The 126815-nt window shown below is 45.4% G+C and overlaps 4 protein-coding genes across 8 annotated transcripts; all 4 read left to right on the top strand.

The window, feature by feature from the left end:
- The first annotated feature begins 789 nt into the window (after nt 1–789).
- On the top strand, nt 790–8373 carry EIF3D (eukaryotic translation initiation factor 3 subunit D). 4 transcript variants are annotated; one of them, XM_048302244.1, is made up of 15 exons: nt 790–890; nt 1199–1334; nt 1633–1678; nt 2051–2187; nt 2308–2393; nt 2863–2935; nt 3079–3191; nt 3398–3530; nt 4104–4251; nt 4503–4633; nt 5070–5155; nt 5377–5506; nt 5986–6128; nt 6901–7181; nt 8217–8373. In XM_048302244.1, exons 2-15 carry the CDS (start codon nt 1212–1214, stop codon nt 8228–8230), a joined length of 1644 nt encoding a protein of 547 aa, XP_048158201.1. In that variant the 5' UTR covers nt 790–890; nt 1199–1211; the 3' UTR covers nt 8231–8373. The 4 variants fall into 4 exon arrangements, with proteins under 4 accessions (XP_048158201.1, XP_048158199.1, XP_048158202.1 ...); XM_048302242.1 differs by having other exon boundaries at nt 3076–3191; XM_048302243.1 differs by having other exon boundaries at nt 800–903; nt 1201–1334; nt 3076–3191.
- Nucleotides 8374–8570: 197 nt separating this feature from the next.
- FOXRED2 (FAD dependent oxidoreductase domain containing 2) lies at nt 8571–17307 on the top strand. Of its 2 annotated transcripts, none has more exons than XM_048302279.1 (9): nt 8571–8695; nt 9132–9677; nt 11070–11321; nt 11811–12080; nt 12767–12933; nt 13573–13738; nt 14247–14488; nt 15351–15521; nt 16275–17307. In XM_048302279.1, the coding sequence occupies exons 2-9, from the start codon at nt 9154–9156 to the stop codon at nt 16538–16540; spliced, it is 2058 nt and encodes a 685-aa protein (XP_048158236.1). In that variant the 5' UTR covers nt 8571–8695; nt 9132–9153; the 3' UTR covers nt 16541–17307. The 2 variants fall into 2 exon arrangements, with proteins under 2 accessions (XP_048158236.1, XP_048158235.1); XM_048302278.1 differs by lacking the exon at nt 15351–15521 and adding an exon at nt 15522–15622 and having other exon boundaries at nt 8642–8695; nt 16275–16355.
- A 1639-nt stretch (nt 17308–18946) lies between these two features.
- On the top strand, nt 18947–26446 carry TXN2 (thioredoxin 2). Its single transcript, XM_048301244.1, has 4 exons — nt 18947–19042; nt 19577–19761; nt 20781–20904; nt 25689–26446. The coding sequence occupies exons 2-4, from the start codon at nt 19577–19579 to the stop codon at nt 25803–25805; spliced, it is 426 nt and encodes a 141-aa protein (XP_048157201.1). The 5' UTR covers nt 18947–19042; the 3' UTR covers nt 25806–26446.
- Nucleotides 26447–49480: 23034 nt separating this feature from the next.
- MYH9 (myosin heavy chain 9) lies at nt 49481–119250 on the top strand. The gene is made up of 41 exons (XM_048300658.1): nt 49481–49607; nt 65190–65542; nt 70350–70506; nt 80786–80813; nt 81546–81639; nt 86675–86767; nt 87464–87527; nt 88079–88177; nt 89026–89169; nt 90817–90912; nt 91993–92111; nt 93205–93357; nt 94540–94713; nt 95498–95671; nt 96235–96349; nt 98709–98902; nt 99242–99363; nt 99722–99791; nt 100735–100895; nt 101611–101719; nt 103309–103440; nt 104062–104268; nt 104761–104898; nt 105405–105528; nt 106311–106482; nt 107066–107278; nt 107732–107876; nt 108343–108549; nt 109519–109623; nt 110857–111009; nt 111375–111623; nt 112117–112329; nt 112998–113210; nt 113559–113720; nt 114409–114537; nt 114882–114970; nt 115175–115298; nt 116374–116582; nt 116998–117106; nt 117398–117570; nt 117702–119250. Exons 2-41 carry the CDS (start codon nt 65210–65212, stop codon nt 117817–117819), a joined length of 5883 nt encoding a protein of 1960 aa, XP_048156615.1. The 5' UTR covers nt 49481–49607; nt 65190–65209; the 3' UTR covers nt 117820–119250.
- The last annotated feature ends 7565 nt before the right edge of the window (nt 119251–126815 follow it).

Here is a 126815-nt window from a genome sequence, read left to right as displayed (position 1 = left end):
ACAGTTCTGCATAGAAAGGGGTGCTGAATAGCAAATCCATAAAGCCAGCATGATGACTACCAAAACTTTTCACTCTTTATATATTTTAGCAAACAAAGCCACTAATGTTCCTTGGCCAAAAATTACCTAATTCTCTTTTTAATTAGTATTCTGTCTTCTATTGGTTAATGATCCTCTCACTGCTCGTGCTAATTAGTCTGCACGCTCAGTCTTTCTCTCCTTTCGAGTCGGTGCTTTCTTGGGTCAGTGGCCGTGATCTCCCCCTGCCAGAATTACCTTTTACTCAGCTGCAGCTGATTCAGCACAGTTGCTGAGCAGTCTTTATTAGTTTCTTCCTTATCTTGGGGGTTCTGCCAAATGTCCCTGTGGCTTGTAAATTCTGCATTTTTTGTGCCCACAATCTGTGCTACATCCTTCTTCCCAATTTTGTTAACTTCCCCTGAGGTCATTGAAACACGTTAAGCCCTAAACCTTAACAAGGCAATTCTACTGTCAAGTAATTCGTCCTTCTAACACCTGGGTATCACTTGGAGCTTGTCTGTTGGCTGCCGTTTCACGGATTAAACCTCTTTTCTTGTTGATTAGACTTGAAAGTATACAAAGATCAAACATCAAAGAACATCCTTTCTTAAGAAAATTTTTTCATATTTGACACTTTGCGACAACGCGGCCGCTTTACGACAGCCGCGCTCGTTGGTCGCTTTTCCGGAGGGGGGGGGGAGGAGGGGGGGGGTGGTGGAGTTTTTCTACTTTACGACAACGGCGCTGCCGTCGCGCGGTGCTGACGCAAAAGGGCGCGCCGGGGTTGCGCGCGGCCTTTTCCCCGCCTGCCGCCGCCGCTGGAGCCGCTCCCGGAGCCGCTCCCGGATCCGCCGCCATCGGGGCCGCGCCGGGGCCGCGCAGGTGAGGGGGGCGCTGGGGCCACCCTGGGGCCGCTCGCCTGCCCCGCCGGCGCCTCCCGCGCGTACCGAGGACCCCCTCCCCCCGGCCCCGCCCCGCCGGTTCCGGCGGGGCCGCGTCGCCGCCCCTCCCCGGCACACGCAGCGCCCACCGGGACCCTTCCTTCCTCCCCGGGCCTGGTGGGCGGAGGCGCCTTCCCGTCGCGGTGGCCTGTGCCGAGGCAAGGCCTCAGGTCTCGGTGCCACACCGTGCGGCAGCTGAGGGTTTCGGGGTTATTTTTTTTCTTTATTCCACCTTTAGAAGATTAAAAAATGGCGAAGTTTGTGACACCCGTGATCCAGGACAACCCCTCCGGCTGGGGCCCGTGTGCTGTGCCCGAGCAGTTCAAGGACATGCCCTACCAGCCCTTCAGCAAAGGAGACCGCCTGGGCAAGGTACCTGTGCCGGGCTGGGCCGTGAGCTCTGGGTGCCTGCCGGGCCCCCCTGCGCGCTGCCTGCGGTGTTCGCTGTCGTTACCGTGGCTGCTCCTCTGGCACCCTTGGCACTGTGTCCTGACAGGCTGTGAACACCTAGCAGGGCTGCCCAGTAGAGGTGGGAGTCAGAGGGATTAGACCTGAAGCGTACAGCAGTGTTTGCTTTTGCTGCTGGGAACTATATGTGCAGAGTTAGAGGTGGGGGGGCGGGGGAAATGTCGTGTTAATGCTTGCTCTGACTGTTTATGCTCGTTCTTAGGTGGCTGATTGGACAGGAGCCACGTATCAGGATAAAAGATACACAAGTACGTGGGGTCTGGTGGTTCCTGGGGTTTCTTTTCTACAAAGTTTTCTTCTAAGCGTCGTTCCTGCTTTCATGTCTCACACCCACCCTGTAATTACCTGCACACCTCAGCAGGACAGGCAGCTTACTTTAGGAAGCGTGCTTTACCCTTGGGAGAGCTCTGTGGGGCTCTCCCTGTCCTTGGGGCTTACTCTGCATTTTTGTACTGCCTTGCTAACCGGGCTCGTAAGGGAGGTTTGGAGCGGGGGAAGACATGCAGGTGTAAGGCTTTTAGACATCAGGCTTAGGTGAAGGTAGCTGGGGAGAGAAAGGGGCAAAGCATCAGGGTTTTTTCTTAGAACCTCGGCGTCGAGACGCTTTGTTTTATTTCCAGACAAGTACTCGTCCCAGTTCGGCGGCGGAAGCCAATACGCCTATTTCCACGAGGAGGATGAGACCAGCTTCCAGCTGGTGGACACAGCCCGGACACAGAAAACAGCGTACCAGAGGAATCGTATGAGGTTTGCACAGGTAACGTGTTCTCAGAGATGGGATCCAAGGGGAGCCTCAGCAGCACAGGATTCTTTCCCAACTAAAATGTCTTTTTTCGTTTTTTGGTTTTTTTTTTTCTTTTTTCCATCATTTCTGCAGAGGAACCTTCGGAGAGACAAGGACCGTCGGAACATGCTGCAGTTCAGCATGCAGACACTGCCAAAGAGTGCCAAGCAGAAGGAGAGGTGAGGCTCCAGAGAGCTTGGACTGTGTGAACATACTGTTGATAAATTTGCAAACTTACAGTAACAGAACCTGCTGGAGCAAACAGCACAGGATTTCAGGATGTTTCGAGTCCAGTGTTCAGCTGGTGTCAGTAGTACTTAAAAGCATGGATTTCAAATGGCTACCTAATGCCTCAGGAGATTTTTTGAATTGTATTTAGAAAGTAAAGGTGGTGTTCTAAACAGAGAATATCCTTTCTGAAAACTATTTCAGTCTTCAGGTAAAACTATGTAAAGAGCTCCTCAAAGCAAAGAGCAGACTTTTTAATGCCTCAGGCATCTTGATCAACAGATGGCTCAGCAAATGTTTCAGCAGCTCGGTGCCTGAAAGCACTGCTCCTCTGGTGGTAGTTTGGAAGTGGAGGAATGGTTGTGGCATATAGGAATCAAGAACTTCTCTTCATGGCTTTTCTCACATTTGTCATTTTAGAGATCGTTTGCGCCTACAAAAGAAGTTTCAGAAACAGTTTGGAGTGAGGCAGAAATGGGACCAGAAATCACAGGTAGACAAACTGACAAGCATTGTGCCCCCTGTGATGGTTTGGTTTCTCTGGCTGCACTCACAGGGCAGCTCCTTTTGCACAAATCCTGATATGCTGTGTCTCCGTTTCGCTCTCTACCTGACCTGCCTCTGGCCGCACAGCAGAAACCTCGTGACTCCTCTGTTGAAGTTCGCAGCGACTGGGAGGTGAAGGAGGAGATGGATTTCCCTCGGCTGATGAAAATGCGCTACCTGGAGGTGTCAGAACCACAGGACATGTAAGTTCCTAAGACAGCCCTTTGCTCGCTTCCTGAGGCGACCAGATTTTTGGAAAGCAGGAGCTCAAGGGTCTCCTGCCTGGTCCCAGTGTTTCATGGAGGTACCCAAACCAGGGGGAGGTAATGGAACACCCAGCAGACCCTAGGGGTTCATGGGTGGTGTTATCTGTAGGAAGGGTATCGAGATGGTCCTCTTACCTTTGCAGAGAGTGCTGTGGAGCCCTAGAGTACTATGACAAAGCCTTCGACCGCATTACGACGAGGAACGAGAAGCTCCTGAGGAGCATTAAGCGCATCTTCCATACCGTCACCACCACGGATGACCCAGTTATCCGAAAGGTAGCTACCGGTTGGTAAAACCCAGGCGCGTGTTCATGGGTGTGTGCTGTTGTTGGAGACTAGCTGTCACCATGAGACCAAAGGGCAAAAGCAAGAAGCATTAACTGGTACCAGTATTTTTCTTAGGTCGAAGGCAGAGCTAGATTAATGCAGAGTTGAGAACACTGGCCAAGGAAAAGCTGTAATTCTGGAAGGGCAAGCAGACCAGTACTTGAGCTGTGTTGGAAAGGAAACTTACATCAGAGACCTGATCCTTGGGGCTTTGCTTTTGGAAGTGAGGAAGGCTTGGAGAGTTCTCTCTCGTGACCTCATTGGCCATAAGAAGCTGTGCATTTTCCAACAGAATTAACATTTCGTAGTAGTTTCTTTCTTTCTGTGGGTGAGGGTGGGCCAGGGTTGCTGGGTAGTGCCTTAGACTTGGTCTGGCAGTTGATGTGGTACTTAACAGTTCAGCTTTCTCAGTCAGAACAGCAGCAGAAATCAGTGATCTGGTTTGCTAGCACTTCTCATCCTGCCTAGGGAAATGGTATCTGTTCTTATTGCTGAAACAGTTTTTTCCTCCTGTATCCACAGCTGGCCAAGACACAAGGGAATGTGTTTGCCACAGATGCCATCCTGGCCACACTGATGAGCTGCACTCGCTCTGTCTATTCCTGGGACATCATTGTCCAGAGAGTTGGATCCAAGCTTTTCTTTGACAAGAGGGACAACTCAGATTTTGGTGAGGAAAAGTCATGAAAGGAATTTCTGTTGCAGTAGCTAAAGGGTGTAATTTTCTTTATGGTTATTTGAGTTTATTCTGTGTCTCAGTGTCCACATTGAGCCGCCTGAACAAGCTAATTACTGCAGTACATGTGATAGCTGTGTGGGGAACTTCAGTATTGATCTGCTCTGATGTGGGGCTAGAAACTCTCTAAAGCTGACATAGTTACTCCCCCAAGTATAACCACTTGCATCTGGTTTTCTTCCCAGACCTCCTGACAGTGAGTGAAACAGCCAATGAACCACCACAGGAAGAGGGCAACTCCTTTAATTCTCCTCGCAACCTGGCCATGGAAGCTACCTACATCAATCATAACTTCTCCCAGCAGTGTCTGAGGATGGTAAGGTGGAACAGTGATGAGTAGTGGGGTCTGTGTTTCAGAGTCTCAAGAGGAAACTTCATTAAGGCTGCTTTAGTACAGCACAGAAGCATTTTAATTGACAGTTGTGTTACACCAGTGGCCTTTCAGTTTTGAAGGAGGTGGGATTATTTCTGGTGAGATGTTGTAGAAAGGTTTTCACCTTGATTTCACAGAGAAGTCATCCTACTCCCATTGATGATGCAGACAGGCTTCTCAGTACACTTAATGAAGCCTAAGTGCCAGTAAAAGTGCTGCTTATAGTGCTGTGACTAATGTGGGCATAAGGCTTTCATCAGCTGTCTTAATGTTTTGGTTTTTCTCTACATCAGGGAAATCAGCTACTGTTGCTGTAAAAGAGTATTTTTCCAATAGAGGAGAGCTGTCTCCTAACATGCTCTGCTGTTTTCATCTGCAGGGAAAGGAGAAATACAAGTTTCCCAACCCAAACCCCTTTGTGGAGGATGACATGGATAAAAATGAAGTAGCTTCTGTTGCATACAGGTAAGCTGTTCTCTCTGATGTTTGTCATGGGGGCAGGATGTTAAGTGTGATACGGAGGCAAAACAGGTTAGGAGTGTTACTTACAGAGGCTTTACCTTGAAAAGGATTCATGGATGACCTCACAGTGAAAAGATGGAGGAGGAAAGGATTTTGCTGAGTGCTTACATGGATCTGGAAGAGAACAAAGGTCAGAAATAACCAGTTGGATTGTTTGTTGGCAGATACCGAAGGTGGAAGCTGGGAGATGATATAGATCTCATTGTCCGCTGTGAACATGATGGAGTGATGACAGGAGCCAATGGAGAAGTGTCATTCATCAACATCAAGACACTGAACGAGTGGGATTCGAGGGTGAGGAAGAACAAGATCCCCAAGCTAGCTCTAACTGCTTCACTGCTGCCTGACATGCCAGGTACAGCAGGAAAGATGAGACAAACATCTGGCGGTGTCCCCTGGGTGTTACATTCCACTAAGGAGTATAACTTTGGTGGACAAGCAGTGCTGATGGGATTCTCCCCCAAATGTGAGGTAGCTGGCTTGAACCCTTGTCCCTGGGTGTTCAGCACAGTAGCCAGTCTGTTCCTATGGTTCTCTTCAGAATTCTTCCCTCACAAACTACCTTTCTAACCAGTGCCACAAATGTTGAGCAATCCCAGCTGTTTGCATTTGTCCCTTCCCGGTGCAAGAGCTTTCCCTGTAGGCTGCAGTTCACATTCCCTCACGTGGTACCGTAGGGTAGACAGAAGCAGCTTCCTTATGTGATGACGAAATGGCTGAAGAGATGGCTGCTGCTGGCTTGTCAGGCTGACCCTGGTTCTGATTCTCCTCAGTATTGCAATGGGGTAGACTGGCGCCAGAAGCTGGACTCTCAGAGAGGGGCTGTCATTGCCACAGAGCTGAAGAACAACAGCTACAAATTGGCCCGCTGGACGTGCTGCGCGCTGCTGGCTGGATCAGAGTATCTTAAACTCGGGTAAGGGGGAGGTTCACACCAAATACCTTCCAGGTGCGTTTTCCATGATTAAATTTCATGTATGTCTGAGTGAAGCATTTACAAAATGAGTAATCCTAAAATCACCGTGTTTGAGTGGCCAAGAAAGGAAAGCTTGTGGTGAGTGCCCCAGCCTTGGTGTAAGCTGCTTCCTCTCCGCATCCAGCTGAGACTGACCCCACACGTGTGAGGGGCAGGTGGCCTGCGTGGGCTCTCAGCCTGTTTGCTGTGGCACCAACAAGGGAAATAAACACAGTAGCTGTGGTGCCTGTCAAGAATCTGATTGAGATGCTCAGTGCCTGTTACTGAGAAATTGAGTGGTGGGGGGAGATACGGCCACAGCATTTTTTAAACTATCAGCTTAAAATCAGTTGAGTACTGTAGGTAGTGAACAAGAGGCTTTTGCTAAGTAAGTTCTAGTGGTTCTGCAACCCTCGGTTCCATCCACAGATGTGGAACTGATGCTTTTGCATCTTCTTCATTCCAAACTCCCAGGTAATCATGCTATTGCTTAATTTTATCTATGGGGCTAATTCTTCTTTTATCTTTTGTACCTCTCCATCCGATTTGGGGATTTCCAGGTGCATTACAGATTGACAGTTTGTAGCCAGGAGATCCTCTTAGCTTTCAGTGTTGGAGTACTAGGATTTTTCAGCCCAGAAAATGAGATGATCATGCTGCTTTTCTTGCTGGTGTTCTTCTGCTGTCTGGGCTTAATCTCCTGATACCCCTCTGGTTACTTCTTGCCCCCTAGGTATGTATCCCGTTACCATGTGAAGGACTCTGCCCGCCACGTGATCCTGGGCACGCAGCAGTTCAAGCCAAATGAATTCGCCAGCCAGATTAATCTGAGCATAGAGAATGCCTGGGGCATCCTGCGATGCGTCATTGACATCTGCATGAAGCTGGATGAGGGGAAGTACCTCATCCTCAAGGACCCCAACAAGCAGGTGATCCGGATCTACAGTTTGCCTGATGGCACCTTCAGCTCTGATGAAGATGAGGAGGATGAGGAGGAAGAAGAGGAAGAGGAAGGTTTGTAGCATACTTGGTGCTTTATGCTTTTAAGTGATGTACTGGTGTGGATGAAAAGGGGAGTGATGTATGATGAAGACCACAGCTAAAGGGTCAGATCTGACCAGTGCAATGGCAGGAGAGGAACGAGGCTGGAGAATGTGTGGTCCTAAGGATGAGACTCAGTGGAAAAGGTGGTGGGTCACATTGGGAGTACTCAGCTGGAAGAAAAAGGAGAGGAGAGTTGGGAATGCAGATGTTGTGCCTCTGTACAGATACTTGATGAGGACTGATTTTAGCAGGGGCGGGGGAGGAGGTCCCAGAGCCAGAGTACTGTCTGGGAAAACAAAACCTGCCAAGAAGCCCTACATTCAGCGGCCCCAAGGTCTGCAGGAGTGGGTGGGTGCTAATTTCTGTTGGTACTGGGATATTTTTTGACTGCAGTTTTAGAAGTGGCAGTGACTATAAGGTGACACATTTAAAATGCGTAGTGATGAAGCGCAGTTGAGGGAACATGGTGAAGGCTTTTAGTGACTCTTGAAGCTGAGCAATCACTGGCTGGTCAGGATGGGAGTTCTGGAGGATCAGTGGTGTCCAGTGGCCAGTGCCTTCCCTTTGCTGCCTAAAACCATCTGTGACCCCTGACGTGAGACCTCTGTGTGCTCAGTTGACAGTGGGAAACCCTTTACCATAGAGCTCTTGCTTCTTTGATAGGAAAAATATCTCCCAGCTTATTTTTAGGCTGTAAGCGTAGCCTGGCTGCTCCGGATTTTATTATGGAAATGTTAGTTAGGTTGCTGTGTAATCTGCTCAGGAATGTAAATTGTGTAATTCCAAATGACGTGTATGTGGTCTTGGCTGATGGGCAGGTTTGTTGGGAAGCTGGGGGGAGGCAGGGAGACAGTTGGAGGTGGTATAAATCTCCCGAAGTGGCAGCCGTGATTTTTTTTGTGTTCCTTGTGGCATTTCCTTGACAGCAAGGGTTTAATTTTGGGGTTTGGGCTGTTTCCTTTCCCCAGCTGCATTTACTTAATTTCTGTTCCTCTTCTTTTTCAGAGGAAGAGAGCTGAACCCCGTAGCCAGCACCGGGAGGCTGCAGTGCCCGGGCAGCTCCGGTCCCTGGGGGTGGGCTGTGGCTGCACCTTCGCCCTGGCTGTGCTGCACATAGATCATAAACGGGGGGAAACAGGAATAAAGTTGATTTTGCCGAGTGCCGGCGCTGTTTTGTGTGTCTGTGTACGCCTGGCTCGGGTGCCCCCCGCGGTCACGGCTCCATCCCGCGCCTGCCCCTTTAAGCGCGCCCGCCCCCGGACACGTGGTGCGCGCGCCGCCATGGTGCCGGCGGCGGGAAGCGGCGGTGGCGGCGTCACGTGACGCGGGGAGCGCGCCGCTGCTCTCGCTCGCCCCCGCAGCGGGCGGGAGGCAGCGCTGTGCCCGCTCCGCCTTGCCCGGGCGGCGCGGGAGGGAGGAGGAGCGAGCGAAGCGGGAAGAGCCCGGAGCGGGAGGAGCGGCGCGGCGGGAGCTCCATGGTGCAGGTGCGGCCCCCGGGCGGGACGGGTGCGGGCGGCCGGCGGCGGCCCCGCGCGGCACGTGCGCCGTTTGGCGGGGGCGGGGGCATCGGGGCCGGGACCGTATTGGCGTGGGAGGGAGGGCAGCGAGGGACAGCCCATCTCCCATTGGCTGGGGGGCTTGGGCCGCCCGTCCCCATTGGCTGGTGGGGCGCAGACGCACTCGCGTCCACAGGTGCTGCTCCACCTTGCCGCCTGTGCGCTGTGGGCGGGGGCACTGCGCGCCCATTGGCTGGAAGGCCCGGGACCCCTGCTGCTATTGGCTGGCAGGGAGCAGGGCCCCGCCCCACCACCCGCTCTGTGTGAGGGGGTGCCGTGGCAGGCGAGGCCTGGTGCGGCCGGGGGGCTCCTGTGGGGCGGCTGCAGCCCCTGGGGTGACGCCTCCTGGTCCTCTTGCCCACAGGGCCAGCTGTGCCCGCCCCGCCATGGCCTCAGCGGTCTGCAGGACGCTCCTGGGGCTGGCCCTGTACACGGGCAGCCTTTTCGCGGTGAGTGGTGCCACGTTCCTCTACCACGACTACTGCATCATCGGGGCCGGCCCCGCAGGCTTGCAGGCGGCCTACTTCCTCCAGCAAGCTGGCCGGGACTACATCGTCTTCGAGCGGAGCCACGCTCCCGGCAGCTTCTTTGCACTCTACCCTCGGCACCGCAAACTCATCAGCATCAACAAGCAGTACACAGGCAAGTCCAACAGCGAGTTCAACCTCCGCCATGACTGGAATTCGCTCCTCAGCCACGACCGGCGGCTGCTTTTCCGACACTACTCTCGCGACTTCTTCCCCAGCGCTGACACCATGGTGCGTTACCTGGAGGACTTTGCTTCCCTGCTGAAGCTGCAGGTTCAGTACAATACGGCCATCATCCACGTGACATTGGAGAAGAATGAGCAGGCCTGGAACGGTCATTACTTTCTCCTGACTGACCAGGACAGGAAGAACTACAAGTGCAGGTAATGGGCAAACCTGGGGCTTGACACACAGCTCAGAGCTTTGCCCTGTTGAGGCATGAGTATCTCCAAGGATGGAGATAGGGATTGGCAGGTGGATGGGTGGAATACCTGTTCCTGGGAAGGCATTGCCTTTCACAAGCAGTGTTTTGCTTTGGGCAGCTGAGGAGGTTGGCAGGCAGACGCAAATTGGCTGTGATGGCCGTCACTGCAGGGTCTGTCCTTCATAGGTATGTTTGGAATCACTTTTGTTTTATCACTAGATAATTGCTGTCTGTGAAGAAAGTAACTCAGTTGTACTCACAGCCAGCACTGCCTTTATTACAAACTGGACTGAGTCAGTGCGGTGACATCTCACTCCTGTTTTCCCGCGTGTGCTCAGGGGTGTGTCCCAGACAAGTGAAGTCCTTGGCTGGCACAGAGCTGGAACACAGGGGCGAAGCAGAGGAAAGCGGGGCTTTTTTTGCAGGGGCAAAGACTGTGAGAAATAACCCTCAAGGCTGTTGGTCACTGAATTCCCTTTCCACTCATCCTATTTACGTGTGTGTATCCCGTACTGCCACTGAGCTACATTCCTAAAAACCTCGAAGTTACTCGTGTGAACATACGGAGTATGTTTCTCACCTCTCCTGAGAACCTCAGCTCTATGACAGTAGGTCGTGCTGGCTGTCACTTGCCGGTGTGCTGCTGGCAGGCTCCGAGGGGACAGAAGGCAATCCCGGACACCCACGTACCGCGAGCGAGTTGCTCTTGGGACGCTGTGTAAGCAAGGCTGGGACAGCAGGCAGTGCTGCTTGCCTCAGCTGCCTGGTGTTTCCATCTAAGTCATAAAAACTTCCTCAAGAATCAAGCAGAAGCTCTTATGGAGTGATATAAAAAGATCAGTGTAGTTATTTTTGGTGTTAGCAATTAGTGGTGTTGCTAACGTGTTTTTATGACTGGGAGTTACATTTCAAAATATCGAAACTATTTCCTATTTGTCTTTAAAATTACTTCTGCTCTGCCAAATGGCAACTCAAATTTTAAATCAAAGTCATTTTTATGCAACATATAATCAACCTGTGAAGTTATATTACATATATTGTCAATGAGTTCATATGAGTAGAAGTTGCATTCATGAACAGGCGAGGGAGATGCATACATACAGCACCCACACTGACTAATGCTATATATAACAGTGTTCCCAGTTATCCTGAGGACAGGGAAGAGAGGAGCAGGTCATTAGCTGAAGCTAGGTAGAGGTTTCTTTTGAAACCATGGCCTATGCAGCTGGTCCAGTGTCACTGTGGGGGTCGCACTGCAGCCACCTTCCATGGCGGGAGGAAGAAGGAATGAGGAGATGGAGCCCCCTTCCTGAAATTCCTGCATTTCTAAGTGCTGTCCCTGTTTTTGCAGCTCTTTGTTGGTTGCTGCTGGGATGTGGGTTCCCAATGTGGTAAACTTTCCTGGCTCAGAGTATGTTGAGGGTTACGAGACTGTGTCCATCAACCCAGAGGACTTCGCTGGCCAAACCGTGTTGATCTTGGGACGAGGGAACTCAGCCTTTGAGACAGCGGAGAACATCCTAGGTGTCACGAATTTCATCCACATGGTGAGCCGGTCCCGCGTGCGCCTCTCGTGGGCCACCCACTACGTCGGGGATCTGAGGTGAGAAACCACTCCTATTCCCCTTTCTAATGCAGCTGGAATACAAACAAGGAGAATCATTTCTTTCCCGGGCCATAGGCTGGACTGGTGCAGGTGGTGGTGCTGTGGTCATGGGGGTCACAGGGGAAATATGGGGCCTTCTATAGGTCCTTTGTTTAAAGCAATCCAGGTTGCAGTCACTGAACACAGAGGCTTGATGAGAGCTTTTTAGGATCTGTATGAAATAGCAGCATGTCCACTTGGAAGCTGTAATCTTTAAAATGTACTGGCTCTCAAGTTATTCCCTTGTTTCCAGTCATAGAGGAAAGCTAGGAGGGTGGCTACATCCTGCAAGGACAGCGAGGTTGTGTTACCTGTGATGTTCCTGGGAGCCCTGAGGCTCTGGGGATAACCTTTACACTGAAGAGGAATTGGTATGCCTGATAAGTGATCCCATTTTCAGCAGCTAAGACAGAACCTCCCTTCTTTACATTCTTGTATTCTCCGTAGAGCAATTAACAACGGCCTGCTGGACACCTACCAGCTGAAATCTCTGGATGGGCTTCTGGAGGGCGACCTGGAAGATCTGGCTATCGTTAAGGACAAAAAGGGAAAGCTGCACATCACACTGCGGTTCTACTTGGAGAACGGGAACATCAGCGCAGGCATTGACTCCATCACCCTCCCTCAGGACGAACTGGACAATTTTGCCACCCGCGCACCTTACGACCGTGTCATCCGCTGCCTGGGCTGGAAGTTTGACTTCTCTATCTATAATAGGTGAGGGAGAACCAGGATCTCCATGAAAAAATGTATTTAGACTGAAGGGCCTGAGTAGGGAGGAAAGGGAAGAGCAGGTTTTCTCCTGGCAGCAGTGTCTGGACCTCCATGTGCTCTGAGCTGCTTGGTGCTGCACAGTCCTTTGTTTATTGTGCAGGTAAGGCTGTGTCCCAGTAGGAATGTGTGTCACTGCCCTCTGACCAACAGGCTCTGAGGCTGTGCAGATGGCAGCAATGAGACCTGAGTGACACAGAAAAGCTTGTACCTTTAGAACTTAACATCCTGACCTGCCAGATCACATGGACAGAGGGGTTTTTTTTGAAATGAGGATGATAAAGATGCAGATCACTACGAAAAGGTTTTGTTGGGGAAAAAAACATTCCCTGAGGATGCAACCTTCACTCCACCTTGGTAAATCCTGCAGTTGAAAATGATACTGCTGACTTCACTGTCTTCCAAAATTCACTGTCAGTGGCTTAGCTGAGAATTAGATCTTGTCCAGGGCTATCTTGGGAGGAACACCCTTATCTTCCAAAGATCCTCATTTTAGTAGTAAATGCCACTGAAGGCAGCAGGGGTATGAAACAGAATCTTGCAGTGGCTGCAATATAATGAATATCAGAAACCCTTTTTATTTTTCTACTCCTGTCCTTCCTGATAGCCTGCTCTTCTCTTTTGCACATCAGATCCCTGGGATTGATGCCAGGAAAAGGGAATATTAAGAAGTATCCTCAGATCAAACCCAGCTATGAATCCAGAGGCACTCAGGGGCTCTTTATTCTTGGCACTGCTAGCCATTCAGTTGACTTCAGGAAATCTGCTGGGGGCTTCATCCATGGATTCCGGTATACAAGTGAGTACTGGGGTGTACAGAAAGGGCAGAGGTGGAAATTGTTCCTCCCTTCAAAGGAACAATCCATAGTTTACTGCTGGAAAGAGATTGCCCTTAGTGTTGTTCTGGCAATAAGAAGGACAAAACATAGTCAAGCTGCAGCTGCATCATCTGAAGTGGAGGAGAAGTGACTTGGGGTCATATCTGAAGTTTTTGGTTGTCTGTCTTTGTTTTGTCTTGTGTCTCTCTTGCCTGCTGTCTGTTATTTATGTAACACAATAGATTTCTTCCTGCCAGATGCTCTGCCTCGTGACAGGCTGTGGGTGAGAGGTCTGCACTGTGGAGTTAAAACCCAGCAGCTGTGGGCAGTGGAGAGAACGTCCTTCTTTATGTGTGTGTGCCCATCCTTGTCATTAAAGGACTGCTGAGAAGTAATAAAATATCCCCAAGGACCCCCGCCCTCTCCCCCACCACTTAGCATCACATCAGCTTTCCGAGGGCATCTCCACTGCAGTTACCAGCGACTGGGGTGGGAGATCCTGAGCACGGAGGAGCTGTAAAGGTTGTTTATTGAGTCCTGCTGCAGTGCAGAGATTGGATTTCTTAAAGCATAAGCTTGGGTTGTTAAATAAGCTGTCTTTGTTTCTCGCCATGTCTTAGCTCGGGCAGTCCATCGCCTATTGGAAAACCGTCACCACGGTGTCCCCTGGCCATCCACAGTCTACCCTATTACACAGCTGACCAATTCTATCATCAAGAGAGTGAACGAGGCCTCAGGCCTCTACCAGATGTTCAGTGTCCTGGCTGACATCATACTGCTGAGAGAGTGAGTGAGTGAGTAGTTATTCCCAGCACTGCACCTCCATAATTTCATTTCTGTTTCTTTACCATTGCTTCCTGTGGTGCCACCACACAAATTGCACTGTTGCTGCCTAAGGATGTTACCATTGTGTAGGCAGCCACCCCAAACCTGTACCACTGCTGCAACTGGTGCCCAATTGTGCAGACTATTTCTCCCTCTTAAAGGGCTGAAATGCTCTAGACGTTCCCTCTAGGCTCAGAGGTGTAGTATCCTTTTACTGACCCCGGGGAAAAACTTTCCTTGAGCAGTGCTACTGTAGAGAGAATCCCATAATCCAGGAAAACAGTGGTGTCTTGTAACAGTATCTGCAGCCTTCATAAGCTCTGCATCAAGTCCAGCCCAGATCTGAAATGACCAAACAAAATTACTATCTGATGATCTTTTGGCTTTAGCCTCAACCACCTGAGGGTGGGTTGGATCCCAGCTGGCTTTGTCTGGTGGAAAATTGTGATGGTGTGTTTGCAATTCACAGGAATGCCACAGCATTTGAATACCTGGAAGAGTACCCTGTTGGAGTCCTGGCCGAGCTGGAAATGCAGACGGGAAGAAAGGCTCGCAATGGGCTCTTTGTCATCATCATGGAGTATGGGAGGAATTTCTCTGGGGCTGACAAGGATGTCTTCTACTACAACCGTGCTGTGGGAGAGGCGCAGCATGCCTGGCAGTCCAACTTTTTACACCCTGTTATTTACTATTACAAACACCTCCCAACAGGTAAGCTTTCCTGTTAATTATGTGACACAACCAAAACAAAGAGGGATAAAGATGAATCAGAGCCAAAGTGCAGGTGGTACCTGAAAGCACTATTCCCCTTTCTCCACTTCTTTCATGTCCATCCTGTGAGACACCCCCCACCACTGTATGAGCTGAAAAGGGTGCTGAGAGTTGGCAAGAAAGTTCCATTGGTAAGACGATATGGGGAGGGGAGGAGGGGAATTGAGACCTCACATTTGAGAACAGGAACAAACAGGCGTGTTGGAAATTTCCCCATTCTCAAAAAGAGGAACAGTTCTTCCCTTTGGCTGTCACCCTCTGTGTACTTGCAGAGCCTGAGAGATGAGGCTGGGCTGTTGTTGTTTGGCCATCTTGCTGCCAAGAGAAAGCTGCTCTCTGTGGCAGGCCTAGGTCTGAGAGGTCACACAGCGATCGAGGCAGCCAAAGGCAAGGGTTTGAAGAAGAGTGTTCTATCCAGCAGCAAACAGGCTCGGAGTAGACTTCCTTAGGAAATGAGTGTGTTGAAGTCTTCATCTCCAGAAACCTAGGGTCAGGGTCCAGCTTGCCTTGCACAGAAATAAGCATGATGGGTAGCAGCATTAAAGCAGCTTAGCCCATCTGGCAGTCCCTGCCCAGGGGGAACGGGAGTGAAATGACAGGAATGCTGCGGGCAGGGACAGAGGGCAGCTGTGCAGTGGCAGGGCTGTTGAGGACAGAGCTGGCAGAGGGGATTGCAAATGAAAGTAATGGATTAAAAGGTCAGGACAAAAGCGGAAACAGCTGTCACAGCTGCTTTCCACTCCCCAAGCTCTTTTTAATGCCATTTTGCTTCTAAGAGACTCCCTTAATGTTCTCTTGGCAGAGCGTGGGATGAAACTCCGTCCCCCAGACTGGCCTCTGCCCCGGCCAGATGCCATCCATCACATTGTGGAGGACTTTCTGACAGACTGGACAGCCCCGAATGCTCACATCCTGCCGCTGAGGCGGTTTTTGGAGAACTGCCTCAGCACCGACCTGCGCAATTTCTTTGCAGGTAATTTGAGCACAGGGTTGAGGTGGCAGAAAGAGGAGGAGGAATGTGAGGAACAAGTGACAGGAGCGATCTCCTCTGCAAATAGCTGAGATCTCCCTGTGGTAAGCTGCTTGTCTCACTGTCAGTCACACCTCCTCAATGCACTCACCAGATGGTACAAAGTGCCGTTCTGTGTGTGTGTTCCTAAAGAGTCCTTGCTCTTGTTCACCATTAGAAAAAGACTGGCCCAGGCATGCCAGGATTTAGGGAAAGCCATATAAGGTTGGGTTCAATTATTTTCTAGCTGCAGCTTTCTTTTCTTCGTCATTATCTGAACATTTCTTTGTGCCACTGTGTACTAGATCTCTTGTACTGGTGATTGGATTGCTTTCCCATGGGAAATGGGAGTGCTGTGATGTGAGAGGTGAAGAGCCTCTGCTGCCTCCCTGACCCGTCTGTGACCCACCTGCAGGAAGCCCATGTGGCACACAGAGGGAAGCCATCTTGTGGCACAAAGAAGATGCCTGATGGATGTAAACTCAAATCCAGCTCCTTTTTCTCTCAAAGTGCAGGTTGGGAATCCCTCTCTGCATCTCCTGAGCACTGCAGAATTAAGTCAATTGCTGTGCTGGGGCAGGGTACTGGGTGGGAAACTCTAGCCGTCTTCCCTCATCCTCTCTGCCTTTTGTTTTGAACGAGTCCCTGATAGTTTATGGGACTATTTCCCTACAGGGTCTCTCTGCTGACTCTAATTTTTGATCCTTTCCCCTGCAGAGTCCTGTTTCCTGTTTGCCTTCACCCGTCAGAAGCTGCCTCCCTTCTGCCAGCAGGGGTACTTGCGAATGCAGGGACTGGTGGGGAGCCAGGAGCTCCGGCACCACGCGGTACAGGCTGGGCTGCTCCAGGATTACACTCACAAAGACTTTTTGGGTGGCAGACCCCCTGACAGCCACGATGGGTCACAGGAACAGTTGATGAGAGATCATGCGATACCAGTTCGTCCTGTGCAGCATCTTGTTAATGCCAAGGATGAGCTTTAACCTTTCTTGCTCCACACTGAAATCCATAGGTGCTCTTCTGACAGTACTGTAACAGAGATCCACAGCAGGATTCTGCCCTTTCCAGTGTCCCTTTTCCATCCCCATGTCTCCCACTGATCATGAGTTGCCAAAGACCTGCTAAGATCTTGCTGTTACAAAGAGGACCAACATGCTCTGAAGGATTGAGTGAGGGACCAAAATCCAGTGATGCTGAGGTTCCCACGTTGTCCTTGCAGAGTTCAGAGTTGCCTGAAGATGGTGTTTGTGTTTATCTCACTGACCAATATCTGCAGCGACATACAGAGGTCACAGAAGTGAGTGCAGGAATGCCTGGGAAACTTCAGATGTCACGTTCCCCTTCAGAGGTGACCTGCTCACACCCTGTGGCAGCCCTGAGGCTGTTCTCTGGACCCTGAATGCTGTACGCTGTGTATACTTGAAGATTTGTTTCTGCATTGAATCCTGAAGTGGTACTCCAGGCAAACTTCCTGGTATTTTTCCTGCATTTGAGTTAGGACAATTGTGTAGCTTGAGTGGGGAAGGAGAATTTCCCAGAGAACACTACAAGGGACTCTTTCCTCCACGACAGATGAGTAGCTTGCCTGGAATGCCTGGGACACAGACTTACAGAGTTTGGCTCTGCTGTCCTCATGTTTTTCTTCTCCCACACCAAGCAGCCTGGAAGGTTAGCCTATCTTTTATAAAGCATGATCAATATTTCTCCTATTTGCACTATGTCCCATCAACAAAGTTTGATGTTGTTAAAATGCTCCTTCTCTGTTTTATTCCACTCCAGTCACCTTGAGATCTTAGAGGGACTGACAGGGAGGCTGCTGCACTTTACTGCTGCCCCGTCAGCCATGTACGCTTGCCTGTCACCTCCCTCTGGACTCCTTCCATGGCCCTGGAGTTGCAAAGCAAGAGCAGTTTCGAGCTTGACCTCATAATGTCCCTATGATTTCTAGGAAGTAGAGGAGGGGTGACAGGGAACAGGCTTATATTTACACATGTTTTCCAACCCTTTAGCTTCTGGAAAAATACTCACTTTTTCTTCCACACTGAGGGGGCTGTACCTTACATGTACCTAAAGCTCTCCCAAACCTTTGAATTCAGCTGCTGTTTCAGTAAAACGCCAGTTCCTTGGAGAGGCTGGGGAGCAGAAGAGGTGAAGGAAGTGACAGAGGAGTTCTTGCTTTCTTTGAGAACACTGGGCTATGCAAGCAGTGCTGCTGCTGGAAGATAGTGCCTGTTCACATGCAGCTGGAGAGGGAAACAATCATCTCAGCTGGCATCAATCAGCATCTTTCTGTGGCCTTTACATCCCATTGCCCCAGCTCTAAGGCCAGTCCAGGAATGGCTCTCGTGGCCTGTAGTTGGGTGGTGCTAGTATTTGCTACATCCTCGGCACCATGGGCTTTTTATTTTGGGATTGTGCAGGGGAAGAAAAGGGCCTGTGGCTGAACTGGATTGACCAGCTGTCACCAAGAGCCTGTTTCATTTGTTCCCTCTATGCACTGACACAGAGTGCATCCCCGTTGTACCTACAGATGTGCACATTCTCCAGATGTTTCCTCTTCCATCCTCAAATTCCCCCAAGAGATTGTGGATCTGTATGTATTGCCTTAAATTGTGATTCCCCTTAGAAAAGCAATGGTTGAAAAAACTGGTACCCACCAACAGTTCCAGCAAGCACTGTGCACATCTCCCAGCGTCTTGTGAGTTGAAACTCCAGCTGTTCTCCTGCCACTCGCTTCCAGCAGGACAGGGGGAGTAAGGATCCAAGTCTCCCTGCTTTGGGTGCTGCAGGGTGAGCACTGCTCTCAGCCTCGCTCCTGTTGAGCTCCTCTGATGCTGGAGCTGGCAAGGGAGAGGGAGCGCCAGCTCCAAACGATTTTCCATCAGGTTACAGAGGCCGGGGGGTGGCATGGGCCATGCTAGTTTGTGGTCACCCCTGAGTGCAGGGCTGCAGGTTGGTCCCGGTGCCCTGCCCCAGAGGGTGCGTTGTGGAAGGGAGTTAATTGCTGTCTGGGAGATTGTAGAGTTGTGCGCTTCCAGCAAAGCTTAAAGAAGCAGGTGGCCCTTTGCCTAGCCACAATCTGAGCAATCTGGAGAGAGCCGCCAGCCGACGAGATCGAGATCGAGATCGGGATCGGGACCGGGACCGGGACCGGGGCCGCCGGGCCCGCGCCACGTGCGGAAGGCGCCACGCGCCTCGTGGTGCGCCCGCGGCGCTCATTGGAGGGCTTCGCCGCCAATCAGCAGCCAGGGTTTGCCCCACGCAGCACATCCCTCCGTCCCCTCCAGGGGCGGGGCGAGATGCCCTAATGGACAGACACGACAGCCAATCAGAAGTGGCCGGCTCTTGAGGCGGCTGCCAATCGGCTGGGAAGGCGACCGGCCTGCTTGTCTCAGTCTTCCGGCGTCGGCGACCAATCGGGGCGCAGGTGGGCGGGGCGCCGGGCGGAAGCTCGGTGTGTGCGGGTCACCTCCGCGGCCGGGAAGGTGCAGGCGGGGCGCGGGCCCGGTGAGGGGAGCGGGGCTCTCCTGGCTGCGTACGCCTGCCCTCGGGCGGGGGGAGCAGCGGGGCGCCTGTGTCTGGGGCTGTTCCCGCCCCTCGGGTTGGGGGACGGGGCACTGTGCCACTGCGGGAGCTGCTGGGACATCAGCTGGAGGAGCCCCGCGCTGTCGGGGCAGTGGGAATCCCGCGGCCTGGGTCCGCCCTGTGGGCAGGAAGGAACGGGCGGTGGGGGCAGCTCTGCTCTGCAAGGCTGAGGGAAACGGGGACCCTGTGTCTGGGGCTGTCTCCTGTAAGCGGGGAGGAGGCGGGGTCTAGCTGGGGGTCCCGTGGCTGTGGGGCTGGAGCTGCAGGGGCTGGACACAGGGGCAGGAAGCACTCCCATGTCCTATCCCATAAACGTCTGTCCTGGACACCTCCTGGCCCGGGGACAGTCCTGCCGAGGGGGCTCGGAGCAGGGCGCTGCTGCAGTGGGACCAACCATGGGGTGCACCCAGCCCACCAGCCACCTCTCCCCACAGATGGCCCAGAGGCTGGCGCTCCAGCGGCTGCTGTCCCTCCCCGCGCGGAGCCCCCTGGCATCCCACGGCAGGGCCTTTAGCACCTCAGCTGGCCGCAGGAGCACTTTCAATGTGCAGGATGGCAGCGACTTCCAGGACCGGGTGGTGAACAGCCCCAAGCCCGTTGTGGTGGACTTCCATGCGCAGTAAGTTCCACCCGTGGCTCTTGCACCCCTCTCCACCATCACCCATGCCGGTGTGTCCCTGTGTGACATTCCTGATGTGGTGGCACTCTGGGAACACCATGGAGGAGCATGCCTGAGGACTTCCCAAGCTGTGGAGTCTGGTGTTGTAAAACGCTTCTGCCCGTCAGGCTCTATCTATGAAGATTTCCCTCATAGCTACACTCTGCAGCAGTGTTAAACAGGAGTGCCAGGAAGGCATTCCTCAGGGTGGCATAGCTGTACCTTCCAGGTGCTCACTTGTTACCCCAGCCCCAGTGTTGCATCATCCTACAAAAGATGCTTCAGGAAAAAACTCTTGATACCTGCCCTGTTTGGCTTCATGGATGAAATGTCCTCTAATAAACATTAAAGTTTGTTAACAGCCACGGATAGCTCTGCACCTGCAGTGCCTCACTGTTGTCATGTTGTGTCTTTCCATGTTTCTTAAAGCTGTGTGGTTTTGAGGCTTTTTATAGCAAATGCCTTTATGTGTTAATAACAGCCATGTGACACCAATGACAGTATTTGTCTTCAATGAAAATCCTGTCATCCTCCTGCCAGTAAAAATATTCCCAGATGTTATCCACTGGATTAACAATACTGATTATCTTTGGGGTTTTCATGTATTTTCGTAGTTCTCCAGTATTGTCATGTGAGCCTGTTACGGCTGATTTGGGGCAAACAGAACACAAATCAGCCAAAAAACTTCTGCTCTAAATGAACCAAACTGACAAACCAAAGTGAGCATCAGTTGGGATCATCCAGGGAGGAGAGAACAATTAATTGAAGCCAGAAACGTGATACAGAGCTTCCTTAACACCTTTGACAGCTCTGTTGTGAGAGAATTGTTTTTCTAAGCTGTGGTTCAGGAACTGTATTTCCAGGCTGGCTCTTGAGTGGAACAGCAATGGTGGTAAAGACACTGGAGTACCAGCATGCCTTCCATGGCTGCTGCTGCACCTGCCTTTCCTAATGTCCCCTCTCTTTTCTTGCTCCATCAGGTGGTGTGGTCCCTGCAAGATCCTAGGCCCCAGGTTAGAGAAGCTGGTGGCCAAGCAGGAGGGGAAGGTGCTGATGGCCAAGGTGGACATTGATGATCACACAGACCTTGCTATCGAATACGAGGTAGGAGGTGGAAGAGCACAGACTTTCTTTGGCTGGCAGTGCAAAGGTGCCTCCCTGGGGAGGGCTGTGCCTGCACAGCAGCAGTGTTGGAGGGGAGGGGAAGCCCAGAGCCTACGGGTTCCTGATCCACTGGGTCACTTGTTAGTAGGTGGATTTTGGTGCTGAGCTCTGCTCCAGTTCTGCTGGTCGTGCTCAGCATCCCCACCTCTAATTCTGCAGGGAGGTGTCCTCTAGGCCTTGCAGGCATCTGTCAGTGTAAACACTTCCCTGGCCTCGAGGGGCCTGGAGCACACGTGGAGTTCTGCTGCGAGCCGGGGCTGCTCAGGTGCAGGGCAAGAACATGAAGTAACAAGCCCCATTCTGCACTGCTCTTGAACATGGTTCTTTGTGCAACCAGCCTGTCCTCTCTTTCCCTTCCTTGTTCAGGATCTCTAGCTGGGTCATAATGTCCCATCCTTAAGTTGTAGCACAAGGAGACACGGTGAGTTTTATTTGGACAGGTAGAAGCCAGGTCAGAAAAAACACATAGACAACAGGAGCACATGTCCTGCTCTTGAAAGGAGAGGAGCTTGGTGTAAGTGTGTGACAGTACTGCTGATTGTGTTCCCTATGCTGCCTTTCTCCCAGGAAGGAGCAGAATGATTGGAGAAAGCCATGGCTTATTTTGCATGATTCATTTCTTTGTCCCCTCTGTCAGTGATTAGGTAGTTTAAGAAACACAGAAGCCCCTCTGAGGGCAGTGCCTGCCTCTGTTGTCTCTCCTTGTAAACAACCACTCTGCCCATGGAGTTGGGGCATCCTGCTGTTATGTTTTACAGGGAAAAAAAGTGCTTCATTTTCACTTGGGTATCACACAGATGGATCTGCTCCTCCTCTGCAGATGAAGTCCTGCTCCCAAGGTGACAACTAGCACAGCAAGCTTGTTGAGCTGCTCTGAAAAGTGTGAACCATCTCCTTCCTGAGCAAGCTGTCATTTTTTTGAGCCTGGAGAAGACGCTGTATGCCATTCCCACACCCTGCCGAGCCAGAAGGAGATGGAAGTGGAAACAGCTTGTTCCCTCCCACTCTTTCCCCAGGGAGACCTTTCTGCCTGTGCTGTGGTGGCGTGTCCACACAGCTGGTGGCCACAGTCATGACTTGCAGCTCCCACAAGCTGAGCACGAGAGCTTCCGGTGCTCTCCAGGGTGGAGGCATGCTGGCAGATAGACCCTGGGCCAAGGAAGATGTCTGCTGGCTCCTGAGCAGGGCTAGCTGCTGCAAGCCCAAAAGCTGCATAGCTCAAGGGGTGCTGGTGAGAAGTTGAAGAGGGTGAGGTGGTTTTAGTGATGATCTAAAAGCATGTAAATCCTAATAGATGCAGGGAAGGCTCTGGTAGCAACCACGCTAAGGAGAATAGAGATTATTAGTTCAACTCATGTATTGTTCCAGGCTTTCCAGTAGATAGAATTAGCTGGGATTACAAGAGGATAATCTCAGATGAGTGGAAACAACAAGCAGGGTGTGTGCACGCAGAGAAAGGTCTGTGGGTGGAAAGAGGCTGGAAGTCCCCAGTTGTGCAGGTTTGATGACGCACTGCGTGTCCTCTTCCCCCGGGTGCCGAGGGAGCAGCTGCGCTGCCCGCTGTGTGTGTTTGTGTGCAGGTAGGACTGGGGCTGCAGGGAAGGGTCACCTTCTCGCAGTTCATTCTGCAACCTTATACACAAACATGATGAAGTTTTTGTTTTGCAAGAAGGCCTCCTCCACTTTTGGAGTGATGTGTGTGTGCCTTGTCTTGGCCGTTATCCCCGTGGCTGAAACGCCATCCCTAGACAGTGTCTGCAAGTACCATAGCTGCAAACAGAGATAGGAGAATTCTTTGCTCAGATCGTTTGAAACATCCTTTCCGAGGCAGAAGTTTGGTTCGTGTGCTGAGCATGTGCTTGGTTTTGCTTCATCTTCTGTGGAGTTGCTGTGTAAGGAGAAGTGTGAGGGCTGATGGGAAGGCACCGAGTCGAGATCAAAGAGCGACCAAATAGAGTGTTTGTGAGAGATCAGGAAAACCAAAGGTGGTATTTAGGAGGGATCAGAAAACATTTGTTTTAAAGCCATTCCATTGGGGATCAGATGTCTGCACGCTGAGGAAGTCTTTGTTTTGGGGCTTTTCAGTGTCCATGCCACCCCCACAACTCCTTCCTTGGCTGCCAGGAAGTCTCCCTCCATCCATGTTTATTCCCCTGCCCACGCACACACACAGCCCCCAGCTTGCTGCCTGCTTGCACAATGTCCTCTTCAGCAGCCTCCTTGGTGCAGGGGGAGGCAGCGGGAGGGGGAGACACCCTGGAAGAGCAGAGGAATGCTGGTGCATTCCTTTACACAAGCCCTTGGCTCTCAGCCATCCTGGCTTAGCACAAAGCACGGATGCATTTCCTGCAACTAGCAATGTCCCCAGTGCCCCTCCCCATCCTGTTATGCCCAGCACAAAAGTTCTTTCTCTGGGGACTCCCTGCTTTATCTAACACCTTCCATCTCTAGTTGGGGGCGTTATCCACTGCTCCAGCCAGCTCCTGACCTCTCACCTCAAGAGCAGAAAGGGAGAAGAAATACTTCTGTTTATCTGCAGTCTCTTAAAATTCTTTAGATTCATCTCTTGCCTTGGCCAGTTGCCTCTGTGGTAGTGACTGGGAAAGGGCAGCCCCTTCTCTGGCCACTGTGGGTGGGGAGCTCAGGAGAGCTGCTGGGTACAGAGATGGTCATTCATGAATGAAGCTCCATCCTGTTACCGCCTCACTCAGAGGCCTGGGTGAAATCCTTCTCCCTGCTCTGATGTGTGGCATCTGAGCTTGTATAAAAGTTTCAGATGGGAGAGAATTCCCTTGGTATGGGTGTTGCCAGGAATAACCTGGATGGCCATGTTTGTTTATTTATCTGTGTGGTCAACACTAATCAAAAGCAGACTGATTTTTTCTGTAGAAATGCTCTTGAGGGAGGAGGAAAGTTTGTTTAGGTTCAGTGCAGATGGGACCCAAAAAAAGACATGAGGGGGAAAAAAAAGAAAAAATGCCCTCAACTTTGCATTCTAGAAATTCCCATGACATTTGTTTCTCAACCAGCAAAACAAAGTACATGCTCCATTAACAGGCTGCCCTTGCTGCAGCTGGCAGGAAGGAAGCTGACAAAATCGTGTTTTCTGAGCAGAGGAAAGTTGCTCTGTGACTCTCGTTCTTGTCTGGCTCTGCAGCACCAGCCCCAGACCTTCCACTCTTTCTTGGGATTTGCTCACCAGCATGAAGAGGGAAAGAGACAGAGGGATCGAGGCCATGTGAAGTTCATGGGTGCACTGGTCAGCCTGCAGGGCCTGGCAACGTGGTGTTGGCTGCTTCTTTGTAGAGCTTCCAAGAGTTGCCTGTTCTCACCCAGACCCTAATAAGGGCCGGCTCTTGGGTTTTTTGGATGGAACCAGAGCAACTGTGCTCGATGGAGGTTTGCCCTTCTCAGGGAGGGAGCAGTTGAGTGCAGTGCATCCTTTCTCTCTCCTAAAATCGCACGGGAATGTGTTGGCACCATCGCCAGTGCTGGGGCCCAAGCCCTCTGGATCTGCTCCCTGCAGTCACTAGGAGGAGCTGAAGATCGTGCACTGAGCAGCCCCGACACTCCCGTCCCTTCAGATGAGACTGCACAAGCCCTGAAGGACACTGCGGGGAGCCACGCTGGACTGCTGGGTGGGAAGGGGAGACAGAATGGCCCTTTCATCTCAGGCTCCCAGTGGGAGAAAAGCCAGCCCTCTGATGGGTTTTGAGAGGGATTTGCAGATCTTTGTTGGCAGCAGGGCTGGCAGTGCACATGGGAAGGCCCCACAGGCTGGAGAGTCAGCGGGCAAGATAAGGACAGGATGTGTTTTGGAGGCAAGACTGCAGAGATAAGGGCATCGAAGCTGTGGGGTCAGAAATGTGATCAGATCTCCCATTGCTGCAGCTCTCCAAGCTCTGGTTGTTCCTTCTTTCAGTGATGTCCCTGGGGTCTCTGGTGTCACCAGTCAACCAGCAAGTCCCTGGGGAGTGTTGTCATTTCCAACACTGTTCTCTTGGATAATTCCCAGAGAACTTTGTTCTGGGCTAGTAAAGCAGCGCCCAGAGCAGCACAGCTGCCTGCTAGCTCTGGTCAGAGGGACTTTCTCACTTCTTACCTAATCACCAGGGATCTGCAGTGAATGGCCACTGGTGTGTGACCAGATAAACCACTGAACACAGAAGTGGAAAAGGAAGAAGGGTTGAAGGGGATTGTCATTGCCATAATATGATGGAGCAGGAAATCTGCCTGTGCAATGGTGGGGTGGTTTAGGATTAGAGCTCCAGTCCTGTCTGGAGAAGAACACAGGTCCAGTCTGTTGCTGCCATGGCCGTAAAATGTCCAAAGGTCATCATGTCTGAGAGGTGTCCTAGATGTGTTCGCTTATGATAGAACAAAAGGGAAGGAGAAGAAGCATTTGTACTGGAGAGGAGGAAACAGCCTTGCCTTGTTTTTGTATTAGCTTTGGTATTGTCTTTAAAAATTTGGGTCTTACTTAAATTCAAAACGCAGCTCAGCCTTGACTTGAGCAGTGTGGTGTAAGTCAGTGCGGAGATGAGGCCACAGGGAGAGGAGGAACGTGGAGCTCAGCTGGCCTCTTTTGCGAGTGGACATCTTACCCTAGAGCAGTGCGTGCTCAGCTCCCTTGTACCCACTTCCTTAGACTTCCATTGGGGGACTGGGTGCAGCTGGCTTCCTGCAGGCTTTGCTCACCTGTCTCCCTGTTTCTCTTGCCCTAGGTGTCAGCAGTGCCAACTGTGCTGGCTATGAAGAACGGAGATGTTGTGGATAAATTTGTCGGCATAAAGGATGAGGATCAGCTGGAGGCATTCCTCAAGAAACTCATTGGAGCCTGAAGTAAAAGGGTGGCTGTGCCTCTGCCTCTGGACATGTCCATGTTGTGCATTCCTTGCCTGGGAGAGCTGAGGGCAGGTCAATTGCCTGCCCTTACAACCCAGAGGTTTCTTCTCTTTTGGTGTTTTTAGGAGATGGAAAATGTTGTAACCCTTCCCTCCTTCTCCCCCTTCTCATGAGCAGCAGTAGTTGTAAAGGGTGCTGAGGAGCAAGGGCTGCTTATTCTCAAAACGGGGAATGTGGCTGGAATTAGGAGCCTGTGTTTATCAGCCAAGAGCTGACGTGCAGAGCTGCTGCTGCTGCTGAGTTAAGAGGAGGAATGTTTTTCTCTTTGCCTCACATCTGATAGCCCAGAGCAGAGGGCAGCTGCTCCCTGCAAGATGATGGTACATACCTGTCCTGGGTGGGTTTGTTTAAAGCTGAGAATGCCTCTGCCTTGTCTGTGAAACCTGTCTCTTTTGTCCTCTGTCCTTGTGTTGCTGGGACAGGTACATGTCCTCCACAAATCCATGAGCTCCCATCATAATTTTATAAGAGAAAATAGGGAGAAGTATTTTATGGATCTCCTTTTGTATGTCTGCAGTAGAGAACTTCTACCAGTCACTGCTGTCTAGCTGGGAGAATAAAACTTGATTCTCAGAAATCTGTCTGTCCAGAGAGGTGAGTTGGGAGTATCAGCGGCACAGTTTCTAATGATGGGTTGGGAAAGTGCAGGTTATGACTTGATCCCTACTAAAAGTTAATGTGCTGAAAAACAAAGTAGGGGATTGCTTCCATGGGGCTTTCAGTGCTGCCTGTAGGACCCCCTTTGTGTGCTGCTGGATCCAGGGGGCAGAGGGAGGACTCGCCTCTCATGCACAGGGGAACAGCTGCTCCTTGCACATGAGGAACCTGAGCTGTGCTCGCTCCCCCTGTGCTTTTCTTGCCCCTTCCCAGCGTGTGGAGCCTGAGAGCCTCCCTGTCCCTGTTGTCAATAATTAAATGTGCTCACACAGGTGAGCCCTGCCAGAAGGCAGCCTTTTGACTTCAATTGCTCTGACCTTTGGACTAACGGTGCCAGCTGTGTGCTTCTATCCGAGCAGCTTTCAGCCCTTCCAACCTCTTCCTCCTCCTCCTCACATACACCTGTTTCCTGTCAACCTGGCTTCTGAGTGCTGCCAGCCTCCTCTTGTGCTTGCAGGCAGAGTACAGCACCAGCACTGATGACTACTGTACTGTTTAATTCCAGCTTGCTTATCTAAGCTGCATGAGAACATTGTAAGTGCTTAATAACTATGTACAAGCTGCTTTTTTTTTTTCACCACAGCTTCTGTTTCCTTCAGTCACTCTTAAATCTGCTTTGGCTTTGCTCCATTTCACCTCCCTGGCATGTGAGCAGCGAGGTAGTTTTTTTTCTGCACCTCTGCAGTAACAATTTATGACCTTTGAAGGAGCCAGGGGGTGGTGATCCAAGTCCTGCTGCAACCGCAGTGCTGCTGGCATCACTGCTCCCACCTGCTTCTGTCACCCTGGGGCCTGGGCCGCAGCACAAGGTGGTACTGGTCCCCTGAGGTGGGTGCCTCCCATTCGGGCTGGGCTGACCTCACCGCTGGCACGCTGCTAGAGGTGATGTCACTTGGATGTAATCTGGTAAAGAGCTGTTGGTGGGTTGCGATCGATAAAAACTGGCATTTCATTTTACTCCAGAGACCACAGAGGCTGTGCTGCTTCTGACCTCCTCAGGTTTCAGGCTGGGCAATTTCCCCTGCAGTTTCAGTGTTCCTGCCCAGTAAACACTTCTAGTAAAGACTCTCCATTTTCCTGCATGAGCAGGAAAAGTAGGGGAACAGCGTCACATACCCGACAATAGTCAACTTTCTTGCCTTACCATCCTACAGAACAGGAAAAAACACGGGACCTTTGCATTGTGTAATTACAGGCAGTATAAAATAGTTATTTTATTGCTTCCTTCTAAGGAAAAGCAGAGCTAAAGTGTCACTTAGCTGTTAAAGTGCCAGCACACTTTAGGGTGCATTATGTGAAAGTCACAACTGTTTTCTTTGAGATAAATGCTGAAGACCCATGTAGGTGGTGCCCTGTGGGAATCCTTCAGAACAGTGTAACAGGTGGATGGGAGGAGGAGGGCTTTGGGGACATCTTGAGATTCCCCAAGCACTTGGCGAGGTTTTCACCAAAGGACAGGACAGAACTCAGAGCAAAAGGATATTTTCTGTGCCAGGTCTTTAATTCAGTTCCCTGTTTGCCAGCTGCTGGGGAAGGCTTCAGGGATTCCCACAGCAGTGTTAGTAACAGGAGGTGCAAGCAGGAAGCAGTGCCAGCAGTGTATTTATGTAGTGGCTAAAGAGGGGTTGCACAGCAATTTTCATGCCACCTGAATGTGATGTTGGTCTTTCCTGATTGAAGGGAGCTGAAGCAATGGGTAATTCCTCAGCAGTAGCTGTTTTTCCTATGTCAGCTGGGAAAATGTTTCCTCTCTCCAGCGAGGATGCAGTTTGTTTTCCCTTTTGGAGGTAAGCACATTGAATCCTCCTCTGATCTGTCAAGCACTTGCTCTCCTGCCCAAGCCTGTCTATATGACAGTAGCTTTCTCAGCTCTTAATGTTCCTTGTTTCTATTTTAAGAGGACATGGCAGTCAGTGCCTTCCCAAGGGGAGCAAAGCTCAGCTAAGCCCGCTTTTCTTCCCCATGCCTGTTTTGAACCCAACGCCAAGGTTCCCCCAAGGATCAGGCACAGTGCCTCTGTCCTCACAGTCTTGTCCAAGGCACCTGATTCCAGGCAAGCAAAGGTTTTCCATTCGTTTCTGTTGGCTTTACACTTGCATCAAGCCCTAACACAGCTGCTCCTTTCCCCAAGATGTTTGTGCCTGCCTGCTGAACTCTGAGTTAATCTCCAGCTGCTCTGGCTCATAGTAAAGATCTGCAAGGAGGGAGGGAGAGCTTTGCTGTCTTCTCTACTAGAGGTGCTATGCCAGGACCAGCTTCAAGGGCTGGTAGAGGATGGAAAATTCAGGTTGCTTGGCTTGCAGCACACAGTGGGCTGTGTATATGTGGTCTTCTGAAGGGAATAGTTTGGGTCAGTTTGGTTCCAGTGAGGTCTGACCTTGGCAGCCTGGCCAGTAAATCCTTTGCTTTATCAACAAATACGATTCCTCCTGTGCAAAGAACAAAACAAAGACCAGCTCCATGTCAACAGGGAAATGGCCCCCACTGACACTGCCTTTTCAACAGCCCAGCCAGGCTGTTGGCCCAAACAGTTTGTTAATCACTTTGAGCTTCCCCTCACACACCTCGTTTTCTCATCCAAGTAATTACAGGATTCAGACAGAATCAGCAATTAAATTCTCCAGCCCTGCAAGGCTGTTAGCAGCAATGTTAAGCTCAGTGTAGTTCAAAACTACTGCTAAATGGTGGCAAGTGCTTGCTGTGAGTTTCCTGCAAGTTAAAGAGTAACAGCAGCTGCAATAGTCTAGTCAATAAAAAGATTAGATAAAACTACCAGAGGCTTGACTTCCAGACCAAAACCAGGCTAGATCCCCTGTTACACAGTCTCTTGGCCTCCTCACCTGCCCCTGCAACACATCCTGGCTCAAGCTGTGGTTTAACCCCAGTCGACAACTAAGTACCAGGCAGCTGCTCACTCACACCTCTCGTGGTGGGATGGGGAGGAGAATCAGGGGAAAAAAATGGCTAAACCATGGGTTGAGTTAGGAAGAGTTTAATAATTTAAATAAAGCAAAATATAAGAATAACATAATAATACTCATAATGAAAAGGGAAACTACAAAAAGAGAGAGAAAACACAAGAGAAACAAGTGATGCACAATATAATTGCTCAGCACTTGGCTGATTGATGCCCAGCCTGTCCCTGAGCAGTGATTAGCTCCTTCCAGGTAACCACCAGTTATATACATGGGCATGATGTCCTATGACATGGAATATCCCTTTGGCCAGTTTGGATCAGCTCTACTGGCCATGCTCCTTCCTAGCTTCTTGTGTAGCTCCTCACTGGCAGAGCATAGGGAACTGAAAAGTCATTGATTTAAAGTAAGCACTGCTTAGAAAGTAGAGCATTGGTATGTCACCAGCATTATTCTCATACTAAATCCAACACACAGCACTGCACTGCCTACTAGGAGGAAAATTAACTCTGTCCCAGTCTAAACCAGGATACTGTCCATCACCACACAGGGGTGGTGTTCTGCTGCTCTTTTCAAGGATGTGGGGTGCCCTTGTGAGCTTTGTGGTTTCTCTGCCTCTGCAGCTGTGTATCTTCAGCAACACTTTTCCCCTTAAAACCTTTTTCAGGCAAAAACCAGACTGCAGGTCTCAGGAGAGTGGTAGCCACAGGCTGGGTGCGGTTTGGAGGGGGCTGCTGTGCTGAGGCATACTTGGTTGCTTTTTCTCTCTGCGCATTCTACCAGCCAGGGAAGGATGGAGGCAGGAGCAGCAGGGGAAACCCTGAATTTCTTATACCAGGGGAGCCAAATGGGTGAAAACAAGAGGGCTACAGGGAGAGATTAAAAATGTGTCAGCCCACATCCCAATGGGAATGGAGCGAGGAGAAGCCCTGACTGCCTTCCTGGTGGCAAGGGGTCCCTGGTGGGCAGTGAGACAGGGAAACATCCTACAGGGAGAGGCCAGAGGGGGACGTTGGAACTGCTCGTGTCCTGAGGGAGAAGGACAGCTGGGAGCTGCAGGCAACAGGGCAGCACCCAACTTCCCACCTCTCATTGACTTCTAGGCCCTTGTGATCCAAATAGTCACAATAAAAATGCACTGAAAGGGATGAGTTTTCTCCATGGCCTGCATGCTTCTTTGAGGTAAGGTCCTGTAGGTGTATACATATATATATGTGTTTATCTACTCACATACTCTTGTTCTCTGTTGTGAAGAGTGCCAGGAGTTTCTGTGACTCACAGATGTCCCCAGCAGCTGTAGCTGTTGGCAGAAAAGGATAGGGGCCACCCTGCTGGCTCTCCCACCCAAGGCAAGGCTGAGCTCCCTGTACACTTCTCAGCTACTACATGCTTCTCTTCGCTCTGCTGCTAAAGGCACCCTGGTTCCATCTCTCTTGCGAGTGGACAAGCGGTTGAGCAATTTCCTGAAAAACAGAAAATTTTTGCGGTAAGAGTCCTCAGAAATACTGACTTCAAGTCATCCAGGGGGTACAACATGCTCAAGAGATTTCGGTGTTTTCCAGAGATGGTGACCTCTGGTCACCCGTGTGGCTGCAGCTCCTCCATGCCAGTCCCACAGAGCTGTCAGTGAGAGGGTGTTTGTCCCGGCGGGCTCTACACACAGAGCGTCATGGCCTCAGGAAGGAGAGGAGATGCATCCCCCGGGGTTGCTGTCTTGCTCCATCATGAGGCAATAACACTTCCTGCAGGGCCGGTAGCCGCGGGCACAGGGACTGCACGGCTCCTTTCCTCGCCGGTGGCTTTACCCGCGGGGCCATGGCACTGGCAGCAGCAGGTAACAAATCCAGGTCTGGCTGTCGCAGCGGCTGGGATGGAGATGGAGCAGTGCAAGCTCCAGCATGCCCGCTGGTATTTATATAACATCGTTTTGCTTTAATCTGGCTTTTTAAGTAAACTGTCAAAGCCCTTTCTGTTCACTTGTTCACTAGGAACCTTTTTCTTTCTTCTTTTTTTGACTGTGAGTTTCATCTTTCAAAGCTTGGCTAGTTTTGAGTGATGCCGAAAAACCCCATTTACAGTGGCTTTTTGTTCTGTGCTGGTATTGTTCAGGCAGAAGTGGTTGTTTTCTTTTCATCCTGGCATAGCTCAGAAGTGACTGCATACTCTGAGCTCAAACTTTCTAAAAATACTTACCCGTGAGGAGAGATCCAGCATGGCACTGTTCAGGCCCAGAGATTAACGCCTTGGAAAGGTGCGGTGGTCTGAAAAAGAAGCCAGTGGCAGTGTCCTGCCAACTCTGGTCACCGTAAGCCCTGGAGCATCAACATGTGGCAGGCAGAGAGGATCTGCAGAGGGCTGTGGATCTCTGAGGTACCAGGGAAGTCTACCCAGTGCCTGCAGAACCAGCCCAAGGGAAATACTTTCTGTGGAGAGGCTATAGGGTGACTCAGAAGTCATAAAGAGAAGCGCTCCTTGCTGCTTGGAGAAGTGAGGCTGAACAATGAGCCTGCTCCTCACCAGAGGTTGGTCTTCATAATCACATCCTCCTGTTGGAGCATGAGATGGCTCTGGGGGAAGGGAGGATGACAGGGACTGAGCAGAACACAGATCAGACATACGACAAATTGCAGGAAAGCATGTGGGAGCTTCTTTTTGTCCTGCCACTGGCTGATTGCAGGAAGCTTCCCAGGTGACAGCTTTAGCAGCTGCTGGGACAGGAGACATTATTGTTCTGCACTCGTGTTTATGGCTGTGCCAGGTTTTGGCAGGAAGCTACAAGACAAAACCCCCACAATCTTCCTTCTTGCTTGCCAGGTCTGCTCTCAAGGGGCTGATCCTTCAGCCTAGCTATTTCAGCTTAGCTCACTACCTGAGGAGATCCAGCTTCCCCTTCCCAGCCAGGCCAGCTCCCATGGGCTTCATCCTAAAATCCTGGCAGGAGCATGGAAACTTTTCATAGAGCTCAGGCAAGATTAAAGGTTGCTGTTATCACACCCACCACTGCATTTCTCATGCTAAACTTGGAGTTTAAAAAAAAGTTTTAAACTTGGAGTGTGGTTACCCAGCACTCCAACCCCCTTGTACCTGTCTGGGCCCTGTTTAGTTCTCGTTCCCCTTTCCCTGGCCTTGGGATCAAGTTCTCAGTTTTTTGGCAACTCTCAGGAGGCAGCATGTTTGGGGCTTTTTTAATCTGGCATTGCACATGAAGGCAGAAGCTACCAGCATACTTGAGATGAAAGGATGCAGGAACGCAAGGGACCCATCACTGCCAGTCTCACTGGAGCCTGCGGCACAGAAACTGGCAGCATGTGGCCATATCTGCAAGCAAACTTCTTAGGCTGCTGTCATCTCCCTGTTCTGCTGCTCCCCCACAATGCTGTGCCTCCGTGTGACATTGTGTCCAGCCCCTGGTGGCCAGCAGCACATGACTGACCCAAGGGCACAGTTCCCAGCCTCGTTTCTCCAGCTTGCAGCTGGGGTTATGATGGCTAAGTTCTGCCAGTGTTACATCCCAAGCCCTGTTTCCCTGCCTCCTCTTCCTTCCCTCCCTGGAGTTTTATACTGAGGCCAGGAATGATGATCACATCCCCTCCAAGGAATCAACAGACTGTGGCATTTCCTTTGAGGGTGGAATCTGAGGCTGCTGGCAGCAAATCCCTCTGCCATGGAGCTGACGAGGCAGGGAGGCTGGTGTGTCACTGGCTCTGCTAAGGGGTGCCAGCCGGAGTTTTCCATGGAGCGGATGCGCCCGCTGTTGTAATCTCACCTGGAGAGTGCCTGGCTGCAGTTCAGCCCCTGCCACGCTTGCCTGCGCCTGTAATCTCCCAGGGTTTTGCAAGCGCCGTCAGCCCACAGTGGCGGAGCTGCAGGGAACGCACAGCGCTCGGGTGATTCAGCCGGAGAGCCTCTGTCCCGTCTGAGTCAGGCCTTATTCCAGCATCTCCGTGTCCTGCTGCAGGGGGCTATGTCTACAAATTGCAGAAGCCTCACAGACTGGGTCTCCCCAGCACTTCTGCCCCTTTGCCCCCCAGCCCAGCATCCCAGCCAAAGCTGGCTCCGGACGCGGCTGCTTCCTCTTCGCGGGACTGTTGTGCACAAACAGCTGCATCGTGTCAGCCCGGCGGGCTGCACTGCCCCGATAAATGACCCAGTTCCCGAGAGCAGGGACGGAACTGCCAATGTACACCTCCCTCGGCTGAGGGGAGGGCAGCAGATAGCCCAGCTTCAGGAACCTCACTGTTCTCATCTCATCTGTCTCCCACCAGTGTTGTGTCTTCCGGTGTCTTCTCTTGCCACACACACAGCAGCACTGGTAGCACCCAGGGTGTCTAAATTCATAACCCCTGCTTTGCAGAGAGGGTGAATGGCAGCACCGCTGGCACTTTGGGAAGCCATGGCCAATGCCTTGGAAGGAGTCTGCAGAGGCTGAGTGCCTGCATATGGTGTCCTCATAAAGATGAAGGAGGAGTAGCCTCCAGCCGTCGCCCACGGGCACCTATCAGCAACCCAGAACTTGGGCTGGGGACACTAGAAGATGAAATGCTGCCCTACAGGGTGTTCTCTTGCCCCATTTGTGCACCAGCCTGCGCTGGCTGTCCTTTCTCACATCAGGGCAGGGGGATGGGACAGGAAGGCCCTCATTATCCCAGGCTTGCTAATTAGACGGGAATGTTATCTCCAGCCTAGATGTCAGCTCTGACCTCCCTCTAACCTTCTTCTAGAAATCAAAACAGACACAACTCTGTTTGTTTTAAAATAAGAAAAATAAGCCTTTGGGGTGAAGCAGGAAAACCTGGCCTTGAGGATATGTCTGGGGAGGGAGGAGGGCACACAACCAGATAAGCCTGGTGAGGTTCTCCAGGCTGCTGAGCTGGGTGGGACTGGCCACCCTGCCCTGGGCAGAGAACAAGGTCCCATGGCTCATGGTGGCTGTGCACGTACTGTGGGCCCTTGAACCTACATCCAGCAGGGGTGTTGGTGCAGACACAGCTTCTTGTCCCAACACAACCCAGGGGATCCCAGCTGGGTCCTGAAGATCCAGATGTGGAGCTAATAGCGAAGATCAACTGAGTTTGTATTTCACCACTGCTTTGCTTTTGGGATTTACAAAGATGTCTCAAAAGGAGATGTTGATCCCTGGAACAAACCTGACCTGAATATATTTTCCTCATGCCACCTAAGCAGTCCGTAAATTGTTTCAGAATAAAGGGAGCTGGGTGACATAAAGAGCTGGTGATTCTTGCCCTTGACTTGTAGTAAAACCTTATATTTCTGTAATAATTTTCAATAGCTGGGGAACAAACTTTGCCTGACTCTGATCTGGGTCAGACCTTTGAGCACCTCACCCTGTGTTAACCCAGATTTACATCTCCATTCGCTTCCTCTTCTTTGTAAGACTACAGCTCCAGCCTGGAGCTTATCACAAAGGAGGTCTTTACCCAATACCCCTTGTCCTTCTGTGACAGGCATCCAAACACCCTGGGCTGCAGCATCAAAGCTCCTTATGACAGAGGCTTGATGTAGTTGCAGTAAAATGAGGAGTGGATGTGGCCAGCTGAGGACCAGCACCCCGGGGCTTTCTTCTGCTGCTGCTGCCTGTGTAGCTTGGAGCAGTCACTGGTCCAGCCTTGGCTCTTCCCTGCCCAGTCCACCAACAGCACAGTAACAAGACTTACGAAGACACCAGAGGGATTGCTTATTAAGCCACAATCCCAGTGTTTCAAAGGCACAGCTGATTTGCAGTTACACGACATTTTGCCTACCATATCCCCAAGACAGCAAGCAGGTAAAAGTTTTGAGGTGTCCTTTTTCACTTGCCTCCTTTGAAAACACCTGTTGGCCCCCTGAGTAATGGGTGTTCTTTTTTATGCTCTAAAGGCTGTGCCTCATGCTCATGACATCACAGTAGTGATGTGTTGCCCTCTGGCAACATCACCAGAGCAGAAAATTATTTCTGCTGTCTTCCAGACCTGGCTACTGCCTGGTACACCATCTCCCCAAGCTTCAGGGTTACTGAAGCAGAGTAATAGCTGAGAAATGAGTAATCAAGAAGCTACCTGACCAGATTTAAACCTGACTGTAAACATCTTCTCCAACAATAATGGGAAGGAGGATCTGTGCCTGCTAAGGCGCAGAGTTGCTGCAGGAGGACTGTTCACAGACATCCCTGGGACTCAGCATTCACAGAGCACACGTGTGGATGGCATTCACAGAGCACACCTGCAGGAGAGCTCTGCTTACAAAAACCACCACAGCTCCAGGGCCTTGAGTGAATTTGCACCCATTTTTATGACCTAAACTTTTGAGTCAATATTTACCCGAGAGGCAGATGCATAGCTGCCCTGTGACACTGTGTACACGCACAGACAAACACTGGTACTGTGCATGCACACCCCAGCACACACACTCGCAAAAGCTCCAGCTTCTACAAGCAGGCAGAGACACCTGCTCTCCTTCCTCGGGCTGCCCCAGGACAGTCCTTCACATTTGCAAGAGGGACACTGACAAACTGGAGCAACTCTAGGGCAGAAGTGTGAAGCTGCCCAAGGGACCTGGACCATCTGACACAAGGGCAGGGTCTGAGGGAGCTGGGTTGGTTTGCAAAGGGACAAGAAAGCTCATAAGGGGGTCTATCCAACCACCGACTTCTACTACCCAAACGGGGGTTATGTGGAAGGTAAAGCCACATTGCCAGATGTACTCAGTGAAAATACAAGAGGGAAAAGACGGTGGATTTGCCATCCTGAGAGATTTTCAAAACCCAGTTGGATATGGTCCTAAGCACCCTGATCCTGATCTAACCTTAAGGCTGGTCCTGCTCCAAGCAGATGGTTGACCTGGAGACCTCCAAAATTACCTCTTATGCTAAATGATGCTGTGATTTTGGTAATGCTAAATATTTGGTAGTAGTCATTCCTTAATTCAGATACTGACTGCAACAACTTGCATGTGGGGTGCTGTAAGAACACCTATGACCAGCCACACAACTGAACTCAATTCATTCACAATATCCCTGGAAGGGAGGCTTTCTGGCTTCTACTGAACTTCAATTCCCTCATAGTTTGTGAGCGGCTTGTGGGTCTGGCTGCTAATGACCATGCATTTTCAGCACCTCTCTAGCAGGCACATAGTCAAATGGACCAAGGAAATTATCAAACTGGAAACATCTGTCTTTCTTTTGATTCAGGGTTGTTTCCAGCTGAATCAGCTGGCTGTCATCCGAGACTGGCAGTGGGAGTGTGAAGATCAGAGGAGGGAGGGGAACAACCCTCCTTCAGGGACTGCTCAGACTTGGGTTGGCTTCACACAGTCATCAAACCCCAACCCTGACCCCTGAGACGTTGAGGAGAACATAATGTTCCACCTCTGTAGGTTAATCTAACCTGTGTTGCTTATCCCAGGGCAAAGTATGCACAGCTTCTCTTCCTTGAGAAAGAGAAAGCAGGTAATGCGTGGCTGTGTGGTAGGCTTAGGAGAGGGCATCTCCTGAAATCACTCCCACTTGTAGACTACTCTCACAGCTCCTGCCCCTCTCTTAAAATACGTGATGTGAGATCTAGAACAACTCAGTAGGTGGTAGGGAAGGTCACTGCATCTGGCAGCTCATGCACTTCTGCAAACTTGGTGTCTGAGAACTGGTAAGTCCACATAGGAGCATCTAGCCCAGGCATTTCCACAAGTCAGCAGCCACAACTACGAGAAGTGTATCATAGAGGAAGCTCTTAGTGCCTGTTTCCTCTCATAACACAGAGATAATTGCCTCCTGCAGTGCTAAATATGACTGGTTTTGGTAAAGACTGCTGAGGCCTGGCTTTGTCGATGTGTGCTTTGCCTTCTGGAAAACCAGCCTTCCACAGCTCCCAAGTGGCTCCCTTGCCTCCTGCTCCTTCCCAAATCATGCCAATATTCACAGGGGGAGGTGGGTGCTGTACCATTTTTTTATGTTCTTTTCTTTTTTCCCTCCTGTCGGGAGAAACTGAGTCACACCAGAGTGATGGCTATGGGCTGGTAGAAGGCTAAAAAAATAAAGTTACAGCCTGAATCCCCACTCACCATGCCCTCCTCCCCATCCCAGGCAACATATGCATGTGGCTTAACTTTTCATGTCCTTGGTTTAATGAACTCATGTCAGGAATTTCATGTGCATAGCAACCTTATCTGATGACAGTGACATTTTTTGAATGTTTATGTTCAGTTTTATTTGCAAACTGTTTCCAGCATAGTTCAGCTGGGTGGACTGGACAGAGCTGAAATGTGTAAGAACCCAACACACATACTGGAAACTCAGCCAGTTACTGGGGGGCTATGAAGCACATCCACAGGCAAAAGGATCTGCAACTGAGTTTGTGCACCAGATTTTCCAGCTGCAGCCTTTCACACACTCGTTAGTGTCCGACAAGCAACACGGGGGGGGGGTGTGTTTGTTTTTTCTTGTTTTCTTTTTTCTTCCAGTTCTCAGTACTGTCACAACCAGATGGGCATACGTTTCCCACGTCAGCTGTGGGGGGAGTCTCCAACCCAGAGCTCCCTGATACCCACAACATTACAAAAGCAGACGTCTCTGCTTCACCACAGCTCCAGCTAGTAGGAGGTATGGGGAGAAGGGGAGGGGAGCCGAGGCGTTTTGTAGTTTGAAATTTGAACAGCTGGATTCAGCAAGGGTTCCCAGGGTTTTTCCCGGGAAGGAGGTCAGCGGCTCGGGCAGGCAGATAGCCTGGGAGCAAACATCAGGAGTGCCCCTGGAGGCTCCACCTCCGCAGCTCTGCTCCGACTGGAGCGCTCTTGCCCTTATAAGGCTGCGGTTGTCACAAGCAGAGCCATAAATAGTTGTGTGATTGTTACCTGCTTCGCTCTTCCCAAGTCAGGCTCTTCCTGCCTGCAGCTTCCAGAGCTTCCCCTCCCCACTCCAGCTCCAGAAAGGCGGTGTTTCCCATGTCTCTGCACATGGATATGAGGTCCAATTTCTCCAGGTGCTCTGCCCCTGCACACGACTCCTTGCATTGGCCTTTGCAGAAAGCCTCCTGCCTGGGACTGTTCAATTGCTTTACAAAGTGCTGCAGAAGGGCTGTGGCCCACCCATCTGTGTGTCTTTCTTCAGCGGTTCCCGGGCCAAAAGTTTCCTTGGTTTGAAGGGTGTCACTTTCGTTCTTCAATTTTGGGTGTATAAACAGGGTTGGAGGAGAATGAAAAAGAGTAGATCAGGGCATAATAAGACACTTAATAAAAACAGCAAGCAGCCCCATGTTTCTATTTGCTTCTTTTCCAGCATGTGACATCCATACCTAAATGCAGAGGAGATCTTGATGTCTCCTGGAAGGAGATCATCATGAATAAGACACTGTGGGCTGAGCAGCAGCAAAGTCATAGACCAACAATCAGGAGACCTGGTGTATCTGTCAGACAATTATTTGCCTGTTCCCTGATGTAGTTGAGTTTTACTCCTTCCCCCCTTCTCAATTTTTCTCTAAGTAATGAAGCAATTCATTGTCAGTGCATATTTTAAACACTGACTCTCTTGGTTCCTGTCTTAGACCCAGCACACGCTTCCCAAAAGTTTCCTGTGGGCCCCAGCTACAGCAGTTTAAACATTTTCCATAGTACGTGCAGTAGCTCTGTGCTGCCATGGGGTCCTCAGTTCCCCGATTGCCTGGTCAGTCAGGGTAGTACCTGTACATACTTCCTGCCTGGGACCTGCTGCAGCCATTGAGGCCATTCTCAGCCTTTTCTTCACTTCTGCTCACTCTCTCACACTGAGTTTTCCCTGCTGTTTGAGCTGGAAAGCTCTTTGCAGAAAGCAGCAGGAGCTGATCTTGGCTTCAGAACCGGTCTGTGCTACTGCAACAGAAGGAAGAGTGGTTTGATGTGCAGCAATAAAGGTTGGAATGCCTATCTTCTCTAGGCTATCTGCAGTCTCTTCCAGAGAGGAGAGGTAAGTTCCCAATAAGAACTGCTGTGCTTGGGAAGCTGCCACTAAGAATTATGAGTTTTCCCCTAGACAGTCTTTTCCAGGTCTGCTGGCAGGATGGGATACACAGCCCCCATTGGGAATGTAGCTTGAGCTACTATTTCCCCAGACCTACATAAATGTTATTCCCCTGCTTTCTGGGCAGCTCCTTGGACACAAAGGCAACTTTGAATATCTGGTGCCTTCTGTGTTGTAAAGGTGTTGGGCAAACAGCACTATCAGAGGCAACAAGAAAAGTGTGACGCTGACTGGAGACTGAATCATAACGTGCTTCTCCCAATACCATAGGTTCATGTGCCCTGCTCAACCTTACTCCAGAAATTTAACAGAAAACAAGATTAGAGAGCAGCAGTGTGAAAAGTTTCATGCTAACACAGGGTGGAAAATGTTTGGTGTTAAGAAGGGAGTCATCCTTCTAGTACAGTTTTGTTGTACTAGATGTACTACCATCATTGGGATTGCCTCTCTTTGAGGCAGAAGGGCAGCCCCGAGCCCCCGGGTTTTTCTCCTTCCCTTTGGCTGAGGGAGGAGGGTCCCAGTGCCTGGGTGGCTGGCACTGCCCTTGGGACAGCTCGGTGCCAAGAGGTGAGGTCACCGCTATCAGGGAGGAGGGCAGGGGCCGCTCCCATCCCAGCTGTTGTGTGTCCCGAGTCTGAGCACACGCTGAGCAGCCAGCCAGGACACCGCCAAGCAAGGAGATGTCTGGAGCAATTACAGCCATTCTCACTTTCCTCTCTTTCCCCCTCCTCCTGCAGGGGTGAGGGTAGCAATCATTTTAGCGCACACAAACCCCGATCACATTCCTTCATGTCCCCAGGCATTTACACCCAGAGTCACTTCCAGGGGACCATAATCTAGATTCTCAGTTTTAGAGGGGACTTTATGGTGAACTTAAAAGACCTTGGTCTCCTGTATCCTGAAGAAGCACAAAAAAAAAAAAAAAAAAAAAAAGCATATTTAAGTGCTTCTAATTATAGGGGTATTTTTCCTCCTGCTTTACTTATTTTCCTGCTTGGGTTTGGTTTGGGTTTTTTTTTCTTTTTTTTGCTAATTAGAAGACTAATTTTAGAAATTAGTCTTGTCCACTCTGGAAACCTAATGGAAAATTAGTAAAAATGCAATAGCAGGAAAATGAAAGTAAGCCTGGGGAAAGGTAATTGTTTATAACTGAGGGGTTTTGTTAACTGCTGTGCCTAATTAACACACTACAAAGGGGAGCCTTTGTTGAAACTTCCACACCCTGCTTTCTCAATTAAGGTACAAGAGAGATCATCATAAAAAGAGCTTGGAGACAGCTGGTATGTCCCCTAGCAAAGCTAAGCCTGATTTAGCATTCCTTAAACTAAAAAAGAAAAAATTTTTCAAATCCCCAAAAACTGGGACCCGACAATACCAAACATACACACACCCTTTCTTTTTCTACATATGATTCTTTTTCTCCATGTAATGAAAAGCTCTTTCTCATTAATTCCTAGTAGAAACAAAAAACCCTTAAATTATGATCCTCATTGCTGATGTGTTTTTAGCCCACAGGAAAAAAAGGGCTATGGTGATTATTTTCAGGGTTATGATGGCTGGTAGAAGAAACTTTACAGGAAAGCTGAATCATTGGGTGAGCATCTTGTTTTCATCTTTTTTTATTTTGCTATCCCACATCTAAGGGGCAGCTTATGAAAATTCAAAAGGCTTTTATACATGTGCATTCCTCTATAAAGAGTCAAAGAATTACAGGCCTCTGCAGTGTCTCGCAATTAGCCACAAACTTACGTACAGGTGTGTGTTTCAAGTTCGGTGTTAGATGCAGCTGTAATCAGGAGAGTGGTGGAGCAGTAAGAGGCTTAAGGATGCTTTAACTCTATGTACAAACAGAAAAGACAAGGAGGGAGAGGACAGGATTTACCACAGGTTGAACGACTTGCCCCACTAGGTAGAAGAGAGCAGAGCTACCATATTTTGTGCTTTAGATCTGTGTCATGCTTGGGTTTATAACTCAAAGTTCAAATAATATTCTCTTCCACAGAAAACCTTTTCACCTCCTGGATTTTTTTCCTTCCCTGGGACCAGTGCAAGAAGGCAGCAGTCCTCGCAGGACTCCTTATATCTTGGCCTAACACAGGTTGCTACCTCACATGAAGGAACTCCAGAAGTCCCTGAGCACCTCTGTCCTGTGGGTTTGATTCCTCTAACACTTTCCTGTCTCTTGGTAGCTGAGAAATATTGCAGAGCAGGTGCTAGCCTGGGCAGCTCAGAAGCCTGCTACTCCTCAGTGAGTTATTGATTTTTGACCGGAATTGGTGTGTTATAGAAACACTCCAGCTGCCCAGTGAGTTGCTTTCTTTGTCCCAGAGTAATCTCAGGAAATGACGGTCTGATAAATGGGACAGAAGGGTGACTGTGTTAAATGGAGCTCATCTTCACCTCATCTGAAAGGAGGCTTCCCACAGTGATGGCACCTCATGTATCTGTGTTGGCAATTTCTCACATCCTACAAAGCTAATGTCTCAGGAAGTCCTGGTGAATTTTCTGCTTTCTGTGCCAGCACTGTCAGTTCACTCTTCTGGTCCATCCCCCTGACCCAAGCACGGGGTTGAGAATAAGGGTAACGCACCCATCTTTGTGCCCAGCTTCCTGCACTGGTCCATACATTCCCAAAGGCAGAGCAGACCGGCAGAGCTGTACAGAACAGTCCATGCTGACAATAGGAAGCTGGAGAAGCTGGGAGAATTGAGGAGGCTCCCAAGGGAGCAGGAAAAAAGTCACAAATGTGGGAGGGAATCTTGGCAGAAATGAAAGGGGGGTTGTTGAGCGAAGCATGCACTGGCTCCAGATGCACAGAGCTTGCAATATGTTATGCTGAGAATCTGTGGGTGTGTTTATAAGACCTGCCACTGACTTGCAAGCACAAAGGATGTAACCTCCTCTTATCAAAAAAATGTGGGCTTCAGCCTTGCAGAAGAGGGAGAACGAATGCTTGAGTAACTTCACATTGGGTCTTCTTTCTGGTTGTAGCCTGACAGAATGATCCCAAAGTTTGGTTTTGACTGGACCGACTTTGGTTTCTGGCAGACAAAAGTGGTGTCTTTAATTGGGGCAGGCTATAAACAAGTTAGTTCCCCTGCAGTTCCCACAACAAAGTTACAGTGGGAATCTGGATGACTTTCTACAGCTCTGGAAAAATCCCTTCCTCTTAACATCTCTTGGGCATACTAGAGAATTTCAAGCTAGTTTCACTTCGTGCTCAGCCAGCTTCCTGAAATGAGAACCACAGGGGCACTTCATTCGAGCAAATATTTGGCCTTGATTACTGTAGCAGGCTGAGCCCAAAATCAAACAGTGGACATGGGATAAACTGAGTGGCACCATTAGTGGAGCAGAATCTCACACAGTAACCTCAGGAAAGGCAGCAAGCTGAAGGTAGGGGTGCTTTCAAGGTTTTTTGTAAGGAGAGTGTTAAAAAAAAAGGAGACTAAATCCATCCTGGTAGAGGAAGAGGGAAATGAACATTCAGCTAGATGCCTTTTGTTTAGAGGTCCATTAAAGGTGACTGATGCTGAAAAGCAATTAAAACAATGTATAAATTTTGTGAAGTAGTTAAATGCTATCACTCTTATGTGTTCTCTGAACTAAGCCCTGTTGTAATAGCACAGTCACCCTGCTACTGAATTCTTGGTTCTGTGAAAACATGGCCCAGCATGAGACTTACGGAAGGAAAATAGAAGCAAAGGTGGCAGCTCTCCACAGCCCTACCTTATCAGAGTGAATTAAACAGTGTTTAGATGGATTTGGCAGTCTCTTTAAACTGTATTTTCCTTATCAGTACCTCGCCCAAGCCTGGCTTGTCATAAGCGTGACAGGTGCAGGGTGACAGAGGGGCTGGGGAAGGATGCTATTCTCCTTTCAACTTATCCTCTGCTAAGAAGAATGCCCCCAAGCCCTTCTGAACTCAGGAATCTGAAGCATTTCTTACCCCCTCTGAGAAAGGGAGAAGGAAAAGGAGGTATTTGAGATGTTAATAAAAGCTCCTTAGCAATTGTTGAACCAGGGAGCTGTGAGACCAGGACAGACAAGCCTAAAATTTCATATGTACTTGCTGAATTATCACTGAAGGAGCTAAGGTGTAACAGATGGTAGAAAAATGATCATTTTCTTCAGAAAAAACCAAAACAAAACAGTTTTTGTGCTTTTTTTAATGCAGGTAATAGGACTTTTTCTGCTGGCATTTTGGACAAGTCTGGGTAGGCCCAAGGCAGGAAACTCAGATTCCAAATCTGAGTTTTGGGACAAAGATTCTTTTGCTGGATAGCTTGTATTTGTGTTGTCCTTTTTGTATAATGGTGTAGGATGCCAGCTTTTCTGAATGTAAAGCTGAATAGAACACAGTGAGCAGCAAGAGAACAGGGCTAGAGGAAATACAGTTTGGAAAGGAATATAATGAACTAAAAAACGTCTGTTGCTTAACACTGTGGTTCCATTTAAATGGCAGAGGTACCTCTTAGAGGTAAAGAGCTCTGGGCCATTATTCTTAGTATGTCAGATCAGGAATATGGTGTCTGTAACCACGCCAAAGGGAGTTGTAATCTCATCTCAGGGACTGGAGGAACTCACAAGCTCCAAGACTTTTCCTCAGAGAGAAGTTTTCATCTAGGTGTGTTTCTGAGGATACTTCCATGACTTCAGCCAGAGCACAGCTGTTTGATATCCTGCTTCCCCAGTAGGGTTCTTTCTACAGGATGGTGTCACTTGCATTTTATTGAAAGAAGGGACTCTGGCATGTGATAAATATACTTACTGCAGTACAGTGGTAGAGAAGTGTGCCTCTGAATGGTATCCCAAATGACCAGAGATGCTGTACATAAATGGTTTATTATTCAGCAGCAGACCTTGTCATTAATGTATTGAGAAAGTAAAAACATGTTCCTCTTTTACTAAAGTTGAAGAAAGAACTACAATGAGAGAGCAGGAGTTCAGCAGGTTGTTCACGTGGAATTGTGTGGGTGGAGGGTTGGGGAGAGGTGAAAAATAGAGTAACTGTTTTAAATGCTAGAGTATGCCAGGTACAGCTCCTCCCCTCCTCCCCAGTCTTGGGGTGCACATATATTTCCTTCTTAAAATTTCTCCATCAGCAAAGTCAATTTAAAAGACTCCCATCACAGTGGCTCAGTTTAATCCCCTCTGCTGTGCTGATGCATCTCTCTGAGGGCCTATAAACTAGATCAGTGAACTGATCTTTTTTTCTTGACCTTCTTTTTTTAGCTGTTCTTCAGTGATCCAGTGTACAATATGACTTTTTAAACATCTTCATCATAACTGCTGGAGCAGTGGTAAGCTTTGTCACAGCACTAAAACCAAATGCATAGTGGGAGAATAGCCAACACCTTAAACCAGTTTTCCTGATGAAGAGGGCGTGATGGAATTGCACCCTGACATATGAAAGCGAGCCAGTTAAGCTGTACCTTTTCCACAGCCATGCCAGACGCTGGGTAGTGTAAGAAAAGGAGTACTCTCCTCCTAACATCTGCTCCTGGCTGCTTCTGAGACAGGTTACCCGGGACACATTTCACTTACTGGTTCTCTGACACACACACCCCTCCCACCCCTCAGGGGAAAAATCACTTGCTTTCACTCCTTCCACATCTCTTAAGATGGCTTTCCACCTTTCACACTCTCACAGTTTGGATGTGGCATTTGTTACAGGAGCAGAACAATAAAGAGTCAGTATAAAGGGAAAAGGAAGTTATGTGCTAATACATGGTGCTTAAATTGCAGACAAATTTCAGGTTGCTCAGAGGCACGAAGTCCGAAGGCATGTGGCTTTCCTTTACAGACCCGCCTCCAAAGAGCCACTTCCTTTTGCCACACCACCTGAAAACGCTTCAAGTTCTCATCTGCATTTATAGCTGCTGCTTTGTATGGGCGTATATATTGAAGCCACTTCAGAGCTGCTTCTCTAAAGAAATTCTAATTATGAATCTGCAGTGGAACAGCTAAGGTTTCAAGGTTTTGCAAAAGCTCAGGCGTCTTAGCAACACCAGATTGTGACATTCTCCAGATCTGTACATGTATGGTTTCTGTCTAAAGCCACTGTGGTTAGAGTTTAGCAACGTGACTCCTCCAACGGAGTAAACACCTTTTTGTCTCTGTCCCTTTTGTTGTTTCACTCTCTCCAGCTTGTCAGTAAGAAGCTAGTTTTGGCAGAGATTTTTTTCTGCCCCCCAAAGCATTGAAAATTATTCACCAAAATTAATTTAGCCACTTTTACCTATTTGTCAGATACAGAAATCAAATGTCCCTGCATTTATTGCTGATCAAAGAAGTGCAGGCTTCTCCAGGGCTTGCTGTTCACCAACAAATTTAAGCAAAGTTTGTTTGCAACAAGCTTAAGACCAAACTAGTCTTGGATTAGACCAGTGTAGGGGAAAACACTGTAGTTCAGCAAAATGGCCCTTTGTCTGGTGTGTAAAGGCTGGCCAATTGAAGAAGTATCCCTGGATGCTCACTGCTTCATAGATTTGTTTCCCTCTAGAAATACCACAGTGCCATTAATTTATTCCCATCAAACTGGTAAATCTGTCTGCTGTTGAGATGTTTTCCAGAATTCAGTGACCATTACAGGTTCATTCTTCCAAATGATGCTGGCTTGCAAACACTGATGGAAAATGTGAGTGAAGTTGATCAGAAAAATCCACATAAACATCCTGTGAATTTGTAGAAAGTAACAGATGTATAAAATCAGTCTGATAGCTCTTTTAGTCATACTTGTTTTTCTCTGAGGTGTGTCCCCTTTCCTGGGTAACTTCCTGCCAAAAAAACCCTGTTTCATTTATTTTCAAGGTAATCAAGCTACAGAAAACAGACATTTAAAATCTGACTTGCCTCAAGTAGGGCACATCTACAAATCTGACCATGAGGGGAACACACAGAGTTTTCTGTAGAGGTGGGATACAGTTTTTGTGAAGGGGAAGGATGGTGTAAACCTGCATCAACCTTTGTTCTGAACTCAGTTTTGGTGCTTTACTGCTGAAGCCATCAAGAAAGTTTTGATATCAATTAAACAGGAGTGGGACCAAGTTCTTAGATTTATATTAAAAAAAATTAGAAAGTAAAAAAAAAAGGCAAAAAAACCCACCAAACCTTAAGAAGGCAGTCCAGTCTGACCTTAGCCTTAAATCTGAGCATCAGGAAGAGCAGAGCACATATGCAAGTGTGAGAGTCAGAGAAGAATAAGAAAATTTAAATTACCAATATTATACACTCTTCAAAAATTACTTTGTGACAGCCTTTTTACATCTGCATTTCATGCTTCCAGTCATTATCTTTTATTTCCAACATAACTACTGCTGTCAGTTCATGTTGCCTTTTGTACTTGCTTTCCTAGCTAAGATCTGCTACTTTTCCTCCTTTAAAAGCTCTGTTTAGACTTGATACTGACCGCTTTCCTTTGCTTACCTTTCCTTTCTCAGCCACGTGGCTGATGATGCAGCTTCTCATGTTCTTAAGAAGCTTTTGATATATTTAGTTACCTCCACTATTTTCATTCTGCTTCATTTTTGTGGGAGAATTTAAAACCCTGTTGTTCAGCCAGTAAATATCTGTCCCATATGTTGGTCACTTTTTTTCATGGCTCAATATGAGCCACTGGATTGTTTGACCACAAAATCATGAATGGTTTGAGTTGGAAGGGACATTAAAGATCATGCAGTTTCAACTCCCCTGCCATGGGCAGGGACACCTTCCACTAAACCAGGTTAACTCAGAACTCCATCCACTCTGTCCTTGAACACTTCCAGGGATGGGGCATCCACAACTTCTCCAGGCAACCTCTGCCAGTGGCTCATCACCCCCACAGTAAATCCAAAGGTACCTGGTTATGTAGGTAACTGTCTGTCACAATTCCAGCTTCCTTTCATTTTCTACCTTGAACTACTAGTGAAGATCTACCCTGTATATTCCCTGCTCACTGCCAAATTAAATTCTTGTTTATATTTTGCATCTGTGTTTATATTTCTCACCTCTGCCTCTAACAGTGACACCTCTATGTCCCTGATACTCAGCTGTACAACCTTTCAGTGATTTCTCCCACTGTCTTCTGTGTCTTGAGATAAAAGGTTCTAGGATTGTTTCCAAACTGCTGCAGTGAACCTTCTAAGCCTTAAGTGTTCCACGCAGACAAGAAATGCTTACTTTAGGTACTTCTCCACTGACTTCCCTCTTTATTCAAGCCTCTTTAACTTAATTTGCCTCTTCTGCTTGTAGCTTTGATACTGCCACCAGTAAACTTTGCCCTGCATTTTCTGTCACTGGCACCTACATCTACAAATGTACCCTCCTTGTACAAAGTAGGAAGTGACAAAGGAAAGAAGCCTTGTATTTCTACATGCTCATAAAGTGTGCAGTAAACCTTATCTGCTCGTCTGGATCTGACATATGGATTTAGATATGCTGTACTCTTTTCAGTAGGACTTTGGTCTTGCATCCTGAGTATTGCTTCCTCCTTTAGCTCGTCCTGAAGTTCCAGCAAATGTAAGGAGGCAGAATTACACCACCTTTGTCTTTTCATACCTCAGTGTTTCAGCATGCCTTTTTAAAATATTATAAATTTAAATATATTTCGGGCCTCCATGAGCACGTCCAGTGCCTGTTCAAACATCATCAGAGGCTGCTTATGCCCAGGCTTCTGCCTGCCTCAGTTTTGTCCCTTAGAGTCCAGTGAAAGGAAACAAAGGTGGGTGAAGCGTCTGGAGAAAAAGTCTTATGAGAAGCCGAGGAACCTGCGGTTGTTGAGCCTGGAGAAAAGGAAGCTCGGGGGAGATGTGAACTAGGAAGGTAGAGCCTTCCCGAACTGCCTACCCCATACCCCCCTTGAAACGACTGTTTTACCCCGAAGTTCAGAATTTCAGGCTTGTGCAGACCCTTGTCTATTTCACGAGCCAAGCTGTCTGGGCCCGGTAAGGAACCTGCTGCCCAAAGTCAGTAGAGGCATTAAGATCCATTTCAAAGACGTTAACACCCATCTTTCCTCTCACACTTATTTTCAAGGTAATCGAGCTACAGAAAACAGACATTTAAAGTCTGACTTGCCTGAAGTATGGCACATGTACAAATCCGACCATGAGGGAAACACACAGGAGTTTTCTGTGGAGTTGAACCTTTCAACGCCCTGAAAGGAGGTTGTATCCAGGTGGGGGTCGGTCTCCCAGGCAACCAGTGACAAGGGTGAGGCATCACGGCCTCAAGCTGAACCAACATTGGACATTAGAAGGAATTTCTTCACAGAAAGTGATTAGACATTGTGATGGGCTGCCACGGAAGGTGGTGGAGTCACCATCCCTGGAGGTTTTAAGACTGGATGCGGCACTCAGTGCCATGGTGTGGTTGACAAGGTGCTGTTCGATTGTAGGTTGGACTCGATAATCTCAGAGTTCTTTTCCAGCCTAATTGATTCTGTGAAACGAAATTTTGACTGGCATCTTCCTGTCGCAGGTACTTTACACTACAACAAGGCTGAGTGGGAACCTCTTGACGGGACACCCCCAAGCCCCATCTCCGAGGACTTCTGGCCCGGCCTCCGGCGGCAGGGGCCGCAGCCCGTCGCCCGGCTGAGCCGCATTCCCTGCTCCCGGCTCCGGCCGCACCCGCTGCCCCCGGGAGCACCAAAGGCCAGCGCGGGCCGCCGGTACCCGCCCGGCGCGGGGCATTGTGGGGTTGGCGCGGCGTGGGGCGTTGTGGGGGCGGCTCGGCAGGGCTCGACCCGGGCGGAGCGCACTGGGGGAGCCTGGCCCGACCCTGCGGCCAGCGGGCTGAGGGCGGGGTGGAGCCCTCGGCGCCCCCGACCCCCCGCGGCCACCGCCGCTCCCCGCGCGAGCGGCCGCGGGGCCGGGCTGGGCTGGGCTGAGCTGGGCGGGGCCGGGCGGGGCGCGCGGGCGTTGCTAACGGCTCAACGGCTTCCCCAGCCTCCGCACACCTCAGCCACTCTGATTGGCCACAGTGGCCGTCAATCTTCGGGAGCGACGGCGCCATTGGCGGGCGGCGGCACGGGGGCGGGGCGTCCCCGCCCGGACGGGCGGGCGGCTCAGCAGAGCCGGTGAGCGAGCGGCGGTCGCGGTGCCGCGGGAGGAGCCGCAGCCGGAGGACGCCGCACTCTTGCCTTGAGGAGCGCAGCCGCCGCCGCGGCGTTTCCTTCCCTCCACCGTAGCCGGGCTCAGGTGAAGCCGGTCGGGCAGGGCGGTGGGTGCGGGTGGCTCCCGTTTATCCCCCCTGGCGCCGCGCTTCCCTCCCTCCCTCGCCGGGTTTGGCGCCTCTTTGTCCGGCCGGGCGAGAAGGCTCCGCTGTCCCGCCGCTCTCCCGCTCCGTCCGCGTGGGACCTGCCGTGCTGGGGTGCTCCCCGTGTCCCCCCTCTGCTCCGGGGCCGTGTGAGCCCGGGGAGTTGCCGCTCTGCTCCCTGCGCGCCCCGCGAACCGGCCTCCCGCAGCTGGGGTGGGTGGCTGGCGCTCTTTTCCGCCGGACCCAGCTCCTTCCCCTCCCTCCTTCCCTCCGGTGCCAGTCCCGCGGGGCAGCGGGCAGGGGCCAGCAGGGCCGCCGGGCAGCTGTCAGGGCTGCAGCCTGAGTCACGGGCTGACAACCCTCCTGCAGACACCGCCATGGGCTTGGCTTCCGCCCGCCCGCCCGGCTCCACTTCCTCGTTCGGTTTGGGCCAGGAGAGAGGGAGGGAGGAGGGAGTGACAGGGCAAGATGAAGCTTGCACGGAGAGCTCTTGCAGATAGCTTGTGCTTTCAGGCATCACCTCCAACCGAGTAGTAAAAGTTCTCCGGCTTTGAGTGGTATCTTTACCAACTTGTCCTCGGTAGGTGTGGAAAGTAACAAGTTTCATAGCCCCGGAGGGTGGTGCCTGCCCAGTGTGTTTAATGAGGATTGCTCCTAATTTGCCTAAACGCAGGGTGAAATGGGTTTTAAAGGAATAACATGCTTCTGGTCATAAAGGGGGATTTTTCAGAAGTAAACTTCATTGATCAGTAAACTCTGCATGCAGTGACTATTTAATCCCATTTTCTTTTCCTCCTTACAATTTCTTTCCTTCTTTTTCCCTCTTGAAGCACTGTTCGTGCTCTTGATCTTTCTTCTTTTGTAGGTTTTTCTTCCGTATCCTGTGTCATGATGTCCTGAGCCACACTCCATCAGAGTGGACTAAGAACCTAAGATTTTTTATAAGTGGGCAGGTCTTCTAAAGAATAGTAATCTCTCAAGTAATGCATAAAAAAAACTCAAACTTGTAAAGATATTGTAGTATTCTGCAGGCCAAGGTCCATTTACGATTTGTCTACTGTAAGGAAATACAAGGGAACTTGCATGGAAGCTGTTGAACCGTGGACTGAAAGATTAAATTACGCATTCTTGACTCTTGTATACATGTCCTGTTCATAAGGCTAGGTATGGTAAAGCTTTAACTCCAAAGTAACAGCCCTCTAATCAGTTACTCCCTGTGTAAAATGCTTTTGAAATTAGTCACTAGGTCACAATGTGATTAAGTTCACTCATCGATGGCATTCCAGCAAAAATGGCAAATCATGGTGCAGAGACGTATTGACTCACAGATGCACTGTCTGGGTCTGTAGTGCTCTCACAAGGTTTCAATGAGATAAACAAATATTTTTATTAACCAGAAAGTTGTAATGAAGGGAAAGCAATTGATAAGTGTAAGTAGTGCAGAAAGGTTTTGAAGTTGTTAATCACAATTTCCAGAACTGTATAAACACAAGACTCTGTGCTGGTCTGACCTTGTGAAAGTAACTACAGGGAAATCATGCAACAGTTCCGTGATGCTCCATATCAGGTGGGACTGCCTAAATTGGCGTGTTCTGCTTCTTGATAGCTTTGTTTATTGCACTTATTCATTGTGTGTGCATGGTCTTTATGGAGGTGAACAGGCAAAATTTTCTATAACCCTAAGGTAGGTGCAAAATTGGTAGCAATGGATAGAATGGGGATCTGAACTTCTTTACTAACCTGAAATGCCAAAGTGAATGTAACTGTCCCCAAGCTGGTGAGTGATGTGGTTCTTTTTGGAATCTGGTGTCATCTCTTGGATGCTTGACTTGTATAGCCAAGGTCTGATTTTGGAAGATCTCTGGAGAAGAGTCTGTGCCCTCAGTGTTTGCTCTGCTGGGTAGCCTGTGCCTGTTTCTGTATAAACAGGAAGACTTAATACTTGGGTTCTGTCCGCCCGAAAAAATGGGCGGAGAAACTGAAGTCCTTTTATTAGCCTTTGTGTAGATTGTTAGGATATTTCTGCCATGGTTCTGGGTTGGTTTTTGGTTGTTTTGGTTTTGGGGTTTTTCTTCCTTTCAAGGTAATCTTGTAAGAGAAAAGGTGCCAGATGATAATTTCATCTCAAGAGATAAAGAATAATATTTTTTTCATTATTTCCTCTGGGTAGATTATGATGTGTTTCAGAACATTTTAAGTAGACAAATAGCTTGTGAGAGCTACACCATAATATTTTAAATTAATCTAATGAAAAAGTAATAATGAAAAAAAAACCTCCTTGTCCCGTAAAGTTGTAGGAAAGAGATTAGAAAAATCTCTCACTTAGGAAGCTGAAATAATCTGTTTTGTGCAGCACATTATTTAGGTATTATGCAAAGTGTTGGATAGTGTTTAAGCTGTGTAGCTGGTGGTATCTTTAATACTCTCTCATCTTCAAGTTGAAAACTGCCTTGCAGTTGGATGTCACAGGTGCTTAAGTCTCTTTGCAACATTACTTGTCTCTGCAAATGTATCTACCACAAATGCGAGACTTGCATTTACCGCTGCAACAAACTATCTTGAAAACCCGAACCATTATTATCTAGGAAGGTCTTTAAAAATAATGTACCAGCTTTTTTCATTTAATAATTCCCAGGTTAGTCGTGTGTCAGGCTATTTACATGCAGGTACGAGGGAGTGCATGTATATCAGCTGCTACTAGCTTTGTGAAAATATACTTCAGTTGCACTGGGAGATTAGTCTGTCTATAGCCAAATTTCAGATTCGGTTCTGTTAATTTCCAGGATACGGAACAAAGGAGACAGGACACATGTCAGAGGTATTGTGATTTCTGAGCTGATTCTGCTCAGTCTTTGGCTTCCACCCCATCCCTAGGCGTGTGTCTTGCCCAGATTTATGTTGCTTATGTATTAGTGTGACTGTGATAGGGTGAGATTATAAGTGGACCCATGGGAGGTACAGGAACTCATCTAGTTAATGCAGGGTTTACTGAAAGGGGAAGTCAAAGCTGAGGTTGTTTTATCTCCCACTTTTGAATACTACATCTGCTTTTTTGTGTGGTAGCTTTTGGTTATTGGGTAACACACTGGCGCTAACTGATGACTAAAGTGCATTTTAGAGGCTCAGGATTAGTGTGCACGTCTACTAAAAGGTGTCCAAAACCTTAATCCTCAGTGTATGGTTTAATATATTTTTGTTGGTTTGACTCAACAGTGCACTTGGTGCCCTCTAACATACTTTTTTTGTCTTTGATTTCTTGTATAAATATCTTCTTACTCCTTGTTTTCTTAGTTTATAATTGAGGCAGAGCTGTTTGCATGTTAAGTAGAGAAATTGTGTGCCTGACATTAAGTCTTCTGTGGGTTGGAACAAAACTATAATAGCAGAGCATTGCCTACAGCAGCATTGTTTTTGCTGGCAGTTGCTCTAGCTTAATGGTGGCTCGGTGACCTTGTACCTTAAATTTCTTTTCAGTTTAACCACACCATGGTTCTAATTGAGTTTTCTAGTGTAGAAAGAGATGGAAACTAGAAATCTGATCTTAATAGAGTATGCTGAGGCAAAAACACAAATGTGACTTCTGCCCTGGAAGCTAATGCAAATGGGTGTTGTCCAACTAAATGAAATGCATCAATTTACAAGTTCATCTTAATTATGGTTTATCCGCTTTGCTCTTTTCTTCAGTGGCTGTGAGAACTTGTTCAGAGTACTTGAAGTAATAATCTCAGCACCAATTTGTCTTGAAGTCCTAGGCCACTGTAGTGGGTTAGCAGCTTCTGACCTCACTCCAGCCCAGTTGTGTTCAGCATAATGGATTAGTCCCCATTTTCAATTAATGGTCCTTTGGCCTGTTCCTGTTCATCACAATATGTTGCTTTTCTGAGCATCCTAAAGAGTCTGAAGAAATAGTAGTGTCTACAGTTTTCTGGTGATGGGGCTGTGATTGATTTCATTGTTTGATACTTCTGGAGCTAGTACTGCTAAGTCCTGCCCATTTTAACCATAGCGAAATGGAAACCGGAAAATTGATCTGGCATACTTTGTCTACTGTAAATTATTTCTTGTAGAAGTATTACAAATGTATTGTTGCTGGTTGCAGAGAGGTATGATGAAATGTAATGCTGTATGCTGTGGCTTCACTCCCATGACCTGTTTATGAAATTTATGCCTCTAGACTTCTGTACATAGGGTTTGGATTCTGCTTGTCTTCATGACTAGAAATTTAAATTTCTCCTAATGCATGTATGCTGACTTTACTGAGAGCAGTAAATAAAACCACATGGATGAGCGACTTCAGTAAACTCAAGCTAATAATTAATATGTTAAGGGAAACTTAGCTTGGAAATCTGTATCATAAAGTATCCTTAGCTGATGAATGCTTCCATTCATCAAGAACTACCATTTTAATGGGTCTCGGCAGGAAATCCATTGTGATATATGCCTCTACACAGAACTTGAGTTCTGATTTGTGTGAAAGCAAAGTGGGCGTTCAGACTTGTAAGAAAAAAGGTTTAGAGAAATTTTACAGCTCTATTTTGTCAGTCATGTGCAATCAGGAGGAGTTTTTTTTCCTGCTGGGCAGCTTCCTGTTTAAAATCTAAGACCTAAAGCATGCTCTTGTAATAGTTTACTTCGCTTTTTATTGTTTGTAGTGATAAGAGTACATTCACCTGTGTTTTTCTTTTAAGCTCCAGATTTGACCAGTTCCTTTGAATTTAGGCTCTCTTAATCAACCTTGAAGGTGCTGTCGATTTGACTTTGGTTAAAGTTGGTTATGGCCAACAACCAACCCAGTTAGTTTTAGTGACAGAGTTGTTTTAAATGTTCAAGGGAAAAAAAAGGAAACCTACAGCCAAATTTAAATTAAAAATTAATTTTAGTTGCTTCTGGTTTTTTTCCAAATGTGACTGACTTAACAGAACTGTCGTATCAGTTTGTAGGTCAGTTGTTAGCGAGTAAGCTCTTTTTGACAGGTACTGTTACAGTGTAGGTCTGCTTGCCATTTAGTGCAAGAGATTCCAATATTTCCATGACAGAATTGATAAAATCAATTGTTTTGAAATGTGTGAACAAAGTAATTTTCATTGATGTGCTATCAATTTAAGAAAAGAAAGCCCTATGTTGGGATTTAGACATATTTGAGCAAATACAGGGTGTTTAGATGTAAGAACTTCACAACACAATACTGAATGTAAATCTAAAGTCAAACCAGTGAACTGAATTAGAAAGTTCCTGGCTAAGCACTTGAAACTAGTTGGTTTATAAGGTAAATTGATTTTTGCACCTTTTTTTTAATGTAGATGAAGAAAAATACTCTCAGGCTTCTGTTTTGGCTATATCAGTGATAGTTTAAAATGTAGAGGAAGGTATTGACATTCTGCTTTGGGTTTTTTGGGTGGTCGCGAGGACAGATGGCTGTGTGTTTAAAAGTTAGTGGAACAGGTCAGAAGGGGAGGATTTGAGTTGAAGATACCCGTAAACAGCAATTTAATTCATAAATTCCTCATTGTGGTAACTGTCTAGAAAACAACTTTACTTTTTGCTTGTAAATGCATATGAAGTAGTCCAAGAAATACTTCTTTTGTATTAGTGGAATTTTATTTTTTTAACAGGATGCCACTTATTATATTTTATTCTTGATAGTTGTGGTTCAGACATCTTTTTTCTGTTATTCAGAGATAGAAATGGGTTTTATCCCTTTCTGACATCAAGTAGAATGTATTCAGACTTCTCAGAATTATTTTAAAAAGTGGAAGCATGGATGCAGGTACACAGTAGACTACCTAAAATAGTTAAATAATTGGATACTTGAAACTGGTGTGTTTCAAGTGGATGTGTCTGTATAATGACCAAGAAAATTTTCTTTCCTAGTGGAGCATAAATACCAAATAAGATTTTTCTACAGGCACTCTCAAAAACTCTTTAAACTGTGACGTAGGATTTGTGACTTAACCCAGACAATAAAAGCTAAGTGAACTGGTTTATGTTGCAGTATGAATCTTTATCAAAGACACTAAAGTCTTTGACATTTCATTACACAGTAAATTACTGTGAATTGGTTTAATGGCTCTTTCCAAATTTAATGCAGTATATGATGGGAAAAGTAAAATGAGAACACACAAATGTGATGAGAAAGATGGATTAGTCATAAAAAAAGGATTGCCAATTTATTAGGCAAATTAATGTAACTTCTAAAAACTATCTACATTGTCCATGTAGCACTGGCATATACATGTGCACAATCATTTTATCTTCTCCTCCCACATAGTGGGAGGTAATCTTTTATGTGGCAAATCTTAATTTTTTTTCCTAATGGGCAGAATTATATAAATTAATTCTAGTTCTTTAGTGCTTGAAAAACTTGATGTAGCCTTAACTGATAAATATCACCATGGTATATTATTGCTAATTCTGTCAGGAAAAAGTGCAGCTGCAGTAGTGGTTCAGCTCTTGCTCATGTAGATAAGGAGAGTAACAAAGAGTCACGGGATTGTTTGGGTTGGAAGGGACCTTAAAGATCATTTCGTTCCAACCCCCTGCCATGGGCAGGGACACCTTTCACCAGACCAGGCTGCTCAGAGCCCCATCCAGCCTGGCCTTGAACACTTCCAGGGATGGAGCATCCACTGTTTCTCTGGGCAGCCTGTTCCAGTGCCTCACCACCACAGCACTGCTGTGTATATGGTTGTGGATGATGTTGTTAACTATGGTGGAAACACATGAAACGGTTTGGCTTCTCTGTGGTCAGTATTTCCTTGTGTGTTTTTTTTTATCCTTTTAGGGCAGAAAGCAAAACTTTATGGGAAACTTTCAAATTATATTTGTTTCCTCATATGGGAACCATGGAATGTCATATCAGTCGCCTGTCAAAAGGAGATCATTTTCTTTTTTTTTTTCAAAGAAGTCTTTTCTTGTATTGCCAGAATAGAGAAAATCTTATATGCCATATAGCCATGATTGTAATAGTCCAGACTTAGTTTCTACTTCAAGTGCCCTTCCTTTTACTTGTTTGAGATTGAAAGATGAGTCCTTTCTTCTCCTCTAACACAAAAATCAGTGCTTCAGGAGATCCAGACAGGAGGGCACGGTTGGGTGAATTCTAAAATTAGCAATGCCTAATGCTGTTCCTTTTTAAAGACTGATACATTTGCCAATGAGAGAAGAAAGCACGGGTCAGGGAGGCAACAGAAGACAAGCTTGAGGCTGAGGTATACAGCCCAAACCAGTGTTCCTCGTGTGCTCTGCTGCACCAGGAGCTTTCTGTAGAATGGTGCTTATAATGGATGGCGAAGAAGCTGTGCCAGACCTTGAATGCAGTAGGGAAATGTCACAATCTGGATTTTCAGACTATCTTGAACATGATATTTATGAGGATAAGTATTTATAAACCAAACAAATATAATAAAAATAAAAATTTTGAAACTATAAATATTTTCAACCTGGCCTCCTTAAACTTAAAGGCTATGTAGCTTTTTCTCCTTTGTTTAGGAGTTGCTGGGTTTTCATGTCCAGGAAAAGTCATTCTTCTCCAGACCTTGACCTCAGAGATCGCCATCATAAACAAGAGACGTAGATCCTCTTATTGAACCCTTACATACTGCTAGAAGGGTTGAGAGTCAAGCTTGGACCCTGTAAAGGTGGTAGACTTCTCTGTGCCAGGGTTTTTGCCTGCCATCCCCATAGCTGCTGTTAATGTGCAGCAGAATGATTTGAAACAAGAATAAAAATATGAGATGTAGCAGAAGGCTGTTTGTACATAGTCCTAGTTTGGAACAATAGGTTGAGCTGAAAGTGTCTAGAGAAACTTTTGATGCAAAGTAAAAATAATACTTTTAAAAATAATTTACCAGACGTATTTGCACTGATTCTTGGTTCTTTTCAGTATGAGCTGGAAGATGATTAGTAGTATCGATGCTGAGATCAAAGCAGTTTGTCAGTTAATGTTAGCAAGAGTAATTGTTCCTGTAAGATGACTTTATCCTGGCCACATACGTGCTAAATATTTGCATCTAAAAGGGTGAACCAGAACCATATTTTTGGTCTCTGTATTTTGGTGTCATTGTTTAATTCCTTGTTCCCTCTTGCAGTGAATTGAAACCTGGCATTGACAAAGATGACAGGGATTGGTAATTGATGTATGTAGAGCTACCTTACGCAGTGCCACAGAGTTCTTGGCAGATACCTTTTTAGCCTTAAATCAGAATATTAGGGAAGGGATGAAAAGTGACCCTGAGGTAACAAAGACAGGTTAAAACTTTCTAAGCTCTTCCCTTCTCTCTCATGCAATGTCCGTAGGGAATTCTGCATGCCTGATCAGAACTTTTCCAGGCCATTATGCCGCCTGAAAACAAGTCTTCCAGCAAAACAGCTTGAACAGCAGGGATGGGCTGCAATTTTCTGAACTACAGCTGTCTCCTTAAGTGGGATTACTTTGCTGAGTGGTCACGAAGAATGTGTTCTCCCCCTGGAATGTTTTCCTTGTGGGCACACTGTCTCTGTAAGAGGAATTCTCTCCTCTTCTTAGAAGGCATGTACTGTACTCCACTAATGAGAAACAACAGTTGCAGAAAGTGTATTATGCAGGATTGTAAACTTTGAATATTTATTCAAAGTGAATGGGGTTGGGAGGCAGCCAGCCTAGCTTTGTCATGCTAAAGACTGGACTTGAAATCAGCAGAAGGCTACCCTCCCCCTCCCTAAATCAGTGTTTGGTGTGTTTAAACAATGTGCACAGGCTTCATAGAGCTGATTAACTGTATTGGTGCCATCTACATGGTAGTGTGTCTTTATGTCTCACTGAACTCATAAGGTGCAATTAAAATAGAGGCAAGCATACCCTCCCTAGCATTAACTTAGGGAAGCTATGCCTGGCTTTATTTGCCTATAACCTACAGTGGTTAATTACTGCATGCAGTGTGGTTGCCCAAGATCATTCCTGTGCTTCTCTAGCCTGTGGTGAAGCCTGCACTATCCTGGTTTTAGTCTTTGGCACCCAAAAGTGCCTCTTCAGATGGGCGTTAATTTTTGTTTAATGTACATGTGCTGTGCTTGTAGGACTGTTCTCACAGTCCCACTGTATTTGAATCCAGTGGAGAGAAAAGGCGACTATTAAGTGGCATGTAAATGTCTGCTTGTACATGGCTTTGTGGCCTTTGCACTTTACCATAGGAAGTCCCAGCTGCCTGAGCAAACCTCCTCTGTCAGCTGTTACAGTAGAATATGTGCAAGTGCTGCTTCACACATCCCAGAGTGCTGCTTTGGCAGCTGATGAAGGGAGCTGGACATGGAGAAATCAAGAAACATTTATTCCATATTCGCTGTTCTGAGGATGCATGTTGGGTACCTGTAGGCCACCTGGAAGATGCAGAATTTCCTTCAACTTCTTTCTTCTGCCGTACACATGGTCTGGCCATGCGTACGGCAATAGAGGCATCACTTATGCATTAAATAATTAGATTCGTCCTTGATTCTTAGAGCCCCACATACAGAGAGGGTACTTTAGTGCTCTACCTTGAGTTTCATTTACAGTAATAAACAGGGTAGCTGGCAAGTCTGGGCAGCACTACAGTCAAACTGAATATGCAACAATAATTGCCAGCAAACTGCATTCCAGTTGTGAAATAAATCTTTCAACAGTGTATTGTGTGCGTCAGACTGTGACTAGAGAGGAAAGCAGTGAACTACAGTAAGCCTAATAGCAGTTATTATGAATCCCAAATAAAGCTGAAATAAAAGAAATGAGTCTGCATGGCAGCATTCTGAACACAAAGGGTAAGTGTAGCTCAATGCCTTCAGCTTGGGGGGCTGTCTGTGAGGGGGTGTTAATTGTGAGCTCCGGTACTTGCCTGGTGGTGTATTCTCTCGTGGCATAACTGAAATTGGTGATTCTTGCATTCAGCCTGAAGCATTGAGCGCTGCTGTGTGTCAATATACTGAACTTGAGAAATAAGCAGATATAACCTGTCCATCAGTTCAGCTTCCTGCCAGCTTTTCCCTTTCCTTTCCTTTCCTCTCCACCTCCTCCTTGTGATTCATTTCTCACCCCTAGTGATTTAGACTCCAGTTTTTATGTAGGTTGTTGCTTACAAATTGGAGCAGTTTGGGCTAACAAACTTGACAGTTTTCTTTCCCATAAACATACTGGCACTTGGAGCTGTGAAGCGTCAGCCTAACATAAACAAATGAGATCTGAACCACTTCTTAGTGAATACAAGGGAATTATAGGAAGTTTTTTATTGGTGGGTAAGGGGTTTTATATTGTCAGTTCATGGTCACTGTAGCTAGCCTGGCCACTAAAGTCTATTTTAGACTAGTTTAGTCTAGCTTTCTAGCTGCTCTTAAACCTGATTTGATGAACTGTATTCAGCTGGCTGGGGAAAGCAAAATAGTTGAGTTGCAGAAATAATGCAAGTATTAGCTGTTCAGATCATACGCTTAGCAGGGATTCCCATCATAGGAATGTTACTGGCCAAACTTAGTTTGAATCATTAGCAGCTTCTCAAAGTGAGATTATTTTTTAAATGCTGTGTATTAACAAATAATTAAATTTCTTCACTGAGTGCCACTTAGTTGTACCTGAAATAGGGCCATAAGTGACCAGCAGTGCTGTAATTTTCTAGTGCAAAAGTCTTGTCTTGCTTATAGAAATGTATGTTCCTTTTGTTCTGTGAAAGGACAGCCCCTTTTGTCTTGTATTGCATCCTCTGACAACCTGCTAAAGGTAACACAGTTTGGAAAGTGGTGGGAGAGTTGTGTTCCTGAACTGCTTTTAAAATGTGCACTCTTTAAAGAAAGGGAAATTAACTTGTAGTCTAAATATGTTTGCTATTTATTGTTCATTCTTTTTGTCACCCTTTAGAGTAGTTTCTCTTGCACTGCAAGTAGAAAGGCCACTAGGTAAACCATTGTGGGAGGATTGTTTAATGTGAAATCATGGACAATATGTAACAGTGTCTTACTGGTGGATGTGAAACAGAAGAAAACATCTAGTAATTATCCACTTATGTCCCTTTTCACATAGGCTCAGTCTTACAGCAAAGTCCTGAAGTGGTGATCTGAGTTGCCAAGGATTCAGTGCATGTGTGTGGCTCTTTTGCATTCTCCATAGCACAGTATTTCACAAACTTCTCATGATTCATTAAAATAGGGAAATGAAATGGTATGTGGTTAAAGCTGTCTATTCCAGTGTAGTAATGCATCTTTGCTAGGAATGAGGCTGAGGCCAAGAAAGAGCAGTGTGGGGATCCCTACTTTAATGATGGTTCAGGTAACTCAGACCGGAGCTGTTTCCTTGCCCAGCCAGTGCTCTAATACTTGTAAGTGTGATGCTTTAACTCTTGCCATTAATGCTCTTCTGAATCTGTGAATTCTGTTCTTACTTCAGCTGTTGCCTCCATTGTTTAGTAGAGCCCAAGCTTATCTTATTGAGCAGTCGCTCACTCCCAGGAACAATTCTGTGGCTACTGACAGAGTAAATGTCTGGGGGGAACGGGAGATGTAATACAAATAGTTACCAAAAATTAAATTGCAAACAGGTAATGTTCTGTGCTTTCAGCAGTTGCAAAACACTGTAATTGAAAGAAAGAGACCTTACAGCAGAGGTAGCTTTTAAACCTTTCCAAACCAGATAGTGTTTGTTCCCAGGTTTATGGGAAGCACTTGATGTTTTAAGTAGAGAGTGTGTGAAGTGTCTTACAATTCAAGCCTTAAGGCTATGAAGTTGCAGGAGACTAAGGCAAACTTCTGTCCATATGATTGTATTCCAGTGAGGGTTTGGAGTAATTCTGCCCAGTTCAAAGGGAGTGCATGTCATCTTAAGTTAAATCCAGTGTTTGACTTGTTCCTCTCAAAAGAATCTGTCAGCTGGGAAAGATGTATGTCAACAGGGCAGTTGGTATTATTTTTTTAAGGTTACACTACACCTTGATGTTTTGGTCCTGTCCTGTTCATGACTGTAGAAGTTGCTTTGTCTCTGTCTGTGACTGTATGGCATCTTTGTAGCAATTATGTAGTTAGTTAAATGGCAAAGAATGTCTTTTGGCCCCTGAAATAACGGAAAACAAGCAGAGTTTGACCAGACTGCTATGAACCACAATAAGGGACCATACTGGGTTAATGGGGAAGTGACTGTAGTATGTCATTTTTGGAAACAATACTAGGAAGGAGGCATTTAAACTCAAAACAAGGATGGTCTGTCTTCCTTCTGTATTCTTTGGTCGTCTTGCATATAGACTAGCATCAAAAAGAATATTGTTAACGGTATTCTCATCTGGCAGTTGCACAATAGCCATGTAAAGATAAATGCCCTTGTCCTACATATTTATCTACACCCCAAATGCAAACTACCAGGCAAACAAATTGCTTCCTAATTTGTTCCTAAAATGGCAATGGTTTGCATTCATTGTGAATTGCTGTAAGAGCTTACTGGGCTTGCTTGCTTCCTTGACCACTTTAAGGGATTTTTAGAAATTCCCAGTGAAATGCAGCATAAACTAGGAAGAGAAGTTTAGGAGTCCATGAGATAGAACTTGCTGAATCTGATTCCTCTGGTACTGTTCTTGTGGAGAAGACAAATTAATGGTTGGTTTGTGGTATTGCTAGTTTAGACGCCCTGTGGGTTCGAAGTCAGCCTCGAGAATAGCTCTAATGCCATGTTATCTTAGCTTGAGCCTCTAGTCTTTTACTTCTAGTACGTGAGGATTCTGTTCTGGAGCGCATGACAGCGAGTTTAAGATGATGATAGGAGGACTGCTGCTGCCATGCAATAGGGTAATTATCGAGTCTCTTTCAAGTTTGAGGTGCAGAGCCTTTTTGAATCTCCTCACTACTATTTGGTAGTACTTAAAATATTAAAACTTATATATGTATTTATATATACAATATATTATACTATATATATATATATATATTTAATAAAAATACATTAAACGTAGTGTTTGGTGAGATTTTAGAATAGCTGTGTTAGGCTGTTTCTCCCCTTACTGTGAAAGTTATTTTCAGCCCTGAAAATAAAAAGGTACAGATGCTCTAGAATGATCCCTTACTGACTGAAGAATGCACCCTTGTAGTACGTGAGATAATTTGGGGTTCTCCTCCTGCAAGGAATTTGATGAACCTCTCTGTAGCTATCTTCTTTCCTTAGTTCTCTTCAGATCTATGACTGGCTGGGGATACCCCTTGAAAGATTTCTTGTGGTCTTACTTATTTCTTAGCCAAAAAGAATGCCTTTATTCTAGAATATATCTCCAAGGTGTCCTGAATGCATGCATGTACTCCAGCAGCGAGGAAGTGAGGACTGTGTTTCAGTGTAATGTGGGACACTTCAGATGTCTGGTTACTTCGGATTCCTCAGGAAATGATGAAACTGAATTTAGCTGAAGCATAGTGCCTCTGTGTCCTCTCTGATTATAGCCAAAAAAGGCAACTGGTTACATTCTGGGAGTTGCATAGGCAGGAAGCTGTGTAATGGAGGGTAGAGCACAGCTGTTGCCTTGCCAAACCTGATACAACTCTGAACACAATTGAATATGTCTTTTTTTTTTTTTTCTTTTTCCCCTCTTTCCCTCCACTCCCTTTTTTTAACCCTTTGATCACAACCTGCAGATGATACTCTGCAGTGTCATTAAATCCTAATATGTTGAATTGTTTGTCTTCTTTATTTCCTGTGTACTCTGTCAGGCTGGCTGTTATAAGATGGCCTTGGAGCTCTCCCAACAGCTCAAGTTTTTTATGGCAGCCTCCAGATTGCTGCATCTTGTCTCTGCAACAAATCTCTTGATCATTTATCCATTAAGATCTTGTTTTCAGTAATAATATGAAAAGCCAGGGAGGAGTTGCTCTGAGAACTGCCATGGTGGCTGAGGTGGAAGTGTCAGTGACCCTGTGGGGAAGGAAAGATGAGGTCAAGTGTGGAATAGCTGCTTGGCGTATCCTGTAAGGCTTAAGACAAAGATTTTAAACTCAAGCTAAAGGAAGTGATTATTTATAGAGTAATTTTCTCTTTGTTTGCTAAAGAATTTTTGACTGTGAATATACAGCTATCCATACAGTCTCTGGCACAAAGTTACATACCACTTAGAGTGATACATTTGTTGAAAGGAATTTCCCTACACGCTTACAAATGAGTGGTGTGGGCATTTGTGCCCGTCATTATTATGGCTGATGTTTTTCTGGCTTCATTCACTATTTGCTAATGCTGGGACTCTACATCTATTGTTGCTCTCATGCATGTTTTGGGAATTGAGCTGCTTCTGTCCCACTTTCAATACGTTTTTGTCTGCAGTGTGTGTAGTCAGACTTCACTTACTTGATTTGCCTGCTGATTTGTAAATATGAGTTCTGTAGAAAAGTTATCCATATAGCTCCTGATTGCCTTCTAGGACATGAGTACTCATATTTTCATTTCCTGTTCTTTAGGTGGTAAAGAACTCTAGTTTCTATGCAAGTTATGAAAAACATATATTGAGGACACTGGTATCTTTGTGAGGAAGAATTCAAGAAGTAATGTTTATGGGATTTTGTAAAGAGGCTGCTGTTACATGGTTAATGAGCCTTGACGCATGCAGTCCTTTTCTGATTGAAAGGACTTTTGAATGGCACTAATAAAATTGCTGCCTTATAAACTGGAAAATCCCTGGCGGTAGTGTTCTGGTTTTGATGAAACACTAAATCTAGGGTGCCATTTTTCAAGTATGCAGCCTAAGTCTCCCTTTTGTAGAGATGAAACTCTCTCCTCTATCTGGCCACAGTTTCATAGAAGGATCTTAGTAGAAGGTTTTTAGCTGTAAAATTTCCTGATTTATTCTGATGCTATCTTGGAGATATTTTGCTACTGAATATTATCTAGCCAAAAAAAAAAAGATAAAAAACTGGTGGGCTGGGTATTACTACTAAGCTGGTGATGGAAAGGAAAGTATCTAATATCAGTCTTAACTGGTATCCTCAAATTACTGCTATCTTTTAGAAGCAAAGTGCATCTCATGGTCTAGGCTGGTAGCTGACATTTCTGAGAAGCTGTGGGTTTTGATTTATAGCTTATCAGAATAAGGAGATATGAAGCAAAACTGTTGATTAAACATTTATGATTTTATTTCTGAGCAAATATCTCTACCAAGTAGAGCAGTGAAGGGTTAATCTTGACATGAATGTTACTGACACAGTGTCTGATGCTATGAGGATTGGCACAAATTGTTTGGTGCTTGCTGCTTTAATGTGCTTCCTCTTTTCTGCCAAATAATGGCTTCCAAATGCTTAACGGTCAGTGTTTTGTTGTAGGTTTTGGGTTTTTTTAAAACTGCTTGCTAGTTTGTTTTTTTTCATACTCTTGGCAAGCAAAACCTTGGCCTTATTGGAAGTTTGACAACTTTAGCGGCGCTTACTAACATGAAATTAAACGAGGGAGAGGCATGCTCTGATGACCAGGGATTCAGAGGACATAGCATGTGCCTGTCTGCCTCTAGGAATTTGTAAGGCAATTTGAGGCTTTAAAAATATCCTTTTTCTTTTTTCCCCCCCTCTCTTCACAGTTCCCCAGTTGTAAACCACAATGTCGCAAAGAGACGCAGATAAGTACCTTTATGTGGACAAAAACATCATTAATAACCCCCTGACTCAGGCTGACTGGGCTGCTAAGAAGCTGGTATGGGTTCCCTCAGAGAAGAATGGGTTTGAGGCAGCTAGCCTGAAGGAAGAAGTAGGAGATGAAGCCATCGTGGAACTGGCAGAGAATGGGAAGAAAGTGAAAGTAAATAAGGATGACATCCAGAAGATGAACCCCCCCAAATTCTCTAAAGTAGAAGATATGGCAGAGCTGACGTGCCTGAATGAGGCTTCCGTGCTTCACAACTTGAAGGAGAGGTACTACTCAGGACTGATCTATGTAAGTAATCTTGTCTGTTGGGCTAGGAGTTCTTGATTGCACAGCATGTGAACTTACTGTAATTGCTTTGTTCCCCAATGTGTATGTTAACCTTTCATTGCCCCTATACATAACTCATCATGTGACTTACCTTCTTCCCTCTACTTAAAATTTTTTCACTGAACTATGCCAATCCCTCTCTAGTTAATGTTGAAGCTTTCAAGGAATGCTATGGTAAATCTGGCTTTAATGTTTTAATGTCTTTGTTCGCAGGATGTTTTGAATGCCTTTTAACTTTCTCTTAGCAAGACACAAGAGCAGTTGGATAGTGGTAAACATGGAGTCTGATCTGAACTGAACCAAATAATAATAATAAAAACACAGTCCTAATCCACCCAGCATCTGAAATGTGTTTTCCATGTCTGGAACTTCAGTGGGAAAGAATGCTAGTGCCAAGCTTTTTGTGTTACAAAAATTCTGGATCTCAGAGCATCTTTTAGAGAAGGAACATGTCTGCCTGCATGTCCTTACAGATAGGAAATGTTCCCTTTTCTTTCCATCCCAAAATGGACAAGAGCAGAGATTCCTGCATCTTACTGCTGTGTAAATAACAGATACCATTTATGGGACCAATGGTATACCCAATGAAGCAGGCAGCAACCACTTCACTGAATACCAAAGCCAATAAATAGGGAAAGGTGGGGAAGGAGACTTTGGAACCTTGACCTGGTTCTTCAGTTCCCTTCTGATTTTCCTCTTCATGTTGCCTATGTTTAGTAAGCAGATGTTGGTCATGCTAGCTTCTGCTTTATTAATACTCTGCAGGTATAGAATGAATTATTAAACTCAGTGGTAATGTAAAATTTGGGTGCAGTGGCTGGTTTAAAACGGGACTGGGAAGAGCACAAGGGAGAAACTCTTGACTTACTAGTGCTGTGCCTGCTCTTCTGCAGTGCCATGAAGGCATGCAGACGACTCTTGGAGAAATTATCAGACGATATCTGCAGGATCAAGGCTGATACAAATTTAGTCTGACTCCCACAGCCTGATGTCAAAATTTGAGAGCTAGTGTAATTGGAGGTTGATGCAGTTGATTATTCTTGTAGTTAACAACTCCTTCTACTATTGGTCAAAATCTATCCTCAGACTAAAAAATCTTGGTATTCAGATGAAATAGGATATGCAAGATCCATGTGTAATATTTTTAGAATAGGTAACACTGCTAGGTTATATAACAATTGTTGAAAATAATTCAGCAGTGTCTCGAGGTCTGCTGCATGCTTGCAATGGGCTGTTTCACATATCTTGCAAGATGCCATCTGAAATTTCAGACATGGTCTGTGACTAATAAATTGAGTTCTTCTGATTGGATTGTAAGGAGATTGTAAGGTTTTTTTTGTAAAAAATCCCCACACCCTTCACCCAAGCAAACCTTGCATAGTAGTTCTCTATTACAGAATCTTAGTCTTGCCAAAACTGTGTTCCTGTGCACTTGTGAAATGGACTGATCTCACCTGTCAGCAGTTCTCAGCAAGTCAGGAGATTAATGGGAAGGCTTAAAATACTTTCATTGGAGTGGCTGTTAGTTGATCATTAATCCGCTTGAAGAAAGGGAGTACACGCAATGCATCTCCAGCATAAATGTCTCTGGAAAGATCACAAGCATAGTTTAGTTCTGTTCTTCTCCTTTCTCTCTCATTTGGCAGCAGGGCTGTGTGTTTTTATGAGCTATTTTCTTTTTTCCTTTTTTTTTTTTTAAACTTTATTTTTCTGTCTTTCCATCCTGTAATATGAAGGGGGAAAATCTTACTGGTGGTGCAGGCAAATTTTGAGTGAGGAATGTCAAACAGTTCAAGAACTAAGAGCTTGACTCCAAACACCAGTTTGCTGTTTCCGTGTGTGGATTGGTTCTGCACTGAGTACAGACTGGCTTTCATATTAACCCTTTCTATTTGGAACCTTTTATCAAAAGATCATTTTCAGCTTTTGTGTATAATTTTTGCATACCTGAACTGCTTTCTATTCAGTGTGAAATTCAAAACTCAATCTTACATGTTGCAGTTACTTTATTGAAGTTAACTGTTACTGGAAGATAAATTTTCTTATATGCCATGGTGCATATGGTCCTTTCAACTCCTCAGAGCTAGTTTAGCAGTTACAAAAATAAAACTTGTTCCAGTTTGGCATGTGTGTCACTTGAAATAGTTAGAGAAAGGTAATGCCAGAATTCTATTTTGAGCTAGTAATGTCTGAGACAAAGCACAGATTTCCAAGCCAGCTATGCTTATAATAGATGAGCCTTTCAGTTGGAACCTTGCGTTCAGGGATTCATGCATATAAGTCTTTACTTGTACTTCAATAAGATGAAGATAACTCTTGTCTTCTCTGTGGTAGGGCCAGCAGCTTCTGCTTATTAATACAACTCAACTTGCTTCCTGTATGAAACTGTCAGTGGCTCAACCAGCAGTCATGACATGGTGGTCTCACTCAGTTGCTTATTCCAGCCATGATTAGTTGCCTTCTTCACACAGCTGAGATTGTTCTACTGCATGGAAACTTCCCTTAGGTATTTCTCCTGGCAGCTAGAATGCTGGTAGAAGGTGGCAGCTTCTTCTTCTTGCATACTTGTTTTATGTCTTCATCACTCTAAGTGAAATTAATGTCTTCCCTTTTCTAAACTGCTGCTCTCATCTATGGGATGGCTTCAGACCTCTGCACTGTACTTACTGAAAAGCACCAGTTCTAATTTGTCATCAGTCATAGCCATGAAGAGTCACACATAAACAGACAAGAAAACTCTACGTTCCTTGTGGGCTTGTGTGCATTGTGAACATACTGCTCTTGCATTGACTCCTTTTTGTCCCTTGGTCCTACTCTGCCTTCCACTGGTGTACTGAAAGGTCAGGAAAGCATGACCCAGACTTTCATCTTTTAGTCTGTGCTGTGCAAGTGCTGTCAGACTCAATGGAGAACTAAAGCTGAGGCAAAAGGAAGTGGCATTGCCAGCTTGGTTGCTGTAAACTCCTTAAACTGCTCCCTTCAAGCACTACCTGAAACCCAACCTGACTAGAATGTCTCATGGAAGCTTAGCTTCCTGGAACTTTAGAAGTCCCATGCCAAAAGGTTTTTAGCCAGCTTTCACAGTTTTCCACTTTGGAAAGACATTTAGTATTTTCTGTAAGCTATTCAAATATTCCTCAAATATTTTTTAAAAATGAATGGGAAAAAGAAAAGAGGGGAAGAAAAAGAATTGGTCTGGAAATATATTCTGATAGTTTATACTAGGATGCGGAAAAGGAACCTTAAATATCTATGAAAAACTTGCTTCTGGAAGGACATCTGTCTGAATCTATATCTGAATCTGCTGCATGTAAGAGTGGACTTGTTACTTAGTGTTAAGCCAGCATGTAGAAAGTTTGGGTGTAAGACCACAAACTGTGTGGTAGATGCTATTTTCACCCTTCTGATCACTGCAGTCTAATCCTTACCGTTATCTAGCTAAGGAGCTAAATCTGATTAAGTACTCTCTGTGCTCCTTGTGGAGAACTCTTTACCACTCCAAAGCACTCTTTCTTCGTTGAGCAAGCGATAGAAGAGATGTTGGCAATTGAAATAAGAAGTGCCAAATGTACTGTCTTCTGATAGCAGTGCAAGTCGCTGTAGAAAGCTGCTCATCTCCAGATGTTTCAAACAACTGTTTCTTAAGTTGACAGAGAACTATGATAGCTCTAAACCCCAGGAGCAGGGCTTGGAATGCTATTCTTAGAATATCTAGGAAATATCTAAGAAGCCTCTGTTCTTCCTATTCCCTTTGCAAGTAAAAAGTTTATTGGGCTTTTTTTTTTTTTTTTTTTTTTTTAGGTACTAAGATCTCAAAGTTTGGGTTTGTTGGTTTGGGTTTTTTTTTTTAAGAAGCTTGATATTTTCACTGGAAATGTTTGGCAGTTCCATTAGAACTGTGCAATTTAAGCCAGTGGAAACCAATTGAGAAATTGAAGTTTGCTGTCATGGATCAGTGAATTAACCATTTGATATGAATTAGAAATAAACTTTGACATATATTGCTGACTCTTTTAGCATGGACTGCTTTACAATTGTTTTCTATTTTGTCTGGTTCAGAACAATACTGAGCATTCTAAACATACATACTGAACATACTATGCATTGCTGACCTTAAAATTTTAATCTAGTTCTGGTCATACTCACTACTTTCTAAATCATGAAAGTGTTCAGGCTTGGAGAGTCTTCAGAAGGCCATCTAATCCAGCTTCCCATCCAGAACAGGATAGCACTGCCTTAGGCATAGTCCAGCAATCTTGAAAACCTCTCAGGAGTATGCTGGTCTTATTTTTCTTTTAGTAACTATTTTGACTTGAAGTTTCATTTCATTTAGTGATCATTTACTAGATAAATCCATATCAAGCATGAGGCAGAACATAATAAAATGTATGCATCTAGAGCTAAGCACGTACCTTATACAATGAAATGGCACTTGACTTGAATGTAGGAACTTTGGAAGGAAGAAAAGCCAGTTCTCATGGACTGTTAATTAGCCAGGGAGCAGGCCAGTGATATCAGCGTGACTAATGGGTCAGTTGATGCTCAGTGCACACTTGGAAAAGTTGAGTACTGGTCAAGGTGATAGAACTTTAGCTGTTCCTCAGATTCTGTTATTGCTTAATGGGAAGCATCCCAGATGGAAGTACTGGAAGAAGTACTTAAAACACTGTTTGGTTTGTTTGTTTTTCCAAGTAATGTACTGTTAAAATATGCAAGTATACAACATTTTTAATTTCTGTCTTTATTTGCTGGGGTGTTTTCTTTCCAGACCTACTCAGGCCTGTTCTGCGTGGTAATCAATCCATACAAGAACCTGCCCATATACTCAGAAGAAATAGTGGAGATGTACAAAGGCAAAAAGAGACATGAAATGCCCCCTCATATCTATGCCATCACAGACACAGCCTACAGGAGTATGATGCAAGGTGAGTGCTGAGATAATGACTCTTGTTGAAATCACAAATCAAGGTTGCAGTCAAAACACTGTAGGAGAGCAACAACTCACTGCTGTCAAAAGACATTATTGTCCTTGCTTACAGACACTACTTGGACTAGCTTTTGTGTTCAGGTGAATAGCTTTCTCCTGCTCTAGTGGATTGAAGAACCTTACAGAAAGTCTGGTGAGAGCTAAATTTGACATAAAGAATGGGCTGGTGTGAATGCATGGGGTTCAGAGAAGCAGGCAAGGAGAACTGAGGTAGCAAATTTTCCATGTCAGTGATGAGCCTATGAATTGAGATAGCTATAGGTGGGCAGGTGTGTGTATTGTTTGATAGAGGCTTTTAACAAAAGCCAGTTTAAAATCCAGTTGCACAATCTGGCTGGGGGGAACAAGCTTAGAGTAACCTATATTTTGAAGTGGGATGGTCAGTGGTAGCTTTACTGCCAAGAGTTGTTTGGTTATATTCTTACTCTGTTAATAAAACTCACTATCAGGAAATATTAAGTACATCTGTTGCCTTTTCGTGGAATGAAAGAAAGCAAGTGGATAGACCTATTTCACCCCCACATGTACAACTGAGAATCAGAGAACTTGTGGATATTATCTGCTACTTTTTCATCACTTGAGGACTTTTAAATATGGAACTCTGGATGCCCTGTGCATATCCCTGGTTCTGAGAGATCTTTCACAGAGTCAGTGGTGGTGTGTGTGATGCTTGGAGAGGCTCAGGTGTGGAGCTATTTTGTGCTTTTTTTCCTGTTTGTTACCTGGGTTTTATGAGGAAGCATACTTTGTAAGGTTTAAAGGGTGTAATGGATAGTTTGATTTGGCACGACTGTATGAATGTCATCCTCCTTTATTTTTTGATGCCTAGAAATGATTAAGGTGTTTGTTCCTCCTAGGTCTTGTCACTAGCCTCACATTTTTGAACAAAGGCCAGATATAATAAAATCATGCTTTAAAATTCTCATTAGTCTCAGTTTGAGTTCTGCTTTTCACCTGCCCTTGCTACCACTTGTACCTCCGAGCATAGGAAGACTATAATAATACTGGTTCCGAGTGGAAAGAAAATCTCCATCCACTGACCTATGTTAGTGGCTTCCAACAAACTTGATGTGGAGAAAGCTGAGAAGGGTTGCTAAAGCCATGCAGAGCACAGCACAGTGGTGAGCTAATGTGATGCATCAGTTAATCTATATTTATAAAAGGTTGGAGTGGGGAGGGGTGGGCATACAGACATGCTACAGTGGACTGGTGGCAGGGTATTGGTGGCAATTTGCTGAAGATGTGGCAAAATCTTGAAGATTCTTGAAGAATATGGCCATACTGCTGGTGTGTTAGACTGAAATGAATGCTGTACCCAGAAGATAAAAACCTGTGAACCTGGTCCTCGATGGGACCTCACTTCTCTTAGAGAAAGACTGGATCTGCCATGATGGACAAGAACAGATGCTCCACCTATATTATACATGACAGAACGTTGTCCATAAGCCTCATTACACTTCTGTTTCTTTTATTACTTCCTTCTCTCCCTTGCTTGCTCCTTGTTAGCTCAAGCACTAATTTAAAAAGCTATTGATTTAACTGTACCAAAGTTACTGTTCCCTAGAAAGAAATCTTGTCTACATAGAATCAGAAACAGTTCCTTTGGCAGTGTTGTAAGGAGACTGAAGAAGTCCTTTTCCCTTACAGACAACAACTTGAAAGTGCACGTGTGTGCATCTTGTCCTTCATCCCTGCCAGGTGTATCAGTGTGTGACAGAAGATACCCAAACAGCTGCAATTCTGCAGCAGGGGACAGGTGACCTTCCTTGGTCTGATGGTGGTTCAGAGCTAGTGATTAATCTATGTGGGTATTTTCTTTCCTGTTGAAAAGAGGTGATGTCTCTGTCAGACCACCACTTGGACAATGTCTAAAATTTGGAAATCCCAGGCTTGACTTGCTCTGTTGTACAAAGCTGAAGAATGGCAGCCCTGCCTCTGTTTTCCAGGCATGGGAAAGTTGCTGTGAGGTCTGCTGGAGTGTTTACCTTTCCCAGAACAATTCTAGCTATGCTGTATTCTCAGCAGTATTGATAGTCTAGAGGCTTACCCCAGCTCTTCTTTGCCTAGTTTAAGATACCTTGTTGCTGACTTTTTGGAATGTTTGTTGATACGAATATCATTCCCGGTTAGCTTTTGAACTAGCCTGGCTTGATCTGTTTAACTAGGTTTGGAAAGATTTTTCTGTGTGGCTTCACAGGTAACTGTGTGTGCTAGCAAGACCTCTAGAGATTGTTTTAGGGTTATTTATTGCCTTATTTCCTTGTTTCAAAGGGTAGCAGTAACATTCCAATGTGTGCTACTGGGAGTGAGGGTGAGTAGTAGGTTGTTGCAGTGTCTCTGGTCCTGGCTAGCCTCGAGGGAAATGGAAAGCAACATTCCTATTCCACTCTCTCGGATTTGCTCAGCGGTGGGGGAGGTTTGGTGCAGCAGCCAGTGGTATGGCAGGAATCTGTACAGAGAATAGAAGATGAAAGGGTCGGGTGCTCCACATGAGCCAGAGGCATTTAGGATTAGACTGCCTTCCCTAGGTTACTTTCAGAGCCCTGAAGACTGGGAATCCTTCATGGCCTGGAGAAGGATAGCAAGCTGATTTGACTCTGACTTCTGTCAGCACAGGGTGTAGTTATGTCTTAAGCTGACAGAGTGGAAAAGCTTTGCGTGTTAATTGATTTGGACTCGGATTTTTTTTTTTTTTTGTTGGTTTTCAGTCAGCTTATGGTATTTGAATAAGCAGGCCTTTCAAAGGGATGGTTCATCAGGAAGGGAGAGGAAGATGAGAGTTTTGTTCCAACCTCTGATAATCCAGAAACTATTTAACCCTTTTCAGGCATGTATGCTGATGCATTGTGGGTGAGCTTGGTCTTCTTATTGTATCTTCTGGTTACTTCATTGACAGAAGTGTCATGGCACTTAGATATTCCAAGAGATTAATTTGCTTTTTGTTAATTTTCACCAGAAGTACGTTATTGACGAAATAAAATGGTGAAGGACATGTTCAGAGTAGGTTGGTTGTTGTTATTGGGATTTTTCCTTCCTTTCTCAGACCCAAGACTTTGACTCTCAGAAATGAGATGAAAACATTATTTTGCTGTGTGGTACCTGGAGAGATTTCCTGTGCTTCAAGAACAGAACTCTCAAAAAAGTGTAACATTTTTGCTTTTAGAGAAAACAACCATTTGTCTTAATGTTTCTGTTCCCTGGGTAGCCTGGATGCCAGAAGCCTCAGATCTGTTTTCAGAAGAATTACACTTCTGGTGCTAATGATTGAAACACAGTGCCTGCAAGTGGAGTGGTGTCTTGAGCAAACAAATCATTATTCTAATGCAGCAGATGTATACTGAAGAGGTACATTCTTTACCTCAATTCACAGTCTCCAGGGCCTCAATTTAGAAAATCATATTTTAAAGCTGTTAAACAGCACCTGTTTGTCTATTTGGAACACACACAGAGAATTTTCTGTGTCAGATGGTGATAGAAGATAGAAATTTCATTAGTATCTGGAGCATGGTGTCTGTTTTAATGCCCTGAAAAGTATCTGAAACATCAGTAATAGGTTAGGTCAGTATGGTTATTCTGGTCTACAAAGCTCAACCTGTTTAACTAAGAGATAGGCAGGAGAGGGAATAGACAGCACATAGCTAATGAATAAATTCCATCTCTCTTAGCCAGTTTTCTCCACGTTATTGGAGGCCTCCTAAAGTTTCACCTAACAAAACTCTGAAAATCATTGAGCAATGATTAAACCCTCCTTAACCTTGATGGATTAGTCTGTGAAGGAGCCTGTGCAGCTAGCGCCTTGCCAGTGTTCACTTGGAAGTTAGGTAGTCTCTGGGTTTGGTGTTGAAAAGAAAAAATGCTGAAGCACAGTAACTTCATGATTTTTTACTGACCTTGTTACATTAAGGGAGGAAACACAGTGTTAGGTGTTGTAAGACAAATCACTTGCTTTGTAGATCCTCACATGCACCTTGGGACCACTTGTGATTTTCACAAAAGACAGTCCTCAGATCTGCTTCTACAGAATATAGACCTTCAAGTGTTTTGTTTGTAATTCTTAAATGTTTGCATACTTCTCTAAGTTTCCTAGCTAGCAGAACACTTCTGTTTTAACTTGCTTGCTGCCAAGTCATTTCTCAGCTTACTTCTTAGCATTGGGCTGCTATGCTGCACTGTATAGTGAACTGTCCCAAAGTGCACCTTTCTTTTCTATACAATATTCTGTGAGTGCTTCTCAACTGAGACCTGCTCAGATTATGTAGAGGCACACATGTCGCTTTCAAGTTGCATGTAAAGGTCAAGTTCTATTTCCACTAAAACCCAAAAGAACATATCCTGTGGTTTCACAAGTGTGTTTTCCAGATTTGTCCAAGTTTCTGATGCAAAGGGTGACATGAAATTTGGATACTAGTTATGGAGGATACTGGTTTTGATGCAAGTGGCAAGAAAAGATGTACATTGTTTCTAATTTTCTTAAATGTTTTACATGCTTGGGATTGCTTGAGATTTCTAAATGCAGCTCTAAAAATCTGTGTCTTGAGATGTGGTTTTCAAGAGAACAGGGAGCTAAAAAAGAGTCCGGTTGCCCACTTGTTTTTTAGTAGTTACCACACCCTTTTTGCTTCATTCCTGTAAACCAGAGCAGGAGTTCTCTGGCAGTCACTTATGTAATGGTTCAGCCCCTGCTGTCAGTCTCTCTGCAGTTCACTGTTTTAGTATCATGAGCTGCCTGAGCCTTTTGCAGGCTGTATACTAGTTCTTCTTTTCTGTCAGAATTTCATAAACATTTGCATAACCTAAAATTACAGCCTGCAACTTGTTTTCTCCTATCTCCAGATTCAGTTAAGGAGTGCTAGAGAAGGGGAGATAAGGGCTCTAGTCCAGAAATGTCTTGGGGGAATAAATATTTGCATTTGACCCAGTAGGTTATATTTCATTTTTCAAAATGAAACTTATTTTTCTCCTTGGGACTGTTTTCAAACTTCAGCTAATGCAGAGCTGAATCTTGGCACTGCAGTATTCCTGCCAGCTCAAGTGATTTTTCTTTTTTTTCTCTCCTGGATTTTTTTCCTAACATCTTGAAGCTCTATTGTTGAGAGCTGTCTTGGATATGCTATGTTTCTCCTTCATTTGATTTCTCTTTTCTCTTTCTTTTTGTACTTGATGATAGTTTATTAACATTTTGAAACTTCTCTATAATGTGTTCCTTAAATGACAATGCAAAAACAGGTTCTCGGGCTCTGTTCTGGTGTTCTCCTGGAGTGTTTTTGATCCTATTCAAGCCAGCATGTAGGTTAAAGCACCACAGTGAACATATTTGATTAGGTCTGATGCCAGTGGGGTTGTTCCGTGTAGCACAGTGTGTCAGGTCCCTGGGGCTCCTCCTGCGTTAAGAGCCCTGAGGAAAGGACATGAGATGTAAAATTATGTTGATGTTGGAAGAGAAGTTCGAGGAAGCAGTAAGGAGCTGAAACTACGGTGGTGAAAGCACGGTGGAAGCACTTAGATGCATTTAAGAGCAAATCTATCAACTGAGCTCTGTGAGTTGGCCAGCCAGCCCGTTGCCCAGGCTGGGCTGCAGGCGTTCGGCGCGCCGGGGAGCAGTGCGGTAACGGGAGCGCGGAGGGCCGGGCTGCTCCGGCCTGCCAGACGCTCGTGGTTAGGAGGTGGGTGGTACCATGGAGCTATGGTTAAGCTTTTAGCCTTAATGAGTCAGCTATAGGCAGGGGACTGCAAGCCAAGCTTTGCCTTTCAGCTCCACTTCCTCTTAGCTGGAGAGGTGATGTCACCATTGTGTGAATGCTATATTACTTCTCCTTTTATGGAGATGAACGGGCTTGAAACGAGAGTCACTCATGCAGAGGAAGTGGGTGATAAACGCCTGGTAGGATGTTCTGTAACTGAGATGTGGAGCTTAAATTGCACATTCTCTTCTAGCCTCCTAACCTTTTTCTTCTCTCATCCCAAAACATTTAAAAACAAAATTCAAGAGTTTGGAGCCATATTAATTTATCAATTATGCCAATATATTTGACCACAGCAGTTCAGCATTCATTCAGATTTGTTGTTTTGCAGTAGTATATTTGGTTGAGTACTTTCTATGTACAAGATATCTCTTTTGTGAAAACAAATTTTGGTTTAATTAAGTTTTTAATGTATGCTGAAGCAGTCAGCAGTCTAAAATGCAGTCTTTTATTCTTGGACTAAAGAAAGTCAAGAATAAGTTACATATTATGGGGGTTTTTACATAGTAAAATTAATCTACTGATCTTATTATACCATACTGCTGTATAGTTTAAATTTGAAGGATATTTTACTTCCTGAATTTCTGGATGTGTGAGGCTGCTGTGCCATGTGATCACTTGAATACTATGGTGATGAGAGCTGAAGAAGAGCCTAGATAAAAAGCTTTCCTTGTCAGCTGGTTTGAAATACAGAACTGTTGCTATAATTAACTAATGAGTTGTTATTCTGGATTGTTTTTAATAAGTGACTCTGTTTAGGATTGAAAAGCAGATGCAGATTTCTTTTAATCAGGCGTTTCTTGATTGTGTTATTATAAGCAACTGAGTTTATGGTACCCAGCACATTCTCTTTTGCTGAGTAGGTTGCTTGCACAACTGACAATGAAGTAAAGGCAAGTGCTGACTGAAGTAGTGCAGTATGCCCATGTTGAATGATCATTTGAAAAAAAAAAAAAGGGGTGTGAAGGTGGCCTTTTGCCTAGAGACAACTGAATTCTGATTTGTGATAGCACAAGTCAGTATCGTATGGAGAACGAATATTGGCATTTAAAACTGTTCTTAATTTGAAGTGTATCTAAGAGTTATGCTTTGTGTGTGTTAGCTCTTTGCTCCTTTGGTCGGCTCCAGTTTCCTGTTGCTCAACACATTATTTGAGTTGTCTGTCTATACACAATTAGAAGAATTCCAGCTATCCCAATGACTGCTGCTTTGCAGTCCTGGGAAAGAATTTCCCCCGGATTGCAAACAGGAATGTTGCCTTTTATGGCAGTGTCTGCGTGCTCCCAGGGACTTGCCTGCACTCGCAGGTACGTTCCTGCTGACTTAAAGCAGAGGTGACTAAGAGAGCTGCAGTGGGCCACCAGGAAAGTGTGTTGGGGGAGGAAAGCTTCATGCCAAGAGGATTTTGAACACAGTCTGTGACTTTTCCTGCCTGACCACCTTTCAACACCTTGCTCTCTGTTGAGGTGGGGAAAAATCCTGTGCTTGCCTCTTTGCGACTCCTTAGGGTCAATCCAGGGTGCTGTGGCTACCTTGCCTTACTGAAACAAGGCTGGAAAGAACTTCTCAACTAAGCATGGGAAGACTTGGCATGATTGAGAAGTGTTCAGTGCCAAGGAGCTGCTTGGTATTATTATCTGATGTTGATCATTTCTTTTTCTGTTGGGCAGTCAGTTTATCTGTCTGCTTACTGATATTCTTTTGCTAGATCATCTCTAGGAGGGTAATGGGAAGGCATGTGCTAGTCAAGTGTTTGGGGCTCCACTGCCTGTTTGAGGAGCTCCAACTCATAATTCCAAGATCAGGGCTGGTTACCAGGAATAAGGAGCACCTTACTTAATCCTATCTTTTTAAAGGTTTTGTTTTTTTTTTTTTTTTATTCTTTCTCTCAAATCGACTTCTTAGAAGAACCTCTGTAGTACCTGAATGTGAGCATAACCTTTTCTGGACAAGTGAACTGCTTGTTTGTATTCAGGCTTTTGAAAGTCAGATGTTACTCAGAGGCATAGTCTTGTCCTTTCACATAGCTGCTTTGTGGTGCAGAATTGTACCCAGGTGTTGCACTGCTGAAGAATACATTTCCTTAGGCAATCCATAAATGAGTCATTAGTTATTCCCCTGATCCACCCTCAAAGTGCCCAGTCATGCAGAGGGCTGGCATGTGCCTGCTGAGCCCTTGACCCACTGGGAACCTTGAGTGTGTGAGGCCTTTGGAGCTGGCTAACATCTGCTCTTGGCCTGGCTTTTAGCAAAAAGAGTGTATATCTCAGAGGCAGTGAATAAAATTCAGCACTTGAAAAAATGAATATGCAATTTAAGTAAAGCTGCAGTATCTAGTTTTGAAAGCTTAAGAATTTGCCAGGCCAAAACCGTTTGAGTGGTGATTTTCTTCTACTTGCTTTCTTCCAGTCTTGGGGCTGATCAGCTCTTTCTTAGAACAGTATTAGCAGGGTAATGACAGGTAACATTCTGAGTTTTAACAGGAAAAAAGCAGATTATTTTCCACTCATTTTTTGTGCTCATCTACATATAATCAGTTTCCAGTAAAGAAGCTTAAGGGCAGGAGTTGCAGATATGTAGCACGTGAACCTAATGCTTCCATTATTGATTTCAGAATATTTTAAGAAAATATGGAATCTCAAATTTGTTAGGTTTGCTAGCTTTCCTTATTCCACAAAAGTATGTGGAATATATTCCTCTCTTTATAAACTGGGTGTACAGGAGACTTTTCTTGATGAATGTGGCATTCGTGATGTTAGTACTGAAATGCTAAATGCACTTGCAGCAGCTGTGTTTAAGGGTATAGAAAGTGGTTTCAGGTACTCGAATTCTATCAGACTAGAAAACCATCCCTAATTACAGCTCAATCTCTTTATCTGGCACAAAACAACTTGAATGGTGGCTTAATTATGTCACCTAAGTACTGTCTGGTGGGAAGAATACTGAGTGTGCTTGGTTTATGTAAGTTACAGGGAAACGGAATAGAAAGAACCAGTAGCTAAAATGTGGAGACAGTCACATAAACATACTGATGGAGGTCACCAATTACTGAAATACTTCATTGGAGAGATCCAGTGAATTGCATACTCTCATGGATGTTTGAGGCTTCCTTTCTCTCTCTTTAGAGAGTAGATGTTAGTCGAGTGCAGTGAGTGGAAAAAGGAAAGTGGCAATGACTGAATGAAGTCTAACTGCTGCTGTGTTACTGAGCTTCTCAGACTGAATAACCTGGCAGTCCTCTGGTCTTGAATTAAAAACAAACACCTAAAATCAAACAAAAAACCCCACAGCCTAATGGGGATTTTGAGTTTGGTAGCACAGTGTGTTCTGAGAGCCCCAATGGCTCTTGTGGGCTGTCAGTCAATGACTTGCTGTGCCCATCTGTTCCATGTTTCACTGTCCCTGTGATGACTACAAGCTGCTGAGGCTGTTCTGGTGTAGGCACAGGCACTCTCCGGTCTTCCTGGTGCTCCCAGCTCATCCTGGTGGTGTGAGGGAATGGGATGCACCGTGGGTGGGGGTAGGTGGAGTCAGAGTGTAGGGCAGGGATGACAGGTGAAACAGGGCAGAATCGGGGGATTGTGTGCAGGAGCTGTCACATGAAGGCATGGTGGAAGGACTGGTCAGGACCATGCATGATGAAGTGGAATCATAGGTGAAAACTGAAAGGAGGTTAAAGGTGTGGGAGAAGATAGTGGTGAATAGTCTGGGTGAATTAAGTTCTGTAACTGCAAAGATATCCACAGCTGGGAATTGAACACAGGCGTTAGTATGTCTGCTGGTATGTCAACATGGAAAAGAAAAGGTTTCTGTTGTTACCAACTGCTCTGCTAATACAATAGGGCATGGTGCTTCAAACAGTCAGCTGTATAGGATGTAGGCTGCTGCTCAGTGTTTTAGCTTTTGGGTCCATTCTGTACAAAATAAGTAACAAATATTTTGTCACTGAGCCTCCAGTGTTTGTTTTGGTCTGAAAGCCTCTATTTGATGCGAATCTTTGGGATTTGTAACAGTTGCTGTCCCCCTTTCCCCCTACCCCTTCCATTTTCACTGCTCTGCCGATGACTTCTGTAAGTTAGTATGAGCCCACTGTAATAGGGGCTGAAGGAACAAATAGATGCACATCACACTGCATCTGTGTTGTAAAGAAATGTTCAGTAGGAGACTTAGATGCACATCACACTGCATCTGTGTTGTAAAGAAATGTTCAGTAGGAGACTTCTGCAGTGTTTGTAGAAAAATTGTAATGCAAATAATATTCTTTCTGGATGAAGAAAACTAAATTGCTATGGTGCCATTATACTTTGGCCTATGGTGTGAGGTGGTGTCTTTTGCCAGAGAAGGGGTTACCTGGCTATGTTTCTGAAGATACTTGCCAGTGTTTACTAGTTCATGGTTTTGTCTTCAGTATTGATTTCATTCTGTCAGAGAAATTTAGAGTCCTAGTCTGACTACTCTTTTAAAATTTTTTCCTAGATCGAGAGGATCAGTCCATCCTTTGCACGTGAGTATTTCCAATTGTCAGCTTGTCTGCATGTCACAGTTTGTGTTTTTACATTCTTTGTGGAAGGACTCTCTTAATTTTAAGTGCTGGTAGTGGAATTACAAAATCAGGTAATAAGGAGAGTCATGGAAAGTCCCACTACAGTTCCTCCAGTATATAATTCCTTCTGCAAAATAATTTTTGTAAAAAGTGGAGGAAGGGTGGCTTTGCAACAGCCGCTGTACTCAAACTACTAAAGAAATACAGCTTTGCCAGTTAAAAAGGCTTGGAGTGATCCTTCAGATTTGATGCAGCTGTTATGTTTAAGTCCGTGCATACTGATGAGGCTGATAGAGTAACAGATACTCTTGATACAGCAGTTTGTCTTCTAGACACAGTACAGTTGATTTGCCCTCAGCCATGCTTAAGGAATTGGTATGTTCCTTCTAGCAGTCAGGAGGCTTCCATTTGAAAGATTTACTTCATCACCTTTCACCCCAACCTCTACAGCAGCCTCCAAGTTATTCCTCAGCCACGTGACAGTCTTCGTATCCAAGTGACTAGAAGGCATAGCTCTTTATGGCCTTCCATATTGCAATCCAGCTGCAGCCCATCTTTTTTTTTCCTTGGTTTTAAGGGAGGTGCTGCAATGGCCAGAATGCAGTTAGAGTGTCTGTAGCCCTCTTGGGATTAGAAATATGATAATGTCCCCATACATCTTGTTTGTGAATAACTTGCAGATTTTCTTCGCAGAGGTGAATCAGGAGCTGGTAAAACAGAGAACACCAAGAAGGTCATTCAGTATCTGGCTCATGTTGCTTCCTCGCACAAGTCCAAAAAAGACCAGGTAAGACCTAGGTTTAGTGATGCTTTATTGCTCTGCTGACTTTGGACACTAAATATATACTGGCTGATGTTGGTAAAAGATGTATTGCTCAGTAGAAGCTTAGATGATACCATCTATCAGGGGATTGAGGAGGTCAGTGAACTATGAAACAGTAAATCTGTCAAAAATTGCAAGTCAGGGAACACTGTCCAAAGTCATAACTCCTTTGAATTCAGTGGAGCTACAGCAGGCATGAACTCATCCACAACCCCTTGGATTCGTGGGCAAGTGCATGGGCAAGCGCTGCTACAAGTGAAGCATCACCTGTACTGATCCTTTCATGTGGATGTGTTGCTTATAACCAGTCTAGGCAACTGATCCTTAAAACTGATCCTTCTGCGGAGGAGTTGTCTCCTTTCTTCTGTACCGTTATAGATTAGGTCTGGCCATTGCATGTACTGTCTCAAAACTGGAGAATACAATGATAGGCTAGTGGACGTCAGCCGAAAACTTAGAAATTGTAGGAAAACATTAAAAGGGGGGAAAACAGCCAAGTGTTAGCAGCACATGAGAGGAGGGTGGTGATGATGGTGGGAGGACTTTAAAGATGTCTCACTTATATTTTTTTCCCCTCCCTCTCCCCCGATGGACTATTGCCGAATTCTTCAGTTGTATCCTCGTAGGTGAGCTGCACGTTTACTGCACGTTCTGCACCAGGAATGCGTTTTCTGTCCCATTGTGTGATTTTTTTGAGCAGCTTTTCACTCCACACCAATATCACTTTCTGCAGCTAAAGCAAATCCATAGACAATTCACAATTTTTTTTTTTTTTTTGTGTGTGGTACACAGTAATCTTTTTGTAAGGATGTTCAGTTGGAGACTGTAGAGATATCAAGAATACTTGTGTTCTGTGCTCAATACTAGTTTGCCTTTAAGGTTTTTCTTGCAGGATTTTCCCAGATACATACCATTTTAGAAGTATTCCTCCAGGGCAATAGGACTGGACAAGGCTTTCCTAGAATCTTAAGCATACAGTGTGTGGTGTTCCTTCTAAGACCAAATGTAGTTAAGTATTTAGCCAGGGTATTTCAGGGCTGTGGGCTTGTTAGCCAGATCTGAACACGTTGGAAATTTCATTATGAAAGCCAGGTGTGTCCACTGCATCTCTGCATAAGAGTTTTCCTATCGTAGCTTAATGTGTAGGCATGTCTAATGCATATAGAGTATATAAATAAGAAGGCATTTCTGCATGCAAGCACACTGTGTGTGTGCCTGCACATAGTAGTAACTAACTTCTGGAATCCAACCGAAAAAAAACCCATTCTATGTGCCAAAATTTCAGACATTAGAAGGCTTTTTCCATGGTCTGTCAGTAGCTGTATTTAGAAACATTCTCCTTTTTTCTTTTTTTAAGTGCGGAAAATAGAATCATGGGGTTGAGTTAAGTATTCTTCCACTGCTTGTCCATGAGTAAAATTTGAACCACCAAAGCAGGACAGGCAATCTGCTTAGGAGAATAAAACAGTCCTAAGTTGGGCTGGTTGGTGATTTGCCCAGGTTTGATACTTAATTTTTTTTCCCTAAGTTTTGGTTTTTTCCAAAAAGTCCTGCGGCTCACATTTTGTGGCTAAGCTGACCTTACCAGAGGGGATTTAGAGCTGGAGCTTCTGAATGTTAATCAGCAATGAGTGCTCTCTGCAATACTTCTTTACAGAGCAAACTTGGAACCAGAGTATAAAAGTTTATGATGATGAATATGTTTAATTTTTTGAGGATCTCAGGTATACTGGTCATGGCAGATTTTTGTCTTTAGTTAGTATATGATAGTGTTGAACCTTTATGCTGCAAGACTAGGCAAAGAACTTAACCAAGGATATTATAGAAAGTAGTGGTACTTTCTTTACCATGAACTTTTGGATGTAAACCAGTGTTTTTCCAAGAATCAGGGCAGAATTGGTTTTATAAAGCCTATTCTTTAACTCCAGCTCACTGGTTTTGGAGGTAGTGGTGCATTCCACCATTCCCAGCGCATTATTTTATTCAGCTAAATAAGCTTCTAGCTGCATGGTGTGACTTCCAAGCACACTAAGGCTCCTTAGGGGGTGTACTGAATCTAATTCTAGAAACTTTTTTTTTCATTTATTGAAACTTTTATTTATGGAAGTTGAAATCCATATTTTCCCATGTTTAATCTCAGCTTCTCTACCATCTTCTTAAATCATGTAATGTTTTTTCAAGATGTGAATGTTTGCAGCTAATTGGAAATTCATGAGTAATAGTAGCTAATATTTAAATATTTGTAACAAAAGTTAGGTTACTGATGATATTTCTCCTTTCCCCATCCAGCCACTGGTGTTGGGATTTAGTTATTTGATAATCTCTCACATGACTGCAGAGAAAAATACGAAAGCAAATCCCTGAAGTGTAAAAAACAAAACAACGAACTCCAACAATCCAGACAAACAACCCAAGTGCCCTCCCCCATATTTTTTTTTAATTGCATGCTGTTAAAGGTAGATTTGATTTCTGGATGCCTTTCTCCATACTTTCTGAAATAAAAATGGCTGGCAAAACTTTTATCTTGCTTGGAAACATTCCAAAAAGTGTATGAGATGTAAAAAATTCAGAGTACAAGGTAGATGTCAAGGACTTTATTTGAAATTGGTGTTGCTGAAATGATTTAAATTGGTGTTGTAATTTCAGAGCAGTAGAAAGAGAGCATACTGAAGAGTTTTGGGAACTGCCCAACCACAGGCTAACAGACCCAGTGGTTTTTCTGCTTCTATTTTCATCAGGAATATTGCACATACTTCAAATGCATGCCAAGTGTTAAACAAATTTGTTTCAGGTCAAGGAGTTGCAATTACAGGTGCCAGGAAATTGGTACCATCTTAGTGATAGGAACCTTAGGATTTCTAGCAAGCTTGTGATGGACAACTTTGCAAAATACCCATTGTATAATAAGAATGAAATATCTTCCATTAGTGAAAGGTGACCATCAAAATTTAAGGTAAAAAAATCCCCAACAAGCTCCACCCAAAAACTTTTTAAAAATTTTGAACGTAATGGAATTGCCTTTTAAAAAGACAGTGTGCAGTGGGGAATGGGTACAGTAATTGCAGACACTTAGTCTTGTGTGCTGTTACTGTGGCACGCTGAGAACTTGGATTTTCCCACTGTGTCCTGGTGCTGAGGCAAGTCAGGAAAACTCAGGTAATTTGATCAACTCTTCAGCATTTTCCTTTCCCCAGAGCTTCATATTGTTGTGAGGCCAGGCTGGCATTCCTATGCATATTGCTACCTTGGTGTTTAAAGGGACCTAATCACCTCTAGACTACAATTTACCAACACCTACTTGAAATGAATGGCACTTTTTCCTGAGGTAGTAAGTAACAGTAGGGTCTATTATAGGGATTTCCATAAACCTCCAGTCTTTGTGTAGCTAAGTATGGCCTTGGTTTTACTTTTAGACAAATAATTAAAATAGATTTGATGTCAAAGCCTGATTTCTCTTCCCTCCTTGTTCCATAGTTGGTTTTAAGTGCTGTGTTGCTGTCATCTCCCACTTGAATAGTAACAAACTGCAGTTAGAAGCAGAGGCCTAGGACTTCACTGCAGGATGGGGAAGACAAATAGTGTGAGGGAGGAGCATTCCAACCTAAGTGCATGTGGCAGAACACAAGGGGAAATGAGACTAACACACAGTTTCCAGGACTGAACCCTAGTTTCAAGGTTTTTTTCCTTGGAATGCCAGATGCTGGGTCTGTTGTGAGAGAGATGAAGTCCCAGCTCAGGTTGCCTTCCCAGGGCTAAGCCCCTTGTTATACATACTTGATGGTGAATGAAGGTGTTTGCAGCAGCTACCCCTTCTGTGTATGCGCAGTTCCACCAGGGCTGGGGGTCTTGTTTGGCCTTGCACTTGACAAGTGTGAAGTGAAGTGATTGTGGAAGTCAAAAAAAAAGGACTTCTAGAAGAACTGTTCATTGTACGCTTTCTCATATATCTTTCTCTTTTTTTTATTGCCTGTATTTTTAGAGACACTGTGTAAGAACTAATCTGTCTTTGAGAACAAATGGGAACAATTTTCCTTTAGAAGTAACCTTAAATAGTTTCCCCATAAATTCCAGTTCTCACAAATCAAACTTCATTTCCATCTGTTTTGCACAGGCAGTCTTGAGTACTTACTGATAACTGCTAAAAAGAGAAACATTAATCTAAACTGTAATTTTGTGTCTCCAGAAGCTTTTTAGTTGATCTTGAAATACAGAGAACTCTATGCTTTTAGCACAGAGGACAAGTAATTTTTAAGAACAACCAGGAATACATCTAGAGCCTGCAGGGAAAGGTGTATATGCTGCAGTGGTCTAGTACTGGGCAGGGATGAAAGTTCTGAATTTCTTTTTCTACAGTTCCAGCATTTTGTGCTCCTTGAGGGGAGGAGTGTGTGAATATGGCAGCAGAATGCAAGCAATCATGCAGTTGGTGGGATACCACTAATTCTCTTTTTGGTGTGTGCCTCCTTACAAAGGAGATTTTTGCTTGTTTGTACTTTATAAGGTGTAGACTCTTAGAAAAGTGCAAGCTTTTGGTTTTGTGTTTGGTTTTTAAAAAGCATTAGACCTTTTCAGACTAACTTCTTAACCTACTAGTAGCAGTGTTCAGAGCTGTCTTTAAGTAGCAAGATAGGATTTACCTCACTCTTCCAGCCTCTGTGGCAGTACACTTCTGCGATGAGGGCCTGGTCTTGGATGGTGGTATGGTGTTTCACTTTCTCCCTGGGAAGTCGGCGGGATGTTACAGCCAAGTGACTTTGAAGGGCTTCTGTTAACAGAAAGACAGCACTGGGAGGAAGGGAACAAGGCATATTTATGAATGTTTCTGTTTAACCCAGATAACTAATGAGTCTCCTTTGAAGGTTTAAGTGATCATCTCCTAAGGTTTAATGTGGCTTCTCTACAGCAGATGCCAAACTAGTGTGAATTGAAACTGCAGCGCTGGTTTGACCCAAGGTTAATGCAGTGAACCACTACCTATTAATTTTGGATTTCTCTCTAGGGAGAACTGGAGAGACAGTTGCTCCAGGCTAATCCCATCCTGGAGGCCTTTGGAAATGCCAAGACAGTAAAAAATGACAACTCCTCAAGATTTGTGAGTATTATTATGTCATGAGTATATTCAAAAAGTGCATCAAAAGTGTATTTTACACTTCCCAGAGTATTCTGATTTTGGGATATTGCTATCAGGGATAGAATTAACTGAGTGACTTCCTTTAAATTAATCTGGGAAGTTGATTTCATTCAGTGAATTATCCAGAACAGATCTTTTAGGTCTCTAGAATGAAGAGACCAGACCCTGTGCCAGGATCATCTGTGCTGATTTTTATTGTAATCATTACAGTCAGTTTTATCTTGGAGAGCAAATACTGGTCCTTACTGTGCTTGCTTTGGAGAGCAATGGGCAACATCTGAGAGGCAGGTGGGGGAGCTGGAGCTAAATAAAAATAGTTGAAGCTAACACTGAAAGAGGTGGAACTGTCAAGGTAGTGTGCAACATGTGAAATTGAAGGGACCCTGGTTGTGAGAAATCTAGGTTGAAACAGTGAGTGTAAGTTGTAGGCTGTCACAATGACAGAAGTGCCTGGAAGTGCTTGGTGTCTTTTTTTGTTAAATTGCTGTTGTGATCAGCAGCCATTGCCTATTGGCTGACCTTATGCTTTGCCTAAAACCTGCCTGACCTGTTCCAAGTTTCCTTTCCTGGATTAAAAAGAGAAGGTTTACTTCTGTTGTTTACTGCTGTTACCAGATAGAATGAATACTAATTTTAATGCTGTTGTCTTCCTCTTAGGGCAAATTTATCAGAATCAACTTTGATGTCAACGGCTACATTGTTGGAGCCAATATTGAGACCTGTATCCTTTCTGTAACCCCTTGAAAGGAGAAGTTCAAGGCTCTAGAGGTGACAGGAATGGTACCTAGCAGTCTCTTCACAACTGACTTAGGTTGAGAAAGCGGTTGGAAACACTCTAAATTTCTGCCATCAAGATCATTGTCGTAGTCTTCTGTTTCCTCATAATAGTGTTTTGTGACCTTTTGTGATCATGGTGCAGATCTTTTCAGAATGAATGAATGAATTCTAATCCTGAGAGATGAAATGCAAGCATAAACTGCAGTAATATGAATAGGTGTGGAATTTCATAAGTCATTCTCACTTCTGTCCAAGGCAAGTGGGGATTGATGGCCACTATTTTTTTGTTTCTTACCAGTTAAGTCTCTCTTACCATGGTCATCATTCACAGGCCGGCAGAACTGAGACCAGAAGCTTGGTGGGTTGTTGACTGATAATGATTGCTAAGTCAATACCCCTGTCAGTTGGCATGAGGAGAACATCAGGTAGTTTTTTTTCCTACCGTGGAATAGGAAGTGATTTGTATGTCCTGTCACATGCCTTGACTCTCTGAAGATCTGCTGGAGAAGTCACGTGCAATTCGCCAGGCCAAAGAGGAGAGAACCTTCCACATCTTCTACTACCTGCTCTCTGGGGCAGGGGAGCATTTGAAGAGTAAGTATGATTGTGTTGTGATGAGGGAGTCCCGTAACTACAACAACAGGGGGTTCAGAACTAGGATCTGTAGACTAGGACCTGTTCTTCACAGCTCCTTCTCTCTGCCTTTTAGATATGGTCAGCTCTCCTCCACTTCCATCTGCCCTCCCCCTGCACTTCTCAGTTCCTGAAAACTTGCTTCTCTGGTTCCTTCCTGCACTTGTCTCCTTGCCAGCAATGACTCTACGCCCTTCCTTATCTAAATCACTGTCCCATGTTTAGTCTAGTCTTGCATGATGTAAACCATTCTGGTGCAGGAATGGTCCTGCTGTGACGTACTCGGCATGTAACTGAGGGGAGCAAATCTGCAAGCCTCTAAGCAGCTCTAGCAGTCTGGGATCCCAGCACACCTTGCTTTAATACCTCAGCCTGGTAATCTGGGTCTGTGTTGTGCAAGAGCTGCAAATTGCTCTGCAGGAATGACAAAGGGAGAGGACTTTCTCATAGCTGCTACTGTTTCAAGAGTTAATATATGAACTTTTATCTGACTTGAAACAAGCGAGGTATCTGAAATTAAAGGCAATTATACTTTCAAGTTAATCCCTGCTTTTTGCAGATTTAGGGTGTAATGATGAGTGACACTGCTTTGGTGGTGTAGTCCAGAGGAAGGAATAGCAGGAAATAACACAGAAGAACTCTGTGTTTATCTAAAATACATTAACTATTCAACCTGAAGTAAAACTGGCCTTAACCCCAGATTCATCCAGGACCTGGTAGTGTATGCAAGTCAGAAATTTGGTATTGGTGGTAGCTTGTTGTCTGTTAAAAAAAAACCATAGCAACTTCTTTGTCAATTCTTTCCTAAGATGATCTGCTGCTGGAGCCTTACAACAAATACCGCTTCCTTTCCAATGGGCACGTTACGATTCCGGGTCAGCAAGACAAAGACATGTTTCAGGAGACCATGGAGGCAATGAAGATCATGGGCATCCCAGATGAAGAGCAGATAGGTATGAATATGCAAGGAATAAAAGAGGGAACAGGCCATGGCTCTTGAGCTGTTTTGTTCTGATGTTCTTTTTTTGTTTTGGTTGGATTTGTTAGCTTTTTGTTTAGGGTTTTTGTTGGTTTTGTTTTGCTTGTGTCCCCTGCCCCAAGTGTAACAAAATTGAGTGGCTTTGGAGTGACCCACCTCAGGATCTACCAGCACAGTTTCAGTTTATACAGTTAACTTTAGAAGTCAAGCAGCTAATAAAAACATGGTTCTCCTTGCTGTTTTTGTTCCCACTCTGAGGCTGGTATACTCAATTTATGAAAAACACATCCCAGATAAAAGAATCCCCTCATTCTCCTATGCAGTGCATGTCTTGTGTGCTCCCCCTATCCCTTAGCAGTGGCTCTAAAGTACCTGATCCAACCACTGCTGGATTAGTCCTTTGAGAATGGGCTGGTCGTAGTGCCTTTCTTTCCAGCTTAACACTGAACTGCTGATCAGAAATTAATATTGTCTGATACTGGGAGCACAGTAGCATGACAGTGAAAATAGAATTGCACGCAGCCAGCACAAAGCGCAGTGATACGTATTCACCAGAGCTCTGTGCTCTCTCATTCATGATCTGCCTCACTGGTTGGGAATCAGTGTTCTGCAAAGTCTCACTTTCAAAATGTATGTGGTCTTCTAAAGTTAAGACTGTTACTCTCTTCACTGAAGCAAGCAAGCATCTGTTGTGCTTTGAGGTCACCACCTCCTCTGCTGCAGGCTGCAGCTCTTGTGTTTGTAGGGAATATGTACCTGTGCCATAAGTACTGCTCTTTACAATCCGGCCTACTATAAATCCATGCTGTGTATGCCAAAATCGGCATAAACAGGTAGAAGTTGGGGGACAAAAAAATCTTTGTTACGAGATCCACTTTCAAGTGACTGACAGTTTGCTTTGCTCAAGGCAACTGGACCCTACTATGCAATGAGCTTTGACTGATACATGATGAAAATTGAATTGAAGCTGTCTTCCCTGTCTTGGCATCTGATGGTGCTTTTTTGACGTGCATCGTTTGAAGAGTATGAATATATCATTAGCAATGGGGTGGGGTGCTTCAGCATATAATTAGTAATAGTTACAGTACAGGCACTTTCGCCCACATCCTGCTGCCTTCTGTACATTATAATGTGTGTCTGTAAGGACTACACGTCTTGGGCAGGAAATTGAAAGTGTTTCAGGGTTAAAGAAACAAAATCTTTAATTGGGGTGTACTCTTAACTGTCTCTTTCCTTTGTTCAACAACAACTGTTGAGGAAAATTGAGTATCAAATTCATTGAGTTTTGATTCTCAAGCAGAGAACAAGTGTTTTATTAAAAAATACAGATGTTGTAGGTGGCACTTTACCCTCAGTCCTGTCTCTAACTGTTTTATAGTGATGTTGAGAATGGGTAAATTTCTGGGCTGTTTAGTCTTGCATAGGAATGACCAGGCAAGTCTTTTGTCCTGAATGGGAGTTATTTAGAGGAGTAGCCAGTGGTGTTTTCTCCCAAATTTCAGAAGGATTTTTAGGATGCTGAGGTGGGTCTCTTAACCATGTCAGGAAAGGTAAGTGGGTCATATCAAGGCTTTTGGTGATGTCTGACACTAAGCTATTATTATTACTATTATTTTAAAAGGTCTGCTGAAGGTTATCTCAGGTGTTCTTCAACTTGGCAACATAGTCTTCAAGAAGGAGCGTAATACAGACCAAGCCTCTATGCCAGACAATACAGGTAACCAATCTCTTCTCCCACACCAAAGAAAAGTGCAGGAAAAAAGCCTACAGGAAGTTCTTGCAAGTGGGAGAGTGTATTACAGTATGTATGGAGTGCTGGAGTCCTGTTTTTCCATAAGGTGAATTATTTGTCAGAGGAGCTGCTGTGCTCTGTACAAATACACACTGTTGTGCCAGGCGTGTGTTTGCAGCCACCCATGGGCAGGAATGTGGCACTGTTCCTGTGTCAGGGCTAGGCAGGAAGTACACGTGATGAACAGATGAAAAAGATTACTCTACTGGAATATGTGGAGTGTGTGTTTTAAAGGAGCTACAGTAATTGCTCCTTCAAACCTATATTATCAGATTTTAAGGAATGTTCTTTGCTGCCTATGTAGGTAGTCTGGTAACTGTAAGAGTTAAGGTGGTGGATAGTTTTATGGTGGGTATAAAGCATGTGTACCTATTTTAATTGCACTGCCCATTGTTGAATGTGTAAACAGTGCCATTATTCATGTGATAGAAGACTATTTGTTGGAAGACTTAACTCAGACCTTCATTGTAGATGTACTGCAGAAGTGCAAAGGTTGCTACTTTATCTCTAAATGGGGTTTTTTGGCTGTTATTCTTAAAAATATGCTCTAAATGCTATTTTAGGGAGGAGAGTAAATCATTTGGGTTTTGGGTCTCAAATCTGAAATAGAGAGTTGCCTCAAAGACTGATCAGTAGACGAAGACAGAACAATTAGCTTGATTAAGAAATCCATTATCTGATGTATTTTTAAATTGGTTACAGACAGTGACCTTTCTGAAGCTTCTGTATTATGACTTAGTAGTATGAGGCTATTGCTTCAAATGTACTCTAGTGGCTTCTGGAGAAACTCAATAAGCTGTAGTATTGGTTGCAAGAGCGGTTTTTTGGACTTTTTTTGGTTAGGAAGATACTTTGTCTCAGCAACCTGTTCTTCGTTTAATGTTTTTTGTCAGCTGTTTCCTGACTTTTCTAAAGACAGTTCCCAGAATGTTTTCCTTTTTTTCTTGCTTTCTACGAGAAAAACAGAATAATATGAATCTTTTTGTTTCCTCCTACCATCTTTAGCTGCTCAGAAGGTGGCTCACCTTTTGGGTATCAACGTGACAGATTTCACTAGAGGCATCCTGACTCCTCGCATCAAAGTTGGGCGAGATTATGTCCAGAAAGCTCAGACCAAAGAGCAGGTAGGCATTCTCAAAAAGTAAACAAGTACTTTGGTCTCTAATCTTACTGCTGCACAGCTAACGAATGTATCAGAGGTTTCTGTAGTGTTTACTAACCATCTTTATGATTGCAGTGTATGGCAAGCACACCTGATGAATATTGTAGCATAATATATTGCTTCTAGCATAATATATTGCTTGCTCGTGTAATGTGTATAAAGATAGAATTCACCCTTGTCCCTTAGCACTTATCTGAGAAAAAAACCAGAGGGAACACAAGTCCCCTAATTTTGGTGACTGGCTGTCCTTGGGGACTTAGTAGTTTCAATGTGGTGTGCAAGGCTGACATTTTCAAGTTGGTGCAGTACAGGAAGCACTATTTTTGAGTAGGTCAGCTATTAAGATAGAAGAATTTGCAGCTCACCCTTGAAATTGATTGGAAATTTTGTAATGCTCTTGACTGGTCATGCTGTAAATGAAACCTGACCTAGGAGCTAGTGGCCTGCTTGAATGGAGCAAACCCCTGTGCTTACTCATTGCCTGACTTCTTTATGAACAGAGCATTATCCTCTGAATAAAGAAACATGCCCCTGTAACATGGAAGGGATTGGTAAGAGATTGAAGTCTGGAAAAAGTCGCAGGTTGCCTTTCCATGCTGCCTTTCCCTTTTGATGTTTAATTTCTTACTACACATAGTATTTGTGTCAAACACAGGTAGGGTAGTCACAGGGAGGGATTGGGCTTCACAAATCCAAAGTTACAAAAAGAATTTAAATCCATTTCTTTGGGCCTATGAAATACACCATGTCTTTGGAAGTGACTGGGCATAGTTTTTCTTTCTTTAATACCAGCTCTTGTTTTCTCCAGCAGGCAGGATCTTGAAATTTGGTTTTGACAAACTAATATAGAGACAAATTCTTTGCTCTTGTATATGGAGCATCACTATGCCATCTACTTTTGATTGGGAATAAACTGAAATAAGCCTTGTTCAGTGAATTTCGTGGTGGAGAGAAAAATCTCAGACTACATTTGTGCTGCTAGATCCTGAAATAGTGTAAACTGTGCCTTTCTTTGGTTTGTCATGCAACTCCTGATGTTTATGTTTGCTGTTTAGGCTGATTTTGCCATTGAAGCACTGGCTAAAGCCACTTACGAGCGGATGTTCCGGTGGCTGGTTATGCGCATCAACAAGGCTTTGGATAAGACCAAGAGACAGGGTGCATCCTTCATTGGAATCCTTGACATTGCTGGCTTTGAGATTTTTGAGGTAAGGAGATGTCAGGTCCTTGCACTCAGCACAGTTTAAAGTGGAGCAAAGACCGCTGAAGGAGATAACTTTACAACCGGAAAATAACACACTCTTGGAAAGGATGTGAAGCCCACAAAAAGGGGGAATCAGCATCAAATCTCATGCAAGATAAGTGTAGAAGAGGAAGAACTGAAGGAAAGTTGAGGGAGAGAGGGGAAATGGGAGCTCCTTCTCTAGATGACAGTGAGCTGTTAGGCCAAACTGTTACAGGATTCTATGAAATAATTTTAGGATGTGGTTTGCATTATAGTCTGAAGCAGCCACAGACTGCCATCAGAAAAGAAGTATCCTCCCATTATCCCAGCCAAGCATCTCCTGTCAACCTGAGTTATGCTACGCTGGGTCTAGCTCATGAACTGCTGCAAAATGAATTGGACCAATTTATTCATGAAATAGAAAACTTGAAACACAGAAAAGTTGGGGTTTGGGGGTTTTTTTTATTGGTTGGGTTTTGTGAGGTATTTTTGTTTCCTTCCCCCTCTGATAGGTGTACCTTTGGCTTCATGGTTGCTGGATCTCATGGAAAGGAGAGGAGCAGAAATAACATAGTTAAGAATTATTGAAATGTGCAGGAAGTAGAACAGGACCACTGTCTTTAGAAGCTGCGTTATGTTTTGTGTGGTCAAACGTAAAAATGCACTGTGGGTTATTAACCTTATCCTTACTGTTTGAAGAAATTGGGAAATTCTGAAGAAATTTCCCTCACTTTCACTGCTCTGATTTTATATAAGGATTAAAATGGGACTTTCCAGTCCACAGGCTTTTAGAAATTCGTCTTCAGGCTTCTGTTGCTGCTTCTTCCTATGAAGAGGAGTTGCTGGCTCTCCATTTGTGAGAAAACTAGAGTCCTTTCTGTTCCCGGGTTAAGTAGCTGCTGTAATTCTGCTGCTGTTTACAGCTAAACATTCTTTTGCAAAGTCTGAGAACCAATGTGTATGAACTTCCCTAGGGATTGCAGCAATGTGCAGTGACACGTGACAGAACAGGCAGTTCATATCCAAAGGGGTTATTGACAGTGGACTGTCTGCCCCACTCTAGCTTAGATTCCTGAACTGCAGAGATGATCTTTTGTGCTAAGAGAGCAGTGGTTGTGTCTTCACAGCAATTGCTCAAACATCTTTCTACCTTTTTCTTCATTAGCTGAACTCCTTTGAGCAGCTGTGTATTAACTACACAAATGAAAAGTTGCAGCAGCTCTTTAACCACACCATGTTCATTCTGGAGCAAGAGGAGTACCAGAGGGAGGGCATAGAGTGGAATTTCATTGACTTTGGCCTGGATCTGCAGCCCTGCATTGACCTCATAGAGAAGCCGGTAAGTTCATTGTTTTACTGTCAACCGGGAAATGGCTGCACTGATTTTGTCACTGAGGACATCACCTCTGCCTGTAGATTGGAAACTGGCCCTCTAGCTTTTGTAATCTTCTCCTGACACTCTAATGTGATTAGAAGCAGTAGCAAACAGTTTCTTCTTTGTCTGAAAGTGTGTCACCAATAAGGCTGCTAGTATCAGTTCTGTAGGAAACACTGCATGAAAATAGATCTAATCTATTTCCTCTCACTAAGTTGTCCTCACTTGTGTGGGTCTGCATGGTGCTAGATGTACGTGCAGCTTGCCATAAGTGATGTGAACTTCCTTGCTTAACTACAGATGTGATGAGAAGCTGTGAATCTCTGTTGCTTTCATTCTGCTCTAATGAAACCTGAGAATTTCCAAATTTCATAGTAGATATTCCAGTAGTAAGGACTAGTTTGTGAAACTTTCTGCTATGGCCTTTTGCATTTAGACACCTGAATATATTTAGAGAACTGCATAATAATATTTCTTCTATTAAAAAATATTTTTTCCCAAAAAACAATCTAGACAAATGTCACAGAAGAGACTTTCTCATTAAAATGGTCAGGATTTAGATAAGGATATTGAAGAACTATTAACAATTTCCAGTACAATGGAAATAGTTTAACTGATACCACACAAGAGGTGAATGTGATGTGGATCAGGCTTAGGTATCCTTTCTTTTCTCCTCTAGCCATTTAAAGGTGCTAATTATTGTTGCAGTTGTGTAGTTAATAATGTTTTGATGTTTCCCTTCTTTAAGGCTGGGCCTCCTGGTATACTGGCCCTGCTGGATGAAGAGTGCTGGTTTCCAAAAGCAACAGACAAAAGCTTTGTGGAAAAAGTTGTTCAAGAACAAGGCACCCACCCCAAATTTCAGAAGCCAAAACAGCTGAAAGACAAAGCTGACTTCTGTATCATACATTATGCTGGCAAGGTAAAGAATTAATAACTAAAATGTGATGGTTGGAATACTTAATTCATAAGCACTGCTTCTTAGAAATGGCTACTTACCAAAACGGTTCCCTATGAGAAACCATCAGAAGATTTCATGGAAATGTTCCATTGCAGAGGACCTTACAGGGCCTAAGGAGATTTGCCTGCGAGTTATATCAACATTTATAGTTCAAGACATGTCAAACTGACAGCAATTTAAATTTGTTCTCTGTCACTTGGTGAGATTGGAGGTACTTTTCAGAAACTTGCATCAAGACTTCATCACCAGAAATGCTGATGCAGTTGGTTTTTTGTGTCGCACTCTGGATGGTACAAACTAGCATTGCAAATCCATTCCCTTTCTGACAGAACAGAACATGCAGCTTTTTGTAAGGGTTGAGAATTTCTAGGCGTGCTTACTTAGATGGCAGATCCAAGAGTGGTTAGGTAATCTGTTGTTGTGCAAACCTCAGTGATGCTTTTACAGACTGTGCCAGGTGTTGTTGGATCTTGTGCTGCAGAAAATCGCCCCCCCAAGCTTCTTGATGTGTTTACCTTCTCCAGGTGGACTATAAGGCAGATGAATGGCTGATGAAGAACATGGATCCGCTGAATGATAACATTGCTACTCTTCTCCACCAGTCATCGGATAAGTTTGTGTCTGAGCTGTGGAAAGATGGTATGTAATTAAACTTCATTTCATTTGTTTGCTCTTTTTCTGTGTGAAAGAGCTTGAGCATCAGAAGTCTGTGATGAGCTGTTTTGCTTTTTTCCCCTGAAGACTAAGCCACCAAGATGAGCATTATCTGGAACATCCTTTGCTTAGATCATGGTATTTCATTAAAAGTTCACTGTAACTCAAGAGAAAGATTCACTTGCATCAACTTCTGTTAAGCTTGCTGCATATATAACAATTCTGTCTCAAAATGAAATGCTGGGATAAAATATCAATGCACCATTATGAACCAGCAGCTTACATAGCTGCAACACTCAAGATCTGAGGCGGAATCTGTTTTCAGTCCTGCAACTAAGTGTGCCCTTTCTGCAGTGTTGTTCAGTATTTTACTCTATCTTCTCTGGGTTTATCTGCTTTTGAGTCTTACTGTCACTTTCTGTGGTAGGTTTTCTTTGACGTCTCTGTCTGTTGCAGAGATGCAGAAGGTTCAGAGAGCCTATTTCTATCAACACTTTCCTATTCTTCATCTAGAACCAGGTGACTGAGAAACCCAGCTGTCGTGTCATGTGTGTGATGCATCCTAGAGCCATGCAAGAAATGCTTCCGTTAACTTCTTTGTCCCTTTGTCATACCTGCCTGTCTTTCTTGTTCATTTCCTCTGCTTTGTGCTAGTAGCTCCTCATGGACTTCAAAACAAAAGTAAAACTCACCTTGAAAGTGGATACAAGAATACAGACACATTCAGGTGCTAAAATTTTCTCTTGCACAACTTGGGTAGGAACAGGTAAAGCAAATCCCTGTCAAGTGTTTGAATGTAGAGCTAGTACAGCTGTATTTCTTGCAAGATAAGGAAGGAAAAATTCTGAGACTACATAGAAACTGAAATCCAGTTTAACATTGGTTTTAGTACTGGGATTTCACTTTAGCAGCTGATAATTTAAAAGAAAGTTTGGCAAAGGAACTCCCACTGGATGAAAAATGGCCATCAGCGAGTTATGCCTAACAAGGCCTTTGCTGTGTGAGACTACTTTTGGACTTGAAATGTCAACTGACCACAGCTTAGTAGTTTTCATTTAGTATTCTTAGCTGGATCTCCTGTTGCAAGTGACGGTCCTTTGTGCTATCTTGAAGTAGATTGCAGGGCTCAAGATTAAGAGGATTGGTACGGCCACAGTCTGAGATGCACTTCTGTGGGTTTCCCTGTGATGTCATCGAGTAACATAACCTTCTTTTCTTTCTGATAAGACAACCTTGACCCTATTCCAACAGCTGCTCTAGAAGTGAACAGTTTTTAACTAATATTAGTTGTTAATGAAGAGTATTCTTTCTTGTATATTCTTTTGTAGGGGTGTCTCTTAGCAGCTGTATTTTTTTTTTAATCAGAAGGCAGTTGAGCACAAGCTGGTATATTTTCTGGTGGAGTGAAGATTGGGAGCCTGAGTGTAGGCATCAGCCAACCACTAAGGATGGTGCAGACTAGTTTGGAGCCCTTAGTGAAAGTGTATTGGAGGTGTGGAAAGTCATAGTGATACAGTTAGTTTTTGTCGGATGGGTGAATTTTTATCTCCATGTGGAAAAGCAATGGGAAAAAGTAAAACTTAGTTTCTTCTCACCCCTGCTCCCTATCAGATCTAGCTGACTTCTCTTGAGGAAAAAAAAATCTGTGGTGTCCATCCATCAAGGTGATAACTTCATCAATGCTTGGATGTCACTGTTGCATAGTGGAGAAACTGTTGGGGGCAGGGAGCTCTGACTTTCTCCTAGTGCTGTTGTTCATGTCTGTGTCATAGAACACTTGGACTCCAAAAACAACTCAAGCAGTGGTATCTCGAGGCTTGGTTTCTGTAATGCCTTTTACTGTGTTTGTTCAGTTTACAAGTAGATATGACTTTTCTCATCATCGGTCATGACAGTCCTGCCTGTAATGCAAGAGTGAAGCTGGGCTTTTTCTCTATCTGTGGCCCCTTCTGGATCAGAGTTAACTAATAGTTGACTCTGCTGGGCTACCAGCTAGAACTCTTGGTTTGTTGTTTTTCATTCTAAGCTAAGCAAGTAGAAGCATCTGAAACTCACTTCTAGATTGCTCTTCCAGTGCTGCCATCCAGGGCATCAGTAGGATGTGTTTGGGATTAAGTTTGACTCCATCACTCAAACTTCCTGTAGTGAGCTGATGCTTTCTTTTCCTTCCTGCTCCTATCCCTGCACAAATTTTGTACAGGAGTCGACATCTGTGTAGAGATGAAGCAAAAAGGATCCTGCAGCTCCTCTCATTTATCCTGTTCTACCCAGATGTTCTCTGTATGTTCCAATGCTTCCTTTGTTTGTGGGAAAATTTTAATGCTCTTTCCTGTGCTTTCTCTAGTGGACCGTATTGTTGGGCTGGATCAGGTAGCTGGTATGTCAGATACAGCATTGCCAGGGGCCTTTAAAACCAGGAAGGGAATGTTCCGGACAGTGGGACAGCTCTACAAAGAACAGCTGGCTAAACTGATGGCTACCTTGAGGAACACCAACCCCAACTTCGTCCGTTGCATTATCCCCAACCATGAGAAAAAGGTAAAGACAGTTCTAACAGCACAGCCCATGCATTCTTACATGGGCTTCCTGGGGCATGTGGCTGGGTTGATACCTTCTGTCAGGTTTTACAAGAGATCTGGAAGAGGCCCTGTTTTGTCAGGGTGTTTTTTTTAAGGTCATCTTAAATAACTGTATGCTTACTAAAATTTTGGAGACTGATCTTTGCACTTCTTAAAGTGGCATAAAAGCTTTCTATTGCTTCTAACTGGAAAAGAGAGAACTGGCAGCTTTACAAGAAAGAGAGAGGGAGAGGCAAGGGGGTAAGCCCTTTTTGTAAAAGCTTAGTGGTATTCATAAAATATACATTTTCCTCACTAGGCTGGAAAACTAGACCCCCACTTGGTCCTCGACCAGCTTCGCTGTAATGGAGTGCTGGAGGGAATCCGTATTTGTCGTCAAGGTTTCCCCAACAGAGTTGTATTCCAGGAATTCAGACAAAGGTGAGCCCTAGATAAGAATCTGAAGTAGTCTTTAGCCTGGCAAAGTTAAGACACAAGTACAAAAATGGAAGTCTTTCATTGCAACTAGATTGCAAATTTTTCAAAGACAACACATCTGTACCTTGGTATTCCCTGGCACAAAGCCTCCCAAAAGCATCTTGGATTTCTTCAGTAAGGGTATAGTTAAGGTGAGGCATAGAGGACCCTGTCCAAGACTGCTGCTTCATACTCTATTGTCTAGAGGTGCAGTGTTTTTTGAAAAACTGTTGAGCTCATAATAGGAATGCGTACTGGTTTCTTTTGTTTTGTTGTTTTCAAATACACTTATGTGACTAGTCTGATGCTTTCTCGTTTTCAGATATGAAATCTTAACTCCAAATGCAATTCCCAAAGGATTTATGGACGGAAAGCAGGCTTGCGTGCTGATGGTAAAACATCCCAGAAACTCTACTTGAATAGAGTAAACTTTATGGGTGTGGTTTAAAAGTTGGAGTTGTGCATGCTAAATATAACTTGTACTCACAGACCAAAATTCCAAAGTCAAAATGTTTTGTCTGAGAGAAGGGTGCAAAAAGCTTCCTCTTGGCTTCATGGATGGAGGCTTTTGTCTAGCATGAGATTCAATAATCCTAGGCAAAGAGGATCTTTGTTTCCACAGATGCATACACTTTCAGATGCCAGCAGTATTCATAGAATCAAAATGCTTAGAAGCATTAAAGCACATGCTTAAAGTATGGGCTTCAGTAAACTTTCTGTAATGGCCTGCTGTTGACAAATGCTTTCAGCAAAGGCTCCAATTAGTTTCTGTAGAATTGCCTGCTTCAAAGGAAAAGCATTGGCTCTAGCTTGATGACTAGGCTTGAATTGAGCTTGGCTATAAGGGATTCCCTTTCTTCTGTCTTATGGGAGTATAGCTGATTCTTCTTAACTAGTATAAGCACTGGCAGCAAATCCTTGGAAGGAAGTTTGGGCTGGGGTGTCTTATTTTGACAATAGGATAGGACTGGGAAAAAGTAAATAGGAAGGATCAACAGATGTTTCTTCAAGGAAAGGAAGAGAGCTCTCAAGACTAGGCATGCATTCCTCACAGCATCCTTGTATTCTGAGTGCTTGATGTGATACTGTATTAGATGATGCTTTCTGTTATATTTTCTGTCTCTGGTTACCTCAATTTGATGCTGTGCTTGGCTGAGCTCCAGCTCCTCTAATTGAGATAGGCCAGGACTTTATTGGGAGTTAGCAGCTTTGGTTGGCCTGAGTGGCTCGTTGTAGAGAAGGGCTGTCTTAGAGCCACAAGCCACAAATATGCTTTGTGATGTTTCAAGTGAAGAATTCTTTGTAGGACACGAATTCTTCTCTCTCTCTTTTTAGATCAAAGCATTGGAGCTGGATTCCAACCTTTACAGAATTGGACAGAGTAAAGTGTTTTTCAGAGCTGGAGTCCTTGCTCATCTTGAAGAAGAGAGAGACCTGAAGATCACAGATGTTATTATTGGATTCCAAGCATGTTGCAGAGGCTACCTGGCCAGGAAGTAAGTGCCATAATTTTTAAAGTACATCATAAACATGTATTTCTCCCATTCAGGTACAAGTTTATCTTCAAAAAAGAGAAATTATTATGTCTAGAAATTGCCTTTTTGTCAGAAAGGTCATGATTTATTTATTGTATGATCTTGTAGGGTTTTCTCATCTCCATAAAGCCAGACTTTTGGCACCTGCAGGAATCTCTGAGTGCTGTATCACAGAAACAACCTGAGCAGTAAAGTCTGTTCCTCTCTATAAGAATGCTGTGCAGCAGATCAGGTTTTTGACAGAAGTGCTGTGAAGGTGCAAATGGAAAAGTCTTAGTACAGTACTGATGCAGGAGGTGTAGGGTTTCCCTTAAGCTGTTAGGTAGGGCTGCAAATGGTACAGTTCTAAGAACAAAAGTAGTACCTGTCAGTTTGGTGGGAAAACACACCTCTGTTTCAGATCTCCCTTGTTGGAAGTGAAGATAGTAAAGCTTTTCAGATTAGAGGACGTGAGGGAAAATTTTTTTTTAATAGGAAATTGGATTAAGGAGAGAATAGCCACTCTTACGTGAGCAGAAGAAAACTGAAAATCAAGAGAAAGTTCACTGGAAATTGTGCTGGTTTTTTGGGAGGGAACCTTCTAAAGGAGCAACACAGAAGTATCTAAGAAAGGGCTTGATGGTGTGAATTGTATGCTGCTCTAGATTCCTTTGTCTTACCTCCACTTGCTTTGCAGAGCCTTTGCCAAGCGCCAGCAGCAGCTGACAGCTATGAAAGTGCTTCAGAGAAACTGTGCTGCCTATTTGAAACTGCGGAACTGGCAGTGGTGGAGGTTGTTCACCAAGGTAATATTTTTTCCCCTTGCAATTTTGACAGTTTGGTTGCAATTTCAGCTTCTCAGGTTGAACCAGAGCACAAAAATCACTCCCTTTGCAATTGGGTTGGCTTGCAACGGCACCTTGTTTTGTTTAGGCAGAGAATGTCTGAGAATGTCTAATAGTGTGTTTTATAGCTGAAATATGACTGCATAAACCAGATACAAAGCTACATCCAAGTAATACTGTGGAAAACCAGTAGCCATATCTTAATGTTTTATGCCTAAGAGGATCACTTGCTTTGGTGGTATGGTACTTCAGTGAGTCACTTGCAGTGTGGATCAATTTAACTAAGCAAAAATTATTATTGCAGGGGTGGTTTGCCATCTCTTTGTCCAGAGTTGTAAGAGCAAAAGAAAAACAGTGGGGTCTGATCTTGCTGTTATAATTGTATATATTTCACTTTTATAAAGGCAATGAACACACAAAGAGAAGGTCTTTTTTCTAAATGCATGGGATTTCTTGCTTTTTGAGAGTAGAGTTTACACTTTTTCCTATGAAATTACTTCTAAGAGATTTTGATGGGGGAAGCACAGAGATGAATGGTGTTCGTTTCTTCATAGAGTAATAGAGTAGTATGGGTTGGAAAGGACCTTTAAACATCATCTAACCTAATCCCCCTGCAGTGAACAGAGACATCTTCAACTAGATTAGTTTGCTTAGAGCCCCATCCAACCTGACCTTGCATGTTTTCAGGGATCAGGCATCTGTCCACCACCTCTCTGGAAAACCTGTTCTAGTGTTTCACCACCTCATTGTAAAAAACTTCTTCCTTATATCTAGTCTGAATCCACCCTGTGTTAGCTTAAAACCATTACCCCTTGTTTTGTCACAACAAGTTTGTCAAACTTGTTAGCCTTCCTAACAAGTTTGGCCCCCTCTATTTTGTGAATCCTCTTTTAGGTACTGACAGATGCTCTGAGCTCTCCCTGGACCCTTCTCTACTCCAGGCTGAGCAGCCCCAACTCTCTCATCTTGTCTTCATAGCAGAGGTGCTCCAGCCCGCGGATTGTTTTTGTGACCCTGTGGACCCACTCAAGTCCATATCTTTCCTGGGCTGAGGACCCCAGACCTGGATGCAACACTCCAGGTGGGGTCTCACCAGAGCAGAGGGGCATAATCCCCTTCTTAAACACTCCACCCATCAAATCCGTATCTCTTCAGCTTAGAGATAAACATCTTGTGGGGTACCATGCCACAGGTCTTACAGAAGTCCGCCTATATGACACTGACTTACCTGTGAATTTCCTCATTGAATGGCAACTTTTTTATTCTCTTGCTATTACTACTTAACCCTTGAGGGTCTGGAATTTACTGAACCCTTTCCTGATGCATCTCATCCTGGAGGAGAATAAATGGATTGGCAGAAAGTGTGCTATTGGCAGAGCAGGTGATATCGAGTCCTGTGTGATTCTCCCAGTGTTCACAACAAAACAGTTGGTCAGTCAGATATGACACTATCTGAAATGTTGTTTTATTCAATGCTTATCTTAAGTACAAGAGCGCTTCTTCATGTTTTCATTTTTCCTTACATCTCATTCCCTTGGTTTCTCTTTCAGGTGAAGCCCCTTCTGCAAGTAAGCAGGCAGGAGGAGGAGATGATGGCCAAGGAAGAAGAACTAATCAAGGTCAAGGAGAAGCAGCTGGCTGCAGAAAATAGACTGAGTGAGATGGAGACCTTCCAGGCCCAGGTGAGTTTGCAAACCTGATGTGTAAAAGTTGTTCTCTCTCCACCTGTCCAGCTGCTTGAGAGCACCTCCTTTGCTTTCTTGGTCTGATGGACAAGCTGTAGGATTCCAACTTGGTGGAACATGACTTGGCTGCCTCTTGTTCACTTTCCTTTTCCCTTTTTCCCAGCTCAGTTCCTGCAGCAGGTCTTTTTGTACAGTGACTACCTGTTGCCCTTCTGTAGCCATTATATGAAGAAAAACCTCCTTTGGCTGAGTGTTATAGCAAGCTGATTGAATTCAGTCTTGGCATTAATGGAATCCTTTTTGTTTGGAACACAGAAGGTGGGAGCAGGGTTGTTTTCCATAGGGCTGGTAATTATTTGTTACTTATGTAAAGGGAAATAGACAATATCTGTATTTCAAATTGAGTGAATGATTTGTAGTTGCAGCACCTGATTTGTGAAGGAGAACACACACTTAAAAGTGTGTTTTGATATTTAGCTTTTTATTAACAGCACGGGACTGCTGCAATGTTTAAAACTAACTGTGGAACAGAGGAGCACAGAACTTCACTTGACACTCATTGCTAAGTGCTTTGGTAAATTGGAGTTTGTCTTATTTCTGGCTTTGTATCCAATGTAGCTAATGGCAGAGAAGATGCAGCTGCAGGAACAGTTGCAAGCAGAAACCGAACTGTGTGCTGAAGCTGAGGAGATAAGAGCTCGCCTGACAGCCAAGAAACAAGAGCTGGAGGAGATATGTCATGACCTGGAAGCAAGGGTGGAGGAAGAGGAAGAACGGTGTCAACATCTTCAGGCTGAAAAGAAGAAAATGCAGCAGAATATCCAGGTAATGCCTTAGGAATGCTGCCTCTTGTCAGTAAAGAGAATAGTAAGGGTTAGAGTGGTTATTTTGCCTCAGCTTGGAGGGAAATGAAAGAGAGAAGCAGCGGGGGGGCGGGGGAAGAAGCATGGGAAAATCCATCTGTGGAAACAGCAATAGAACACAGCAGTTCTGGTGCTGAGCCTGAGGCGTTCGGTCAGTCATCTGGAACGAGCTGGTCCATTCTTGAAGGTAAGGTGATGGCCCCTTCTCAATAAGAGAAGTCTTTGCTTTGTTTTAGGAATGGTAGTGTTCTTTGCAAAATAGCGTTGTTTGCTAGAAAATTTGTTGGTTGGTGTGCAGTATGTTGCATAAGTCATGACAGAGATGTCACTCTAGGACCTACTGATAATACCTTGGAAGGAAGGGTGAAGAAACCTTCCATTCTAGTATTGCTACTGTGCTGGTCCATGGATTGGTGAGCAGCACTGAAAAATACCTTACTTTTCTACTGTGAAGGAACTGGAGGAGCAGCTTGAGGAAGAGGAAAGCGCAAGGCAGAAGCTGCAGCTAGAAAAAGTGACCACAGAGGCCAAATTGAAGAAATTGGAAGAAGATGTGCTGGTTCTGGAAGATCAGAATCTCAAATTGGCTAAGGTAAGACTCCTGCATCATCTTCCACAAGCTAAAGATACACAGGTATTTCTCTTGGAGAAAACCACCACAAGCTGACCTTTTCCCTATTACAGGGAAACTTACTAATTAATTCAGTCTTGTCTTTGAGAATTGACCTGAATTCTTGAAAGTAACTGCCTGCCTGTATTCTCAACAGTCAGTATTGTGTGATATTTAAATAACCTTCACTAAATAATGATCCATGAGCAAACATTTTCTGATACACTGTTACACCAAACAGTATCAAGTTATTTTATAAACAGACTTGCCTTTCAGTTTTGAAAGGGCCATCATATACAAATTTTTAATTTAATTCCAAATTAAAATTTATTTGAATCTGTTTGTGGTCCTGAAAGGATTTCTTTCTTTCTGAGTTTCCTCGTAGCAGGAGTAGATACTCATGACATTGACACTTCTAAGCAGTCAGCTCTGGAAAAATACCCTGTAATTCCAGCAACTCTATTGACATTGCCTTCTCAATTCTGCAGGAGAAGAAACTTTTGGAAGATAGAATGTCTGAATTTACAACAAACCTGACAGAGGAAGAGGAAAAATCTAAGAGTTTAGCCAAACTGAAGAATAAGCATGAGGCCATGATCACAGACCTTGAAGGTAGTTTTGGTTTTTGTTGTCCTTAAAAGATAGATCCTGTAAAGACCTTGCCTAATTAGTCTTAGGTGGTTTATTGTTAAAATTTGTTGAACTTCAGTTTCATTTCTGAAAGAGTTTTAGTCGTCCTGAGTTTCTGAAGGGTTAAAAATTAGTCTATAGTGTGTAAGCTATTGATTGGTTTGATAGAGCTGTGCACTGGCTGGCTGAAGGTTATGTGCCTTGTCAGCTGAGCCCTTGATCTAAATAATTCTCTCCAAAGCAGCAGGCCAATGGAGAAGAGAGGCTGGTTCTCTTTCTTCTCCTGCTGTGGAAGTGTCTCCACTTTTCTACTTCCAGCAGCATCAGTCTGTCGGGGTTAGTGCTGTTTCTGATAGCCTGTTTGCACAAGTTCTTCAGAGTTCTAGAAGGATGTTGTTCTTCTGGAGGCTGCCTGTTCAGTTTCAGTAAAGGGAGAGCAGACCTTGCATTTAGCATCACTAAATGGTGCTTATGCCTGCATGGTATGAGACTGGCATTGTGTTTGCATTGTTACAGCAAAAGTGGGGAAGGAGGTTTGGCTGTAGGGTGATGGGAAGGGAAAATGTCCAGATATATTTTGAGGTCAAAAATATGGGGGTAGTTGCCTATATAGGTCCTGACAAAATAATGCAGTGCAGCTACAGTTTGGACAGTTCTCTTATCAGGAAAGAAGGTACTGCTTAAATAGATGTATTTTCCTGTGCTTGTACACTGATCTTTGAATGTGTCATCTGTGTAACTGAACGTGTCCCCATCTCCATTAGAGCGCCTGCGACGCGAGGAGAAGCAGAGGCAAGAGTTGGAAAAGACTCGTCGGAAGCTTGAAGGGGACTCCAGTGATCTGCATGACCAGATTGCTGAGCTGCAGGCTCAGATTGCAGAACTCAAAATGCAGCTGGCCAAGAAGGAAGAGGAGCTGCAGGCAGCCTTAGCTAGGTGAGAACCTGACCTGTGGGGTTCAGGGACCACCTGGTTGGGAAGTATTTCTTGTCTTGTGTCACCTGGAATAGGGACTAAATGCAATCTGTGGATGTTGTATTTTAGCCTGTGGGCTGTTAAAGATCCATGTCCTTAGCATTAGAGTTCTTTACCTGCTGCTCACTCCCACATTCTCTGTACACAACTAGACTATGGATGCAATAGTCAATGCATGCATTTGACTGAAGTAGCAATCATTAAGCTAGGGTTAAAAAGTAGTGGCAACACACTGTCCCTCTGGTAGTTGCTGTATTCATCTACTCTGTAAAGTGTCCAGTTTCCAATGTAAAATGGTGCTTTCTCTTCTGCTTTCTTCTGTTGTCAGTCTCTCTCTGTCCCCTTCTTTAAGGTGAGTAATCGTGCTGTCTCAAGTATTGGGAGATAGAGCTTAGAATTTTTAGATCATGTGTGGGTCAAAGTCTGAATATAACGTTGTAGAGCTGACCAATACCAGCTTTTCTTGATGATTCTTAGTAGGACAGGTTGTTTTAATTTGTGTATGGTTTAAGTCTGGCTCTGACCAGAACCTTATGTTGAACAGAGTGGAAGAAGAGGCAGCTCAGAAGAACATGGCCCTGAAGAAGATCAGAGAACTTGAATCCCAGATCACTGAGCTGCAGGAAGACCTGGAATCGGAGAGAGCCTTCAGGAATAAAGCTGAAAAACAGAAGCGGGATCTGGGAGAAGAGCTGGAAGCATTGAAAACAGAGCTTGAAGACACACTAGATTCTACAGCTGCTCAGCAGGAGCTGAGGTAACTCCAACATGGAGCTGTGTTGTCTTTATTTGGTTTTGGCTTTGGCTGTTTCTAATAATTCTGCTGCATTCATTCTCTTACCATAGCAAGTCTTTGCCTTTATCACTGGTTAGCAGCCTCAGTGACTACAGGAGGAGGTGGTGTGCAAGCTGCATTAGCTTGCCCTGTAGTCAAGGCTGCATTACCTCACCTGATGTCAGAAAGTTGATTTGCTCCCTAAGCAAAGTGCTAGTGCTACCCCTGAAACATCTGTACTTTCAGGCTTCTTAGGCAGAAATCATGCTGCCAGCTTGCACTTACGAAGGATGCAATGCTAAGTGCTACCTTTGAAAAGTATCTTTGTAGCCTAAACAGACCTTGGCATTTTTCTGCATTAGAGATGCTGTTGGTGGATATACACCTCTGTTTGACTCCCTCCTCGGCATCTGAATGGAATTGTGAATTTTGCAGGTCAAAGAGAGAACAAGAAGTAACGGTTTTGAAGAAGACCCTTGAAGATGAGGCAAAGACTCACGAGGCTCAAATCCAGGAGATGAGGCAGAAACATTCACAAGCTATTGAAGAGCTGGCAGAGCAGTTAGAACAAACCAAACGGGTATGTGGGACAGAAAACACAAAGTCAAAGCAGTCAACCTCCCTGAAATGACAGTGCAGAAGAGCACAAAGTGTTCATGATACTGATACATGTGTTCTTCCCTTGGTAGATCATTTTTCTCCATAAAGCATATATGAAGCTGTTTTAAATAGTGACATTCATTCTTTTTTCTCCTGCACAGCTAAGACATTCTTCTCACTGATAGCAGTTGTTGAGTTGTACAACCTTTAGATTGGAAGTCTGATGGTGCAAGACTTTTTTTCTGTATTGTTGTCTTCTCTGATTGTTAGATTGCCTCCTGCTTATCAGTAACAGGCTGTTCATATTGTTTTTTTCTGAGTAAGCAGTCTGCAACTTAACTGCTAAACATACAGCATTAGCTTGCTTGTTGGAAAAACATGTACTCACTGGATCCTGCCATATCTGAAGTCTAAGGGGCTTTGCTGCCTTTTCTTTTCCTCTTCAGGTGAAAGCAAATCTTGAAAAAGCAAAACAAGCTCTGGAAAGTGAGAAGGTTGAACTGTCCAATGAGGTGAAGGCTCTTCTGCAGGGCAAAGGGGATGCTGAGCACAAGCGGAAAAAAGTGGATGCTCAGCTCCAGGAACTGCAGGTGAAATTCACAGAAGGCGAAAGAGTGAAGACTGAACTGGCTGAGAGGGTTAACAAACTGCAGGTGAGTGGCATGGGTTTTCCTTAGCTTCAGCCCAAGCTGAAGAGAGAGAAAAGGTTGTAGGCTGGTATCTCCCCATGGCTAGTTCAAAAATGTTGTTCCTCCTGAGGATAATATTCCTACAAAAAGCAAATCCATAGTTTGCTTCCCAAGGACTATGCAAACTCCTTAACTCATTGCCAGATCAGGATATTTGGATGGATGTCACTTATTTTGAGGAGCCCTGAGAAGGTGAAACAACCAGTTGCTGTTTGAGATTTGTAAGGCTCAAGGAGTCAGAGTGTCTGTGCCCCCCTAAAGCAGGCAGTGGCTTGCACAGCACAGCTCTGCGAGCACTCGGCTGCAAGAGCACCTGGAGTGGCACACACAGACTGGTGATTGTGTAACTCCTGTGGAAGACAGGGTCTGGAAGTTTTGTCACATGGTTGATGGTGATGAGGAGTGGTTAAAGGATGATGTGGGAACTTAGGAGTTTCTCCTCTCTTCAAAGGAGCAGCAAATCCCTTAGGAAACATTGTCTTCAGCCTTCTCCTTTACGGAGGGTTGTCATTAAAAGTTGAACATTGCCAGTGTATGCACAGTCTTTTGGAGTGTGAAAACGTAATTTTGAGACTCCAGATATAATCCTGAAGCAGATAGTACAAAATAGAAGAGAGTTAGTTTAATAAAAGCTTTTACAATTGCTTACCAGGCTGTCTAAAATCTCATATAGGCCTTTAAAAAACCCCAAACCAACCAAAATCAGAAGGCTGTTGTAACAGAGGTGATCTGAAATAAACATCTCTTTTTAGCTTCTCATATTTAATTCCTGGGACTGTGGAAGTGATATATTCATTCCCTGAGTGATTATACGCATGCCTTCTTGTTGAGAGGTGCCTCAGTTTTCACTTCTAGGTCTCATAGCTGCTCACCTCTTCCTGTCTTTGTTTTTGCTGATGCATTCAATAACTGATATGCTGATCTCTCCTTCAGGTCGAGTTGGACAATGTCACAGGTCTTCTGAACCAGTCTGACAGTAAATCAATCAAATTAGCAAAGGATTTCTCTGCTCTGGAATCACAGCTTCAGGATACACAGGTGAGAGCTTTGGAAACCAAGGCAACTGTGTGTCTGTTACAAATTGGTAATGGGAGAAATCACTCTGGATGCCATTAAGTACTGGTTATACAGCAATTCAAAGAATTTGATCTGGATTTCTTTTTTTTCTTTTTCTTTTTTTTTTTTTTTTTTTTTTTGCTGAGGGTTTCTATAGCATGGTAATGAGAGCATTTCTACAGAAACAAGCTGGTTATCTTCCTTCTGCTTCCTCAGCCCGTGGAACATATGTGACTTTCCCTGTCTTGGGTTTAGAAGTTCTGCTCTATCACCTTTCCACCTGAGAGCACTTTAGTGCTTCAACTGACTGGAATGCTTGTTTGAAGTTCTTGTTTGAGATCTTCATAGTCAAGTGTTTAACAGGGTTTTTTTATGTGTGTGATTTCCAGTAAGTTTGTAAAGTTAAACAGAAAGTTTTATTTCCCAGTGGATGTTGGGGAAGTGATAGATTCAAATAATTTTGTATTTTTTCAGGAAATAAATCATCCTTAGACTTACACTTTGGGATAAACAAGCATTTACAGTTAGAATATGACTCTTAAGGTCGAGCATGGAGTGCTAAAAGGGTTGGAAGGGAAAGAAAGAGCACATCAATAATAAATAGCCTTGAACAGTCATTGATGTTCTGTCTACTTACTGCTCCTTAAAAAACAGACTCAAAGGCAGGGCACAATAGAAAAATTCTGCACTAGTTTGAAGATTGATTAATCTTTACAGATCCTTCAGCTCAAGCACTGGCAGTGTAAGTCAGTCAATGCTGTTGTGCCCTAAGCTGGTGAGTGACCAGTTCTGCTGAGACCAGTGTTGTTTTTAACCATGCTGGAGCACTTGGGCCTGTTGTCTGTTCCTTTGGTGCTGGAATAGGAGAGAGACACATAGCAGAGTACAGTCATACTGTTGTTGGGAAAGGTCTGAATACTTTGTGTGCTACTTGGAGGACTTGAAAAAGGACTGTGGAGAGGCTTGTGTGGCAAGGAGTGTACTTCAGCGATTAGAGCATAGGAGAGAATAGGACCCTTTCTGAATATTTTGTTTCTATACTGACTCATCGAAAGACAGTTATTTAAATTCTGTCTTCGGTTGTCTTATCTGTGAAATTAGTTGCATACTTAAGCTCAACTTTAGAAGCATTCCTTCTGGAGAGAGTGGGTAAGGACTGTGAGCCTTTAAATCCAAGGAGCAGTGCTGAATTCCACTGGGGTGTTTGCTTTGTAGGAGCTGCTGCAGGAGGAGACTCGCCTCAAACTGAGCCTCAGCACTAAGCTGAAGCAAATGGAGGATGAGAAGAATGCTTTCAAGGAACAACTGGAAGAAGAGGAGGAGGCAAAGAGAAACCTGGAGAAACAGATCTCTATTCTTCAGCAACAGGTACAGAGTCTGCATCCCGTAAACCAGTGACTTTTGAGAGGAAGCATAAGTACAGGTCTGTCTTGTGGAACGTAAAATTTAAATGCTGAATTGACTTCTAGTAACGCAACCTTTCCTGGGCAAGGGTGATGTTGCTGATTTGGGTGAGAGAAGAAATGAAGAGGTCTCTGATGATAATCATATGAACTGCTTTTAGATTTCTGTCCAGGAATTCCTTTGGGAATTTAGTCATGCAGTATTATCTGAGCAGGGAGTAGTACCTTCAGAAATGAGCAGACTTTCTTACTTGAAAGTCCTACATTTTTGGTGCCGGTAAATTGCACAGAACATTTCCTGTGGCTTCATGTGCAATCTTGGTTCTTTAGGCAATAGATGCGAAGAAGAAGATGGATGATGGCCTGGGCTGCCTTGAGTCAGCAGAGGAAGCCAGGAAGAAGCTGCAGAAGGACTTGGAGGGCTTGAGCCAGCGATATGAAGAGAAGACAGCTGCATATGACAAGCTGGAAAAAACGAAGACCCGCCTGCAGCAAGAGCTGGATGACCTCGCTGTGGACTTGGATCATCAGCGGCAGATCGTTTCCAACCTAGAGAAGAAGCAGAAGAAGTTTGATCAGGTATGACTTCAGTCATAAGCATTCAGTAGGTACATCTTACTGATAGGTCTGCTTTAGGAACACCTAAGCAATACTGCTTGGAGAATGCATATTTGTTTCTGAACTAAGGCAGAGCACACAGAGTGGAAAAATAAGCTTTAATAGAAGTAAATTAATTTTGTTCTATGAATAGGAAGTTAAGCGATGTTCCTTTTCCCAAAGGGATAACATTTATGTCAAATCCAGGACTGAGTTTGAAGTGTTGTTTGCACATCATCTCAGAGAAGGTTGAAAATAATAGGTTGGAGGCCTAGGAAATCAGAGGTTTGTTTACTTGAGGTCAGCACAGTTGTTAGAGATGGGATGGCACGCTTCATTCTCTGAAGCTGCATTTTCTTGATTCTTCTATCCTTGGAAGAACACAATTAATAAGGCCCTGATGAAAAGGTGAATATTTACCTTGTTTAGCAAGTGATCAGCAATTTCTCAGAACACTGATGCTGTGCTCTTGTAGCTGCTGGCAGAGGAGAAGACCATCTCTGCCAAGTATGCGGAGGAACGGGACCGCGCTGAGGCAGAGGCCCGGGAGAAGGAGACCAAGGCCCTGTCCCTGGCCAGAGCCCTGGAAGAAGCCATAGAGCAGAAGGCTGAGCTGGAACGAGTCAATAAGCAGTTCCGTGCGGAGATGGAAGATCTCATGAGCTCCAAGGATGATGTTGGGAAAAGCGTAAGTATCCAGTTGAAGTGTCCCGGCGGGAAATGCCACACAGTTGATACTGTTACTTTTGTACTGCAAAAAGCCTATGCCAGTGGTAACACAGAGGAACGTTGTAGAGAGTACTGGATACGTTGTGAGTTTGTGAATGTTATGTTTGTATTACATCACTAAGTGGTAAAGATGGGCTGGAAATGACCCAAGTGAGGCAGTGGCAAACCTGAAAATTACCTGGTATTGTTGTGGTGGAGATGAAGGTGTGGTGTGAGCCTGATATGTAAAATAACAGCAATTAGCCGGGCAGTGGAAGACATTACCTCCAGTATTTCAAAAGAAGAAATGCTATGTTACTGAAGGAAAAGAATACATTTAGAGACTAAGAAGTACTTTCTTGAATTCTGTCAGAACCAGAGGTGTCCAGCTCTGATAAGTTTGCAGCAAGTCAGGACTGGGCTGACAAATGCTTTTCTCTTTCTCCCCACCACTACACACACACGGTCAGAACTAACAGTAGTTGTGGTTCAGACTGGCAGCTTGCATCAGCCATAATACAAAGGACAGATACAGCGTTCTTGATCCTGTCTGATGTGGGTGTCTGTTCTTAGCCTTTTTTTTCTGATAGGGTAGATTAAATTGTCTGTAGTCTTTGGGGAAACCTCACGTGTGGTACTCTGTTGTAGGTCCATGAGCTGGAGAAAGCTAAGCGAGCCCTGGAGCAGCAGGTGGAGGAGATGAAGACACAGCTGGAAGAGCTGGAGGATGAGCTGCAGGCCACAGAGGATGCCAAACTGCGGCTAGAAGTGAACCAACAGGCTATGAAGGCACAGTTTGACCGGGACCTGCAGGGGCGTGATGAACAGAATGAAGAGAAGAAGAAACAGCTAATCAGACAAGTAAGAATTGCTCTGTAAATCCTCAGTGCATTCTGTACACAAAGGCACTTGTGTCCAAAGATGGTCAGACAGACAGTGCCAGTCCAGAGATTGTTAATGTTAATACTCCAGGCAGTATTGCAGAGCTCTGAGAGACTTCCTCCCTTGTGTGATCGTTCCAATAGCCTTTGTCTATCAAAGGAACCCGTGGGGCTTTATTAGTGAGGAATGTTAGCCCCATCCCCCTGCCAGGGAGAACGAAGACAAGTCACATGCTTGCACTTATGTAGCCTTTGAAAGGGGAATGTGAAAAGTGGGTGCTGGGAAATGAAGGAGCTGAAATGCTGATGCCTCTGCTCCTCCACACAGGTTCGGGAGATGGAGGCGGAACTGGAGGATGAACGAAAACAGCGCTCCATGGCTGTGGCTGCCAGGAAGAAGCTCGAGATGGACCTGAAGGATTTGGAAAGCCATATAGACACTGCTAACAAGAACCGTGAAGAAGCCATCAAGCAGCTGCGCAAACTGCAGGTGAAACATTGCAGCTGTTTCAGCTGTCAGGGCAGAGCTTTAACCCGGGGAAACGGGATGCAAGATTCCACCTCACCAGAACAATGCATCAGTGTCACAAGAGCAGCAGAACCTTGCAGGAGTTCACTGGGAAAGATTTTTTGGTGTTTCGAACATTCTTCTAATCACAATCTGCCTGCTTAGCTTCCCAGGAGACAAGCTGTAGGCAAAGTCCACTCTAGTGCTTGTCTCAGGTCCGTGTTTTTGGAAAGGATTACAGAGCTGCAAAACTAGAGGACCTTAAATAATATTTAGGCCTGCTCCTGCCCCAAGATGGCTCTGTTGTGCTTTTTTAATTCCTGCAAACAGTTGTCTGACCTGTTCTTAGAAAAAACTAAATCCTCCCTAGACTGTTCATTCCATTGCTTCACTAGAAAGCTTCCTATACCTTCCCTTCCCCTCTCCATTTATCTGACAAAACCTCCCTTCTGCAAATAAGCAATCCTGTTTGCTTCCATTGATACTTATTCATGTTATTCGTGAAATACAAAAAGGATGATTCCTTCTGTTTTTACAGCAACTTTTGTGGTTGCTGAAGAATAATGAATCCCTGTTTCTGTTTTCCATCCATGTTTCCCAAAAGACAAACCAACCACATTTCTTAATATGAATGCTCCGAAGTACACCCCTTTCTGTTCTCCCTTTTCAGGCACAAATGAAGGATTACATGCGGGAACTGGAGGACACACGTACTTCCAGAGAAGAGATCTTGGCACAGGCCAAAGAAAATGAGAAGAAGCTGAAAAGCATGGAGGCAGAGATGATCCAATTGCAGGAGGTAATGGAATATGCATGCAAGTCAAGGGTTGGTTTGTTTTCTTTGGCCAAGAACTATATGCAGCAATCTAAGCTGGAGTGTTTTGTTCTTTTCTTTTGTACTTTTTGCTCTGCTCAAATATGAGGTCTGGTTAAAAGTGCAGAATTTGGCCCTTTTCTGACAGCTGTGACAGGCGTGTGCAAAGCAAAGGAAGATGTGGGGTGGACAGGGAGCAGGCCATGTAGTATAATTAGCTCTGGATCATGCTAGAGACCATACCAGCCATTACCAGTAACTCCTTTTTCCTATGCTGCATTAATTGGTAGCTTCCTATTGGATCACTGTCCGTCTCGTTTTCATTCCAGGAGCTTGCAGCTGCTGAGCGTGCCAAGCGCCAGGCCCAGCAAGAGAGGGATGAGCTGGCTGATGAGATTGCCAACAACAGTGGTAAAGGGTGAGTAATGTTCCCCATTGAGGGAGGAGGAGCTGCTTTGAGAAAACACTTCTTGGCCTGTTACTTTTCTGTAGACTGCAGCACACACTGTATCCCCTCTGGTCTTGAAAGACTGAGCTAATTTTGTGTACGAGAGGTGAGTTTTCCCAAGGCGTCGATGCCATCAGTGCTGCTTTAATGCTTTCATGACTCTGTGTCCTGTAGAGCACTGGCCATGGAGGAGAAGAGGCGCCTGGAGGCACGGATAGCTCAGCTGGAGGAGGAGTTAGAAGAAGAACAGGGCAACACAGAGATAATCAATGACCGGCTCAAGAAGGCAAATCTTCAGGTACCTGTTCAGGCTGCATGGCCCATGAGGTTCTCTGCTCTGTGTGAATGGTCAAACTGTGCTCTGAGTAATGCCAGCAGCTGCCCTGGGCACAGTGCAGGCCCTCAGAAAGCCATAGGTGTGAGCAAGATGAAACAGCTGGATACCATGGTACAGAAAATAGCAGCCAAAATTGGTGTTAACTCACTGGCTTTGACCATTTAAAATCATTGGGTAGCTGGAACAATCTCCCAAGTTTATTTTAAACCAAACCAACCCCTCCCAGTCCCTTTTTTCTGTATTAAGGGATATTGAGAAAGATGATCTGTGGCATGCTGCTCCAACTTGACATGCTGAACAGTGCCACAATGTGTTTGGAAAGTTATTTTTCTGCCAGTTGTATGCTGTTTCAAATGGACTGAACATACGAAATTTGTTAGGCTGCTATAGAAACCACGATCTTAATCTGCCTGTTGTCTGCCATATTTTGTCTACCCAACTTTGAGAGTCAAGCATGTTGTTTTCTTAGTGCTCCAAAGCCAAGGAGCTGGGCTGATGGTTTTCCAAAGGGCTCATTCATTCTGATGGATGAGAGTGTAGTTCTTTACTTGGTTGACTATCAGCCAGAGCCCTGGCTTGGAGGTGGACAAGTTCTTGCCCTTTTACATCTGATAGTATTTTTAAGCTGCTTCTTTGTAGTGGAAGTAGACGGACAGCAAATAAACAAATTAGTAAAGCACATATATTGGATCCACTTGCCTCAGGATTTTTGTAGTTCAGAGACTGATAATTGCTGTGTTAAGTGCCAGACCATGGCCTTTGCCCCAGAGGGCAGTGAATGTGATTGGCAAGTTTAGTTAGCCCTAAGAGGAGGTTGATAAACCTGTTATTCAAGGAATTACTTTGAAAATCTGGGTAAACTAAGATACTGTGAGAAGTGCCCTGCCTATAGACAGCTCCCTCTGCATTGGAGTTATTCCAAGTATTCAGCTTGCCCTCGGGGTCCTTGTTCTTTTTGAGTCTGACAAATAAATGAGCCTTTCAGGCAGGAGCACTGGCTGTGCTGAGGAGTCCTTATCTCTCTCTCCCCCTGCAGATCGATCAGATGAACGCCGACCTGAACGCTGAGCGCAGCAACGCGCAGAAGAACGAGAACGCTCGCCAGCAGATGGAGCGCCAGAACAAGGAGCTCAAGCTCAAACTGCAGGAGATGGAGAGCGCCGTCAAGTCCAAGTACAAGGCTAGCATCACGGCCTTGGAAGCAAAGATAGCACAGCTGGAAGAGCAGTTGGACATGGAGACAAAGTACGTGCTAGTAGGAACTCCGTCTGCTTTACGAGCTTCCGCCCCTTCTGGGATTTTAAGCTCTTCTTAATTCTGATTTGTTGGAGTGAGAGCTTCATCCTAGGTATACTGGGTAGTACAGAAGTAAGATCTTGGCAAAACTTCCTTTTTTTCACAGTAGAAATTTACAGCTTCTTCTGAACTTAACCACTCCTTAAACTGCAGCTGTGGTACACTTGTTGCCCCTCTGTAGCTCTCATCCGTGTGACATCAGCCTTTTGGTCATTTCTGGGAAACACTGCTTCCTACCCCCTTTTCTTCCTAAGTTAAGGAGGACTCTTGCCATCTTCCTCACTTGTAACTTGCCCAAGTCAGGTACTCTTGTTGGGGACGGGGGGAGATAAGCTGTTGTGTGAGCCTCCATGTTTGTGTCCAGGGAGCGCCAGGCTGCCAGCAAGCAGGTGCGCCGTGCCGAGAAGAAGCTGAAAGACATCTTGCTGCAGGTGGATGATGAGAGGCGTAATGCTGAGCAATTCAAAGATCAGGTGGGTACAGTGACCTGCAGTGTCTGTGAGTCTTCTGGGGAGCAGGATTTCCCTTCTGTGACCAAGGCATTCACCATCCTACGGATTTCTCTTCTTCTCTGTCACTGTAATAATTGCAAGATGAGACAGATGAAAATGCTTTTAAAGAAAAGCTAGGACCTCTCAAATCCTAGGCAGCTCCCTTTAGAAAGGGAAGAGGGGGCTTTGGAAACTCTTTTTGCTGCTCTAACTACTGTGCTGCAACTGGGGAAACACTGAGTTCTTACTATTTTCTGCCCCATACATGCTCAGGCGGACAAGGCAAACATGCGCTTGAAGCAGCTGAAGCGCCAGCTGGAGGAGGCAGAAGAGGAGGCCCAGAGAGCCAATGCATCCCGCAGGAAGCTCCAGCGGGAGCTGGAGGATGCTACCGAAACAGCGGATGCAATGAACAGAGAAGTCAGCTCCCTGAAGAGCAAACTCAGGTAAGGAGGAGCAGCCAGTCCAGCACGGGCTTTGTGCAGCTGCCCACAGCAAACCCTCAGCTCCTCCCAGAGCCTGCCCTGCCTGCTGAGTTCGGTGGGACGCTGCTGACGGGCTGTGTGTCCTTCCCTAGGCGTGGGGACCTGCCGTTCGTCGTGACACGTCGGATGGTCAGGAAGGGAACAGGAGAGTGCTCCGACGAGGAAGTGGACGGCAAGGCAGATGCTGGTGATGCCAAAGCTACTGAATAAGTCCTCCCATTTGACCCAGGTTACATGTGAGGGAGTGACCCATCTACCCTCCCTTCTTCCATTGGACTTTCAGCAAACCCTCTCCTCCTAAATTGGCTGGGGGATCTGCAGAGCAAGCCCAGGTCTATGTATCTGGAGCCATCAGGCGTCTGTGTTCCTAGTTTTCTCCTCTTTCCAGTTTCCTAATCCTCTTTGTATTTAATGCCAAAGAGTCAGGGCTCTGAAATTTGACCAGCAGTTTGGCCACTGCAAAGGCCTGTAGAACCTGTCTGTGCCATGTCTGCTGGTAAATCCTTACACAGTTTGGAGGGAGTGGGGTTAGGGAAAGATTATTTTTGCTGTAAATCTCCTTTTGTCTTCAATTCTAGCTGCAGGGAAGCTTCTTCCTGTATTCTTTCCCCTCCCTCTTTGTTTGCTTTCGGCAATCATGTTCAGTGACCTCAGACTTCTGCCTCTTTTAATCTGCCCACCCATGTGGTTTGGGAGCAGTTTCAGGAAAAACGGTGTGCTTTGGCCATGGCAATTTGCCCTTTCTTCTTTCATGTGTTTCCAGGGAGGGCTGAAGAGGAAACTCCTCTTGGGACCTGTTACCTGGAGGATTTGCCAAAGTTGTCTCCTTTATTTTCACCCCCCCATGTCTCTTTTTTCCCATTTTTTTCTTTTTTTCTCCCTTCTTTTTCCTGTCTGGACAGATCTCTGAAGTGCAATGATGTCCTGTTAGTGTCTCTGCCTCTGAGCGGTTTCATCTAAGGTAGTGTGGACCAGTAGTTAACGACAGGCTGGGGGAGCAGAGCAATGTCCTTGTGCTTGTCCGAGAATCTCTGGGGGACCAAATATATTTAATGGTAATAGACAGAATCTAGAGGAATTTAATAGAGTAGTGGGCAGAGGGTGGGGATAAGGGGAGGGAAGTTCCTCTTATTTACATGTCCAAGCCTCTTGCACCTGCTCTGTAACCAGGGGTTGGGATTAGTTATTGTGCACCATTGACTAAGAGTATATTAAAAACCCTTTAATCTGCACAGATATATGTAAGGCCTTTGTATTTCTTGTAATAAGTAATTAAGAAAAAAAATAAAGGTCTTTATCACTGCCTTTCTCTCGGGACCATGGTTATATATAGATAGTCTTTACTTTTCTACACCGTACACTGGTTGCTGGATTTACCTGTATTCTTAACCGTATTGTATATGCTGCATTTAGACCTACTTATGAGCAAAGTAAAATTTAAATATGAAGCACCATACTGTATGCCTGAAGCGCCCTAATGCAGAGCCTCCTGTCCCAATTGCTGTCACAGAAGAATTAAATTTTTTTTTTATATAATAAAAGTGCCTTAGCATGTGCCTCAGCTGTGTGTCACCACTACAGTCAGTAATGGTTTACTGGTGCTCCACTGATGTTACCAATAAAGATTATCCATGTGCTGCAGTCGTGAGTGTGTGTTGCCCTTCCCTCGGTGCAGTGAAGACCCTGCGCGGCTGGAAACTCTGCTTTTTGTTACATTTTTGCCAGAAATTGAATAAGAAACTTGTGCCCATATTCTGGTCTTTCTGGCCCCTTGCAGTGCCCCAAGTGCATTCTGGTCCTACAGCCAGGGCATGAGAAGCTGCAGTGCAAGCCCAGCAGCTCCGAACCCCGAGCCCATCCCTCCCATCCCGTGCTGGCCGAGATTTAGACCTTGCTGAGAAAGTCTGAGCTGGGAGCTGCGGTCGGGGCTGGGCCGGGCCTGGGTGGCAGCGATGGGGAAGGAGGCGCTGGCGCTCACCATGAGGGGGCTGTGCTGCCAGCAGGGGCTGCTGCCAGGGCAGTGCCGGCAAACAAGGAGCGGGGAGGGTGCAGCTTACGGGAAACTCCTTCCCTGGGGAGCACGTGTGGCTGCTGCTCCCAAAGGGCGGCGTTTCTGTCTAACCAGATGTTGGGAGGGGAAAAGTCTTCTCGTTAAGAAACTCCAGTGTAAGTAGAAGTTTAAAAAGCCAAGGGGGGGTGCAGAAGGAGCAGGCACGGTTAACCATGTGCTGCTGCAGAAGTGGGTGCAGTCCCATTATAAAGGGTCGGTTGAGAATGAGCTACTTTTGAAGGTGTGTTACATGGGCTGCAGTTTTTGAAAGCCTGCATAGGGATTAAGGCATGGATGTGGGTTCATGATGTGCGGAATACAGGCACTGCTGTGCTGATGTCCTGCATACAGCCTGTTAAAAATAGGACTGCACTTAGTGTCATCTGGGAGGTTACTGGCTCAGCTGCCTCAATCTTTTTCCGGAGTGTTTTGCAGAAACTTGCAGGGTATCTCTGAGACCAGTGTGCCCTTTAAATTGCATAGAAATTGCTTTCCCATCATAGGATCAACTTGAAATGGCACCACTGGCCAGGCACTGCAGTGATCCAGAGCAGAACCTGTGTGCTGGTGGTGTGATGACCCTTTTAAGCTCAGGCTGTTTTTTGTGTCCTTAGCCTTGAGCTGCTTGGTTGCTGCTCTGTCCTGTGCAAGATGGAAAGAGGCTTGTGTCTCTTTGTTTTTTTTTTTTTTTTAACTGGCATAGTATTTTTCTTCAGCTTTCCACTTTTTTGTGCATCCCCATGGAAGGGACAAAATTAAGTCTCCTACTCTCCATTTTCTGCTTTGCAGAGTGCAACCTTGTGCTAGGAGATTCTCATGGCTTCAGGTTAGTTGCTCTTCTGTGGCTCTCCAGAGCCTGGTAAATGCTTCACAGTGGTTTTTCCTGGGATTTTGGGGATGGTCTGACTAAGTGAATGGTTACAAGGGCTGTAATAAGAGTGGAAAAGAGACGGAGCTGGGACCTTCTCTGTGGGCCTTACAGAACTGGTTCCTGGAAGTTGTTTCTGGAGCTCTGTTTGTTGTCTGCACCCTCTGGCCTCAGGGCTGATCCCAGCAGGGGTTGGAAGAGTCTGAATGGGTGGGAAGGGCATAGAGAAACTTTGAGGAGATGCAAGAGATGATGAAGCTGATTAGAAACATTCCTGTCTTTGCACTGGGCTATTCTACTGGGAACAATGATTGGCAACCAGATCATTAAATGTAATAAGGTCCCTAAAAAAAAATTTAATTGTTTCAGGTTCCAGTGTGTCCCTCACAGACCATTGCAACAGCAGAACCGAGGGGCAGAGCAACCAGCCCAGCCCCAGCCTCTGGGAAATGGAGGTAAATCACCAGACCTGCAGCATCATCCCGTGCAAAGAGCCTTCTTTCCTGGGGAGCTGCATGCTCTGCTTGCTCCTGCTGCAGCTTCCCCCAGGGCAGAGCAAGGACAGTGGCCATTAGAGCCAGTTCCAGCTGGGTTCCTGGGCACAGCAGCACTGACCTGCCAGATTTAGGATTTAGCTCTCTTCCATTTCTTCTGCAAATTGATTCAAGTACCACTTAATGAAAATGGAGAATGAGGGTGCAGATTCAATGGCTGTGGAGTGGGATTCCTCAGTGACAGGCACTGGAGTGGGGGAACTAAGGTAGAAATCTGCAGCTTTCTGTGCCTGGGGGGTGTAAGGGAGGTATCAGAGCGGTGGTTTGAGTGATCTGAAAATAAAATGCAGACTGCTGCAGCCCAGCTAGAGGCCAGGCAGCTCAGCCTGTTCTGGAGATGCTGGAGATAGTATTCCCAGTTCCAGAACAGAGAACTAGTACTAGTGGATAACTGCTGTCTGTTTGGATTTAATTTTGCCTTTCCACTGCTGCTTTAGCAGTGGGAGCGAAAGCAGAAGGAAAAGGATAGCAAAAAAACCAAACCAAAACCTTTTTTGTCCTAAATTTGTGACTCCATCCTTGCTACCATTTCAAGCCTGAGTGGCGGAGCAGATGTGCAGCAAGAGGAAAAGCAAACTGTGAAATGTCTTGAGCAAGGATGGTCTGGCACATGAGAGGAGAGGTGCAGGGAGCCGACTCCCTGCACTGGAGCAGCCTCCCTCTCTGAGACATTTGGGTAAAATGTCCAGAGAAGGACGCCGAAAAGCCAATTAGGTAAAAGTACAGCCCCTCTTTGGACTGAGCATTGAGGACAGGTTGCCTTCTCCACTCCCCTACAGCAGCTGAGGGTGCACGCAGGCAGCAGAGGCCATGGGACACATGCCCTGCAGGAGAGTCTGCCTTGGAGGTTTCACTATTGCTCAGCTCTCCAGCCCTGAGGAAGAGCAAGGGAGGAAGTGGAGGACTGATGATGATGGAGTGGTTGGCCTCGCATGCCATGTTACTCATAATGTGGTTGCTTGCTGCTAATTAAGCTGGAATTACACTGTGAATGGCTTAATTCACTACAGCCCTAATTGACTTCTGATGGAATTTGTGCAGAATCTCAGGGAAGTGGGTGTTGTGGCAGGGTGTATCACTCGGGACAAATAGATCACTTCCTTTGGCTCCTTTTTAGGAGAAGAGCCATTGCTCAAATCCCTGAGCTCATTCAAGACTGAGCTTGAAGCAGAGCTCTGTGGCCAGAAAAAGTCTCATGAGACGTGAAGTTCTGGTGGCAGAGAGTGGTGGTGCCAGTCGAGAGATTGCCTGGAAGTGCAGGGATGCTGCACTTTGCAGCCAAAAGATGTGGGGCAGCCTTTACCAGCTTTGTGGGTGAAGCAATGACTTGGTGGAGTAAAGGAGAAAGGAAAAAAATACAACAAACCCTTGGAGCTGTGATCAAAGGAACTTCCTGCTTTTCATTCCCACTGTATCCAGGGAAACATCTCCCTGTGTTGCCTTATAAAGAAACAGCATTGCGCCGGAGCTGAGCCCACCTTTCACTTTTCCTCCCCCAAACTCCTGGCACTGAGGCGTGCCTGGTGCAGCAGTGAGGGAAGCATCCTTTCTCCTAGCCCAGGTTCTTCCCTTCCAGATGCTTTACTCAGTCCTGGGCTGTCCCTGGGATTTGAGAGGACCCTGGCAAAACTTCCCAGCCCTGCAAGCTGCTGGACGGATGTAGGCTGCCCAGGCCAGTGCGCATGTGTTGAAAGCTTGTTTCATTTCCTTCTCAGCACTTCCCCATGGGAGCTGAGAAGGCCAGGGGGGCTGCATGCACCGTGTCCGTGCTGCCAAGTCCATCCTGGGTTGGAGCTGGCTCTTTCAGACCCCGTTTCTGCCTCCCCAAACTTCCTTGGTGGCTGGTGCAGGTGCAAGGAGCTCAGCTCCAGGGGAGAGACTGGCTCCAGCCTCAGGTGAGGCTCTCTGCTTGCCTAAGTATTAAAATGTTGTCGCTAGGAACTACAGCAGCCTTTGAAGCTGAGGTTATCAGCACAGGTTTTAATGGGGTAACACAGCCCAATTTGCTGTGCAGGCTTTTGATCCTGTGGGCTGTCGATGTGCTTGTGCAGCTCACAGCTTGCCAGCTCATCATTTTCGGAAGCACGAGGCACCCGGCTGTCTTGCCCTGATGTGTCCTTGTGGGTAAGGTACTGACAAAGCTCTTGATCAGCTTTTGCTTGAAGCTCAGCTCACCATTTCCCTCTCACCTGGGAAGTTTCTGGGAGGCAACTTCAAGGACGTGGCTTACGCTCCAGCCTGGATCTGCAGATAAACGGCAGTGGTACCCCACACGAGGAAAGGTGCCAGGTTTGTGCTGTCTGTGTTTATTCAGGCCCTTGCTGTGAGGCTGGAGGGGATTTATCTGCATCCCAGGACCTCTCCTTTGCTAAGGGAAGTGCTCCCCTCTGTGCTGCAGCCAAGGAATTTGGTTCAGAGTAGGGATGGCCAGCACGCCTGGCAGCCCTGCTGCACTGGAGGATAACACAGAGTATCTCCACAGCGTAGGAGGAAATTACACTGGGAGTAAAGCCCCACCTACCTCAGAGGTCGTTTCCCTGCCCCAGAGCTGCTTAAACAGAAAAGCCAGCAGGGCTGGGCCCAGCACTTGCATTTGTGGGGCTGACTGGTGCTGAGCAGGCAGCCCCACTGCCACCAATGCAAGTGTCAGGACGTGGATGGGACCATCATTCCAATGGCCAAGGATGTGTCACCATGTGCAGCATGCCCTGCAGGGCTGGTCCTCTCACAGGGTATAGCACAGCCCTAGACACAGAATAGCTGTAGAGGGACACTGAGGATGAGCCAAGCCTGGTAACACATCCCCAGGAAGGGACCTGAGTTGTTTGCTTTGGGCAGAGGATGAAAGGGGATTAGGGAGAAAATCACAGAAGGAGACCAGATAGCAGCTTCTCTGTGGTTCCTCCCCCATAACCTGGGAGCAAAGAGATAGGTGATGGAGAGAGGAAGTGGGCACCCATTCCATGCACATGGGATGTGGCAGGGGAAGAGCTGTGCCCAGGATTATCATGCAGGATCATTTCAAAGCAGCCTCTCTCCAAAGCAAGATTTCAAGGTCCTGATCCCCTGGGTGGACAGAGCAGTTGTTCCCTGCTCTGCTGTCCAGGATCTGGCAGATCAGTCCCCCCAAATCTTCTCTCTGCATTCCCCTGGCACCTCTATGAGCTGTGCTAGAGGATGCCTGCTCTCCGTAGGGCTGCAGTACCTGCGGCTTGCCCAGCAGGAGAGGCTGCCTCACGACACTGCCACGAACTATTAAAAGCAGCAAGATGATTAAAATAAACTGTCATGGGACATTCACTCCTAACAGAAAGCATGAGCTGGATTCTGTCATTTCCCAGGAAAGTTAATCTGTGTTTGCAGGCCGCCATGAAGTCGGGAGGCACTCGGGTAGTGCTGGTGGGAGGCTCCCCAGGCTCATTTCTCTGCTGGCAAGGTGTGTGTGGGCAGCAGCACTGCTGTGGGCAGCTGGCTGCGTTTTCCCCTGTCAAACAAAGCCTTTTCCTGGCCACCGGGGTGGAATAAGCAAACACGTCCCAGCAGGCGCCGTGGCGGGAAGAGCCGGACTGGAAACGCCAGCGCTCTCCTCCTGGCCCGGCAGAGCCTTGGCTGTGCTGCAGAAGGGTGAGAGGTGCTGGGGTGGGAGCCCATGGGGCGCCTCTTGGTCACAGTCCCGCTTGCTGGGACAGCCCACCGAGGCAGAGAGCGTTCCCTGTGAACTGTAGCAGGTTAGTTGGACTTTCATCCACCCTGGGGCCAGCCAGAAGAGCCCACAGCTCCCTTCTGCGCTTGATTTCCTCCAGCACAGGTCAGAGATACCCTAAGAATCCTCCAGCTGATCCCAGCAACACTCCCGCCTGCCCAACAGGGCCCCTGCCTCTATGCAGGCAGGTAACCCCACTGCTGGTGTCACAAAAGAAGCCCTTAGGCTCCTGTTTAGGCTGGGGGTAAACTGATTGCCACTGCCCAGGGACCTTCGCTGGGGAGGATCACAGACACCCGCTCCCAGGTCTGCCAGCCATGTGTCCTCCTCACACTGCTGAAACTGGGGACAATCCGGTGTGTGCAGGGCTGACCTGTCCTGCGTGAGCTGCCGGGTGAGAGTGAACCAAGCAGCAGAGATGGGTTGCACAGGCAGGAAAATTGTGCTCTGATATAATTTGTTCCCTTTACCTGCTTAGCTTCTGGATTCTGCCTTTTCTTTTTCTGTTGCAACTGGCACAGCCCTTCTTGCTAACCTGGGTGGTTACTGTGCCAGGGATTGCTCCCACATGGTTTTGATGCTACTGCTTTCTGGTTTTCTTGAGCAGTGAATAGATAAAATATTTACTGTCTTTTCTCTTTTTTCTCTTTTTTCTCCTCTCCTGTCTTTTCTGAACTACCCAGCAAGTCCTTTGATGCCAGAGCCAGTCACAGCACAACATTTCACAGAAAATAAGTGCTCATGGCAATTCCTGCTCTGCAATTTAAACTTCTGTCCTCTTAAAAAAAAAAAAAAAGAAGAAGAAGTAAAATCTGGGGACATGAGGATCTGGTAGATCTGGTAGGATCCTGCTGCTAAATTACTTCCTTAGTGGATGGCGTGGAAAGTGTGGATGGAGAAGAATACCAGCTGTGACTGATGGGCCGGGATGCGTTTAAAAATTAAGTATCTCAGAGAACTAATGAAGAATGGTTTCAGCTGAAGAAATTTCTTGTGGGTTGAAAGCTGGAAGAAAGAGATGAATTAACGACGATAGAGCAGGTGAAAGGGGCTGCCTTATTTATTTCCGAAGCACAGCGAGACTCGATGTGTACTTACCTGTGTTGATTATGAGCCCCGCTGAGCTTGATTATAATTCGCTCTCCGGGGCGAGCGTGCTGCGCTCGGCAGCAGGGAGGAAGTGCAAAAGGAATTTGTCTGTGCCAGGATGAAATGTGATTACTGGCTGCACGCTGCAGCAGGGGCTTGTTTCTGAAGGTTGGGGATCCCACAGCTCTCAGGTATCCTTTGAGTGCTAAAGCACTTGAGGGAAGTTTATTTTTTTGCCCTGCCTCTGACTGGTTTGGTGCTGTGACACCTAAGCTGGCACTCAATCACAGCACAGAGCTGGCAGTGTGAGGGTATTGCTTTAAAACAAAGCAACAGCTTGGTAATAGCTTTATATGAAAGGGAGAGCTTTGCTGTAAACTAATTCTAAAGCAGCTGCCCCACAGCCATGGAGGAGCTGGAAACTGCTTTAACAGTGGTTTTAGTTGGAGCTTGAGCAGTTTATGGAAGGGATTACCTGGCTTGATGTCTGTGCTAGCAGAGCTCTGGGCTCAGGACAGCCACAGGCAGCCCGAGCAGGGATTTTGGGGATGCTGCAGAGGGATTTGGGGTACACTGCGGAGACCTCAGTGGGTTGTGGGGAAGAAGAGGGCTGAGCAGAGGCAGGGCAGTGAGCCCTTGGCTTGTAGGCTCACACTCCCAGTAGTTCTGGAGCTTTCAGTGAGGTTTTGGCAGTGGAGGGGTGAGTTCGCTCCTGCTCACCATCTGAACTTCTGGCTCTCATTTCTCCTCCTCTCCCTTCCCCTACTAATGTCTCCCAAGGGAAAGTTCCTGCTGCAGTAAAGGGGAGGAAAAGACAAATCACAAAAGCAGAGGGCTGGGGGATGCCGGGCGGGGAAGCAACTCCAAGGGGCCGGCCTGCTGGAGCAGACTCAGGAATGCTGGTGAGGGAGTGGCAGTGGGGACAGACGGCCCCTGCCACTC

Source organism: Corvus hawaiiensis, chromosome 4 (genome assembly GCF_020740725.1).
Source record: "Corvus hawaiiensis isolate bCorHaw1 chromosome 4, bCorHaw1.pri.cur, whole genome shotgun sequence".
In the NCBI taxonomy this organism is placed as follows: Eukaryota; Metazoa; Chordata; class Aves; order Passeriformes; family Corvidae; genus Corvus; species Corvus hawaiiensis.
This window is presented reverse-complemented; position numbering and strand designations above follow the sequence as displayed.

What these genes read in the sequence shown, in the direction of transcription:
- EIF3D (XM_048302242.1), top strand. Translation starts at nt 1,212, where the DNA reads ATGGCGAAGTTTGTGACACCCGTGATCCAGGACAACCCCTCCGGCTGG. An exon ending in AATGGGACCAGAAATCACAG is followed by an intron (nt 2,936 to 3,075) that starts GTAGACAAACTG and finishes CTGGCCGCACAG; the next exon opens with CAGAAACCTCGTGACTCCTC. An exon ending in GTAGCTTCTGTTGCATACAG is followed by an intron (nt 5,156 to 5,376) that starts GTAAGCTGTTCT and finishes GTTTGTTGGCAG; the next exon opens with ATACCGAAGGTGGAAGCTGG.
- FOXRED2 (XM_048302279.1), top strand. Translation starts at nt 9,154, where the DNA reads ATGGCCTCAGCGGTCTGCAGGACGCTCCTGGGGCTGGCCCTGTACACG. An exon ending in AGGAAGAACTACAAGTGCAG is followed by an intron (nt 9,678 to 11,069) that starts GTAATGGGCAAA and finishes CTGTTTTTGCAG; the next exon opens with CTCTTTGTTGGTTGCTGCTG. An exon ending in CACTACGTCGGGGATCTGAG is followed by an intron (nt 11,322 to 11,810) that starts GTGAGAAACCAC and finishes TATTCTCCGTAG; the next exon opens with AGCAATTAACAACGGCCTGC.
- TXN2 (XM_048301244.1), top strand. Translation starts at nt 19,577, where the DNA reads ATGGCCCAGAGGCTGGCGCTCCAGCGGCTGCTGTCCCTCCCCGCGCGG. An exon ending in GTGGTGGACTTCCATGCGCA is followed by an intron (nt 19,762 to 20,780) that starts GTAAGTTCCACC and finishes TTGCTCCATCAG; the next exon opens with GTGGTGTGGTCCCTGCAAGA. An exon ending in ACCTTGCTATCGAATACGAG is followed by an intron (nt 20,905 to 25,688) that starts GTAGGAGGTGGA and finishes CTCTTGCCCTAG; the next exon opens with GTGTCAGCAGTGCCAACTGT.
- MYH9 (XM_048300658.1), top strand. Translation starts at nt 65,210, where the DNA reads ATGTCGCAAAGAGACGCAGATAAGTACCTTTATGTGGACAAAAACATC. An exon ending in CCCAGATGAAGAGCAGATAG is followed by an intron (nt 89,170 to 90,816) that starts GTATGAATATGC and finishes TTATTTTAAAAG; the next exon opens with GTCTGCTGAAGGTTATCTCA. An exon ending in AGAGGCTACCTGGCCAGGAA is followed by an intron (nt 100,896 to 101,610) that starts GTAAGTGCCATA and finishes CTTGCTTTGCAG; the next exon opens with AGCCTTTGCCAAGCGCCAGC.